Source organism: Patagioenas fasciata, chromosome 1, assembly GCF_037038585.1.
Source record: "Patagioenas fasciata isolate bPatFas1 chromosome 1, bPatFas1.hap1, whole genome shotgun sequence".
NCBI lineage: Eukaryota > Metazoa > Chordata > Aves > Columbiformes > Columbidae > Patagioenas > Patagioenas fasciata.
Window position 1 is genome coordinate 213,456,144 of NC_092520.1, and position 125,840 is coordinate 213,581,983.

The 125,840-nt window shown below is 44.9% G+C and overlaps 3 protein-coding genes across 5 annotated transcripts in view; 2 read left to right on the forward strand and 1 right to left on the reverse strand.

Annotated features, from left to right (window-relative positions):
• The window catches only part of EXOC4 (exocyst complex component 4), a 411,272-nt gene extending 408,237 nt beyond the window's left edge, over positions 1-3,035 (forward strand). The window contains exon 18 of the mRNA XM_065856603.2: positions 1,692-3,035. Within this exon, the coding sequence (XP_065712675.1) occupies positions 1,692-1,929 (238 nt within the window). The 3' untranslated portion in view covers positions 1,930-3,035. The remainder of the gene's footprint in view (positions 1-1,691) is intronic.
• Positions 3,036-16,256: 13,221 nt separating this feature from the next.
• LRGUK (leucine rich repeats and guanylate kinase domain containing) lies at positions 16,257-80,998 on the forward strand. Of its 3 annotated transcripts, XR_011737097.1 has the most exons (23): positions 16,257-16,532; positions 18,527-18,634; positions 19,271-19,352; positions 20,356-20,456; positions 21,179-21,260; positions 24,486-24,610; positions 29,228-29,371; positions 31,534-31,614; positions 32,781-32,867; positions 34,813-34,919; positions 39,029-39,148; positions 42,465-42,561; positions 43,670-43,783; positions 50,593-50,794; positions 51,800-51,913; positions 56,696-56,853; positions 59,568-59,656; positions 66,407-66,541; positions 68,631-68,660; positions 72,203-72,369; positions 73,090-73,792; positions 73,907-74,105; positions 80,617-80,998. XR_011737097.1 is itself a non-coding variant. In XM_071803546.1 (21 exons), exons 1-21 carry the CDS (start codon positions 16,344-16,346, stop codon positions 73,239-73,241), a joined length of 2,484 nt encoding a protein of 827 aa, XP_071659647.1. In that variant the 5' UTR covers positions 16,257-16,343; the 3' UTR covers positions 73,242-73,899. The 3 variants fall into 3 exon arrangements, 1 of the variants encoding a protein (XP_071659647.1); XR_011737098.1 differs by lacking the exon at positions 68,631-68,660; XM_071803546.1 differs by lacking the exons at positions 73,907-74,105; positions 80,617-80,998 and having other exon boundaries at positions 73,090-73,899.
• Positions 80,999-81,068: 70 nt separating this feature from the next.
• On the reverse strand, positions 81,069-98,984 carry SLC35B4 (solute carrier family 35 member B4). Its single transcript, XM_065849842.2, has 10 exons — positions 98,764-98,984; positions 93,535-93,648; positions 92,834-92,936; positions 91,971-92,020; positions 89,538-89,619; positions 88,224-88,284; positions 87,584-87,693; positions 87,426-87,501; positions 85,811-85,886; positions 81,069-84,312 (listed from the first exon to the last, which is right to left on the reverse strand). Exons 1-10 carry the CDS (start codon positions 98,838-98,840, stop codon positions 84,066-84,068), a joined length of 996 nt encoding a protein of 331 aa, XP_065705914.1. The 5' UTR covers positions 98,841-98,984; the 3' UTR covers positions 81,069-84,065.
• Positions 98,985-125,840: the final 26,856 nt, after the last annotated feature.

Genomic DNA, 125,840 nt, shown 5'->3' on the forward strand with positions numbered 1-125,840 from the left:
TTGCGCTATAAAAGAAGGGGAGAACCAAAATATCTCAAAGGACCCCAGCAGCTCTCGCTGGTTTTACCTCTTCCCTCTGGGCTGTGGAGTCAGGGGAAATAATCCAGTCCCATGTCCCATTTTTTCTGCACTGGCTGGATTGGCAGCTGTCAGAACAGCTTCGCCGCTTCCCTGGCCTGTGACACACGTTCCCTTCCCGTAAGTACTTGCTTAATTCCTTTCCTTGGAAATCTATTCTTTCACTAATGCCATTTTACTTTAATTTAAACCAGCCTGCACCGCAGCCTCTGTATTATGCCTTCTCTTCTGCTGATCTTTTACTTATTAAAAGAGGCAACTTGGCTCTTGTCTCTAATTTGATTTTGCATTATTTAATTTCTTTTTCTCTCAAACTTGGTGTCTCAGTAGCATTGGAGGTCTCTGGAGCTTTGGGCTTGAAACTCTTCCCATGCTCCGTATAAGCATCTCTCTGCAAGAAGGTTTCATTAGGAGCAAAGAACTCCACTTCCCTACCCTATGATTCTTTTCCCTTTCCTTTCCTTTCCTTTCCTTTCCTTTCCTTTCCTTTCCTTTCCTTTCCTTTCCTTTCCTTTCCTTTCCTTTCCTTTCCTTTCCTTTCCTTTCCTTTCCTTTCCTTTCCTTTCCTTTCCTTTCCTTTCCTTCTTTCCCTTCCCTTCCCTTCCCTTCCCTTCCCTTCCCTTCCCTTCCCTTCCCTTCCCTTCCCTTCCCTTCCCTTCCCTTCCCTTCCCTTCCCTTCCCTTCCCTTTCGAGTGACTAGATATACATCTGTACATCACCATGTATATGTATCTTTATGAATGTGTATTTATATACTGTTTTCTACATGCTGGATACCAAATAGTGACATCTGACATTAACTATGAGGAAACAGGAGCCCGCAGTTTGTGTTTTAGCTGAGTATGGGGGAGCGTGGGGAGCAGATTTTTGTGATTTGCTCCCCTGTGTATGAACATGAAGGGGCTGGAGCACAAGTGTGATGGGAGCGGCTGAGGGACCTGGGGGTTCAGCTGGAGAACAGGAGCTGAGGGGAGACCTTCTGATCTCTGAACTGCCTGAAAGGAGCTTGGAGCCAGGGGGGTCGGGCTCTGCTCCCCAGGAACAAGCACCAGGAGCAGAGGAAACGGCCTCAAGTTGCACCAGGGGAGGTTGAGGTTGGATCTGGGGCACAATTTCTTCCCCAAAGGGCTGTGGGGCATTGGAACAGGCTGCCCAGGGCAGTGCTGGAGTCACCATCCTTGGAGGGTTGGACAGACGGACATGAGGTTCTCAGGGACATGGGGCAGTGCCAGGGGTGGGTTAATGGTTGGGCTCAATGATCTTGAGGATCTTTTCCAACCAAAATGACTCTATGGTTCTCCATGTCCGCTTGGCATCTCCTAACGTTCCATAGGAATGTTTGTGCTCTTTGTGCAGCAGCTGACACAGCCTCCCCTGCCCATGGCACTGCTGAATAAAACTGACAGTTGATGTTATTCCACAGAAATAAAGATCTGGAGCATCAAGGATCACAATTCACCAGAGTGGGGGTTTTTTGTTTGTGTTTGTGGGTTGGTTTGTTTGTTTGTTTTGTTGAATAACAGTAACAGTTGATGTTATTCTCCAGAAATAAAGATCCAGAGCATATATCGCTATTCACCAGAGTGTGGTTTTTTTGTTTCCTTGCTTTTCAGGCAGTATTACGAGATGCTCTACAACACAGCAGATGAGCTTTTAAACCTCGTGGTGGATCAAGGGGTGAAGTACACGGAGCTGGAATATATCTATGCCCTGAACTTACTGCACCGGAGCCAGACGGGTGTGGGAGACCAAACCACGCAGAACATGAGGTTGCAGCGGTTGAAGGAGATCATTTGTGAGCAGGCTGCTATCAAACAAGCCACCAAGGACAAGAAAATCACCACCGTGTAATCTGCTCCATCACTCAGATGAACCGAGCAGCAGGGGCTGTCAGGTTGCAGGTCTAAGCCTCCGCGTTTCTCCCATAATCCAAGGCAAAAGCGCTTATCTTCTGGGTGGCATCGTACTAGTGAGAAGGGAAATGATGTTTGAGATTTGGTTTTGGGGTTGCTTTGAGGGTTTTGATGTGTAATCACATAATGCTTCCTTAACCTGTTCTCCCAAGAGTGGATTGCACAGCGGAAACAGGAATCCTGGCGGAGATTTGGGTGGGATATTTGGCTTTGCTGTGTTGCTGCTGCTTTGCCCAGAGATGTGAATCAAACTGCTCCCTCCGGCGCGGTGGGGAACGAGATTTCACACTGGGTTGGGTCAGAGTCTTCAGTGGAAGTTCAGACCACACTGAAGCAAACAGCACCATGACCATCAAGCACAGACCTATTGCTCAGGTATGGGATCGTGATGGTTTTGAAGCTGTTCCAGCTTTTTCAGCCCTGCCAGTACTGTTCTCCACGACAGGTGTAGATGCATTTAAGTTTTCTGCTGTGTCCACCAGTTGCTTATTCCTTTGGATAGCAATAACCCAGTTCTCATAGTGGGAGGTAACACGGGACCATTTGTTTCCATTTCTACTTTTTCATTATCCCGGAGCCATATGGCATCCATTTCTACAGCACATACTGCACTGGATGATGGTGGATGTAGGAGAAAATTGCCAATATAAGGTAACAGCAAAACTTAATTCTCTTCTTCTGAATATATTTTCTGAGTCTCTCCAGCTCAAAAGATATTTTGTAATTGTCGTTTGATGTACTGGAAGGACACGCAGGCTTGTGTAGCTCAGCACTAACGATCAGCAGGAGCAGCCCACAGCTCTGCAGCCTGAGGTGGGCTCAGGTCACCATTTCTCCCCTATAAACCACCTGGTAACAGGTTCCTTATTCACTGGGACTAAGGAGTTTATGCCATCCCTCCAAATCGAGAATAAATTGCACTTGTATTTTCAAGTAAATTGTTGATCCAGCTGAGTTTCGCGTCCTGAGGTAGGTTTTCTGTGTAACTGCTTGTGTGTCAGTATTGAAACTGCAAAATTAAAGGATGTTTAAAGACTCTTCAAAGGCTCTGGTGCTTTGTCTGGATTTTTTTTTTTTACAAATTGTTATCTTTATGGTATTTAAAAGATGCCCTTCTAGGTCCGAATTCATAGTGTCCTCCAAGGTTGCGTCATTGTAGAAGTGGGCTTCTGGATCAGAATCCCCAGCTACCACGGGCAAAGTGGACAAGAAGCTTCTCGACCACCATGATAAAAGCAGAATGCAGTAGTTCTGTAGTTACGAATCTTCTTTTGGTTTCTATTTTCATTTTATTCATTAACTCAGTTTTTCTTATGTCGATATTGGCCACTAACTACAAGAGTTCCCTCCTTTCCTTGATGAATTTGCGTGAGAGAACTCCACCACGGTAACATGTATGATGATGTGGGCTCCTTCTGGGGTAACACATGAGATCTGTATTCACCTGCTGTCACACTGAGTTGTGCTGCAGTGCAGATACAGGAAAGCAGGTTATTCCATATCCAGACTTCGGAGGAAGGTAAAGAAGTTGCTTGGTACATGTGAGACAGATTCCAGACCCTTTGAGATAAGGAGGATGTGTGAGGAGCTCTGCATTCAAACTGGGCTGCTGTGGCCTAATGTCAGGCTCTTTTTGATTCCTTTTGGTTTTAATTGCTTAATAATCTGAGGCTCTGCCTCACCTTCACATGGTTGTTCTCGAGCTTTGCAATCCACATTTTCCACCCACCAAGCAGCTGTGCTGGTGGATGCCATGACAGATTGCATGAAATCAAGAACATTTCAAAATTGGGAGTGTATTTGCTTCCAAAGCAAATTATTTAAAAGACTCTTCTTTGAACTGAACCTCACATTGTCCATCACACCCCCAGAAGATTAAATACAAAACCCTCACCGATGTCTGCACTGGCCTGAGGTGTGAGAAGGCACCGAATGGACCACGTGGCACAAGAACACCATGGCATGACCATAGAGAGAACATTCAGGGACTTACCTAGACCCTGGTGTGAAGAAAAAGGTTTGCAATTGAGGTAATTACAGTTTATAATGAGCATACATCTCAAGCATTCAAACTGCCAACAACTTCACAAGTTAGTATTTTCTCTGTGTATTTTAGGGAGGTCTCACCGAAGACACAGTGAGGCTTGCCAGAGGGCACAGAGAAAGCCATGAGCAGCAATATATACGTACGTATATACATACATACTCTGCGCAAGCTTTCTTGCTGCCTCATGAGATGTTGCCAGAGAGCATCCTCACCAACCTTAGCAAATCCTTACAGAACACTTTTTCCCAGGAAGGCTGCTTTTGAATGCACCTTGTTTTCTTGCCAACAGGTATTTCAGAATTCCACACGCTGAAGAGGATGATTTTGAAGCATAGAGATCTCCGGATAGCTCATGTTTAGACAAAGCATCTAGTATTGCCTGTGCGTGTGTCATTTTTAGTTCGCCCACTCTCCCTGCTGATTCCCAGGAGAGAGCACTCAATAATCAGCAGGCCCATCCCCTGCACAGTGCAGTTACGCTTTGCTAAACCATCTCCCAGTACGTTTCCCGCTGTGTATGTGTTCCCAGACAGCGCCACTGACATGGCAGCGACCTGCTTGCTACAAAGGACCTGGACAATATGAGCAATGGGGGCAGTTTTGGCACCAAGCCTGCCTGGAAAAAGAGAATCCCCTTGCAAGGGGTCTGGCTCGTGTGTTGGTGCTCATTGCAAACCCTCCCTGGCTCATAGGGGATAGAGCGGGTGGGGGAGAGATCTTTTGGGAACATCCTTTCACAGAATCCTGGAATGTCACAGGTTGGAAGTGACCTGGAAAGCTCATCCAGTGCAATCCCCCCATGGAGCAGGAACACCCAGCTGAGGTTCCACAGGAAGGTGTCCAGGCGGGTTTGAATGTCTGCAGAGAAGGAGACTCCACAACCTCCCTGGGCAGCCTGGGCCAGGCTCTGACACCCTCACTGAGAGGAAGTTTCTTCTCATATTAAACTGGAACCTCCTGTGTTCCAGTTTGAACCCATTGCCCCGGTTGTCACCGAGAAGAGCCTGGCTCCATCCTCCTGACACTCACCCTTTCTATATCTGTGAACATGAATGAGGTCACCCCTCAGTCTCCTCTTCTCCAGCTCCAGAGCCCCAGCTCCCTCAGCCTTTCCTCACACGGGAGATGCTCCACTCCCTTCAGCATCTTTGTTGCCCTGCACTGGACTCTCTCCAGCAGTTCCCTGTCCTTCTGGAGTTGAGGGGCCACAACTGGACACAATATTCCAGGTGTGGTCTCCCCAGGGCAGAGCAGAGGGGCAGGAGAACCTCTCTGACCTACTGACCACCCCCTTCTAACCCACCCCAGGTACCATTGGCTTCCTGGCCACAAGGGCCCAGTGCTGGCTCATGGTCACCCTGCTGTCCCCAGGACCCCCAGCTCCCTTTCCCCTACACTGCTCTCTAATAGGTCGTTCCCCAACTTAGATGGTGGATATAGGAGAACCTGGGGTTGTTCCTGCCCAGACACAAGACTCTGCTCTGTTCATTAAGCTCTTGTTGTGGATAGAATCAAGCTGTTGTGTTTCATAGCAAATAGCTATTCAGACAATACATTGGCTTATCCACTCAGGATGTCCACACACACATACACATGAGAACCCATCTGGAGCCACTGTTGGGAGTCCAGCCCTGAAGGTGGTTGGAAGAAGAAGGTGGGACTGACACACCAGTGGCTTCTAAGTGTTTGGAAAGTCCCTCAAGAGCATGTGGTCTCACCAGGTGTCTGTGGAACCCCGTACTCTTCAACTCTGTGTAGCAGCCACCACTCTCTTAAGTCTGGTCCAAGTCATAGAATCATAGAATCGTTTTGGTTGGAAAAGACCTTCAGGATCATTAAGTCCAACTTAAGCCAACGCTGTCACTAAACCATGTCCCTGAGAACCTCATCTTGGTCACACAGCCCCTTATTGATGCTTGTATGTGCTCATGGTCTTGCACAGATTTGGCAGGCTCTGGCTGGCTTGAGTTTATCAGTTCTTAGGGATTCAACAATGGCACAAGTCTCCTGAGAACACCAGCCCTTAGGAAACTTTCTGACACTACTTTGCCAGCATTTACTTTTCCATTCTTCAGTATGTTGTTCTCTGGTAACTATTTCTCCATCCCAACCTGTGGAAGCTGGTCACGAAGATGGGGCGTTTATAACATTCACAGGGGACGATGGTTTCCAAATGGGAACAAACTACATGAAGGTTTTGCAAACTGTGCAAAGACCCAGGAACCCCCTTAATCTTAGATCTGAGCTATGCACAGCGTAACTTACCCCATGACCCAATCCTCAGTCTTCAAAGACCACAGATAGCTTCTCCAGTTCTGTTCTCTGCACCAGTTCTTGCCGATAGCAGTTTGGGAGTCCTGACATGACCCTACAAGACACAATGTTTTATGGATAAGGCTTAGAGATTTTGTTTTGTAATGCTGCATGAAACACTCCCAGCTCCGCCAGCGCTTAGAGAATGATTGTTCTATGGATGTGGCCCTTTGGTGTTTAAAGAGACAAGGAAATACTCCTCCAGACCGCAAAACAAAATATTTTCATGGGGACTGTAAAAGCTCATGAGGGTTTCACAATCTCCTCTTTACAGCCCTGTAATCTTTAGTGGATTTTAATTATCACACTATTCTTGAAGCCTGTGCCAGACACAAGAGCAGAAGTGGAAGGCAAAGCAAATTGCTCTGGTTCTTTCCACAGTTACGTATCAGTCACCGTCTCGCCCTGTCCCAAGTGCCCCCTCTTGATTAAGGATGATATAAACTTGCCTGGCAGATATATACGTACAAATATATATATATATATGTACACACACGCACACAGATCGTTAGATAAAGCTCCCCAGGGATACCATGGTGTGGGTCTCCTCAGTCTCACAATCTGCCACACATGTGGCAGGAAAGGTTTGCTGAGGAGTTGTTCCACCCAGACTCCCGTTTTGCCTTTTAGTGGCTGCGTTTTTATTTTATAAGCATGAGTCATAATTGCAAATTTCTTTTTGAATGCGGTAGATAGCAATAAAGAGGAGGGTACCAGACAGGGAGAGGGGGAAGCTGCCAAGAGGAAATTAGCATTGCAGTAATGTTGATTCAGGTGCTTTTAGACAAGTAGGGAGCTTTTTGGGGGTGGAAAGGGAGTCATTTGACTGAGCTGAGCCATGAAGAAGTCACACAAATGGCCCCTTGAGGGCTGATCCTTAGTCCTGAGGATTAATTCCCATAGTGGGAACATGCTACGATCTACAAAGCCCCGTCCATCACTGCAGACCTTGGCCACAAATCTGACTGTGCTTTAATTTCGGGAATTTATTACCCAAGGATTCATCCTTACAGCACTTCAAATACCCAGTGACCCACATCAATTATATCGCAGTAGCAACTCGAGCCTCGGGCAAGGCTGGATGTCCAGCGCCGTGTATGTGCATAGCAGGGGTTGTTCTGCCCTGAGGAGTTTGCACTCCAAACAGGCGTGACGGATGCTCAACTCGAAAGGAAACGCAGATGCAGGGAAGTCAAATGTTGCTCTCCAGGCCGTGGTCCCTGGTGTAACCAGCCCTGCTCTCTCATTACCGGGAAAAGCCGTCTTGTCAAGCCAAGCTGGAGCTGCCTGTGTGCCCTGCAGTTTGTAGCTTTTCGCATTGAATAGGGAGCGTGCTCGGAAATGAAGCATTTTATTTTATTTTCCTTCCTTTGCTGATTAGATCTAACAACCGAGCCAGGAAAAAGGCAGCTGCGACCAGCATATAATCATTAAATTTGCTTTTGGATGACCTGTGTGAAATTCATCAGGAGCGATTTGTTGGGAAGTTCATTGCATCGGTGTTCATTATTTACTCTGTTAGGCTTAGGCACAGCGGCAATCAGGGGAGAAAATTGGACTGTTAGAGCCTTGGACTTCAGTGTTTGTAATCTTCTCTACCGAGCTGCAGCATGAAATATATTTGGCGCAGACAAATCTCTCTCTCCGCTGCTGCAGTTCAGTGTGCTTAGCCAGTGGGGTGGCTCTGACAACCAAAGAGGTGAAAGCAGATCTGGGGAAAAGAGAAATAGGAAGCAGCCTGAATCCCGACCTTGGTGCTGAGCATTTCTAAAGGCCTTGTGGTGACTTAAATGAATATCATGGTTATTTTTCATGCCTCTGCCACCCAGCTGAGAAAAAGCTGGTGCTCTCACTCCTGGCGAATTCTCCCCCCTCCATCGCTGGACTCTGATGAGCACAAGCGGGTCAGGCCGGAGCTGAGCGGTACAGGGACTGAAACCCAGGGGATCCACAAGAAAGAGACTGACTGTATTAAACAGATTGCGTTTTCCTGCTCATCAAGGGAAGGATGCAGTAGGAACCAGCCTGGAGATGAAATACCTCTCTCCTTCACTCATAGTTGTGCTGTTTGCTGGCCTCCTGTCCCATTAAAGACACCTTGCAATGACAAGCAGTGACACATGACATTGCATTGGCTTCGTGATTCTGAATGCAGGTAACTCCATCAGCTCTGTAATAACCAGATATCAGGTCTCTCGTGGTATCTACAGTGCTTCTCCGGCAGGACTGGCTGTCAGAGTCTTTGTCCCTCATGCTAAGGGACAGTCTTCAAGGCATCCCTGATCCTTGTTTGTCCCCTAAGCTGGTGGCACATCCCACCACCACCAGCAAGGGACCAGAGGAACACAGGGGTTTTGGGATACAAGGGGTTGGGGACAGACAGTGTGTTCGACTGCAGTAAGGGAGATCTCAGCTCCTGGCTGGGACAGACTTTAGGAGCGGGGGGTCCTGGTGCCACCTCGTCCTCCTGGGCAAAGTCTTGTGCCAGGGAAGGTTCAAACTGGATATTAGGAAAAAATTATTCACAGAAAAGGTTGTGAAGCAGTGGAACAGGCTGGCCAGGGCAGTTGTGGAGTCACCATCCCTGGAGGGGTTTAAAAGGCACATAAACGAGGTTCTTAGGGACATGGTTTAGTGCTAGACTTAGGTTATGGTTGGACTCAATCATCTTCCAACCAAAATGATTCTATGAAAGTCCCCAGCAAGCTCAAACTGTCAGAAAGACAGAGAGCTAATGAGAGAACTGGGCTTCCCCAGACCCCTCTGACCCCTCATCCGAGACTTTTCAGATTATTGCTTTGCTCACGCAGGGTGCTGGTGGCTGTCCCCGCATGGGGACTTCAAGGCAGCCAGCGCTGATGTGGCACCACACACCCACACGCAACCACCAGTGGAAAAGCTCAGGGAGATGCAGCAAGAAATACAAAGAGGATCAAGGGGAAATAGAATCATAAAATAGTTTGGGTTGGAAGGGACCTTCAAAGGTCATCTAGTCCAACCCCCATATTAAAGCCCAGCTACTAGCTGCAGGGAACTGATTTAAGGAGCTGCAGGCTGAATATCAATAATAACACAGCCATAGGAATAAACTGAAGGGAAGGGGTCAAATAGCCCCACACCTCTGCCCCATCACCATGAAAAACAGGACCTGCAAAGCCGAGTTTAACATGATTTGAGCAGCACATACACCATTTTACACCTTGCATCTCTTCCTACTCAGGAGCACCAAGGCAACATTTCAGGTTTTTCCCCTTTCTCGCAACATCCAGCTGGGTCCCTTTATTGCTTGGTGCTTGTTGGTGAATCATGGAGAGGATTTAAACAGGGCTTTTGCAAGTGCAAAGAACTATCAGAGTGCTAGGGCTGCCCATAAATCTGCTTTGCATGTGGCACTTATTTGGGAGCTGATTGTTTTTATAATTGAATAGTAAATCAATGTATTTAAGGCCAGCATTTGCTGTTAACACTTCTGAGTATGAAATGCTCCTTCTGTCAATAGTGGAAGATTTTATTAGGATAATAACCGCTGATTTAGAGCTTCAGTTCTGAATTTGTTTTTTTTTTTTAATGCTCAGTTCAGTGTTTGCTGTTCCAGAGCCTGGAGAATTTGGGGAACATTTCACACCACAGACGAGCACCATGTGAAATGCAACAGGAAACAATATCTGGGGAAACATCTCCCACTCTCTGTGCCACACCAACCCCTTCAGCAACGAAGTAACAGCAGATTAATGAGTTTTCCTTCATTAGCACAGCTGGAGTCAATTCTCACCTGCTTAAACTGCTCTAACGCCTTCTTTAAGCTTTCAGCTTGAGAAACTGAGTGCTCTGAGGGTTCTTTGAGACATTTTTGGGGCCAAGTCCACCTCAAACCACTGATCTTCACTGAGCCAGGCTGGCTGTGATGTTTGTTGCCCTTTTCTTACTCTCCTGGCTACCCAGCAGCCATTCTCCTCCTGATCGAACGCTGGCCTAGAAGATTTATCTCTCCTTGGTGCATCCAGAAATCTCCCTTCTCACATGAAGAGCAGGAATGTGTCAGATGAGGCTGTGAATACCTGAGCCAACGTACTGAGCTGTTCCTCATTAATCACTCGAAGAGAAGCCCAGGAGTTTAGGGGAACTGTAAAAGTCCCTCATCTGCATGATTAGCTCTTTCCCAGTTGATTACAGATTAAGGACACTCTTCAAACAGCTCCCGTGTGTTTAATGATTCCTTGAACGTGAGTAGATTACCCCAAAAGCTCTGGGTAACCAGAGACAGCCCCTTGTGCCATCCTCTCTCTTCCTTTTAGAGGATCAAGAGAGTCTGCATTACCAGAAGCAGAGAGGGTGGATGGGAGGACACCAAGATACCTGTGGACATGCAGCCACCAGCTGGAGGAGTGACCTCTGCCACGTGGAGGACATGGAAGAGGGAAAGGTTGAGTAATGTGGTCTGGGCACAGAGATGACACCGTGGGACTGGAATGGCCGCCTTACAGGTGGCTGGTCAAAAATGGAGACGGTGACACGGGACCTGACAGATCTTCTGCAACAACATGGGCAGAAGGTCCCTCCTCTCCATAAATCCAGTGGACAGTCAGTACAATGTCCCAGAGTGGCTACTCAGGTTAGTAAGAGCTCCTACTGTTAGGACGAAAGTGGCCCCAACCACAGAATGGCTGGGGTTGGAAGGGACCTCTGGAGATCATCCAGTCCAACCCACCTGCTCATCCAGAGTCACCAGCGCAGATCACAGAGGAAGGTGTCCAGATGGAATGTCTCCAGAGAAGGAGACTCCACAACCTCTCTGGGCAGCCTGGGCCAGGCTCTGGCACCTCAAAGGAAAGGAGTTTCTCCTCATGTTCAGATGGACTCTCCTGTGCTTCAGTCTGTGCCTGTTGCCGCTCATCCTGTCGCTGGGCACCACTGAACAGAGTCTGGTCCATCCTCTTGACACCCACTCTGGAGATATTTATAACCATTGATGAGATCCCCTCTCAGCTTCTCTTCTCCAGCTCAACAGCCCCAGCTCTCTCAGTCTCTCCTCATCACAAAGATGCTCCAGACCCCTCATCATCTTTGTAGCTCTCTGTTGGACTCCCTCCAGTAATTCCTTGTCCTTCTTAAACTGGGGAACCCAGAACTGGACACCAAACTCCAGATGTGGCCTCCCCAGGGCAGAGCAGAGTGGGAGGAACAACCTCCCTCAACCTCTCACACTCTTCTTAATGCACCCCAGGATACTGTTGGCCTTGTTGGCCAGAGGAGCCCAAGTGTGTGGTACAAAGATCTCCAAACAGGGCAGGCACCAAAGGAATGGGACACCTTGCGGATGAGCTGCAGGAAGATGCAAGCACAGCCTGGAGGCTGAGGCCACTGTGTGCTCCACCAGACACCATCACCCCTCAATGCCACAAGCACGATGAGATAGAGCGTGGTCCTGCTCCATGGAGGTACTGGGCACGTTCAGGGAACATTTTGGGGGTGGGAACACCAAACCCTGCCAGGAAATGGTGCCCACCCAGGACCATGGAGAAGCTGGAGCTAAAATGTGACAGCAGCTGCTGGGGGCACAGAGGGGTGAAGAAGAGGCAGAGGGAAGGGCACAAATCCTTGGCAAAGCTGAAAAATTGATGCAGCTTCTGGAGGAAGACGCATTTGATCCTTGGGGATGACCATTCTTAGACTTCAGCTTGCAATTTGCGCTATGTGATTTATGGAGGAAAAAAGCTCAGTTTTTCATCCTTTCTGTTAAGGAAGGAGAAGGTGTCCTAGATAAGCCCTTGTGCTGGACCAGGGATGTGGCACTGGAAGCTGGAGGTCTGGGCTGACATTTCCCACCACCTCAACTATTTTCTTTGTCCACCAAAATTACCATTACCACCTAGGCATTTTTTTCCCCCAAGTCTGCTTCTTTCCTTTTTTTAATGGCCTCATTCAGAAACAATCTGTCTCCAGCCCAAAATATAATACCTAAGGCTAGTTTCACTCCAGTTGCCATCCCCCCGTGGAAAAGGGTCTTAAAGGAGCCATTTCATCTTAAAATGGATAACCCAGTAGCCAGACCCTGCACTGCCGAGCCAAACAGATGGGGTGGGGAGAGACAAGGAGGGAGGACAAGTGTGTTTCTGAGGTTTTAATAATCCTTTCTCCTGCCTGAATCATCGCAAGTCCCAGTGGAAGGGCAGGCATTTTCCAGATGGTAAGAAATAAACTGTGGGACACTTCCACGCTGGGAACTCATTAGCCCTGCTGGCTCTGCTCCAAACTTGATGGCAAGTCCATGTAAACTGTATTTGGACCTGCCCTTTTTCTATCATCTGTTCCCCTGAAATCTCCAGCCTCATCTTACACGGACAAGCTGCCCAGCTAGCTATTAATTTGATTATGTGTGGCCTTTGCCTCTTGGAGAGCTTAGAGCTCAGGCAAATATCTTCCCGTAAACCTACTGCAGGCTAATCCGAGCATCTCAGCTGCCTTCACGCCACCCATCTGCTCGCCGCTCGTTTGATGCTGACCGGTCTGTGTGGAGTCTGGGGAACGGGGAGGTATTTGGCTGGCTTCCAGGTTCCAAAGGCAGAGCACTGGATAAAAAAAAAAAAGAAAAGAAGAAAAGAAAAAGCGTGTATGTACACGCACGCAAAGGGATTTAAGTCCAGCCACAGCCAAATGTTGCTACTGTGTTTTGTGCAGGCTGCAGTGGTGGTGTCTGTCCTGCCACACACCCCCTGCACCTCGCAAACCAGAGTTCTGCCGGGCAGTATCTGCACTTACTGGCTGTCACTGCCACCCACCACAGATGATGGAGCCTCCAGATGATGGAGGCTCCAAGTCATCCCCCTTCTGCTCCGAGTCCCCAACAGGTGTCAGCTGAGGGACAGCAAAGCCACACGAGCAGCACCAGCTCCTGGCAGGGCCCTGTTGCTGTAGGTGTTTCTGGCTGCAGCAGCAACCTGGCTCGGTCAGCAGGGTGCTCCTCCTTGTGTGGTTGCAGGATGTCAGATAGACAAAGCCGTGATCATAAAATCATAGAATCACAGACTGGTTTGGGTTGAAGGGACCTTCAAAGCTCATTCAGTGCCACCCCTGCCATGAGCAGGGACATCTTCACCAGCTCAGGTTGCTCAGAGCCCCGTCCAGCCTGGCCTGGGATGTCTCCAGTGATGGTTCATCCACCATCTCTCTGGCCAACCTGGGCCAGGCTCTCACTGCATTCATTGTAAAAAATTTTCTCCTCATATCTGGCCTGAATCTCCCCTGTTTTAGTGTAAAACCATCACCCCTCGTCCTATCACAACAGGGCCTGTTCAAAAGTCTGTCCCTGTCTTTCTTATGGGCCCCTTTTAAGTAGGGAAAGGCCACAACAAGGTCTCCCTGGAGCTTCTGTTCTCCAGCTGAACACCCCAGTTCTCTCAGCCTGTCCTCATAGGAGCGGTGATCAAGAATAAAAGGTTCTCTGCATTTTTTTTTCTCTCTAAAAACTCATAGCTTTTCCATAGCACAAAGCTTCCCCAGACTGCAGAGAGCTTGAAGCCCTTTAACAGTCCTTGGAACAAGCCTCAGCTACAGATGTTTCCACAACTCAGTTGTGTAAAAGGTGTCCAGCCTTCTCTGAGCGTGACTCAATTGCTCTTTGTTTTAAAACATGGAAGGCACAGTTAGAAAACTCACTGCAGCATGTTTTACACACAGGAAGGTCTGTGCAGGGACAGCTGACATGTGCTGTGGTCACCAGGAGTCCCAGCGCAGGAGTGACACAGGTGCTGATAATCGTGAAGTCACGGAGTGCAGGGTTTGCACCCAAAAGTTCTCTTTGCAGAAGGCAGAAGCTGCAGATTTAGACTACAAAATGGTGTGGTTTTGAGAAAGAGAATATTCAAGATATCATGAAAGCTTGAAACACCTACAGCAGCCCAATGAGTAAGTAACCGCTGCCCTCAGCTCTGTTGCCTCAGAAATTGTTCTCCTCGATCACAACAAATCCAAAAGCCTCCCAAAAACATATTCCCAGAGAGGATCCCTCCTTCTCTTGCTGGATTTTCCATGTTTTCCCGAGCTCTACAGCCTTTACTGCCCATTCCTGAACACAATCCTAGAAATGCACCATCTGCAGAAGAGCCTTTGCAGGGCAGCCTCTGTGCCCCAAGGGCTGCAGGAGGCGGCACCGGGTGCTTAGTGGAAAAGAACTAAATCTCATTAAGGGTTTTAACATTTATGGCCAGCGAGATAATGAAGGAAGGTAATTTGGGGTAGCTTTATTGCGCTTATCATAATGTTTCCCCGAAGCACAAAGATAAAAGTCAGCGGATAATGTCCATAAGATGTGAATTTTTATATCTATTTTTTTTTTTTTTAAGCAATAACCATTGCAGTCAAATATGGGTGGGTCATTTGACGAACACAAAGGCAATTACATGATGTGGAAACCCAGCATTATGAGACTCTTGAGGCTCACCTGGCTGTCATGACCCATACTGGAGATGCACTGCAGTTCACAGGAATCCCTTGTCCCCACAATTAAATTGTTTTACCATGTGCTGCTCTCCCTCTGTTTATCTCACAGGGATTTGAAGACACCCTGACAGAACTTCTCATCCTTTATTTCTGGCTTTACTTTCTCATTTTGCCCTCTTCTCCAAAGTAAGAAGATGGGTAGACGATGGATCAGGAATGGAGGAGTCCTAAAATGAGGGAAAACAAATAACTTTCCTTATTTTTTTAATCTTTGCACTAATGAACTTATGGAACTAGCTGCCACAGGGCACGACTAGAGCCAAGTGGTTCCTGTGCACAATTCAACTTATCACGAAACAATTGCACAAATGTCTTTCCTTAAGACCTATATGAAGACCAGTTGGTATCTATAAGACATTTTTTGCAGCCCAAAGCTTGTTTACTACAATTAGGGATTGTTTTTCTTCCTACGGAACATGGTGTGGCGAGCTTCCTATTTCCTCAAGGAGGAATTCTAACAAATCAGTAATTTTTAAGATAGTTACGCAGGGTTAAACAAAACCATCCACCCCAGAGGGTTCACAGCACCGGTGCCCTCAAGCAGCCGTCACCCATGGGTGCACAGCACCCCAGTTTAGCTCCACATGCCCCCAATTCGACTGCAGAAGTCAGTCAGGCTGTGGTGATAAAAAAGCCACAAGACAACAAAGATATTTCAAAAGCTGTCATTTTACATCCCCCTGCTGTGACAGCTTGATTGCTCATTATTTCCCAAATGTTTGCAGCAAAATTATATACATTTTTTTTTTCCTACCGCTTTGAAATGGTGCCCTTCTTTTCTTTATTATTGTTAAGGGAGTACATTGCTTCACCATTTCAAACAGCCCCAGACCCTCACCCCAGCAGGTGGCTGAGACTCCAAGTATAAATTATCAATGTCAGGAGTCAGATAAAATGTCACTCCCAGACAAAAAACTGGGATAAGCTGGGCTGACCGGTGACTAAACCAGCTGCCTGGAAGCCAGGGCCACAGAAAACCTTATTCCTGTCACTGAGCAAAGCGCCATCTTGCACAGAGCTCATTTTGGTCTGGGGTGCTGTGGCTGGATAACAATGCCCTGGAGATTATATGTCTGACGGTATTGAGTGTGTGTCAGGATCTGGGACACGCAAATGGAGGGAAAACCTTGCTGTGGAGGAGCGGGGAAGGCGAGAAAAGGTGGATGAGAGCGACTGCAGTGCCTTCAGCCTCAGGTACCGCCTGAGGAGACCGCCTGTGGGGTGGACTACAACTCCCAGCATGCTCTGCGGCTTGGCGGTCCCTATGAGCGAGCCCGGGGCAGAGAACTACAGCTCCCAGCCTGCACCGCTCCGCTTGCCGCATTTTTATTGGCTGTCCGTCGGGCTGGTGCCAAGTCCCTTCCCTTCAGGGGGCGTGGCGTGTCTCCATAACAACAGGAGAGCAAACAAGATGGCGGCGGCTCGTTCCGTGTGGTGGTCGAGTGCGAAGCACTCGTAACGCAGCTCCTCTCGGCGTCTTCCACCCCCGCCTCATGACAGGGGACGAGGAGAAGAGGGGAGAGGGCGGCCTCGGTGAGCCGCTTCCCCCTCCTCATGAGCCCCCGCAGCAGCTCTCCCAGGGGATCGCCGAGGAGCTGCCCCAGGATAGGCTGCAGCTCAGCCTGCCTCACCATGAAGACAAACAGGAGGCCGATGAGGAAGAGGAGTCTCAGCACACAGAGGTTCAGCTCAGTGTCCCCTAACTATTTGGGAAGGGGTGTGCTTGTGAGGAAAGAGGCCTTTTCGCCCTCATTGCTAAGTGGGGGAAAGAAGGGGAAGTCCATGGGGCACCAGGTTCTGATTTCTCCTTTCCTTGAAGAGGGGAAAGGCTGGTTTGGTCTGTTGGAGTGGCTGAGGGACCTGTGGGGTTCAGCTGGAGAACAGGAGCTGAGGGGAGACCTTCTGATCTCTGAACTGCCTGAAAGGAGCTTGGAGCCAGGGGGTTCGGGCTCTGCTCCCCAGGAACAAGCACCAGGAGCAGAGGAAACGGCCTCAAGTTGCGCCAGGGGAGGCTGAGGTTGGATGTGGGAACAATTTCTTCCCCAAAGGGCTGTGGGGCATTGGAACAGGCTGCCCAGGGCAGTGCTGGAGCCACCATCCCTGGAGGGGTTGGACAGACGCAGAGATGAGGTTCTCAGGACATGGGGCAGTGCCAGGGTTGGGTTAATGGTTGGACTTGATGATCTTGAAGGTCTTTTCCAACCAAAACAATGGTTCTATGATTCTTTGAACTCTGATCAGGTTATAGAGCCTGGCAAGAAAAATGGATTTATTCTAAAGGATAAACAATACAGTCTTCTAATTAAAGAAAACCAAGTTCTAAAACCCAATTACCTTCCTTTTAAAGCTTAAACCACACAGACATACCCTATAGACCAATCACCTCACCTGTGCATTGGCCTCTATAGAGATTAAGCAGCTTTGTTTTAATGGCCAGTTTTGGAAAAAAAAAAAAAAAAGGCAAACAACAGCCAACCCCTTTGGGTGCTGACAGGGGACAGGGAGATGAGGTTCTCAGGGACATGTGTTAGTGCCAGGGTTGGGTTAATGATTGGACTCGATCTTGAGAGTCTTTTCCAACCAAAATGATTTTATGAGTCTATGTGCCCACTTGGCATCCTGATGTTCCATAGCAATATGTTTGTGCTTCTTGTACAGCAGCTGACGCAGCATTCCCTGATTGCACTCAATGACCTTAAAGGTCTCTTCCAACCAAAATGATTCTATGATTTCTGCCTTATTTTATGGGTCCCTTCCATCCCCGTGGTGTCAAGGATAGTTCCGAATTGCCTCTCTTTCTCCTTGCGTTATAAAGACTAAGGATAATCTGCTATACGGATGGCAGAACTAAACCCCTTTCCTGTTTATATTCCCGTCTCCGAGATTCAATAAGCACCTGGAACCAAGTCATTTTTTCTCCCTGCTCTATCAGGTTCCAAAGTTTCCGGTGCCACACCGTTATCACCTCATGTTTTTACCTAGTGGAACTACATCTGTAGGCCCCAAATGCTATAACATGTAGATGCTATAATTTAGATGATTACCATTTGAAACATTATTTATCTTGGTCCCTAGATTAGCAATTGTTGTGTGACTTCTCCAAGCTTATAGGAATTTCACAAGCCATTGGCTTATTTTCTCATTAAACCTACGCAGTGGTTCATTAGCGCCATCTGTCAAGTACTCTCTTTGGCAAAGGTTGTTCTCTGAGGAGCTGAACAAATTTAAAGGGCCTCCAATAATGTGCGTATTGGGGTACAACGGTGGGGTTATGTAAGTGCTGATTTGCTGAGATGTTAATATCCATAATCAGTGGGAGTTTCATGGCTCAACATCTCTGGAAACCAGTCCTGTTTAGAGCTGCGCATTTAAACCACAAGGTAAAAAAAAGAATCGCAACAAAAAACTGTTGAACCTTTTAAAATGCGCAGAGCTAATGCGTGACTTGTTTCTGTTTATCTGTTTTGAGGGCTGTATTCATCATTTTTGTTAACGTCTAGTGCCTTAGTAGGGTGATGGAGCACTGAAAGCAGCGTTTGATTGAGGACTTTTATTAAACTCTGTTCCCGGTCGCATCCCAAGCAGCCTCCAGATTCTACCAAGTGTGGAATTTCATTTCATAAATCTCCCCTTAATCCATTCCTCTCCTTGTCCCCCCCCTTCTGCTATTTTATAGGGTCAGTTTGATGGAGTGTTGGATGAAGACACTGTGGCTGAGGGACTCCACAAGCTGGGGCTCTCAGCCCCTGGTATAGAATACGTTTATCTTAACCTGTCGCTTTCAGTAAGTATGGGCCAAGAACATCATTGTAAAGTGCTTCTCACTCGAAGGTTTCCCTTTTTGAGCAGCAAATAGTTGTTCTAGTAAAAAACAAATCAAGAGGCAGAGTTTTGTCTCTACCTGTCAATGCCATTTCTTGTACATGGGACTTTTGACAAGACACAGCATGATTCTCGCTGACAACTGCCATATCTGTACTGGTTTTTTTTCACTTAGTAGTAACAGCAGCAAGATTTTTCTTTACCCAGTCTTTGGGTGTGAAAATGTATCTTCCTGCTTCAGTCAGCTGGAGAAAAAACACCAGAGAACGCTGCGTTCCTTGGCCCTTCAGAAAGTTAAAATGATTGTGTCTTTTTTAAAGATTACTTGTTGCCTCTTTTCCACAGTCTTGTTTTTTCTGACATTTTTCTCACTGCAGCCATCTCTCCTGGTTGTGTTTTAAAGTCTTCTTTTGACATTTTCTCCATTTGTGGCTGGTCTGCGGGTCTAACATCACTTTATATGTCATCCTGTTCTGACACATCCCGCTGGAGGGACCTTGGGTCACCTCTTCAGTGTCTCCTGCTACTCTGCATCTCCTGGGAGAGTGGCTGAGGTTATACAACTAGTTATTAAAGTCTCTTTGCTTTATTTTTCCAGGGTCGTGAGTTAAGTGACATTAGCATTCTCTCCAGATACATTCACCTACAGAAGGTGGAACTTTCATATAATAAAATTAATGGTATGTAGTAAATACACTAGTAAATTCTTGGGTTGTGAAATCATTTAAGATGAGAAATGCACTGTACCATGTAGCTTTAATATTGCAAAACCTGGTCTACATTTTCATGGTGTAAATACTCCAGCTCTACAGAATGAGGCAATGGCAAGATCGTCTCGAGAATGATGTATGGACCATTCAGACAGTGGCACCAGCAGATGCTTATCAGGGGGAACATGGAGATTATTGTCCAGTTTATTATCCAAAGATAAAATGCATGCAAGCATGTTAATACAAGGTTAAGGTTGAGATTTTACATGCGCAGATGTCATAGTATTTAAAGTTATGTCTGGTACAGTTTTCTCAGCCTTGAGCTTTGCTTTGTCAAGGTTTCCCATTAGTGACAAAATGTAAAAAATCATATCCTGGATTTAGAAAGTTAACAAATGGAGACTGGGGTAAATTCCATCATCTTCTACTCCTTCCCTCCTACTCCCCAACTAATTTGTTTAATTGAACATCAAAAGGAATAAGCTGTGATGGACAACCTGTTGCATTATTTCTGTCAAGATTATTTTACTCGAGGTGATGGAGTCCAATGAAAGCAGCACTTTTGTAAGGTGGCACTTCTCCATGCTCATTTTACTAATTGTCTGTGAAGGTGATATTTGAACAGAGCAGGGACTTCTCCGTAGTCATTTAGTCTTCAGTAGTGGCCTAAATACTCTTCTCCACTAATTAATAGCACAGGACACAGCTAGACTGTCATTCTAGAGGTAGCGAGAATGTAAACTGTAATACATACATGCCAATTGTAATTGTAGCACCATATAAATGTAGGAGTAGTTACCCTGTTGTAGTAGAAGGTGTTAACATATCTGATTTTTGCATTTCAAACATCGCTTTCTGAATATGTAACTACAACTTGATTGCTGCTGGACATAATTATCATGTTTTGACATGATGATCTCTGCATTTCCCTATGAATTCACGTACAGGGTTTGACGTTTTGTTTTCTTACTAGATCTTTCTTGTATCAGTCACATGCCTCACTTGCTAGAACTGAATGCTTCCAACAATGAATTGACTACTTATTTCCTTTTTAAACCACCTATAAATCTCAAGGTAAGTTGCAAAAAAATGCATTTTATAGGTTTAAATTCAAAACTGTTTTCTAAATCTAATTTCGACATTAGATTTGGACATGCGCAAAAGTGAATCTTTATGCCTTCCTTATTCTTCTTTCTTACCTCATTCGCTGTTTTAGCAGCTTTTCCAAATGTTTGGGTGTTTTGTGCTGCACATTTCAGTCTTTTATGTTCTTTCACACTGTGAACCCTGGCGTGCCATGGGAAGGTGTGTTGTTCTAGCCAGAATATTTTCCTTGCTTGTCAAATTCATCAGACCTTTAGCGGAATCATTTCCCACCTTTCAAATCATGAATTATTATGAAACACATAGTTAAAGTGTAGCTGTGTGCTGGTCTTCCCTTTGCTGTTGTTTTCTTGCAGCCCACTTTGGGTTACAAAAAGCAGGAGGTTGTTTTGAAACGTGACCTTCATGTATTTGTCTGTCTTCTCTGTTAATTTAATATGTACACATAATTACAGGATCATTAATGATAATGTTGTTAGAAGAAAATATAATTTTGAAAGTTCCCAAAATGTGAATTCTGAGTGTCATATAAAAGAACCTTTCTGTTTGTGTCCCAGTATTAATATTAATGATCTTCTTATTTCTTCCACACCCTTGATCACAAGTTTAATGTAACAGCCGTTTAGTTTCACAAGACAGCTGGAAGTGCTGAAGAAATATAATTAACTTTCTGTCTCCTTTTTCTTCTTTAGGAAGTAGATTTTTCATACAATCAAATACCCAAAATGCGAGATTTGTCAGCATACCAGTCACTTACTAAACTCTTACTGGATTGTATCCTTTATGGAAACCTGAAGGGGAGAAAAGTTGCTTGTTTGCTTCAAATAGATACTTGTTTTCTTTGTATTTTTCCTTTCATGTTCCTTTTACCTTTAGAAGGAAGATTAAACACTGTAATTCTGGTGGTGCAACTGATCTTAATTTACTTAAGCATGGGTGGTGGTGTTAAAGGTGTTGGTGTATATGTGTAAGGTATTAACCTGCTAGAGGAACACAAAAACCCCTCCACTTTGCATCACTTAAAACTGAAAAAGTAACATGTCGCACGGTCTTTGCGTGGCAGAGGTATTAAATAAACCCGGTATTTTTATATAAGAAAGGTTAATAGGGAATCAGCTTGGAACACTAAGCTCCCTGAAATGAAGAAATGTTGTTTAATTGTAGACACAGCTAATTATGCAGAGACTGGGGAAGCTCTGTAGAGGATGGGGCTGTTTAATGACAATGAAGAGGATCTTTAAGCGAGAGAGAACTTCGTGGGGTATGTTGATGTGGTTGTTCTACCCAGGGCAGTTGTGGAGTCACCATCCCTGGAGGGGTTTAAAAGGCATTTAGATGAAGTTCTTAGGGACATGGTTTAGTGCTAGAGTTGGGTTATGGTTGGACTCCATGATCCCGAGGGTCTCTTCCAACCAAAATGATTCTATGATTCTACCCACCTCCACGTTCTCGCTGTGGTACCCGGTTTGTGGGATTAGAAACCCAGTTCTGGGAGAAATCAGATTGATATGAACCTGCAGATTACGTTTCTTTATTGCTTACTTCTCCAAGGCTGTCCACAGGACTCGTAGTCTCCCTAAAGATCCTCCTACGCTTTTCTTAAAGCTCTTCCGGAGTTTCATATTGACACATTGCCTTCCTTAAAATTGCTTCCCGAGGGTTTCTGAACCTTCCCTCTTTGCCTCATAAACCACATCTTGATTTTGCGCTTTCTGAAAAGGAGAAGACAGCAGGCTCTTGCAGTTTTTATTCTCTGTCTCTCGTCCTCGAAGTAGCCCATTACCAAATGATATTAATACAATGTCTTTCATGTAGGAGCAGATAAAGCATTCGCAGGGCGCCCAGGTTACATTATTCACACGTTTTACGAGGCGTGCGGGTGACATGATTCTTGTCAGAAAATGGCATTTAGACACTATCCTTTTGCAATTCTAATTTTCCGTCGCAGAGCAAAGACCATACAGCAAAATGAAGAGGAAAAAAGATCAGAGATGTGCATTGTGGATTCAAATGGGTGTTTTTTTTTTCATTTGTTTTCAATGCAGCAGCGTGCTGTCTTCAGTTTCTCCATTTGTCAATGAAGGTGCCATTGAAATGGGGAGAAAAACTGTTTCATGCATACGGTTGCAACGAGGCCCTCTGAAAAAGACGAAAATGAGTGCAGAATTTAGAAATGCAGAATTTAGAAGTGCAGAATTTAGAACAGCAAAGTGGCACCGTTCCTAACCCATGTCAAGCACTCCTCACCACAGACATGGCAGGCAAAACAAGCTGTTCTTTGTAATTATAAACGAAAATACTGCATTAAATATTGTGCAGTAGCAGAAATGTTTGGCGTGCATTTCTCGTTAACAGTAACTAAGCATTTCTTACCATATTCAAGTGAATTGTGATGCAGATGGTAAGGTCATTGTAACTATTTTTTTGAGAGGTGCACACACAGACGCACCTGACAGGTTTATAAATGAGTTTTCCAAGAGGAAACTGCCCAAACCAGAAAGGGAGACAGCTTGGGCAATAATATCTGAGAAAGCCTTATAGTGAGCACTAAAACTGATTGTATTAGTTTTTAGTGCTGAGCAATTTGCTGCCTCATATTGATGCTTACGACTTAAACAACATTTTTTTCCTCGACTAAACTTTTCAGTTGAAAGACAAGCAGTCCCATTTTGAATGCAAATCAATTAGTATCTGACAAATATCAGTGAATATGGTTTTGTTTTCTTTTTTAAAAGGATAGAGACAGCCTAGTGTAAGATGCTACAAAAAGCTTAATCTATCCTTCTTAGCTCATTTCTCCTCCTTTCCCGTCTAGGCCTGCACATGTAGAACTTACTGCACAATTAATTACTGTAGGAATGCAGTTAGGAAAAAACAGAGTTAGATCACAATTATTAAAGAGTATTCTCTTATCCTTGGCTAAGCTTGCATTTTGTTTGGTTACAATATCATTCTGACTGAGCAAAAAAAAAGTCCTGGTAATTTGTAACTAGTGCCAGCTTGGACACTTAAAATATGAGTGCAATTCTCCTTGCCTAACTTCAATCACAAACAATGAGACACCTGGATCAGAGTTATTTATTATATATTATATATAATATAAAGTTATAGAATAAATTGTTTTGTTCCCATGCAGTGGGAAGGTAAAGATTCAGGTACCTCTGCAGTTCATCCCATTACAAGAGGGCAATCTGAGATAGTTTGTTGTCTAAGGAAACACACTTTGTTTAAGGAATTTGGGTAGTTATGTTAATTCTGAAGTCTGCCGAGAGGAATCCTGACTACTTTTACAGCTGCTTTTGAGTTTAATGTTAATTTAAAATACACTTTCCCCTTCCAGCACAGATGGCCAGTGTCAAACAGGTGGAGTTTAGAGTGAAATAGCCCTGTATGGTACTATATCTCATACTACTTGGATAATTTGCATATAATTCTTGGATGTCAAGGTCAGTTTGGAACCATGTTAAGTACTCTGTAAATGTAAAAAGATTGTGCCTTTCTCTGATGACTCGTATTCTAAGCTGACCTAATGACTGGTGCCTGGTTAAAGGCATAAAGACCCCTGTGTTTTAGCCTCTGATGAGCAGAATAGAGATGGCAGCACTAGATTTGCAAGATACTGGTAAAATAGTACCTTCCTCATGTTCTTATTCCCTCATTTTCACTCCTTTCTTGATTCGCCACCTGCCCCAGTTACACAACTTGAGAGTCACAGAAACTTTCTGTATTAAAAGCTCCTCCAAAAAAGCGGGGAGGATATTTCTAGCTGGATCAGTATCGTTTATCCTGCAGCCCCACAAAAAGCTGTTTCAGTCAAATAAGGCAGTAAGATTCAGAAAAGGGTGGATGTGAGCAGCTGGGATTTTAAACTCAGCATAAAGCATTTGATATCCAGCTCCCCTTAGCATAAAATTCACCCCCATTGGCTAATTTAGCTGCTAATTATTGTGAACGTTTCGTCTTCAGTTCTTGTCCTTAAATGCAAAAACCTCTGTATAGTTAATAACATCGAGGAGATAAGAGGACTGGAGAAGTGTCACAGTCTGACTCACCTCAGTTTGTCACACAACAGGCTCATTGCAATCGCTGGCCTCGAGAATTTACCTATCAAAATACTCAATCTGGTAAGAAAGAAGTCATTCTAGTTGTTTTCCTGTCTTATGTTTTATCAGTATATTATTGCCTTAATAAATGTGAAGGTAATAACACATTTTCAGAGATATGTGTAATACCGGATGCATTTTTAAATTAGTACGGGGTTATAGAATAATACAGATTAGAAGGGAGGTGTGAAATCATCTAATCCAGCTTCCTGCTCAAAGCAGAACCATCTCCAGCACCTTGGTTTGCATTTCTTCCAAGATATTTTGCATTTGTTCTGGGTAGGTTTTGTTGTTTTTTAGGTGATATGTAAGAAGTTGCAGACTGTGCAAGTCCTACAGTACAAACAATGAGGGGTTTTGTTTTGTTTGTTTGTTTTGTTGGGTTTTGGGGTGGGTTTTTTTGGTTATTTTAAGTACCTTTCCTCATAATTTCCTCAAATTTTTAAACTGAGATTGGACATGATCTGGTCAATGGACTGAAGTTGGACCAAGGGTTGAACTTGATGATCTCTGAGGTCTTTTCGAACCCGGTTGATTCTGTGATTCTGTGACAAAGTTGTGCTCATGATAGCACTGAGCTAGGACAGGACAGGGAAAAGCAAGGACTAAGGAGCCTGCACTCATCTGAGAACACAAGTCTAGTATGCAGATCTGATATTTTATTAAAATGTATTTTATTTGTTTTGTCTAATTTTTAAGGATTTTTCCAATGAGATTGGGAGCTTTATGTTGCCAGCTTGGCATCAAGCTATCTAGGGTATAATTGATTAAATATAACATTCCTAGCTTGTATTTTTAGATGCTTTAGCGGGATTTCTCTTATATGGCTTCTGATTTCTGCAGTGCAGGGAACTGTGCGTGAGCTGCTTGTTCTCTGCTGCCTTAAAATTCAGTGGAGAGAAAGGGACATGTGAAATATTTCATTATTCTGATCCAGCTGCTGACATCTCACAGAATCCCACAATGTCAGGGGTTGAAGGGCCCTGGAAAGCTCATCCAGTGCAATCCCCCCATGGAGCAGGAACACCCAGCTGAGGTTCCACAGGAAGGTGTCCAGGCGGGTTTGAATGTCTGCAGAGAAGGAGACTCCACAACCCCCCTGGGCAGCCTGGGCCAGGCTCTGACACCCTCACCAGAAAGAAGTTTTTTCTCAAATTTAAGTGGAACCTCTTGCCCCTTTTCCTATCATTGGTTGTCACCAAGAAGAGCCTGGCTCCATCCTCCTGACACTCACCCTTTCTATATCTGTAAACATGAATGAGGTCACCCCTCAGTCTCCTCCAGCTCCAGAGCCCCAGCTCCCTCAGCCTTTCCTCACACGGGAGATGCTCCACTCCCTTCAGCATCTTTGTTGCCCTGCGCTGGACTCTCTCCAGCAGTTCCCTGTCCTTCTGGAGCTGAGGGGCCACAACTGGACACAATATTCCAGGTGTGGTCTCCCCAGGGCAGAGCAGAGGGGCAGGAGAACCTCTCTGACCTACTGACCACCCCCTTCTAACCCACCCCAGGTACCATTGGCCTTCCTGGCCACAAGGGCCCAGTGCTGGCTCATGGTCACCCTGCTGTCCCCAGGATCCCCAGGTCCCTTTCAGGATGCATCAGGCCTTGGAAGTGCTTGTTTCTCTCTGTTGGGTATGAAGATAACCAAGGACAACTAATCCAGATATAGACTCTTTCTGCCAATGCCTACACTGTTCTTCTTTTACAGGTCTTGAGAAGGCATTTATGCTATAAATACAACAGGCTACTTCTTAATAGGCTTTTAATTTATAATGATAATTTTAAAAGTATTTAATGGGATATTGAAACAAGGACCAAAAAGCTATACATAGAAATACTCTCATATTTGCCACATTAGTTTTAAGCACCTATATAAATATTTTAGGTAAAGCAAGTGAATCCCGTATCAAGAATAGAAATATTATTTTCTGATCCTTTTAAAATTTTAAAGATTTTTCTTTTGTTCTGTAGGAATCGATACAGAAAAGAGTAACTGGGGTCTGTACCCATCGAGGCCTGATTGGCCCTTGTACTTATTACTACTTGGATATTCAGGAAAGGTATTCACATTTAAAAGTGGACCAGTAGTATGTTTTGAATAATACATTGTAACAGTGTTCAGTAATGTATTTTTAATATATTTCAGAGGTATAATGCCTTTGGTAGCTTCCATTTATGCCCTTAGTGGTAGTAAAACTGGATTTTGTCTCACTTTTAGTGGATAAGATTAACTCGGATTGGCAAAATCATGTCTGAAAGTTCTGAAATGAGCAATAGGATTATGACAATCTAAGCTGACAGGAGGATTTTTTTTCTCTAAATGCTTTTTTCAGGGAGAACTACAGTAAGTTACTAAACCGTTGTGTGCCCTGATTTCCTCATCTGTTAAAAGGTCTAACGGTAATTCTGATCAGAGAATCACAGAATCAACTGGGTTGGAAAAGACCTCAGAGATCATCCAGTCCAACCCTTGGTCCAACTCCAGTCCATTGACCAGATCATGGCACTAAGTGCCATGGCCAATCTCAGTTTCAAAACCTCCAGGGCCGGTGAGTCCAGCACCTCCCTGGGCAGCCATTCCAATGCTGACCACTCTCTCTGCACAGAATTGCTTTCTCATCTCCAGCCTCAATTTCCCCTGGCAGAGTTGAAGCCCATGCCCCCTTGTCCTATTGCTGAGTGCCTGGGAGAAGAGCCCAATCCCCCCTGGCTAGAACTGCCCTTCAGGTCGTTCTAGAGAGTGCTGAGCTCACCTCTAAGCCTCCTCTGCTCCAGACTGAACAAGCCCAGCTCCCTCAGCCTCTCCCCATAGGGCTTGTGTTCAAGTCCCTTCCCCAGTCTTGTTGCTCTTCTCTGGACCCGCTCCAGCACTTCAATCTCTTTCCTGAGCTGAGGGGCCCAGAACTGAACACAACACTCCAGGTGTGGCCTCCCCAATGCAGAGTATAGGGGAAGGATCACTGCCCTTGTCCTGCTGACCATGCTCTGTTAGTAATGGTAATCTACTCCGTAAAGTGTTTTGGAGGTTGCATGGACAGCTAAACCTTATTAATATGAACATGTTCTTCAGTCGTGGTTCTTACATGCTGATATGATTATTTATACAACTGCTTGTCTTTTTTAATTAGTGAAGTAGGTAGTCACGTGGAAATTATGTAAACAGACAGATTTTTAGCACAGCATTTTTTTTTACTAATTAGAATAAGATGTAGTTCTTTGTTTCGTGGGAGTACTCATCTCCTCTCTTCCCATTGATTCAGCTTTATTTCCCATTTTCCCTTGAACTTTTTAGGTTGGAAGCGTAGCAAGGTCTGAAGTTTGGAAGAAAGGCTTCAAAAACTGTAAATACTGCTTCACTATCCCCAAAAGCCTTTATTCTGATTATGTTTGGAAAAATTATAAAAATGTAGCTCTAATGAACTGGACTCTCAGGAAATTTATGCTTTGGGAAAAAAGGATCTTCACACAAACGCCTTTTATTCACAGAGTTTTGTGTGCACCTCTTGCATAGCATTTTGCAACCAGAGCTCTGAGCTGTTTCCTAATAAACAGAGGTCTAACGAAGAACAGGAAGAGAATAAAGAGCCTCCATGCTATTAATAACCTAATCAAACATTTAAAAGTCAGGAAAAATGTCAAGGACAGACAACTGGATTAACATGGGAGTCAGCTGGCTTATTTATTTCAACAGTTCCTAAATATTTATTAATAGAGTATGAGGCTTCTCAGCTTTCAGCACAAGGTGATGCTGGTGGAAAAATATCACTTGCAAGGTTATAGAGAAAGCATCATGTTGAGAGGCCATCTGGGTACGTGTGGCCACCGGGGCAAAGATGAGTAAAAATCTAGTGTAATATGTTCTACCTATTTGGAGTTTGTAGCAGAAACAAGGATGTGATTTGTGAGGCCCTGAGAAATGAAACCATCTGGTGTCCAGTGATAAATGTGGTTCTTCTGTCTCATACCTTGTTTGGAAGGAATGTAAAACAATGATAGTTGGTTGTGAATTCTCTAAAGCTCAGTCTTTTCTTGTGTTAGAGTCTAGAAAACTTGCAGTAAGGTGTCTTGGTTTGGTTTTTTAACATTCCTTTGCGTGCTGTCACTGACAGTAAATAGAATCTGTCTTCATTTATTATGCATTAAGATGAATTTGTGTATCCTAGAGATATTTTTATAGGCTCCCTGTAGTCCAAAAAAGACTACAGTTCTACCTTAATATTTTCATTATTTATTCTGTAATCATAAGTGTAAATGTAACCGTGATTGCAGAGGGCAATTCTATGTATTTATGTATATGCTATAATTTTATGTGCACATCTATTTTCTGAATTTTGAGTGCAAAAGTATCCTTTAGCCAGTATCAGCTTTAAAAGAATGTTAGAGATGGTTTTGTTGCTGTTGGCTCTCGCTGCTATTCAAGGTGAGTTGAAGACAAATTAATCAGAAGGTTGTTGATTCGTTTTTCCTTGAGCAGTGCGGAAAGCTGCAATATTTCACCTAAGATGAAGATGGGGCTAATGCATAATCCTATTTGTAATAGGATTTTCAATAATGAAGTGTACTCTGTTCTTCTTCAGGAAGGTTGTTTTTCGTCTATAGAACTTTATCAACAGTTTATACGCTTTCATTTCTTCTTAGAGCTTTAACCAGATTGAGAAGATAAGTGGATTGGACAGCTTGAAAACTCTACAGAAACTGGACCTATCTAGCAATAAAATAACTAGTCTGGAAGGCTTGGAGGAGCACGATCTACTAGAGATGATCAACCTAGAGGATAACCAGGTAGTGTAGTTAAATACTCATCTCAGCTTTTTCTCAGAATGCATACTATTTTTTTGACCTAAAATTCAAGCCCTTTAAGGCTTAATCAAAAAAATCTTACAACACTGCAAGAAATGAATATTAGAAAATATGACATCTTTTCCTTAGGTATTTCACTCCAATGGCATTTCACATGTTGATTGATACTCTACTCCTCAGGCCTAATTTAATATCTCTAGGTGGGTTTATCTTTCTATCGGTATCACTTCTATAGTATTTAGTGCTCACGTATCTAAAGAACTAACAGTGCTCCCTTGAGTGGATAAGCCAGGGATGAGTTTGCAGCTTTTTCAGCTTGATTATTCTTGAGGATCTTTACTTACATCACGGCTTTTCTCCTGCCAGGCCTCAGGAGGCTTTGCTAATACCTCTCAGCCCAATTTTATGACCATAGATTTTACTGAGCTCTTAGCTGGAAGCTTCTTGTAAGGCAGAACGGCGTGTACTCTATAATAAAGCGGCTTTTGTTATGCAGCAGAATTTTCACTGGAAGTACAATGATATAATCCAACTCATTTGTATTTGAATTTTAAAACTCGACGCATATATACATAATACTTTTGATATTGAGTTTCCAGGGACCTTAACTGAAAAGACCATCAATTCACGAATCATTTTGACATCAAAGACAGATCTGCGTGTGAAAAAGAAATCGAAGAAAGTAAGAAATAAAAATATAAACCGGGAGCTGAACATTTTTTCTGTCATTTTTCCCCATTTGCAAGATACATTGACAGGATTTAATTCAAGACACCCTGAGTTATTTTTCTCACGCTATGTTCAGGTTGACATTTAAAGGTACATCAATTGCACAAGACAGGAAACTGATGGTATGGCTGCTATTAGCATTAATAACACCACTTCCATTGCCTCAGATAGTTTCCACTGTTCTTTACGGCACGCAAAAGCTATTAATTTTACCTCATCAAATTTTATCTCTTTTAATGATGTTATTGGAACTGTTTAATGAGTCGCCATTTTTTGAACATTTCCTTCTGGAGAATAATTTAAAGAGAATTTTAATTAATTGACACAGAAAGATCTGAGTTACATGAGCTCACTGCCACCCAGAATGAGCTTAAATGATTGATTTGTTAAAAAATGGGCACGATAGGTTTGTCTGCAAACTCTGATGTTCAATGATTTTCGAATGTTGACAATTGGCATTCTGTGATTTATGCAGGAAATCCACCCAAATGACATTTAACGTGACCAAAACTGTTGTGGTGGCCTTCTTGTTGTCTCAAAATTAGTGTTTGTGGTTGGGGTTTAGACACTTTCATAAGCCAAGTACAAGGTAGGGATGGAATCTGAAGTTTTCTAGGTTCAGTCTTTCAACAGTGAAGGAAAACCAGGTTTCCTTACAGAGAAATTCATCCCAACCTACTATAGATCAGATGAGCTCTGGAACTGCCTCTCTTCAGTAGTTTTAAAGTGAAGTTAAGCGCCTGACTTGGTCTAACTCAACAGATGGTGAAAATGAGGCGATGTGAATCCATTTGCCCCATTTTGTTTTCATTGAGAGCTTTACAACTTGACAACTCACCCAATTTGATTAACCCCACACAACTTCTGATGCTTATTCGATGTGCTCAAATACAGCCAGCCCAGGTTTCCCGTGTGGACAGACCAGGCCTGAAGTGGAATTCATCACACGCAGCCAAGGACAACTCTGCTGATGCTTTTCAGTCAAGTGCTGCAAGTTAGAAAGGTTGAACTCAAGCTCCAGTGAAAAGAAACTCTCCTTAAAAAAGGAATTATTATTATTATTTTTTTTTGCTAGTGAACTGAAGCGCAAAAAGAACCACAGAATTGCCTCACTTAAGCACATCAGCCGCATAAAAGCTAAATGGGTTAGGGCTTGACATTTGAAAGAACTGGAAAAATGCAGGTGGTTTGAAATTGCCATCTGTATTATACTGCTGCTCTAGCTAACATCCAACTTGTCTGCCTTTTATGACTAAAGTGCCTTATTGAATGCTGTTAACATGGATACCCATTTTGTGAGTATAATGACTTTTTTTTTTTTATGTCCAGACTTTAAGAGCATGGATTAAAATATTTTCGTAGTTATCATGGGTTCTGTTGCTGCTGATTTATGCTCTGTTTCTGTCACTAATTAGATTGCTGAGCTGCGTGAACTTGACTATATTGAAGATCTGCCTCTCCTCAGACTTTTAAATCTTTTAAAAAATCCTATACAGGTAAGAAAGACCTAAAGAGGAAGCCAAAAATAAGAACCCAGAACTAGTGGTTTGGATCACATCTCAATCCATTTAGGCTCAGTTTCTGTCTCTGAGAGTGGCCAGGTCATTTCAGAGAACAAGAAATAACGAGTGATGGTTTCCCTGGGATATTTATGTACTGGGAACTTTATCTGAACCAAAGCTGCGTATGAATCATTATGTTTAATATCCATGTAGTAAATCCATTAATTTTATTAATTCCATTCGTAAATACATTTATGCATTTGTTCTCACAACATCCCATGATTTTTGTTTGGGAAAAGATCCCCTTTTCATTTGCTTTGAAGGCCTGTACTTAATTGTTCCTGGGAAAAGCTTAAGGAACTTTAAAATAGCCCTTTTAAAACCATGTGTCTCTGGAATCTGTATCTTCTTTTCTTCTTTAGGATTTAATCAGTTCTCATCTATGGCTCCCATAATATTCCCAATTAATGAATTAAACATCCATTTTATCAACAACAATGACATTAGCAAAATATCACAAATTCTGACTTTGACTCTGCATTTGTAATTTGTCCTGAGGGATCAAAGACTATTCTATCCTGACTCTTGTGATTTCTGAGTTACGTGGGAATTTTACAGTGATTTCCAGTGTCAGAAAGAATAAAAATATAAAGGGTTTAACAACTTCTTGTAATTGCCAGTTTTGTATTGACTTTTGTGAGAATGGCCTGTCCTGGCACACAATGAAATTAGCATGAAAAAATACCCAAAATAGGCTGTCCCTGCTCCTCCAGAATCTGAGAACCTTTTTCTTTTTAGATGTCCTTCCCCTAAGCAAAGTCTGATCCTGTTCCTTTCAATTACTGTTTTAATAACTTATACATTAAGCAATCATCTTAAGGCAGCCGCCTGAATTTCAGTTGTTTTAAAAGGACCTTACCGCTTTTAGAACTAAAAAGCTTTATGAACTTGTCGGTGCCGGCTTTCTCCTTGGATTTTTAATTCTTCTTTTTGATTGTCTCCAACTTAAAAGCCTATATGATGACAAATTTATAATGCAAAGTCTCTTTTAAAGTTCATATAGTGTTGCAATGTATTAAGGCAAATTTAATTTCAACCGATCAAAATTAAATATTTGATAGATTGAGTGAAGTACTTAAAGTGGAAACTTTGTCCTTCAGGAGCAAACAGATTATTGGCTCTTCGTGATCTTCAAGTTGCTCCAACTAACAGAACTGGATCTCAAGAAGATTTCAGTGGAAGAAAAAGTAGGTAAACATCATATAATATAAATATCATATAGTGTAAATACTGTGCATGCACATGTAGGTTTGTAGTCACCTGGGTGTGACAAATCTCCCATGTTCCAGCCCCCAAGAGAGGCTACAAATTCAGATGCTTTTGCTTTTAAATCCGAGCAGTTTTGTTATGTAAAAACACAAAGCTTATCTAAAGGCTTTGTTCAGTGAAGACATTTCCTTAGCAGCCATTGTGAATCTCAACAGGCAACTACATTTGTGAAATACTCTGGAGTGATAACCACTGTGCTACTTCTACAATAATTCTCAAATTGGGTTATTTTAGTGTTGCGTTCAGCAAAGTGAACTCTGAAAGTTATCATTGTTTCCTAACCTATTTCATGCAGCTTTCACTGTAAAATCTTCCCCCAAAAAACCCCAAACCTGCTCAAACTTGTGCCACTTTTACTATAGTTTTGTTGCTGTGTGTAGTATTATATTTGGGCCCAAGCCATGCTAGAACTGTTAGAATTAACAGCTACCAATTGGGATTGGATTTCAGGGAATTATCCTTTAAAAATGATCCTTGCAGGAAATGCATCATTCCTAACTTTAGCCACGTAAATATTAGTGTTCTTGTTTAGTGCCAGCTGCTCTATATCATGAACACAAAGAAGGGGATGATACCAAAAAGTAGTTTACCCCGTGTACTCGAGGTGTTGATCTTAGTCTTTGTCTTAGGTGGGTATCTGTTTTCCTTTCAATAACATTTTGAATATATTAAAGTAACTTTTCCTTCTCTATGGACTGTAAAAGTGAACCTGGATGACTGGTTTAGACTAGGACTTAACTTGTGGATGATTGAAGTCATCTCAGAAAACAGCTTCCTTGGGTTACTTTAGGACTTGTACTCCAGCCTCATGAACTCTGAGTTGATTTGGAGGCAGCAGCTCTTCTGCTTCACTAACACACAAAACGGATATAGAGAAATGTTGTAGCTTAGCTCACAAGTGTAGTTTTGAGGTGAAACTCCCGCTCGCCCAACTTGCCATTCATGATTATTATCACAGAATAATCTTGCAGCGTAGGAACTCAGCTTCTTTTGGACTAACCTTGACCAGATGATGTGCGTCAGCCTGCACCGAGTGTGTTCCTCACCACTAATTCAGACCAAAAGACCAAACTAGAGCTGGAGCGAGCTCCCTTCTTCCGCTTCCCCCAAAATAGCGTGGACATCGGATACCGAATATTGAAAATTTTGCATTAAAGATCCGCTTTCTTGCATCAAACTACTTGTTAATTAATATAGACATGGCTCTCATCGGAGCTTACGGTAGGATTTTGCAGCAGTGTTGGCTACTTGATATTTGCTGGTTTACATGAGATAACTCGGTAGTTCTTAACCTGTTTCTGAGTGGGTAGGATTAATAATACCGAAAAATATTACTCATTAGCAGGCAGTACCCACAACAGAGTGTTCAGCAGAATGGATGGAGGGAATCCTTGGAGTTTGAGTGTTCTTCCTCCCAGGAAAGACAGAAATGCATCGTCAGGAGAAAATTGCAATTTGCTTACGTTGTTAATGCCCATTCTGCTCCTCTTCTGACGAATAAGTGAATGGCTTCAGTCCCTCAGGACCTTCGTTCCACCAGCACTGAGAGGATGCAAATTAATGGATAATTAAAACCTAAGCAAAATCACTTTGCATCTTACGTGGCATCCTGTTTTCTTTCCAGTAAAAGGTTGAATATATTAAAGACAGCGGGCTACATCTGGCTGCTTTCCATCCATCTATCAGATTGTACTTAAACCCCCTGAAAAGATTTATGTAGTGGAGCATTCACAGACAACCCCAATACAAAGACTGACCCTCATAAATATGAAATCATCATTATTCAGAGTGATCTGTAAAGCATATTGCAGCTGGAAACAATTACATCACTGCTCTCTTTTTGCCCCTGAACTTTGGAAACAGGTTGCTGCTGTGAATAAATACGATCCTCCTCCAGAAGTTGTTGCTGCGGAAGATCATATGGCTCAGGTGATGTATAGCGTGCTGCAGCCCCACCGAATTTTTGACAGGTAAACCTACCTCCACTTCACATCACCCCCTGAGGGTGGCACTCGAGTAAAGCAGAACACGCTGTCACATTTCGAGGGATGTTTTTCTGCCCCTCTCCCACCTCTGAATTAATCTAACGAAGAAGAGACGTTCCGTAATATTCCGGTAGCAGTCTGGAAATTAGGCAAATCGTATTTGGTTGAAATTGATTACGGAATGAAGTGAGTCATTCACCTCTGCAGTCTGAGACAGATTGGCCACAGCTCCATTTCTTTGCAACAAGCTGTTGAAACAGATGGCCATTTGCACCATAAACGAAAGACGCAACATTTCTATCAATACCCAAAGGCAATTTCTAAAAATCTCTAGAGGGAGAAGAGAGCTGTAAAAAGTATCATCTCCCTCTTCTGCTCACTGCTTCTCTTCACACTATTGGCATCCCATTGTGAAGCAAATGACTTTATTTTGTGGCTTTAGGGCACATTTTATATTCATAAAATGAAATTTTCAAGTTTGTACTTCAGGAAGTCCAGCTACTACCTTTGGGAGGCGATGATGCTGACTGCCACGCAAAGCACAAAAGGGAGAGGCAAACCAATGTTCTTTTTCCAACATTTCCATGCCAAGTGACTTCTCTCAGTCTCATTTCTCATCTAGAAAATGGAAATATTCGTACTTTGCTGCTCTGCAGATGTGTTAAGATATTTGCTTGATGAATGCTTGGAAAATGCATTGACGTACTCTGATGGATGATGCTCTGAAATATGCATGATTTATTATTGTATTTGCTATGGTGGGCACTGCGATCAACTTTTGTGCCCCACACCCTGCTTTAACACCATTTTGAACATCTGAATTCATAATGAGTAACCTGATTTAAGAGCCATGATTTAGTAACTCTGAAATTCGTGTTTTTAGAATATCTTTATTGCGAGTCTTGTGTTTTCCGGGATTGTTGACGGAAGGCAGGAACCAGGAGTGATGATAGCTCTGAGAATTCTTAGCAATTCTTATTTACTGCGTTGCAGGCTTGGAGATTTCTTTAAAAGAAGTAAAATAAAAAAGCACAATAGTTTTACCTAAAGGCATGGATTTCTTCCAATGCAGACACAGGCTCTGTTTAAATATTTGTTTATTGGATTGTGTATGTGTATCTCCATTGCTGGAAAGAAACAATTCTGTCTTGTGTCAGAGGTATCGTGTACACAAACATATAAACACGCAGACCAGCATTTATGGTACTGACCAAAATTGTTAATGATGCTTTGAATGTTTGCCTGTGCTCAGCTGGAAAGCACACAACACAGTCATTAATGAAATCTTGCTAATGATGATGTGTTCTAGTCTTCTCCACTATAAAATGCTTATTGGGACCAGACTGGTATAGTTCATTTGCATCTCGTTAGATGAGATTATAGTTAATTCTGGTTTAGTAATATCTCTATTAAAAATAAAACCTGAAAACAAAGGAAAAAGTTACATTGCAGCATCCTCTGCAGTTAGAAAACATTAAGTTTTTTATGCCATTCCCTCTCTCTGTGTAGCTTGTGGTTCTATCTTTAATTACACAGTAACACACCACTGAACAATATTATGTGTATTTTTCCCCTACTATAAAAGCACATGACATTTAAAAAGGTGGCTTGATCATAGTGATAACTGAAATCGAATAACAAGGCTCTTCAGTCTGTTGGGCAAGTACATGATGGGACCTGGTATCCAGCTATTGAGGATAAATTCATGCAGAGAAGAAATAGAGCATGATTATTTTTAACAATGAAGGTAATTAACCATTGGAACATTTTACCAAGGATTCTCCACAACTGGAACTTTTTTAATTAAAATACACTCTAACAGAACCTCAGATATCGGACTTGAAACAAGAACTAACTCGGAGAAATCCTGTTGCCAATGTGTTGAGGGGAGTCTGAGTAGGTGATCCCAGTAGATGACCTTGAAATCTATTAATCTTGCACGAAGTGTATTTCTGTACTCACAGAGATAAAGTTGAAAGATCCACATTAAATGAGCCAAGAACTCTTTCCAAGATGCTGCTCAGAAGTCGTAGGAAACCCAAAATTTTTGGTTTATCTTTCTGAGAACCAGTAAGTGGTGATGTAATGAAAAATAGTACTATGGAAATGTTCTTCATATCCTTCTGATGAAATAATAAATCCAAGGAATTTGAGGGTACGAGGAGTTTGAGCAATGAAAACTTAGTTAAGGGAATTTGAATTCTGAATACAATCATGTAAAGTAGTGATATGTTGTACCATTACTGGATATAACACTTCCTTGTAAAAGAAAAGATTCTGGAGGAATTCTATCATTTGCAAGTGTGTAACAGGTTCCATTCATGGAGAAGGAATATATTAAAACCATGTTGAAGATAAGGGCTCTCCCTTCACAGACCTGCCTTGACGTCGTTATTCGCAAAGGGCACGGCCTTGAGCAAGAGTTTGAACCTTTTTGCTACATCTTGATCAATTTTGAATCACTAAGCATGTTTCCTGCAATTCCCATCTTTGAGATGGTTCATTTATAATATGATGGTTGTAGTATCCACAACTGTCACTAACACCTCCTGGGATTGTGTTGTCTTAAATTGGTGTTTTCCTTACCACAAATGTCAGAAAAGGGAAAGACGATCTGAACAGCTCAAATAATCAAGAGAGGAGGAAGGTATTTCTTGAATTGAACACGTCACCGATTCAGATAACAATTTTTTAAATGTATTTTTACCTTCCTCAGTATTTTTAATGTCCTGTGCTAATAAGCTTATTGTGCCAATGCTGTCCGATGTTTTATAATTGTCACCGGTTAAATCTCCCAAGGTTCTATGGCTGTCTTGCTTTAAAGTAGCTGAGTGGATGGAACACTGAGCCAGGATCTGGGTTCATTTCACAGCTTAGTGACTGCACATATGTACGGACTCAAGCCAGTTTCTTAATTTATTAGGTGTATCTGTTATTTCTTCTGTGAGAATAGTACTCCATAGGAGAATTAGACTGAATTGCATTATTATCTTAGTGCTTCTGAAGCATCAAGTCCCATTATATACGTATAATCTGATAGAAAATAGAGCTGGTTTGCTGCACTTAAGCTAGGAGTAAAGCCATTATTTTGAAATCTTTTTCCTCCGTGCTTGTGTTGGATGGTTATCATTGCTTCTTATGGAACTAGAGAAAAGCTAAAATAAATATACTCTGTTTTCAGGAATTTGCATCTACGTATTTAAAATCACATTAAATGGAAGCTTAACACACATTGATGGTTTCTTTCCACTTTAAAATTTAAATTTAAAGCTATTCGTTAGGTAAAAATAAGTGGATTTATTTCGGCTGTTTCTGGCATATTACCAAGTGGCTTAATCTTAAGATCTAGCTGAGATTTAGAAAGGAGAGTCCCAAGTTGCATTCCATTTGTAGCTGTATCAATAAATTGCTGGACCCTCCAAAGTGCAGAAATGCTATTCGTTCTAATATTTACAGCTGGAAGTGGAAATGTGGGGATCTCACCATCTGTTCAGCATGGAGAAAATGGAAGGCTTTGTATTTTGGCAGCACTTCGGGTTCTTTTATTGTCACGTTATTTGCGTACAGTGGAGTTTCAGGATCTCGGTGTTTTCCATTGTATTGAATTGAAGAGTTCTTTACAAATTTCGACCTTCATCTGTCAAGGCCGTGGAAGTCAGCAAGGTTACATTCAGGAGTGCGTAAAGGTTTGTAGATCGAGTCCAGGTTCACGCCAGGCTTGTTATTCTGATTATTAAAATACTTACCATCCCTACGATAGACTTAGAAAACTCTTAAACAAATCCCAGCAACACCGCGACTGCAGAGGGAGCTTTAAATCACAAAAGATTATAGTAGATGTAACATTATTCCTTTTGCAAAAGAGACCCAGGGGTCTTTAATGTGGCATTTTGTGCTATTTTTATGTTTCGAGCATGTCAAACTGAGCACACGCTTCTCCTGCTTTTCATCTACGCTGTGAACAATGTGAATAGCGTGATAGACAGCTGAGATTAGTTGAAGTGGTGGTAAAGTCTTCGCAGAAGCTTTATAGAAAGTTGCTAAAGATTTCATTTGTAGGTAATGTAATGGCTCCTTATTTTCCTTTCTTGTAGCACTTTACCCAGTCTTGATACACCCTACCCCATGCTGGTATTAGTTGGTCCTCTAGCCTGTGGTAAGAGGGAACTTACTCATAAGATCTGCAGACAGTTCAACAATTTCTTCAGATACGGGTAAGTTCGCTCCATAAATTTAAAGCACACCAAATGATCAAGTCTAGAATTGCTGCTGGTTTGTTTGTTTGTTTCTTTTTAAGAAGTTAAAACTTAAAGACAAGCGATAAATATTCATTGCTATGCATTTCATCTCTTCCCAGGGCTTGATTGCCTGGAGTCATCAAATACTTTCTTAAAAGAAAAGCTGTTTAAATTATCATGTTCTTTTCGAAGGTGAACAGCAAACAAACAAACCAAAATGCATCATTTAGCGCTCCTTTTATTGATCTGTTCTTTCTACGCTCACTAATGCCCCTCAACCCAAGCATCTGGTTCGATACGTATGCATTTCTCTTAATTTTTGTGATGCACCTGCATATAACCACATTAGCGTACCTGTGCAGACTGCACCCAGAAAATAGGGAAGGCGGCGAGTACAATTGCTGGACCAGTTTATTATCCTGTGAGTAGCGTTATCAGAGCAAATGGCACCTTTCAGACTTCGCCACCAGCTGGGAGGACTAATTCTCCCTATCTGAAAAGTCTGAATTATGGTCCTTACCGCCTTGGGCTCCCTGTGTAGTTAATGGAGAGAAACAATCTCTTTCCAAGGGAGGTTCAGCGTTTGTGAATCACGTTCCCTGAGGTATCTACTTATTTTCAGTGCCCAGTAGACACTAAGGCTAAGTTAGATCAGCACTATCCGTTGCCTAAAATTAAGTGATACAAACTCTTCCTCTTGTCCACCCATTCCATTCTTCACGATATTTGGCTTTCCTAAGTCCTATAGCACAAACTATTTGACACTGGTCTCTATTCCCGTTGTATCGTCTGTCCTCTGTTTTATCTTTTTATTTAAATTACACTAAATCATCCATTATTCGTTTTTAACCAGACTTTGGCCATAGTTTCACGTCTCTAGCGTTTGCCACGATAGGACCTCATTCTATATTTTTGCACTCAAATATCGAAGAGGTTGGTTCTAAGAAAGGGACCACAACCATGTGCATATATGAGAATAATTCCTGGGAATTTGTAGCATCCCAGGATGCTCTGCCCATCTTTTGGATGTCTCCTAGCAACCTTCTTCTCTAAAATAATACACCCTGGTGGAGCCCATATGTATTTCTGTCTGCTCTGTACTCAGACTATAACCACTTACTGGATTATATCATTAAACTGGCAAGTTGAAAAGACAGATCTGTGAAGATTATGTGACTTGGAAAAATGACTTCATGGCTTTCTTTAAAACAACTACTGTGTTTTGAAAGACGAGATTGGAAATCGCAGACTAATTGAATGCCAATTGGCACTGTGCGGGGGTTTTTAAGAGCATTGTTTTGATACTGTGTGGTTTATTTCCTAAAAGCCTTACGCATGAGAGGAAAAAAAAGGGAGAGAGACAGAATCTTAACAGAGCAGAAAATTGCAACCATAAAGCAAAGTTGTATTTTAATTATTCAGTGGAGATTTAAGCAATTTTATGGGTTACACTTTTAAATTTCCAACATTCCACTCATTAAAAATGTATTTCATGCGAGAAACCCCGGCAGTTTGAATGTAAACACGGCCTTGCAATTAGAAAGGGTTGTAACGTTTGAAAGTGTTTCAAAAAATAAAGTGAAATTGGACCCTCAAACCATCTGGCTATTACTCAGGAATGACCTTTAAAGCTGGATACGTTCGTTATATCTTAAAGAAAATCAGGCCTTTGAAGTGAAATTTTGTGGAGTCCATGCATAGCACAATGTTCTCATTTGCTTGGTACCCGCCAATGCCATGATGGTTAAGATACATCAAGCTCTGCATTATAGACTAAACTTCTTAATGGTTTATAACTCAGCTACCTTGAATAAAAGAACAGAAATGGCCTGGTAGGCAGCATATTTTTATTGCCATGTTTTCCAGGACAATGCAGCAGAAATCAAGGAGTTAAAACATTGATGTGAATCAGTGCCCAAGCTCCACATTGCACTTTTGTGCCTGTTATCCTGCAATGGAAAAATTAAAAACAAAACCAAAGCATAAACCGGTAGCAAAATATAATTTCCTAAGATAGAACATGAGTCGCTGTGTATGTTAATGTAAAATTGCTAGATGCGCTGACTTAGCTGGGTTTTTTGGTTTTGTTTGGGGTTTTTTTTAGTTTTTCATCCTGGTCGTAAGCTCATGTATCTGAGGTTTATCCTGTTGTCCTTATGTGCTGGCAGGCAATTATTTTGCCTGCCTTCTATCCCACTTATCTCCCTAGATTCAGGATTGTTTTTCCCCTTACTATTTGGAGTCTATTTAAAGATCACACAGAATCACAGAATGGACGGGGTTGGAAAAGACCTCAGAGATCATCCAGTCCAACCCTTGGTCCAACTCCAGTCCATTGACCAGATCATGGCACTAAGTGCCATGGCCAATCTCAGTTTCAAAACCTCCAGGGCCGGTGAGTCCAGCACCTCCCTGGGCAGCCATTCCAATGCTGACCACTCTCTCTGCACAGAATTGCTTTCTAATCTCCAGCCTCAATTTCCCCTGGCGGAGTTGAAGCCCATGCCCCCTTGTCCTATTGCTGACTGCCTGGGAGAAGAGCCCAATCCCCCCTGGCTAGAACTGCCCTTCAGGTCGTTCTAGAGAGCGCTGAGCTCACCTCTAAGCCTCCTCTGCTCCAGACTGAACAAGCCCAGCTCCCTCAGCCTCTCCCCATAGGGCTTGTGTTCCAGTCCCTTCCCCAGTCTTGTTGCTCTTCTCTGGACCCGCTCCAGCACTTCAATCTCTTTCCTGAGCTGAGGGGCCCAGAACTGAACACAATACTCCAGGTGTGGCCTCCCCAATGCAGAGCACAGGGGAAGGATCACTGCCCTTGTCCTGCTGACCACGCTATTCCTGATACAGGACAGGATACCATTGGTCTTTATTGATCCTTATAGCTTTTTCTTAACCTCACAGTTCAGCCTAACTCCTAGCCTCCTTTTCCATATTTAGGATTCTATTTTATATCATCCACAAACTGACATAACTGGAAAAAAAAATGGCTCCATCATTTCTCTATTCCAGGGTTCTGTGACAGCTTCAGTTCAGGCTGTCCTGGGCTGGGAGATTTACAGCCAAAATGTAATGTTACATTTAAACTGTTTTTATTTTTTTTTTTTTGTATTTATGTGTTAATCTTTCAAATATGTGGCATTAGCGGTATGATTTGCGCCTCTTTATCTTTCTCATATTTCTTCTCTTCTTAAAAATAAAATGATTTGTAGTATTCCCCCTTTCCCCTCCTCCTATTCCGGAGCTGCTTCTATGATTGAAAACAGGTTATTTCTTTATTATACCATATATCTTCCAGTCCCTGTCACACTACCAGGGCAGCTTATTTTGGTGAAGACAACAGACTTGACTACTATTTCATTTCTCAAGAAGCATTTGACAAAATGGTGAACACAGTAAGTACCTGACTAGTATCCTACTAGGCCTATTTTCTACACCTAAACTGAAATTTTCTATCCAAGTCTGATTTTTTAAATAGTTTTATATTATCTTTTGGCTGTGTGTGCATGCTTATTCACTCACAGTTATATGGCTTAAGTTCATGGACAGAAACCACAAATTCGTTGTGTATTTGTGCTCTCCTTTCTTCTGTATGAATGCACAGAAACCATTAAATGGGCATAATGCTCAGTAGGAGTCTTTAAACAGTAGTCTAATGTAGAAATAAACTTATTTCCACATGCAAATATAATGTGTGTGTGCAGGAAATAAGAACTCCTGAAATAGCCACCATATTTTTAATCTTCTTTGGTTTTTTTCCCAATTCTTCCAGCAACCCTGCAGGGAATTCAGTCTTTTATGTGTTTAGCAAACTCACCCTCGAGGTGTTGCGTTTCTCTCTTACGGCAATGTGCCTCCAGCTACTGTTTCCAATGCCTTTTGCCGTCTGCCATAAAACTTTGGCTTGAAAAAACACAACAGAGCTCATTATTTGCACAGATACAAACAGGGGAGCCAACACAGTCTTAAGCAACTGAGCTGGTCCTTAATGAGTAGTTGTTTAATTTTAAAAGAATATAATCTACTCACATCTCTCTAGAAATACTACTGGGAAGCAGAGTTTCAGTTGTCAGATTTTAAATTTGAAATTTCTTGGCCAATTATACATTCTCCTTACAGATTTGTTTCTGTCCTCTCTTTATTTGGCATCTTCTATTTTCTATGGCGTGGCCATATGGTTTGATGTAATGTCAACAGAAGGGTGCCCCTTGCTTTAGATCTTGCTTTCTCTACGCTATGAACGAATTACCAGTGAAAGCTGGAAGCTGTCAGCAGCTTGTTTTCAAGACACCGGTGTTTTATTATCCACGAACAACATACAAGCCCATACCTGGCAGGACTACGTGCTCTTCTCTGCAAATCTTGTGCTCCCATTGCCCTCATTACCATTGATGATTTAGGTGTGGAGAAAGCAAGGAAGACCAGACTCATTATGCTCCTTTAATGAAATTGTTTCCCTTAAAATATTTCCTTTGTCATTTTACTTGCTGTTTTGAATTTCAGGGGAAGTTTATAGCAACCTATAAGTACAGCGGCTATTACTACGGACTTGGAAGAGACACGGTAGAATCGATTGCCAGAGAAGGTCTTGCAACCTGTGTGCACTTAGAGATAGAGGTAAGGATCACTTATTGCTGATTATTTTTGAATGACTCATTCTGCAAGAACTCCGTGGAGGAATTCATGCAGTTTGACTAAGGTTTGTTTCAGCTACCTACATATTATAATATAACTACCGATATAACCATATTAATAGAATATATTCTAATATAACCACTTAGTGACGCAAGAAGCATCCTATGGCTTTCTGTCCAGCTGCTGATGCGCTTGAACTAGTTGTGTGGGCTTCATTACAGTCTCTGCAGATATAGTTTTTGGTCAGATGAACTGTATTTTTAACTTCAGTTCCATATCAATGTCTATATGGGCACCATTCCCTTTGTAGACACCCACATTAAGTCAGAGGGATCCTGCTGCTGGCTTTTTAAAATTTCCTAGCCTGTTTTTTCAAAATTCAGCAGCCTCATCTCCCCACCACATCACCAGTATTTTCCATCATAGTATTGTTGAGGGTTTTGATTGCGGGGTGACAATAAAACCCTGGCAGATGTATTGTTAACCTCCTCTCCCCCCTCTTCCCACTTTTGGCCTCCCCCTCTCCCCGATTCCCACTCAGGACAGGTGATCGGGAGGGAAAGAAGGGCAGAGAAAAGAGAGTTGGAAGCATTAAAAATGTTTTACTAATGCTACTAATAAGAATAGAGAAAATAATACAAAATATACAAAACCAATCTTGAAAGTCTCAGCAACTGCTGGGCCGGCACCCGAAGTCCCGGACTGGACTGTGCAGCCACCCGGAGCTGGATTCAGTCTGTCACTGGGCCTCAGTTTGCAGGGACGACTCGCAAGGTCCTCTCCTAATGTTGGCCATAGGGAAAAGGGAAAAAAGGGACGAGATCCTCATGATCTCCCACTTTTATATAAAGTATTCATGTGAATGGGATGTTATACTCCGTTGGTCAGTTTCTTGGTCACCTGTTTCTCGTTGCCCCTCTTGTGAGATGTGAATCTGTCCTTATCAATAACCTCACATTCCATTGCTGTGTTGACCAAAACGTGTATCTGGTTCTCCAGGAAAATGCAGCTAATATGAAGCTTTACCTGACAGGCAAATTCACTAAAAGAGAAACCTGTTTTTTAACAAAACCAGGACATTCCACCCCTTATAATATGCCATTCACAGAATACTTAAACCTTATAAATACAATCAAATTAATCACTACTACGATATATATATACATATGTACATATATACACAGGAGTAATTCATCTTAATCAGTGGACCATCCTTTGAAAAACTTCATTAAGTTAATTTTGTCACAACAGTGTCCCAGGGCAGGAAAAATGGTACATCAAGTGCATCTCATGACCACTGTTTGTGGCCATGACCACAAAACCAGGACAAGTATCCATGGCTTTTTCCACCCCTCTGAAGCTTATAGTGGGATTTATCTAGAGCTGCACACCTACTGATCACCTCTAAAAAAATGCCATAATTTCCTTTGGAAGGCCTGAGGCAACATTTTGGGCAGAACTGTTAGAAGATGCGATCTCTTTGAGGGATTACTTTACCCTCTCTGAATTTCGTCAGGTGCACATGCACAGATGGTGGATCTCAGAAGTCACGCTGCGTTAAGCAAATAGGTCACAAAGTGTCAAAACCTACCTGCTGGAATCCCCAAATAATAACTTCTTAGCTAGTTTTCTCATTATTTACTTCTCATTATCTTAGATCAAGACTTACTAACTAGGGGTTAAGGTGACTAAAAGGAAAGACATGCTGCATTTCCTTCCAAATGCTTTCTAAAAATAAGCTTCATCTATATGAGAGAATCTATAGAATGCCCAGAATGTGATATTGAGTGTTTCTAGGTTTCACTCTGTAGGGTTCAGCTCTACCTCTGGGCAATTATTACAAATTAACAGACACTGCTACTCTCCATGATATATGGGGAAAAAGATATACATAGAGATAAAAAATACATAGGAAACTGTAGCGCTAACATAGGATCCTGAGTTGTACATCCAGAATTAGGGATTAGGAAAACTTGGCAAAAATGAATACTAAATTTAATTAGTTCTAGGATGATAATTTTGTTTGTGAAACTGATGATCAAAAAACTGGTTTTCGGTTAAGAACCTTAGTGCTCATAAGGAGCGATAAGGCCCAAATAAATCTGTACATGTTTACTGGCTTGCATTTAAATGTGCAAATAACAGAAGAGCAGCATCTCGATACTAAAACATTAGTAGCTCGTCGCTCAAGTGGTTCGCAGTTTAATGCTGCAGTTCTGCTCTTAAGTGCCTGTTACTTGACTGATGTTAAACAGCAAATTAATAACTTAATCTCTGCGTAATTCTCTTTCCTCTTCTTCCTCAGTCTTGTCAGAACCGTGCCTCACCCTCAGTCTCCACTGATTGCAATAGGCATTGAGTGTTTGTTGTCTTGCCAGACAGACCCTAAATTTACAAGGCAAGCAAAAATAGGAGAAGATAAAATATGATGGAATGGGGTACCTTTTAAAGCTGTCAGTTCTTCAGAAGGTAGATGCGTTATCAAATAATTTAAGAGAAAGAAATTAATGGAACGGCATGTTTATTCATATGGAGGTTAACCCAGCGACACAGGCAATGACCATAACTTTGACTGGGTATTAGCAAAGCTACTGTCATGGACAGAGAGCAAAGAAACTCCTTCGTCACTGAAGTTTCAAGATCACGTAGTAATTATGCGTAGCCTTGCATCACTGTGGGCTCTGCTAGCAGATGAGAAACAATAACGCTGAGTTATGTATCTGAATAGAAGTTATCCAAGTCCATTATCTACTGCAAGGCTCATAACAAAAGTGATTTAGCACTATTAAAAGAGATTTTAATTACGGACTGTGGGCCAAGACTAAAAATTTAAAGCCGTTCATTCACTTTAATCTGGGGTGTATCTTTCACTGATAAAGGACACTGACAGAAATTTTAAAAGTTATATCTTGCTGAGATTACACTTTCAGCTGGAGAAGCTGCTGTGATGCTGACACACAGTTCTGTGTTGCAGTAAGAAGTTTGCAGCGCTTTCCCTCTGCTTTCATAGCCTGCAGAGCACGTTCCAACCAAGGGTGTAGAAGCAGAGGAGCTAATATGTCTCATTATGCCTCCAAAATTATAAGTACACCTTGCCTCCTGCCAAAGACCACTCTCTATTGCATTTGTTGCTGGGAAGGCAAAGGAAGCAGGATATACCAGATGATCCCAATCCCTAACATTCTGTGATTTTGTAATATACCAGTCACATCTTTTCTATAAACCTATGCTATTAACTGAAGAAACTTAAGTGCTGTGTTAAATGAATGGACATCTTCAACTCAGGTAGTCCTCCGATCTTTCTTGAGCTAATACGCAAATTTAGGAAACTCAAATTTCAGTCTTTGTTTTGATTTTCCAAATATCTCTGCTTTCAAACTGTCAACTTGTGTATTTTCCCATTCTTTCTTTTAAGGTCATTTTCTTATACTTTCGTATTAGACCTTCTCACTGTCTACAGCCACCTGAAAGGAGGTTGCAGTGTGGAGAGTGTTGGTCTCTTCTCCCAAGCAGCAAGTGATAGGACAAGAGGAAACAGCCTCAAGTTGCACCAGGGGAGGTTTAGATTGGATATTGGGAAAAAATTATTCCCAAAAAGGGTTTTTGGGCATTGGCACAGGCTGCCCAGGACAGTGCTGGAGTCACCATCCCTGGAGGGGTTGAATAGATGCAGAGATGAGGTTCTCAGGGACATGGGGCAGTGCCAGAGTTAGGTTATGGTTGGACTCAATGATCCTAAGGGTCTCTTCCAACTGAAATGATTCTATGATTCTGTTATTTCTGTACAACAAATTTCTTGGTCACTCCAGAAACTTTTCATATCTCTTCCTTTTTTCTCCTCCCGACTTACCAGACTATTGATGGGCTGCCTTCCTATTCCTACATAGTTCTGGGCCATATGAATAATTTATGTTATTTCTTGATCAGAAAAATAAGTCATTCATGATGCAGCTTCGGATGAGGAGGGTGTTACAAGGCTGGAGTGTGACTCTGCTTTCTGCTGGTTTTCCAGTCTCTGAATACTTACAGACCTCGCTGAAGGTTGGTGCTCACATAGCTGGATGCAAAGATTCCCATGCCCTAAATTGTCCTCTTTAGTCTTCACCAAAATGAGTAGGTTTTTCCCCAAAATCACTCCCTGACATTTTTAGAATGGATCAAAGTACTGTTCCATCCTTAGAAAACTGCAACCAGGGAAAAAAATCTACCAAGTGTTCAGCCTATTATTGTTTTTTGCATGGTTTTGCTTGTATTTGACTATATTTAAAATTATTCTGGAGAACCCTAGCTTGAAGGATGTGACTGGCAGTTCTGATGAAGTAACAAAGATGCTCAGATTTGACATATTAGTCCCTTTCCGTTCCTACTCACTTTAGTGAAGAAGGTTGTATCAGCCTCGGTGAAAATGAATTAAGCTTCCCTACATCTGCTACAGTGCAATAATGTCCATGGTCTCACCTAACTTGGAGTAATTTGTTCTTCATCACACACTACAATGGTTGTTGGTCTGGTTTTTTTTCTTCCCACAATGATCATTAAACACCCAAAATGGTCATTTTAATAAATACATAATCATATATGTAAAAGTGAAGCCAAGAGTTTACTGTTAGTATGATGCAAATTTTAACTGTAATTTAAGTCGTCATTGGTATAGCTCTAATTATTACAGAAAAAGCAAGAATAATAATGTATTTAGAGTACTTATATTGAAAAAGCAATAATAATAATACAACTAAAATTGTAACACGTTTCTTGGTTTCTATCTGTTCTGCTGGTGTTATGTTCACCCTTTCACTTCTTTGGGTTCCAAGGTGAGTGGTTTCCCTCTGGTGTCGCCATTGCAGGGGGATGTTACAGTGAGTTGTCAACATCTCAGTCCTTTGCTGGGAGGATATTCATATTATTATTAATAGTTCCTTCTTTCTCCTCCCAGGATCTTCTGGGAGTCGTTTCTATATCTTTTTCTAACACATTGCTCTTTCTTCGTTGTCCTGCAGCTCCAGGTTACACCTGAACTCATTATGTACCATGCTCTTCATGTATGTTAGACGCCATTTCTTCTTATTAGCCCTAAAACCAGCTTGGCTCAGCTCCAAGTCTGTGTTTTTATAACTGCCCATTATTATTTTTATAACTGACCATTATTGAGATGTTTACCGTTATGAGGCATCTCGTGTCAAGCCTGAGCCTCACCTCTTATCCTCCCATGCCCATAGTCCTCTACATTGCGTCCTGTGTTTCCACTTCTCAAGGTCTTTGCTCTCATGCCAGCCCTGTATTTATCTAGACTGTGTTATTATGAGTCATAAACATCTCATTCTACCTGCAACAACTGCTTGTTACTGCTGTCTACATAAAACTGTCGTTGTACCTCACAAAGATAAACAAAATTAAAATGATTAGATACAGACAGCTGGTCAAGGAGAGAAATTGCTGTCACAGCTGAACCAAGTAAAACAAAGTTACAGCCAAGTCAAGGAAAGTTCAGACTGAGCAGGATGAGCCTCAGGTCCTGAAGACACAGTATGAATCTTATGGTCTGTTACCAGCAATGACAATATCGTATTACAGGGCTGCTTGGTTACAATATTCTGTTTTATATGCAGATAGAGTGAGAGAGAAAAGATTCTTCTAAGTATGTGATGGTGCGAAGGAGAGCTATCGGAAATTCAGGATTGGTACCTTTACCTACATCAATTAATAAAACTTGAAGTCCTAGCATGCAAGCAGGTCTCCTTTTTCATAGAATCATAGTATAATTTTGGTTGGAAGAAACCCTCAAGATCATTGAGTTCAACCCCTGGCACTGCCCCATGTCCCTGAGAACCTCATGTCCGTCTGTCCAACCCTCCAGGGATGGTGACTCCAGCACTGCCCTGGGCAGCCTGTTCCAATGCCCCACAGCCCTTTGGGGAAGAAATTGTTCCTAATATCCAATCTAAACCTCCCCTGGTGCAACTTGAGACCATTTCCTCTCATCCTATCAGACCTAGTGGAAATTATTAGTTGTTTTGAAGTCCTCAGCTGGCAATTTGTGCCACCCACAGCCGTTGTCCTTGCAGCAGAGTTGATGTCAGGTACATGGAAATATTTCCTAGTGTGCTATACTAGAAGTCTTTCTCAAGATAGCTTATTCCTGATAAAAAATGGTTCAATTTAAGGCAACTGACTGCAGCCTAACAGATGAAGAATGTGCGCATCCAATCTCTGCCGGGGAGTTGTGGTTATACCCAGTTTCAGGAAGGGTAACATCGCTTCAGCAAAATAAATATGCCTCCATCTTGATGAAGTTGTGCGTTTTCACTTAGAAAAATATATCTGCTGAGGAGCAAATGGACAGTTTGTTCAGAGTGAAAAGCTGGGGGCCAAAGCGGTGATACGGATAAGTTGTGCTGTGTGTCAGTATAATAATGTAAGTCACCGATACGCACATTCAGAATAACTTGGTCCACATGGAATAGAAAGGATGGAAAGGAAAGAAAAGGCATTATGGGATATGAGAAGCATGATGCTTTACATCACTGCGGAGTTTGACTAAAAGGATTATTGCAGAAGTGTGTTTAAAATAAGATTATACAACTGTTATAACACTTTCCACATGTAGCTTTAAGGCACTTCACCTTGAACTTGCTTCTTTTCTAAAGTTTAATGCTAGACCTTGAGACCTGTAGATTGGATTCTGGTTTCCAGTAATTCCTGATAAATACAGAATTGTCCTAAACTCAGCTGCAAGCTCAATAGGCACTCAGTATCAGGAATAAAACACTGCCTTTCTCTGCTTTATTTTACAGGGTGTGCGTAGCTTGAAAAATACCTACTTTAAACCCAGATACATCCTGTTAGTACCAACAAACAAAGAAGTATATGAGGGACATCTGCGGAGGAAAGGGTTATTCAGCAGGTCAGAGATTGAAGAGGCAGTGTCCAGAGTAGACATGTACATCAAAACAAGTCAGGATTTTCCAGGATACTTTGATGCAGTGATCAACACAGGTAAGTTAATCTTTCTTAATTATAAACCTGCCTTCTACTGTCACACCAATAGATGGACTGAAACTGCTACGCAAACAAAGCCTCTGGCAGATATTAAACTAAAGATGACAAATGGTTTGATGCTCAGCATAACAGTTTAAACTATGCCTTAATTGATTTTCCCAGTTCATTCTTGTCCCAGGAATCCAAAAGCTCCCAAGATCTGTCAGGACTGAATTACTCTGCTCTGTCCAAGTTGTGCGAACCAACTATTGAACTCAGCAACACATTTGTTAAATATTGTCTTCTATGAGAATATTCAGCTCATCTGTGCTAATTGTCTGTTGGTTTCTGGGCAGAGTTCAGAGGTGCTTTGGATCTAACAGACCTAATTATCTCTGGGCAGAACAGGCTTTTTTCAAGCGTTGAAATGACAGCTGATATGCAGTCTGGCTAAGTCTGACTGTAAAGAAGAGGCGACTGCAAAGCTTCGCCTTGTAGGACTCTTCTGCTTAGTAACCTGCTCAAGTCTCCCAGCCTGAAACAAGAAAAGCGAGGGTGGTAGATATTTCACTAAAACAAATGTTTGCTTCTTGATATTTAGGAACTGAGGATAGCAAGTGGCAGAGAAGAATCCTTTTCTAGTTCATTCTGTGTCTGCCGTTTTGTGGAGATGATTTTTGTGGTTCACCACAGTGATGGTATGACATATTGTATTCGTAGTTCTTTGCAGGGGCACACAGAGCCTACAGTTTTGATATAGCATTAAAGAAATAAAACACAATATACCAGATTGCAGGAGGAGAATATTTAGTTGAGGAAGAAACTGAAATGAATTTCAGATTATTTTCTTGAATGTGCTATTTCTGAAGGTGAAGATTTTTCTCCCAAAGGGGTGAGCTGGATCAGTTAAGAACACATTTCAGTGCCAAACTTCTGTGATTTCTAACTTCATACTGACGAAAGCTTGGTTTTTTTGTTATGTAACCTATCTTTCTGCCATGAAATGCGTATCCCTTTCTGCAGATGAATTGGATGAGGCATTCACGGAGCTGAGCTTCCTCGTAAAGGCGTACCTGGGTTTGGAGCCACCTGTGGTTTCTGATAGCGTTCAAGACCTGAATAGCAGAGCAGGAACAGGTACTGTGTCTGGGGACATGCTACTGCTGCTTTTATCAGTAGAGTATTCCTACTTATTCATTACAAGAACTGACGTTTGTCAGTGATGCAACTTGTGAGACTTGTCTCTGAAACCACCGCCTCCTTCTCTGTAATGAGTCTCCTGGGCTGGTTTCTCCCTGGGATCTGAAACGTTAATGGAGCTCTTCTCAGGTACTTTTGCATCACTATGTGCCCTGAGGTGATAATATGCAGAGAGAGAGTTGCCTGACTCTTCTGAGGATACTTGTGGGCTGAGGATCTCCCATTCATTCCACATGAATCACAAGTGAGATATGTGTGCATACTTGAGAGCTTTGTGCCCATCAAACTTTAAAAAACATATAGACAGAGTTCTTAGGGACATAGTTTAGTGCTAGAGTCAGGTTATGGTTGGACTTGATGATCTTGAGGGTCTCTTTCAAACAGAATGATTCTATGTTGAGCAACAAGTCAATGGTGTGGCACTGGGACCTTACTTTACTCTCTTCCCCAGGACAGGCAGAAGCATGAAGATGTTTATGAAAACCAGGATAGTGAGATGAGAGAAGGCAGCTTATAAATTCACTTTACTTTTGGGGCCACCCCCTTCAGGGTAAACCCAGATGATCAGTAGTGCATTTAACAGAAGCCTTCTAGCCCTTGACTGACTAATGCTGGAGCTCTGGGGTCCTCAGCACAGGACACACATGGACCTGCTGGAGAGGGGCCAGAGGAGCCACAGGAATGATCCGAGGCTGGAACAGCTCTGCTGGGGACAGGCTGAGAGAGCTGGGGTGTTCAGCTGGAAAAGAGAAGCTCTGGGGAGACCTTAGTGCAGCCTTTCCAGAATAAAAGGGGTTGAGAAGAAAGATGTGGCCAAACTTTTGAGCAGGGCCTGTAGTGACAGGACAAGGGGTGATGTTTTTAAACTAAAGGAGGGAGATTCAGGCCGGACATGAGGAAGAAATTGTTGGCCCTGAGAGTGGTGAGAGCCTGGCCCAGGTTGGCCAGAGAGGTGGTGGATGAACCATCCCTGGAGACATCCCAGGCCAGGCTGGACGGGGCTCTGAGCAACCTGAGCTGGTGAAGATGTCCCTGCTCATGGAAGGGGGGGAGCTTCGAAGCTCCTTTCCAACCCAAACTATTCTGTGGTTCTACGATCACTTCCAGCTAATCCGAGTGCATGATGCTGTGAAAATTGGTCATGCCCAACTTACTTCTGCCTACGTATTTCTAGTGTGCTGCTTGCTCTCATTCCTCTGTGCAGACACGTGTCATCTGGATTGGGGAATGGTTCCATCCCGAAACTAACTTAAGAAAAAAACAAAGCACAAAACCAAACCAACTTTCAGATAGATCACTTCCACGATTAAACTCATCATGCAGCTATAAAATTGGCTCAAGGAGGGAGGAGAAGATCTTCGTGGCTGCCTGTGGAGGAAGAAAGGAAGACAACTTTTGTCAGAAGCAGCATAACTAAGATTAATTAGCTTAACATATTGTGAGAACTCAGCTGTAACCCTTGAATTTATTCCAGACAGGGCAGGTTACCAGCTGGGGTGAAAGCAGAATATGATCTCTAAAATACTGGAAAAAAAGAAGTAAGGAAAAGAGTTTATGGTAGTAAGATATTGCACAGCATGGACTAATAAGAAGCTCATATATATGAACTCTTTCCTCTAACTCCAAGAGTCTCCATGGTTTATGGCTGTCTTCGTTAGAGCTTTGCAAAAGGAGGGTTAATGAGTTTCCTTAGTAACACAGAGCCAATATTCATGACCTTCTGTGTGGCTCAGAAGGCTGCAAATAAAAGTATTAATAGCTGAAGGGAGGGCAAAAATGTCTGAAAATGTTAATGAAGGATAGTGTAAAATTCATCAGTTCATCTTTTCAAGTAATTTTCTATCCTGAAAGAATTAATAAATACTAATTTCCCAGTGGACAAGAAAAAAAGCTTCTACGCATATTGTGGCGCCTCAGTGCTTCAGCAGTGGGGACCTTTCTGAAGAATCTTATTTAATCTTAAACTATGTAGATTTTATTTTCATTTCTAGAATGTTCATACTAGTTTGAAGTGAGAAAGAAGACTTTTTTACCTTATTCACTATGAAATTGTTACTTATTTGCCTTAGAAACACTGGAGATGTTTTGTCCTGAGAGGTAACAAAACCCACCAAACCCTAACTAGATTATCAGGAAAGAAGAAAAACAGAAGGTATTAAAAATCAAAGGTTTTTATATAATCGTGGTATTTTTTAAGATTTATATGCATGTATCTGGAGCTCCTTTAAAGGACTTTGTATTCCTCAGCAGTTCTGAGTTCTTTCAGTAAGTGACTTGTCGCTAGTTACAGAAACTTCATTAATAGTACTAGATTTTGGTAATTCTGCTGTCCATAAAGTAACTTTTAAATTTACTACGCACCATTAAATTCATTTAGAGCTTCATTTATAGGTGTTTAAATAAATTTAACTATCCTATTTCTAGACATCATCTCTTCTTATGGCCTGCGTGAAATAATTTATTTTAAAAAACTTGCCCCAAGGTTGTGTTTAATATGGACATTTTTAGTAAGATAGTAGCAGGGGAAAGATTGGTTGTGTGAGATTATGATAGGTTGTTAATTCTTTTTTTAATGAACTGCTGTGCAAGATATTTGCTCTTGTATAGAGTAAAAATACAGGGAAAAAATAGATAAGTTCTTTTAAAAAACTTTTTATAGCAGAAGTAATACATTTTGGAGATGATAACGCTTTGTACTTGCATTAGCAGCTTTCATCCACAGAACTTAGTACTTTACAGCTATTAATTATATCTCACAGCACTCCTGGGAAGTATGTGGTACTGTTTGTATTCTACAAATGAGGAAAGGGACATTTATGTCAAAAAACTGATTATTTGTGATGGTGGGCACCACAAATCCCACTTTGAAGCTCTGCACCTCTGCAGGTTGGACTCTACTGTTACTCGATATCAAATCACAGAATCACAGGATGGTTGGGGTTGAAGGGACCTCTGGAGATCACCCAGTCCAACCCACCTGCTAACGCAGGGTCACCAGAGCAGATCACACAGGAAGGTGTCCAGGTGGGTTTGAATGTCTCAGAGAAGGAGACTCCACAACCTCTCTGGGCAGCCTGGGCCAGGCTCTGGCACCTCAAAGGAAGGAAATTTCTCCTCATGTTCAGACGGAACCTCCTGTGCTTCAGTCTGTGCCCGTTGCCCCTCATCCTGTCATTGGGCACCACTGAACAGAGTCTGGTCCATCCTCTGACACCCACCCTGGAGATATTTATAACCATTGATGAGATCCCCTCTCAGCTTCTCTTCTCCAGCTCAACAGCCCCAGCTCTCTCAGTCTCATCAGAAAGATGCTCCAGACCCCTCAGCATCTTTGTATCCCACTGCTGGACTCCTCCAGTAATTCCTTGTCCCTCTTAAACTGGGGAGCCCAGAACTGGACACTGAACTCCAGATGTGGCCTCCCCAGGGCAGAGAAGAGGGGGAGGAACAACCTCCCTGACCTGCTGGTCACACTTGTCCTAACACACCCCAGGTACCATTGGCCTCTTGGCCACAAGGGCACATTGGTGACTCATGGTCACCCTGTTGTCCACCAGAACTCCCAAGTCCTCCTCTGCAGAGCTGCTTTCCAGCAGGTCCACCTCAACCTGTACTGGTGTCTGGGGTTGTTCTTCCCCAGGTGCAGGACCCTACACTTGCTTTTGTTGAACTTCATCAGGTTCTTCCCTGCCTAGCGCTCCAACCTGGCCAAGTCTCGCTGAACAGCAGCACAGCCATTATATCAAAAGTGAGTAGTTTACTGTGCCTGAAACAGAACCCACCAACATCAAACCTCATGTCCTCTGTTCTTAACACCAGATTTTCTGACAGCTACATACCAGCAGTATATAATGGCCAGCTCAGTGTCATCTGATGACTGTTGAAACTCTTTTTAAAAGGCATATAGTAAGAAAAATAACCATATTTAGCATATGAACAAGCATATATATGGGATGTCTCTTTGTCTTTCATCTACCACCTTTGTATGCGACTATCTAGGTTGTGAGCTCTTGTGCTTTGGTATGACATGCAACACAATTAGACCTTTCTTAGGATTGCATTTCTGCAAAGACTGGGTAGAAAAATTTATAAGAATTTTTCTGTGACTAGATAGTATTTTATAGACAGGATAAATCCCGGTTTACATATTTTTCCAAATTTGAAAAAAAATATATTTAGAAAAAGCGAGTTAGTTGTGTCTTAAGCTCTCATGTTCGATTCCTTGCGATACAACAGTGGTGCAAGATTTCTGTTCACAGACATTCAGATACATAACAATAGAAAAGGTGCCCCAACTCCCCATCACATTCTGAGAGCTCTGAGGTTCAAACTTGTAAGCAGGTAGACTGTAATTAGCTCAAAGGTCGTAACAGTGGTGAATATTTGAGCATCCATAACAAAATGAGCTCATTTACACATGGCTGAGCACTTCTTCCTAGTCCATAAATGTAGGGTTGGGTTTCTTTAGGTTTTTCATAACTTTAATGGGCCTAACTATTCAAAAGGGATAAATTTGTTATATCCATGAAGTACTTGGAAGGTCTAAAAGCTTTTTGGGTAGTTCGTAGTTTATATCCTTTATAATTTTCACAGTTATCCTTTGCTAATCCAGAATTTTACCAAGAAACAGCTGGTGATAGTAGCAAATAACGTTTTCCTTGCTGTAAACCAAGTGGCTTAGAGAATATTTTTGTTGAGAAGTGTCTTTTTCCGCACTAGGTTCAAGAATCCGTCTCTTAGAAAAGCAAAGATTGTCACCCGGCAGAGTAATTACTGGAACTACTTGGTCTTCATTTGTCAATGAGTTCTTGGACTCTTCTGCCAAAAATGATCGAGGAGGAATCTCGGACAGATTTGCTGCACAACTGAGCCCTGTGGTAAGGAGCATTTACTCCAACCTTAGCCAGAAATGATGAGTTGGATGCAAAAAAATATGTGTTAATCAAACCTTTCTTTCTCCAGGGAAGATTTGCTTTTGTTCTCTGACCATCTTAATTTCAAAAATATTTACCAGCTCCCCAGAGTTAAAGGCAAAGTGATGAGAATGAGGCAGGTAAACTCAACTGAGAGGATGAGCTCGATCCTGCTCGATTTTACACCAGAATAAATCTGTTGATCGTAATTCATCCAATTGTGTAGGGAGCTGAGTATCATCTCTCGGCTCTACAACAAGATGCAGAACTATCCCATTCGGAGGAAATAGATGCAGTTAATCGAACAATGAAGGTTACTTATGAACGCCATCCCTTGGCAATGGAAAAACACATTCAGCATACACTGGTGGTAACTGCCAGAGATCAAATTGAAGCACATTTTTCCACCTGCTTTTACTTTTTCAGTCAACGGATTCAACAATGTGCTTGGATTTCAAATAACCTTTTGCAAACTTCAGCTTCATCTCTCTTTCTTATTCTTTTCAACTTCTCCTTAATAGTCCTTTCCCTCCAGGCATTCATCGGCCGTGCGGTTGGGGCTATGAAGCAGATGTGCCTAATGCTCTTTTTCTATGACAACGACAGGAGAAAGAGAAGAAGAAAAATGAAAGCTTTAAACTTTGTTCCATTCCGGGGTGGTGATGTCATTATGATGAATGATGGCTTGGCAGGCACGTCTTGCTGCACGATTTTGCCACTATCTCTGTATTTATAACTACCTCTGATGTTTAGAATTAGCCCTGCAGATGGAGCAAAGTAACAGACCGCCCCCCGCACCCATTTTCCAGGCTTTAAAAAAGGCTCTTTGAGGTGTGGAGAAAGGTATGACAGTAAAATGGCTCTCATAAATAGAGAAGCTCCCATCTTTCAGTCTTCAGAAATGAAAAACCTCTTGTCAAGCCATGCAGAATTAAATAAATAACAAATCATAAGTGTTATTTTCATTTTCCTTTCATCCAAAGGTTTGTTGGTTTAATGTGAGAGAGAGAAGCCGGAGTATTTCTTACCTTGCAGGCAATTTGCCATCACTCCTACCCCAGCAATTTATTTTTCTCACTTTTTATTTCATCTTTTTAATTTTTATTTTGAAAATTTACATTTTATCAGGTCAGGGAGAAGTGGTTTATGATGAAGGAGACTATAATATACCTCAGGTTTAACCTACTTAGTGGCCTCTTGCTTATGAGTCTCCTTGTAATACCTTTTTGTTATTTACTGTGCTAAGTTTCCAATATATTTTTACACGCTTTACAGCATCAGCTGAAGCGTCAACACAGTAAAACGTTCAAGGTGAAACACAGGTGCCTCTTAGACCATATTTAATGAGAAGAATATGAATATGTCTGTGGCCTTAAAGCCAAATTTTGTCTAAACTGTTACATTTGGGACTGCAAATGATTTTTGTGCTTTTGGTATCCAAATAATGTGCTGTCACTGCAATCACCGCATTCCACTCTGGACCTGGAAAATAAAAAATACGAAGAAATTAATGTGAGTTATCCCCAAGGAAAATAAGAAGCAGGATCTGTTGCTCAGGGAAAGAGATTGGATCTGATTCCTTGCAGCTTTATCCCTTGTGATCATGCCAAGCCTGCACTAATTTTGTATGGCTGTAATTAACTATAGAAGATATGAACAGAAAGGGATCTATACCTGTAATCCACACAGAAAAAAGGGTCAGGATTATATCTGTACCAGAAGAAAGCAAAATAAAACCCAAGCTCAGGGAGCATCTAAGCAGAGCTTTACTTAACATAAATAGCAAAGTGAAGTAATTCATAACAGTCAAAATGTGAATATTCAGCAGATTAACTATATCCTCTTTCATTGCTCACACCACAACAAAACACCTCAGCTACAGACCTGTGATTTAGCTATTAAATTGATAACTATCAGTGGCTATCAGCTGATGACAAAGCAGGATTTAATAACTTCGCTCTGTGATTTACATTTTATTTCCTTTTAAGCACACTGTAGTGCTCCATTTGTCTGACCTGAAAAATTACACTGTCCTACAAGCACACGTTAATTAACGCATCCCTAAAACTCAGGACCATGTTTTGCAGTCTGCTGAGATCATCATATGTTTGTTGTGCAAAGTAATTGTAATTAACTGAAGTTTGCAAAAGGTAATTTCTACTCGGAAGGGGGAACACTGGTTGATACAGAGTTGGTAAGGCAGGTTTTGTGCATTGCTGGAGCAAGGAGACAAAGTGAATTTAAGATGTAGCAGAGGGAAATTCTTCTGTATTCAGTCCCTTGCTGGTGAAAAGAAGCTTGAAACAACAGCATAGCTACAATTAGCTATAACATATAATAGCTCTAACATATTGGGAGGCTGGGATGCATCAGAAGTGTCTCTCTGTATATATTCCTTCCTGCTACATCTTGGCACATTTTGACAAAGAACAACAAAATGGAGATTCGCTGGATATGAAGATCTTCATTTTTCAAAGCTGGCAAGATTTCAGCCCAAACTTTGCTCCGTGTAGATCAATGAATCATATTTAGCACCTTGTTAGGTATAATATAACTGCTATTTCCCCAAAATATCTAAATGCATGCATCCTAGAGTCTTAGTAAAAGAGAGGAATATCACAGCAAATTAAGTTGCCATATATACTTTAAGTATAAAATTGATCGTATTTCATTATCAGGAAGAAGCTTCTCTGCGAAGGCGCCATTCTGCAGCACGTCGGGCTCTGTCGGAGAAGGCACCTGGTGCATACGTCCAGCTCTTTCAAAGGTAATGTAGAGACGTTTCAGCCAAGTCCTTCTCAATAAAGCAAAACCCCACCTCTTTAAGATTTATTCTCCACTGCTCTTAAGGCTGAATGATTAGAAACTGTCAGTGATTGCAAATCTCGTAGACCACTCTCCGTTCTATCACTTTTAAATCTATCACACGCCGCCTGTCTTTTGACTTGAGAGTGCGGCAGTCCCAAAATGTATACTGAAAATGTATGAGGCAGAGCAATCCACCAACAGCTTGTCTAAAACGATTAAATTATTCTGTGTGTCTTCTCTGAGAGAGCAGAAAAGGATCATTATTGTGGCAGCTCACCATCTCCAATATGCTTTTTAGCACTACTTGTAATTAGTGTTGGAAGGTCACAACCATGCTCAGCACAAGGTTGTTTGCTACAGTACAACTTCTGTGGATATTTTTGTTTAACGCAGAATTTCAGAAAGCTGATTCCACTCCCTTTTCCCTTCTCTTCTCCTTCTTCTCTTCTCCTTCTTCTCTTCTCCTTCTTCTCTTCTCCTTCTTCTCTTCTCCTCCTTCTCTTCTCCTCCTTCTCTTCTCCTCCTTCTCTTCTCCTCCTTCTCTTCTCCTCCTTCTCTTCTCCTCCTTCTCTTCTCCTCCTTCTCTTCTCCTCCTTCTCTTCTCCTCCTTCTCTTCTCCTCCTTCTCTTCTCCTCCTTCTCTTCTCCTCCTTCTCTTCTCCTCCTTCTCTTCTCCTCCTTCTCCTCCTTTTCTTCTTCTTCTCGTCTCCTTCTCCTTTTTCTCTCCTTCTTCTTCTTCTCCCTCTTCTTCTTCTCCTTCTTCTCCTTCTCCTTCTTCTTCTCCTTCTCTTCTTATTTTTTAGAAAATGGATCCTATCCTGACTGTCTCTCTCTTCTTCCTCATAGTACCAGCCCTGCAAAAACGCCATTAAGAGTCTGTAAATCTCAATGTACCTTCTTTGATCGATCTTTTGTGGCACTCCTGCCTTCCCCTGGTGTAAACTTTCCAATCTGAATTCTCCTTTGCTTGTTTTTTCCTACCTGCCATGAAAAGGCTCACGGTGTTGACATTTAAAGCATCTAAAATCAGTAACCATCAGAAGGAATAGAAAAGTTCACACCTTGCAGCTCATTCCAGGCCTGTACCAATGCAGTCACCAATTGTACAGACCAGGTGTGTTGATGGAAATCATTCAAATGACAAAATCTGGAGATCGACTCAAGGAAGGGAGGGAGGGAGGGAGGGAGGGAGGGAGGGAGGGAGGGAGGAAGGAAGGAAGGAAGGAAGGAAGGAAGGAAGGAAGGAAGGAAGGAAGGAAGGAAGGAAGGAAGGAAGGAAGGAATCTGCTGAATTAAGCTTCTAACGTTGGTTTTCTAGAGACGGTTTACAGACATAATTACGATGTATTTTCCAAATCTTTACTTAGAAAAAAAACCTTTTAAGTAGCTGAATCATTCATTTAAAATTATGTTGAAATGAGAAGAAAAATGGAAATCAGCGTTTTCTTTTGCTGGGTGTTTTGGGTTTGATTTAGTGTTGCAGCGTGAACTGTTCGTCCAAGTCTGATTAATTTGTTGCTCTTTGCTCCCTTTATTCCACTGTACTCATTTGTTGGGAGCTGATTTGGAGTTAAGACTTTAGCAGAGCTGTCAGGCAGGTGAGAGAAAATCCTGTCACCCCCAATCAGCATTTGCAATTATTGGGCCTCAAGGAATAGATACGCTCAGCAGAATCGGAGGCAAGAGTAGACAACACCTCATTCCATGCAAGCGGTTAAGTCAAGAGGTGCCATAAATATGAACGCTATAGAATGGTTGAAATTCCAAGAGAGAAATCCTTGAATGTATCAATTAGAACCCAACAGGTTGCGTAGTCCTGTCCAGCAGCAAGTGTAGGATTGTTCTGTTGAGAATGTTTGTTTATACAGAATTAAATCAAGTTTTAAATACCTGTAAGAGAGGGACTTTCACCTTGGAAAAGCTCACCTAGGGTTTAGTGGATCTTGCTTTCAATACATAACCATGGGCCTGGGTCATGAGGAGCTTAATAGGTTCTTGAGCATCGTCTTGGCTGTGGTCACCATCTTTGTGCACGCTATAGGAAATGTAAGTTGCTGTGGCTTTCTTGAGCTTTTATCAAGGGTTAAGCAAGGAATTTGTACACAAATTGTGCAACTGTGATGCCAAAAGGTAATTAATTATGTCATTATTCATAGTAATATTAGCAGCAGCATCCAAACAATTTTGAGGTAGTTAGACTGTTATCTTGGTTTATATCTTTCCATGGTTCTTATTTAAAGTACATATGTTGTAATGTCTTTTCATCTTTCTTTGTAAGTCTATGCTTAGTAAATTCAGGAGGATTACTGTAAAGTCTCTCGAATTTGTTAATTAACTCTCAAAATTAATCAGTCCAGGGTATTTCAGGTGTCCCTACAACAAGTGCTGCTGAAGAAGATGCTATAGCCTATATCTGAGGCACAACACTTCATTGTCTCTCCAAATGTCCTCAAAAATTATACTGATCTTTTCATGCAGCCATTTTTGCATTAGATACCCAGGTTCGACATCTCATCTGATTGTTATGCCTAGATCCACCTTGGCTTTGCTGCTTCCCAAACTTCTCTTTCCTACGGAAAGTTTAATGAAATAGAACAAGGGCAAGTGTAGAATCTTACATCTGGGTAGGAATAACCCCAGGTTCCAGTATAAGTTGGGGAATGACCTATTAGAGAGCAGTGTAGGGGAAAGGGACCTGGGGGTCCTGGGGACAGCAGGGTGAGCATGAGCCAGCACTGGGCCCTTGTGGCCAGGAAGGCCAATGGTACCTGGGGTGGGTTAGAAGGGGGTGGTCAGTAGGTCAGAGAGGTTCTCCTGCCCCTCTGCTCTGCCCTGGGGAGACCACACCTGGAATATTGTGTCCAGTTGTGGCCCCTCAGCTCCAGAAGGACAGGGAACTGCTGGAGAGAGTCCAGCGCAGCCACCAAGATGCTGAAGGGAGTGGAGCATCTCCCGTGTGAGGAAAGGCTGAGGGAGCTGGGGCTCTGGAGCTGGAGAGGAGACTGAGGGGTGACCTCATTCATGTTTACAGATATAGAAAGGGTGTCAGGAGGATGGAGCCAGGCTCTTCTCGGTGACAACCAATGATAGGACAAGGGGTAATGGGTACAAACTGGAACACAGGAGGTTCCACTTAAATTTGAGAAGAAACTTCTTCTCAGTGAGAGTGGCAGAGCCTGGCCCAGGCTGCCCAGGGAGGTTGTGGAGTCTCCTTCTCTGCAGACATTCAAACCCGCCTGGACACCTTCCTGTGGAACCTCAGCTGGGTGTTCCTGCTCCATGGGGGGATTGCACTGGATGAGCTTTCCAGGTCCCTTCCAACCCCTGACATTCTGGGATTCTGTGTGATTCTGTGATCCGTGTTTTAAGTTATTTACTTTCAAGCTGTATTTTATTTGGAGGTTTTTATTTCTCTTTTTACTTGACTACAGAAATAGGGCAGGTCATGCCTGTTTAAAATATGGTTTCAAAAAAATTCTTGCTGTCTCTTCTTGCTTTAACATCAACTTTGTTCTGATGAATTTTTATTTAGAACATGAGAAACCTTTTCTTTATTTTCATTGTCAGCAGCGGTGCATAAATCTCACCCTGCTGTTTATGCAAATTATAATTATGATGATTTTTTCCCTGGTAACACATGCAGCCTTGTACACTCTTTTACCTGATGAATCTTGATGTAACGGTGACATCTTGGAGCAAAGTGGGGTAGATAGAGAGAAGGAAGTTCATGAAAGCCAATTAAAATCAAATTGCATTGGGAAATACAAGAAGAAGGTCCATGGTGTCCATGTTGGGTGGAGCTGGTGTAGAATGAAACCTTGTTCCACTGAGGACATTGCAACCTGAAAGAAAATAAGACAAATATTTTTATAAAGGAGATTATAATTTAAAAATTAAAAAAATAGGTTGTGAAATATGTAGGTAATTGATTATGTATATTTAAAAAGACTTTTAAATAGTCTGAAAAACCAATTGTGCTGACGCCAACCTGAGAGAGGACCAGGATGTAAAGAGGTGCCTGTGGACCAGAGATGTGAGAGGGCAGAGAATGAGAACCCTGCTTCAGTTAGGGCATTGAAATTCTATGAAATACATGAAACTGATGCCAAAAGTGATACGTGCAAAAAAGTTCCCAAGATACTGGTGGGCTTGAATTTCTTGTATATCTCTAAATATTAAAAGATTCTTTAATGCTTAATCTCTTTACACATTTTAATCCAAACTGAAATATATTGCTCAGTTTTCCTGAGTACATGTTAGAAAATTTTAAAAGTGGTGTCACACAAGAATCTAACCTATTTTATTTATTGCAGCCCCGTAGGGTTATCTACATAAATTTAGATGCTTAAATCCAAATTACTGAAAACCTGGCCTCTTTATTTTTTGCCTATGGCTGTGTGCAGGTGTAATTAAAGTCATTTTGATGTCTCATTGCCTAATATAATGTAGGGGCAACATTTGGTGGTTTGCTGTGAATAATTTCACCAAGTGTCTGTGTGTTTAAGGGTAATAAATAAGGGTTTGGGTTGAAGTGTCTTTCAGATCAGGCCTTTAGCTAATTATTAACTTCTTGATTTTGTCTAAATGCCACTGAAATAATTGGAATAAGCAAGAGAAGACATCACCGAGAGGAGAATTTATTACATGCAATATTGCTTTTCTCAGTTGGAAGAAATTCATACACTTTGCAGTTTATTGCAGCTTCTTGGGAAGAGAGAAGCTCCATGGTCTACCTGTGGTTGAGACCCTCTATTCAGGTTGGATTTACTTGCCACGAGCATAAGATTTGCGTGCACGTGGTTGCATTCATGTCTTGCAGACCCTCTTGTCTAGCCAACCTCTGACTTCAACGTAATTTTGCTTTTGGGTTTTATTTTTATGCCTCTCTTAATGATAAAATTAGGATGTTGTACTGAACTACATGGATATGTCATTTCACAGGGTGCTATTTAAATTATCCAGCCTGTTTTCCTTCTTTTTTGGAGCTGAAGCATCCTGGTGCAATTTGAATTACACTCCGAGCCTAAACACCTATCATGACCGTACAAAACTTGAGAGGCGCTATAAAAAGACATTTAGTGCAGAGATAGAAGGTGAAAAACCATCCCTATCACACCTTTAAAAATGCATATTTTTCTTAGCTGTCGGGCATGTTGTTTTAAGTTTATTTATCAACTGAGATGTAGCTTCTGAGAGTGGCTCATGGGTTCTGAATCCAAACCTCTGCTCCAGGCAGTGAAGTTAATTTTCCTGTGGTGACCCTTTGCTTTGAGGGGTCACCTCGAATCCTGTCTTCAGGTTTCAGCTTTGACTCCTCTAACCTCCCTTGTCAGCCTGTGTATTTCTGTGCTGTATATTGCACAGAGTTCTTTGCTGAGATTTATTTTTTCTTTAATTTTTTATTTCCATGATGTGGGTTTACAATAAATGACTTGTGAGAGCGCTCCGCTCTGAGGTCCATTAGTGGAATCAGGCCCTTGCTCCTATCTAATTGCTTCAGATTTTGATCTGAGCCGATAATGAACAAACACCGTTACCAGCCAGCGGTTGTTTGACAGTGAAACAATAACAGCTCAAGGGAAGCTTTATTTATAGGTATTAATAATAAAAAGAAGCGCAAGAAACGGAAATTTAAAGAAGAAGAGTAAAAAAACCTTGCTTGCAATGCAGAATGTATTGGGCTAGGGACTGATTTTGGAGGAGGAATGGGTAAAACTTCCTCGCTAAAGCACCAGAAGACCCACAGCAGGGAAAAGTCCTGCAAGATGAGGAGGTATGGAAACACAATTTGGGATTCCAGCCTCTCTGTTTCCCATGGGAAAATGGCAGTGGATTACTTGTTGCCTTAATAACCAACGGGTGTGATGAGGAGTTGAACAGTTTGGGGTTTTTCTTCCAAAGTGGAGCAATGAGTCTTCAGAAAAAGCTATTAACCCTCCTTAAAACCCTCACATTCAGGAGCTGCTACTGCAGTTACAAATGTTCTTGACGAGTTCCGTAGGGAAATAGAAAGTGGCACAGACCCAAGTTACGTAGGCTCATTGCCCTTAAAAAGAACCAGGTTCCTTCAGAGCTCAGTCGAGATGTGTTGATGGGATGGCTCTGCTACAGGGGGCAGATATATGGAATCTTCCACGAGTTATAATTTTAAGCTCAGCATTTCATGAAGGACCTTCCGTGCTGCATCTCCCTGGTTTTAGCTCGGCGTTGTAGTCTATAAATAAAGTGGTGTCAATACTGAAGTTACCAAGAACGCTTATTTTTCTTAGGTTTTCTGAATGGCAGTGAAGATGAAACTTCTCACCTTGTGACGTGGGGTGGGATTAATCTCACCTGGTTTTGAGTGTCTCTAAGAAAAATGTGTCTATTGGAATAAGTTGCCCTACTCTGTCTCAGTGGAGAGTGGCTCATCCAACCTCCTTTGGGTATCTCCTTAAGCTTGAGTTTATTCACACTGTAGCTGTGGCTGTCCCTCTCTATTTTCTATAAATAGAGCAGGGGGTTGGACTAGATGACCCTTGAAGGTCCCTTCCAACCCAAACCATTCTATGGATTACTATCCCCAACTTCTCATTTCTGCTTCTCTCCCACTGGAGATAACATTCCCTTCCATCCAAACAGGTCCTGTGAAATCACTAAGTGCTAATTATACCATTGCAGTATATAAATGCACGTAACAAGCACTTTATTTCCTTTTTGTATCATTTTAGGGATCTGGCAGTGACTCCTGCACCGAGCAGCTCCCGTCACCAATTACTGGAGCCAACAATAAACATTTCTCTGCTCTCAGATGGAAAGAACATCACCCAAGACCAGAGTTTCCCCTTGCCTAGCCCAGAGAGCCGGTGAGTTCAGTTTCTGAGACAGCAGCTCATCACTGGGTGGAATGAAGGTTAATGCTGCAATGCGCAAGATCTAAAACCATTTCCCAAGCTAATGCGCTTGTCTCATCTGTTACATCAACAGCCTTATTAAACATGTGTCGCTGCAGCATAAAACAAAGTCTTGTCATTCAGAGGAATGGTTTCATTTAGACACCATAATTCATGTACACGGAAAGGGAATTTCAAGAGGTTTCTATCAAGTGGATGTTTGAGAGGAAAAAGATGCTGAAGAAAACTTGGTCTAGGTGTAGAAAAACAGAGCGTGAATGATAAATATGTTTTTTAAGTAAATTTACAAATTCTGCTATCAGAACTAATTCTCTTTTTAACGGATGACTATAGTTACTGTTGAATACCATTTCCAAGGCTCTGGGTGATATCATGACCTTCAAGTTAATATCCATGATAAGAGCAGACCCCATCAGGATACTGTGCTCTGTAGTACATTTACCTCCTCTTATTATCTTCAGCCATTGCTGCTGTGCTTCGGATCTTGTCCAACATCTCTGCTTGGGAGTGGTGAACATGCTCATTTATTTGTACCACAGCTAAACAGGGTCTGAGGTCTGGGAAGGAGACAACTCCAGCCTCCTTTAAAGCTTGTAGAGAGGTAGGGTAGAAGATTTGAAGAGACTACATCGTCTTCAGCCTCAAAGTGAGCTCTGTTTTCCTGACTAGTTCTGCAGGTCTACGTTGCCTCTTACAGATGACTGTGACTCACTCTAAAGGTCTTGTTTCATAAATACATCTGCTGCCAACGAGCCTCCCTGCTGTTGTGGCAAGTGACATTGCAGCTTTTCTATGCAGTATCCTGGATATTTGTTAGTTTTTCCCCCCCCTCTTCTGGACATCTGTTGTAATCCCATGCCCAGATGGGATACACAGCATGACCTAGTGAAGTATAACCCGCCAGATCCACCATCCACGCTAGGAAATAGGTGTGTGCTTGTAGCCACTCACTCTTTGGAACCTACTGGAATGCTCATCTGAAAGCTGCAGCTCAGAACGAGCTGAAGCCTGTGCCATACGGCTGCTGGTAAACTTGAATTTGATAGCAGGTTCAACCCCACGTCCAATATCTTGTTCTCGTCCTTTCCTGCTGTATTTAAACATACCATACCATGTATTTTTCACATCTTTTAAAAATCACTGTTAAATAACCTCCTAAACACACATCAGGCAGCTTTTCACTTAAAGTCAGACTGATGACAAACGCTGAGCATCTTGATAAGATTTCAACCCATTCCCTTTATTCCTCATCCATTAAGCAGAATTCTTAGCTAAACTTACTGTTGAAAAAAATCCCCTCCGTGCTCCATTTATATCCTGGAGAGACTGCCAGTTCCCTCTATGTGATGTACTACCTACTGCTGTAATTACAAGTAGTTAATTAGCATGCTGTAAAAAGGTTAAAACCATAGGCCTCTGCAGATTCATTTGTCCCAAGTATTTGTGCCACGGCGGAGTTTGCTGAAGGGGAACAGAGCGAGCGTACGAGAGAAACCGAGTTTGTAAGAGGTTGCAGGGGGATTATGCATCATCTGTCCTTCCCAGTAAGAAGCAAGCCCTATAACTCAAAATGAGTGTAAAGCTGTGATGAGTTGTAAAGGTCTTACCCTTCGCATATGGGAATAAATATGTCTTTCCGCTCCGCCGCATACGGGTGTTTTGACTTTCGCAGTGTTTTCATTTAGCGCTGTTAATAACACGGTGGAAAAAACAACCGCGAGGAGAGAGAAAAAGGAAAGAAGCAAACTGCTAATCTGATTCATTTTCCGGGCATGCATCGTGGCCCACGGCAAAATTGTATAGAGTCATGTTGTCAAATCTTTTTGCGAGGGTAATATGGAAAGTTGGGAAGGAATTTGCTTATAGGCGTGATTGATGGAAATGTTGTTGTGTAGGTAAATCTGAAATATGGGTGAGAAAAATCCCAGTTTTCTGAAGTACTGGTGTAAAGCCTGTAGTGATTTTGTTTGAATACTGAGGTGGTTTAATATTTTCTTCTTCTTTCTCTCCAATTTTATGCTTCCAACACTTGGAATGGAAGAAAGAGCAAACTAAAAAAAGCCATCAAGGGGTAAGAACATGAATGTATTGCCCTCCAGGCACAGCTAATGAAGGAAGTATTGTTTTCCAAGATCAGAGACTGCAGATTAGTCTGAATCACAGAATCCAAGAATGTCAGGGATTGGAAGGGCCCTGGAAAGCTCATCCAGTGCAATCCCCCCATGGAGCAGGAACACCCAGCTGAGGTTCCACAGGAAGGTGTCCAGGCGGGTTTGAATGTCAGCAGAGAAGGAGACTCCACAACCTCCCTGGGCAGCCTGGGCCAGGCTCTGCCACCCTCACCAGGAAGAAGTTTCTTCTCAAATTTAAGTGGAACCTCCTGTGTTCCAGTTTGTACCCATTTCCCCTTGTCCTATCATTGGCTGTCACCGAGAAGAGCCTGGCTCCATCCTCCTGACACTCACCCTTTCCATATTGATCCCCATGAATGAGTCCCCCCTCAGTCTCCTCTTCTCCAGCTCCAGAGCCCCAGCTCCCTCAGCCTTTCCTCACACGGGAGATGCTCCACTCCCTTCAGCATCTTCGTTGCCCTGCGCTGGACTCTCTCCAGCAGTTCCCTGTCCTTCTGGAACTGAGGGGCCCACTGAGTGGAATCTCACTGAGCAACACTGTGTCCAGGTCCCAATTTTTTTGCATTATTTCTCAAATCTGTCAGTTTCTATTTAATCTTGAGCTGTGGTGGAGACGGCATCATTATTCTTCAGGTCACTAAAACCTGTTGGACTCAAGTCCTGCAGTTGTTCTGCTACTTCAGGTCTACAGATAAAATAGATGATGCTGATGGCATATTAAAGGGTTTGTTTGGACATCTGCCCGTCAACCCACAGTTTTCACCAGGATGCTTTCTAATCCCATCCATTGGCTTCTTTTCATTGCTCAGACCGTAGTCTTCTCCTTGGAGGTAAACTCAACAACCAAATTTTTCCTGATTTCACAAAAGAAAATGCCATGAGAGTTTCCAGGGATTATGATGTTTTTAATTGCTCTGCTGAAGGCTGAACTTCCCACACATGAAAGTGTGGTTTTCTTTTTCCTGAGATTCCATTTGTTTTCACTCATAGATTTAAACAATTTATCATCGCCTTTGGTGAGCAGCAGCCCTTCGGGGCAATATATCAATATATCTTACAACTGTGCTTTAAAGGACTGCTGCGGGCGATGATAAATTCTTTAGGTCTCACTTTTACCAGTAGCGGTGTTTGTAAGGCTATAGAAACAATCTGGTTACAGCAGAACAAGGAGAGGAGCAGAGATGAGGAAGAGTTGGAGTGTTGAAACTCAATTTCTTAACCTGTTATTATACCTTCATTATTTGCAAGTTGGAGGGTGGAGTCAGAACCTCACCTACCGGTGCATTTAACAAGGATCTGTCTCAAATATTTCATTGCACATCCCCACTCCTCCCAAACACAATCAAATAAAAAAGATCCATCAACTGAAAGATTATGACATCATATGCTATAATAGATGTTAGAGTTTGGCAGTCCAGTGCAACCATAATCTAAACTGATTCTATAGCAATCCAGTGCTTTACTCCTCAACTCTTTTCTAATGTATTTCCTATTTCGTGCACACAAAATCCATTTATCTCATTACTCTATAGGGTAATACTGTTGGGTTTTTTTAAGCTTCCTATTTTTCATTTATTTTCCGTGTAGCTGGCAGAGAAATTTTACTAGAGGGAAAACTTTAAAGTCAGGACACATGCCAATAATATAGTTCTCTTCACCTATAATAGTTCTGTCAGGGACGGACTAAAGATGGATTATCCAAACTCATTTTTATAGGTAACCTGGCAGAAACACAAAGGAGAGGTTGGTTCTCAGCTCCTCTGCCTCACCTCTTCCAAATACCTTGGACATCTAGATGGCAGACACCTCATAAACTCTACTTTTCCCACTTGATTTTGATGTTATTCTCATTGAATAGTTTTACAAGAAGCTTCAATTGAATTGTTTCCTGTGACACTTATACTAGAAAAGCCCCTTTACACCCTGCCAAGGGGTACCTAAGTTATTTTGCACAGTTTTCCTTTAAGGAAGGGACAGGTGGGGAGAAAGACAATGAAAAGTTATGTTGAACCCCTTAGGATGCTGGATTTCAACACAGTGCATTCATGCAGTTGCAGCTAGAGATCCCCAGAGGGTTAATTCTAACTACACGATATCTATTTTGAGCCTTTATTTGTAGGCGAATGTGTGATTATGTTCTCTGAAGCAAAAGCAGAACTCGTCAGCCTTTTAGGAACTGGAGGAGATGTTGAAGAGTCCAAGCTGCTGTTTATACTGAGCCTGGCCTTACCCCTCCTAGTAATTTCTTATCCCAGCCACAGTTATGTCTGACACATATTACAGGCAGCTAAGATGAGATTAGGACAAGGGTTAAGCACTTGGGTAGAGCCTTTAGTGTATGTTGAGCATCCTTGGATGCAGCGACCTCAGAAGACGACACAAGCACTCAGTACATGACAGGATATAATATCAGGATATAATATTCCTTTACCTTGAAGACAATGGGAAAATTCTCATAGATTTCCACAGTACGTCTGGTGACAAGATAATTACCTGTTTCTTGCGGGAGTACCACATTGTTTTATCTCATTATTCATGATCTCATTCTTCTTATTGTATGGATTTATGAAAACACCACTGAAATCCTTCCTTTCTATTCCCCAGAACACTCTAATCACAGTATTCTCACAAGCTAAAATGTTCCTTCCAAGAATTACAGGAGGAAATTCTTTTGGCCCTCACCATGGATAAGGTCAGGCTGGATAATCTTTCAACTTCCTCCTACATTCATAAATCTGTGAATCAGTTTCTCTCACCCCGACCAGAACAGTCCTTTCTATATGAAGGAAATGTCTTAAGCATTGCTCCAGATACAGGTTTTGCATTAAATAAGTAGTTATTGATCTTTCCATATCAATCAAGGTCTTTTCCTGACTTTTCTTGAAATAAATTGACAGTATATAGATGGAAATGGAAAGTCCTTATCAGAACAAGCTACAGCATGGTCATTATCATTGTCAGGGTCTCAAGCTTTGGCATTGAGTAGATTTTTTGCAAGAGATTTAACAGCTCAAGGATGTCTTGGGTACTGCTCACTAACAATGGCTACTCATGGGCTGTTTGTCACTTGGCTACTACAGCAACACTTCTTTTTAAGGCAATTCCTATTTTCTTTTGCTCATCAAGAAACATCGTCCACAGTGCTGAGCCACAGATTGGAAAACAAGGAGCTCTGTGTTCTGACCCCAGATCTGAAGCTGATCCACTGTGCGGAATGAACCTCTTTCTTGCATCTGTCTGTGCGATTGATTAATTAAATCAATAAATGAAAATCGAGAGAGGTAGAAGTTGTGTTTGCTAGCGCTAGAAGTTTTGAGAGAATTGTAATGTGTGAAAAAGCTTTGGGTAACTGATGAATGCTGGGATTAATTTCTGGCTTTTGCTTGAGTTGTGTGACTGCAACATCAGCAATGCTGTCAGACCTGGTGCATATGCTGGTTTTCATTGCTGTTTTAAAGCATGCATCATTTCCCCCTCTCAGCTGCAGAGAATCTGGTCCTGCCAGTGGACGATTTATAACCTCAGCTGGTGCATCTGCTGCTGGTGTGTCGGTTTGGACCCCTGTTCCTCGTGCTCGCATCACTGAAGAAGCCAAAGCTGAGCATCAAGATCCAAGACGAGCTGAAAAAGGAGTGGACAGACAGAAAGGTTTGAACCGTATTCCAAAGGGAAAGTTTTACTCGGTCTGCTTATCTTTCTTACTGCGATTTGGAGGAGCAGCTGAGGGACCTGGGGGGTTCAACTGGAGAACAGGAGCTGAGGGGAGACCTTCTGATCTCTGAACTGCCTGAAAGGAGCTTGGAGCCAGGGGGGTCGGGCTCTGCTCCCCAGGAACAAGTGCCAGGAGCAGAGGAAACGGCCTCAAGTTGCACCAGGGGAGGTTGAGGTTGGATGTGGGGAACAATTTCTTCCCCAAAGGGCTGTGGGGCATTGGAACAGGCTGCCCAGGGCAGTGCTGGAGTCACCATCCCTGGAGGGTTGGACAAACAGAGATGAGGTTCTCAGGACATGGGGCACTGCCAGAGTGGGGTTAATGGTTGGACTTGATGATCTTGAAGGTCTTTTCCAACCACAATGATGCTATGATAGTAGCTTTATTTGGGTGACAGGGCAGCTTCTCCTTGCCACGATGTGGCAGAATCATCACAGTGGGAATGCAGCATACTCATGCAGCTTTCTTTCAATGAACTTTCAGGGAAATTAAAAGAGTTGAGTGCTTAGGCTTGAAGTTACTCTTCCACATGCGTGAGGCAGAACAATCAAAGACTACCTGAAGTTATTCCTCTTCCTCCACCCTCCAAAACCCTGTGTTTTCATCTGGAGATACACTTTGTGGTAAATCTTGACTTTTTGTTGAAATTCCTGCAGAGGTCGAACTCCCCAGTGATGATCTTCAGAGAAGACACAGCAAGTCCAAGACTGAATCTTCTCTTGTGCCTCCGCTCATCAACCGGCCCGGCTCCCACTCCAGGCCTGTCCTACCTCCCATCCCATCCGGGCGGATGACGACCAACCCTTGATGGCCACTACCGCCCAAGTCTTCATCTTGATTACGCTGAGTCTTTCCCTCTAACAGGAATACTGATTTTGATATATTTCCCTTCAACAGAGTCTGTCAAATATTATTTCTAAATCCATTGCTGATTAACTCTCCCCCAAAAAATGTTATTTATTTATAACTTTATTAAAAAGTAATTTCTGTACTTCCCAAAGCTAGAAATTATTTCCCCAGGCACTCTCAGCTGGGAAATGGCGTAGAACTTCTCCTAACAGCCACATGACCCTATCTTCCATTAATTTCTCTTCTTCCTCCCTCTCCTATATTATAAATTTAATTGATGTGTGGAAGCATCAGAGCCTCTGATAAGATTGTCTTTATTGCAATACTAGTGAATTATTTTGTGAAATGCTCAAAGTTGGGAGTGAAAACTAGTTCCAAGTCTTTTTTTAATGAAATACGTTTTTTTTGAAGGGATGAGATACAATTCTTAGATTTGCAAGTGTTTTTAAACTACCTAGTAAGGAGTCATCAGAAAGAAATGATTACAGTTATTGAGAACAAGCTGAACCTGTAAGTACTATGTGAAGATTTGTTTTTCTGTATGTGGAGCAGAGCTCTGACAAGTAAATAAAACTCTTGAGCTAACGTTTGTCCTGATTAATTTTCATTACCATCTACTTACAGAACAGGTAGTGGGGCCCCTTTGCTTTTTGAATTACAACGTCGGTCCTTGAAGGTCTTTGTGTGCACAGAAGAAATCACTTGTTGCCACCATGTGGAGTGACGGCCATGGAAGAGCTCTGGTTTATTTCATCGTGCATGCTTGGAATGTTGGTTTTCGTTGTTTAAACAGGATGAACTCAACGAAGCAACCCAGCTCGTGGTAAGTAATGGATTGATTCAGATAGCCTGACCTCGAATTCCAGTGAAGCCTGTAAAACAGCTCAGCCTTTTATTAAGCACTTTCCATATTAGCAGTTGACTGTCTGCCCGCTGAAGAACAACAGCTCTTCCGAGGCACCGGCTTTTTATCATTGATTTTTGGCAGAAGAAAAAGCGAGGCTGATCTGCAACCTGAGTTCAAGAGGAGTTCATGGAGTGAATGGTCTGGGTTGGAAAGGACCAGCTCCCCCAGCTCCCCCCCTGCCATGACAGGGACATCTTCACCAGCTCAGGTTGCTCAGAGCCCCGTCCAGCCTGGCCTGGGATGTCTCCAGGGATGGTTCATCCACCACCTCTCTGGCCAACCTGGGCCAGGCTCTCACCACCCTCAGGGCCAACAATTTCTTCCTCACGTGTACCTGAAGCTGCAATTTCACCCTTAGTGGGGTTTTTTGTTGCCAAAGCAGAGTGAGGTGGGTACCCGACTGCCACCAAATAACTACCTAAACTCCAAATTTCTTCAGCAAACCTCACATGGCTCTTCACAGCCGCTTTTCCTCTGTAAATACCTTTGCAGAAGTTGGCCTGGCTGTCACAGCTGATTGACATGGATGCCGATGAGTGTAACAGTTCTTGCTGGTTTACAGCTGATGGTCGTTTTGAATACGCACAAGGTGACTTGTGGTTCATACACAGCAAGACCAGGGTGATCACACCTCCTTGCTTAAATAGGGAAGGTAATACAGTACAGGTAGTGCAGATAAACCAGTTTTCTCCTGGACAAAACCCCTGCTTAGGCCTTTGCATTGCAGTTGGGGTATATACATACATCTGATGATATCCCCAGTCACATCAGTGTCATCTTCTTTTTGCTTCCATTCCTACCCGGTTCTCCAAGCCAAAACCATTTCCACAATCAGCCCCAGCTCTGCGCTCATCCCTTGGAGCAGTTTTTCCCGTCAGTGTAAAACAGAACAAACCACGACAATCTCTGCCTGAATCGTGCTGATTTTCCTCCGCTTCAAGTCCGCGATCCTGCAAAAGCCCAGTTCATCCTAAGGAACGAGCACAGCGATTCAAACTACTCATATTTACAGGAATAGCCTTAAATATTGAGCTCTCCAGTGCAGAAATTGTGTCTTTAGTTTGATTATACGGAGCTGGGCGTAAAGGTGGAGTATAAATCAGTTACTCTTATTTCCCAGTTGTAAAAAGAAATAATTTGTTCTTCTGTGATCTGGGTATTCGTTCGCTAACTTGCATTTGTATCAGACAATAATGTTGGAAGCGAATCTCCTATTTTGCAATCGTTTTGGGGGCCCCTGAGCTTTCAAATATAACCAAATGTGGTGTGTTGGGTGCAGTTACACACGTTTTCTTGGGAATAAGGACTTTGCGTGGAAGCAGGACATGGGATTTGAAAAACACCAAGGAAAAGATGAATTTGCTGAAGTCAATTCAGCAAAATACTCAGTTTCTTGCCTCCCTAAAGTTTGACTTCTACACCCTCACTCTCTTCCCACTCCCAGCAGACCACAGATTAAATTAATCACCCAATTTACGAGGTGCCCAAAACACCTGCCCTGCCCTTTGCCCCCTACCCCCCAAAGCACGGAACATCTGGCCAAGTCTCAAGGCAGAAATGCCCTTGGATTGCGGAGACGCGTTATTTACATTTCATTTAGCAGATTGTGAAGCTTTGCAGTTCGCCAGTTTTCGTTTAGAGCGTTTATTTTTGGCTGGAAGTACAGAACTTGTAACTCGGTGCCTATATATTTATAGACTGGCAGATAAAAGCAGCGCTGTTTCGGGGAACTCTGTTTTTATTGGCAGGAATTGTGTTTGGATTACAGCAGAGTAACACCTTAAGTTAGTCACAGTCAAACAAGACTCCCAGTCTTTGAATTTTACAGAGGGGAGTATAACAAGCTGTTTAATTTCCCTTTTTGTAAAATTAAACATTCAACGTTCCATAAAATCAGTAACTGGGGTTGCTGCCTTGCGAATGCAAAGGGCTTTACCAGCCGGAGGATGCAGCCGCCTGCTTATCGCACAGGCCGTGTCGTGGCCCTGTGTTACACATCGGGAAATCAGAGAGAAATTCCACTGATTTGTGGTTTTTTTCACAGGAATGGGGTCAGTCCTGCGTCTCTGCTCAAACGCCGGCTCTTTGAGGTGAAGCACAGAGACCGCGCTGATGCACGAGGGTTTTGAGAAGTCACAGAATCCCAGAATGTGAGGGGTTGGAAGGGCCCTGGAAAGCTCATCCAGTGCAATCCCCCCATGGAGCAGGAACACCCAGCTGAGGTTCCACAGGAAGGGGTCCAGGCGGGTTTGAATGTCTGCAGAGAAGGAGACTCCACAACCTCCCTGGGCAGCCTGGGCCAGGCTCTGACACCCTCACCAGGAAGAAGTTTCTTCTCAAATTTAAGTGGAACCTCCTGTGTTCCAGTTTGTACCCATTACCCCTTGTCCTGTCATTGGTTGTCACCGAGAAGAGCCTGGCTCCATCCTCCTGACACTGCCCCTTTCTATATCTGTAACCGTGAATGAGGTCACCCCTCAGTCTCCTCTTCTCCAGCTCCAGAGCCCCAGCTCCCTCAGCCTTTCCTCACACGGGAGATGCTCCACTCCCTTCAGCATCTTTGTTGCCCTGCGCTGGACTCTCTCCAGCAGTTCCCTGTCCTTCTGGAACTGAGGGGCCACAACTGGACACAATATTCCAGGTGTGGTCTCCCCAGGGCAGAGCAGAGGGGCAGGAGAACCTCTCTGACCTACTGACCACCCCCTTCTAACCCACCCCAGGTACCACTGGCTTCCTGGCCACAAGGGCCCAGTGCTGGCTCATGGTCACCCTGCTGTCCCCAGGACCCCCAGGTCCCTTTCCCCTACACTGCTCTCTAATAGGTCACTTTTGATTTTTACATATATATTTTTCAGGATGTTCTGCAAACAGAAGGGGCATAGTTGCCCGTATTGACCAAAGAGCTGTTTATTTCTCTGCAGAGCACGCACATCCATTTCTAAAGATACCTCCCTGAAGCACCACGTCACAGCCCAGCAGGGCCGGCTGCCCCTCCGCCTCCGCCTGCTCCCTCAGGAGCTTGTCTAATGGAATATGCTGCATAATATGCTGCTAATTTGGCAGCTGTCAAAATGAATTACAATATTTTTTTTAACAGAGCTGCCGCTCGGTGTGATTACACCAACTGCCCCTGTTTCTCTTGGTGTTCCTGACTCAAGGGAGAGACAGTGAAGGGCTTAAAGGAGCCTCATAAGGTCTTTTGTTGGTCTCACCCCACACTTCTACAGCGTCGCTTCAACAACCCCAGCCCTGCAAACCGCTTTGTGTCCCCTGTCCGTTTACCAGTTGTTATTTCCAGCTGCGTTTGGAGTCACAAACCTTCTCCCTGGACCCCTCAGTTCCAGAAGGACAGGGAACTGCTGCAGAGAGTCCAGCGCAGGGCAACAAAGATGCTGAAGGGAGTGGAGCATCTCCCGTGTGAGGAAAGGCTGAGGGAGCTGGGGCTCTGGAGCTGGAGAAGAGGAGACTGAGGGGTGACCTCATTCATGTTTACAGGTATAGAAAGGGTGAGTGTCAGGAGGATGGAGCCAGGCTCTTCTCAGTGACAACCAATGACAGGACAAGGGGTAATGGGTTCAAACTGGAACACAAGAGGTTCCACTTAAATTTGAGAAGAAACTTCTTCCTGGTGAGGGTGCCAGAGCCTGGCCCAGGCTGCCCAGGGAGGCTGTGGAGTCTCCTTCTCTGCAGACATTCAAACCCGCCTGGACCCCTTCCTGTGGAACCTCAGCTGGGTGTTCCTGCTCCATGGGGGGATTGCACTGGATGAGCTTTCCAGGGCCCTTCCAACCCCTGACATTCTGGGATTCTGTGATTCCCTGTGGCCCGCGGGGTTGGCGCTCAAGCAGGGGTGCTCAGGACTGCAGAACCCACCGTAGCTCTTGCACTAAATCTTGCTTCTTGACTGTACCCTTTTGGTAACCTGAGCAAAATATTTCAAGCTCCTGAGATATTTTCTTCTCCCTCCTGTAAGGCGGAGGGAGAGGAACCCTTGTAACGACGGGTAAATTTTGTTTTCTTACAGGGAGGAGGAGGCGGCTCCTACATTTTTATCATTCATGCTTTTCCCTGCTCATACCTCAGAGCAAGTAGAAGCATGAAGGTGTAAATCAATGTCCATCATGGAGACATGAAGGCTCCACAGTGAAAAATCCCTCACGTTGAGGTGCCTTCCAAGAGAAGAGATCTCTGGGCACCCACATCTCCATTCCCCCACTTTCCCGGCTGGTAACAGGCCCAGAGTGATTAGTTGCTGCCTGGAGCAGAGCTGGGGTGGCATCTGAGGTCCTCCAGCAGGAAAAGGATGGTTTTCCTTACGTCAGAGACCGTGGGGTTCAAAAGGACTCATAGAAACACAGAATAACAGGTTGGAAGGGACCTCAGGGATCATCTGGTCCAAGCTTTCTTGTCACAAGCCTGGTCTAGACAAGCTGGCCCAGCCTAATCTTAAACATGGCCAGTGTTGGGGAATCCACCACTTCCCTGGGGAGATGATTCCAATGGCTGATTGTTCGCATCAGGAGAAGTTTTCTTCTTGTGTCCGACCAGAAAACTGAGTCTGGCACGATGTTCCCTGCACTAATCCTTCCACTGGTCAACTGTGAGGACCCTGAAGGACCACGCTCCTCTCCTCCCTGTATCTCATATGGCATTTAGTTGACTCCACCTTCCTCCAAGGCAGGGGCACAATGCAGCACCCCCCACCTTGAGTGCCTGTGCTTTGTGTGATTGCAACCCAGCTGACATGATCTAAGGCCATCGGCTGCAAACCCGCACAACCAACAGGACCCAATGGGCCACTGTGTCCTCCAGACTCTGAGGATGGAGATCTACCAACAAGCCTTGGTTGATGGAGGAGGTTGGGGCCTTTCTTCCTGTTCTCAAGGGTTGAAGCAGCTGCTGGGCTCAGGAGGAATTATAGAACAGTTTGGGTTGAAGGGACCTTCAAAGGTCATCCAGTCCCCCCCTGCCATGAGCAGGGACATCTTCACCAGCTCAGGTTGCTCAGAGCCCCGTCCAGCCTGGCCTGGGATGTCTCCAGGGATGGTTCATCCACCACCTCTCTGGCCAACCTGGGCCAGGCTCTCACCACCCTCAGGGCCAACAAATTCTTCCTCATGTCCAGCCTGAATCTCCCTCCTTTAGTTTAAAACCATCACCCCTTGTCCTGTCACATCAGGCCCTGCCAAAAAGTCAGCCAGACTTGCTTCTTTTAGGTCCCTTTGCAATGCCCAGCAGTTCAAGTGTCACCCACTGTCACCTCTGTGTCCTGCTTTGATCTGCATTTTGCTCTCTGAAGAGGGAACCCCCAACCCAGGGGTTATTTCCACCACCCAGGGCCTTTCTGGTGGCCCAAAACAGGGTTGACCCCTCACCTTGGCACGTGTGACCACAGGTGTCTTCCTACCAGAGATGGTGTCACCTGCCTCTTCCCCAACTGGTCCCCAGCACCTCTTGCATGGGTAATGGGGACGGGTGGCTCTAATGATGCTCCTGCTTTGCCTCCTCCCGTTCAAGCTGAAAATGGGGAAATTATTGTCCCCTTACCCCGTGTTGAGATCCTTTGGTCAAGGAAGGGTCAGTGCATCCATCTTCCAGCTGCTCAGGCAGAGAGGGAGGGCGAAGGGTGAAAACCAGCTGGTTGTAGCTATGGAAGTGGAAAAACAATAATAAATACTAAAAATTTCCAGCAAACTTCAGAAAGTTCTCCAAGATGGATGGGTACCAGCAGAGACCTGCGAGCCTGGGCCACATTGGAGGCAAAAAAACCCAAAGGTTCTGTATCCTCCGAGCTCTTCCCCTCCCAAATTTCCCCCATCAACAAATCTCACCTTCTTGGGCTCCAGCTGCTGACTTACGATTGTTATAATGAAAGACACCGAGCAGAAACAAACTGTGTGGCTCCAAGTGATTTATCTTTATCCCTTTCCTGCCCGTCTTGTTTAATTTAGTGGCAGGATCAAGTTTGTGACACCCTGGAAGTGACAAGGATTTCACCACGATTCCCAAAGGAGTTCAAGGCTTTTCCTCCTGCTTGAATGAAAATATCCCGTTTCTCTCCGAGCCGGGCTGCGATGTGCCAGCGGGAGATTGAAAGCGTTAATAAACACCAGCCCGGATTTAATGAAAGGCAAAAAGATTCTGAACAGAAATCTCCGAGCTGATGAAAGTGGAACCCGGCCGATGAGGATTTATTAAACAAAAGGTTGCCAGGATGATTTGTTAAATTAGAATTATATACACTTGCTAACTGCTGGAGAATTAAGGGTGCTGATTAAAGCTCTGAGATGGGGAAGGTTTAAAGGTGCGTTAAACATGATGGTCGCGATTTTAATGGCGCGCTGCTGTTTTTGCGGTGATGGAGATGTCACCGGGATCTGGAAATACAATAATCCATTGATTTCTTGCTATTTGTTTTTTAAACCAGGTCCTACGTGGGAAGCTGGACCACTTGGTTCCGTGTTCATGCTTAAGCACTGACAGCAAGAGGCTTCACTCCCCATTTCAGCCTTTCCTAGGATAACGGCACAAGCGAAGTGTCACTCCGTGCATCAGGGATGCGATTCCCAGAAACCGGGAGCCTAAAACCACTGGTAAGTCGAGCTTAGGGACCTCAAACCTTGATGGTTTCCTTAGTACCAACCGCCTCAAGCTCAAACTGCTGCCCTAAGCTGGGTCCCCCAAGTTCCTGGTTTAGCTGCACTCGCCTTGTCATCCTCCATCAGCTGCCATGAACCAGGACACGTGGGATTTGAAGGAAAACAGCTTCTCTTTCCAACCTTCTCTCATATTAAAGGCAGGAGAAATTATGATGTCTTCATTTCAGAGCCCTGTTAATTTTCCACTCACCATCATGAAAGGAGAAACAAGACCAACCTGTTTTGAAGAGGGTACATATTTATTTTGCTTAAAAAACCAAACCAAACCAACAAAAATACCACCCTAAACTGAGCTGACCAACCCCAAAGTTCTGCAAATCGAGAACACTGATCAAAAAGTACTTTGGCTCACCCACTTTTCCAGCCTCTGCTAAATAAAAATAAGTGCTATTAATATAATCTCTACAGCAAACATTAAAACCAAACAAATCAGTAGCCTGGATACAAATACTGGTTTTGGAAAAACATCTGCACAGGCCTTTCCTCCATCACACAACCAGGCAAAGTCATCTGCTCTCCTACAGCAGGGGAGGTATCGGTGCCACTTCGGTGACACTGTGACAATTATAAATACTCAAAAACACACAGATCACACCGCAAAGCTAAAAAAATCACCAATGACAACAAATAATAACCCAGCGTTGACATCTGGTTTGAGTGAAGACTGAGTACAGCACACGGTTCAAAAAGAGCAACCCAACCCTCCCCAAACCTACTGGCGTCACACAGAAATTGCAATGTGTGATTTCCTCCATTAAAAGAGTGGCCTGGTGAGTAATGTGCAGAACGTCCCACTCGCTCACGCACCAGCTCAGCTCTTGCTTTGCTTAAATCCTCAGCCCAGGTGACAGCAACCACCGCCACAGCGGACCAGGAGTTCCAGCTCCTCTGTTGCAGCCTCATGTCGCACCCGTGTGTTTCAAGCTTTGATGAACCCCAAGATTTACCAAGCGTCTCCGATGTTTCGCGCTGCCTTCCCACACCTCCCTGTCTCAGCTGAAGCTCCGTGAAAATAGCGTTGAAGATAAAGATGAGGGATGAAGGTTTTTGCCTCTCTCTGGGTCCTTCTGGAGCTGGAAGTGAGATCTGATCTGGGGCAGCTGTTGAGAAAACATCTCCCCATCTACAAAACATCCCAAAATACAAGAGGCTCTTCAGGCTCGGGAAAAATCAAAACCAGGAGAGAAAAAAACCCATCGGTACCTCAGGAAGGAGCGAGGCCCCGTCAGCATCGTAGAGACTTTGCTTGGGATGGAGTTTTTTCCACGGTGGCCCGTATGGTGCCGGGTTTTGGATTTGAGGCTAAAACGGTGCTGACACAACACAACACAAACTTTGCAGCGCTTGCACAGCATCAAGGCCTTTCCCTTTTTTCCCCACGCTGCCCCCCATGGGTGGGCAAGAAGCTGGGAGGGGGCACAGCCCGGACAACTGATGCAGATAAAAACCAGCAATAAAAACAGAGACTAAGGGTTTCTTTGGGGAAGGTGGGACTGGCTGGGCGTAGCTCTGATGGTGGGAGGTGTTGCATGGTTGCCTTTGCATCACTTGTGGGTTGTTTTCTTCTTTCTATTGCTTATCAAACCATCTTTACTCACATTATTCCTTGGTTTTGCTCTTCCTATCCCTCTTCTTGATGCGGGGCACAGATGGTGCGTCGTGGCCGGTCGGGTTTAACCCACCACAAGTGCAGGTTTAAACATTGGAGGGGTCATAAATACTGAGGCTGGAAGCTGTCGGGATGCCATGCGGAGGAATAACGGAATATAGTCCTTACTTGGCCCAGCTGGATGGGAATCAGGTTGACGTTGCTGGATGTGTTAACTGTCATGGCTGAGCAGGGACAGTGTCACGGTGATGGGAATAAAGTGCTCCAGGAAAACCGGTGCTGCTGCTCCAAGTGTGTTATTATAACCCTCACTCTGCCCAACATTGAGCAGCTCCTAGAAGAGCTGTGGTGGATCCTCACATCACCTGCGCAATGGGGACAGACACCCAAAGCTCCTGAAGGCCACTCCTGTCCCAGCTGAGCGGTGACACCAAGGGACAACGGTCCTGCACCAGGTGGATGCTGCTATAATATACAGAAAAGCTGCGAGCGAAGCTGATGCCCAAGAGGTGGGAGAAGAAAAGGGAAGAACTGGGTGAAGGGACAGTAAAACCAGCTCACTCCCCCCAGAAGCAGAAATAAGCTCAGCTTTACTGGCCTTTCTTAAGTTTCTTGGCATCACATGAACCCTGAGGTTGGGCTGGATGCGAGGGCACCGCAGGCGCGCTGGGGGCTCAGCACAGATGGTTGCAGCTGACTGCTGGTAACAAAGCCCACGGAACACGCGTGTAATGAGGGAAAAAGCAGGAAACAACCAAAAAGCGACCTGCCCTGAGGACACAACCACAGCAGGAGGAACCCGCAACACCCTGAAGCATCAGGGCAACATCTGAGCACTCAGCGAAGCCTCAGCAGCACGTCACCGTCTCCCTGAGAAAGCTGTGAAGGTGACACAGCGACACTTGCTGTCCCCCTTAGCATCACCCCTTTTTGGTTTCCTCAGACTCCCAACTAGACCCTGCTACTCATGGTGGGGACGCGGTGGCTTTGGAATCAGCCCCCTGCACCATTTCCCAGTGGAGGATCTACTGGGCAGACTGGAACCTTTAGAGAAGGTGGGAGCTACAGGCAAGTCCAGTGTCCTCCTAGAAAGGTATCACACAACAAGGACTGGGGTTAAGAGCCAGGCCTGACATTTCCAGGGTAGCTAAAAATCTGCTGCACAAACAGCAGCTCCCGGGGGCTCAGTCATCTGCTACAGTCACCAGGACACGAAAGGACGGCATCAAACAGGCTCAGGGTCCAGCTCATCAAAGCCAGGAGGAGTGGACAACAGCACCACAACTAAGTTGGGCTCCTAACAGCACTGGGTCAGCTTTTACATTACTTAAAAAACGCTATTCAAACAAAAAAAACCCCAAAAACAACAGGGGGAGAGGCTGGAAGCAAAAGGGGTTGCATAAAAAAAATGCAGCCTTGCATAAGAGTAACCGTATCGTCTCTCCATGATCCGTTTTGGGCAGGTTCCCAGAGGAGGGTCCACGTTTCCCCAGGAGTTTGGCACAGCCAACACCTCCCCCATGTTATAAAAACAACCCCTCTCTGGGGGATTCCTGCTGCTCTGCTCTATAAAACAATAAAAAGGTCCCTGCAGAGTGTCCCCGGTTGTTACTCCTCCTTCGGCCTCTTCCTCCAGCGGGCCAGGAAGGGCCCGAGGCTGTTCCACACCTCCGTGTACATGAGGGTCCCCACGAAGACAAAGGCGGTGCCCAGCCAGTGCCAGCCCGTGAAGGGGTTGCGGAAGTAGAGGATGGAGAAGATGAGGCTGACGAACTTGCGCAACGTCACCACCAGCGTGACGGTGAGGGACGTGCACTCCGTGGTGAGGATGAAGACGCCTCGGATGCAGACGTATCTGGGTGGGCAGATGTAAGGGCAACACTGGGGCTGATGAGGGAGGCGGCCAAGAGGCCACCAGCATCCTGGCTGGGACCAGCACTGGTGTGGCCAGCAGGCCCAGGGCAGTGACCGTCCCTGTGCTGGGACCTGGGGAGGCCAAACCGCCAATCCTGGGGGCAGTTTTGGGCCCTTCATACCAAGAAAGGCCTTGAGGTGCTGGAGCGAGTTGAGAGAAGGGAATGGAGCTGGTGAGGGGCTGGAGCACAAGTGTGATGGGAGCGGCTGAGGGACCTGGGGGGTTCAGCTGGAGAACAGGAGCTGAGGGGAGACCTTCTGATCTCTGAACTGCCTGAAAGGAGCTTGGAGCCAGGGGGTCGGGCTCTGCTCCCCAGGAACAAGCGCCAGGAGCAGAGGAAACGGCCTCAAGTTGCGCCAGGGGAGGTTGAGGTTGGATGTGGGAACAATTTCTTCCCCAAAGGGCTGTGGGGCATTGGAACAGGCTGCCCAGGGCAGTGCTGGAGTCACCATCCCTGGAGGGGTTGAACAGATGGAGATGAGGTTCTCAGGGACAGGGGGCAGTGCCAGGGATGGGTTATGGTTGGACTCGATGATCTTAAAGGTCTTTTCCAACCTAGACAATTCTGTGATTCTGTGACACTTCGGGAATGCAAAGGCCTGGGCTATGCACAGCCCCACCTTGCTCACAGAGGGAATAAAATACCCTTCTCCTCACATCAGCTTTTCTACAGCTGTGAACAGCCTCACTCCACACGTCAGGGACACCCCAGATTTCCCAGACTCCCCATAACCCTGCTCTGGAACAGCAAAACTCCCCCATCAGAGCAGCTGGGGCTGATGTATTGTCACAAGGTTAATGGCGTGCGGGTTTTACAGCTCCTGCCATGGAGCCAAGGGAAGCTAACATCACATTTCTGCATCTATACCCAGCAGAAGCCCCATTTGAGGAACATGGGAAAAGCAGATTAAACAAAGGGTTTCATGGAGGAGCATGAGCAGCAATAGGGCTCAGGCCTCTCTCAACACTGGGAGCAAAATGGTAAGAGGGCCTTGGACTGAAGGGTCCCTTTTTTGAGGGCATCTCGGCTTCATCAGACTTTCAGAGGTGTCCTCACTGCCTGGAAGGGTCCACACACTGATATATTAGACATAACTTCTGATCTGTTCCTTCTACCTAGAGCTGCCTAGTAAAACTGCCGTGTATTTGTACCCATCAGCCTGTCCCCGGGGAGGTGGTGGCAGATTGGAAATAACAAAAGCCCCAGGATCAATTCCACTCTGTGTTTTCCAAGAGGTGGTGACGAGGTGGTTCAGCCACCCTGGAAAGATTTGTCAGACCCGAGTTAAATTTCACTCCCTATTTTCCAAAAGTTACACTAAACTCAACTCCTAAACACAGGGAAGACTCGTGGAATTTGCTACCCCCACCCCATTCCTCCTCTCCCACCCCATTCCCATCTCTGCAGCGCATCTTACGCTGAGATTTGGAAGGATACTGAGTGACGACGTTCATGAGGAGGTAGAACCACATGATTGGCAGCGTCAGCCCGATCACTGGGACCTGGAACGGCTCTGTGGGGAGAAGATGGAGCAAAGTCACCACCCTGGCAAGGAGAAGCGTCTCTCTCCTGTCCAGGACTGACCACCATCCGCGACACGCTGCAGCTTCAGGATTTTGCCCCAAATGGAGGGTTATTATGTTCTTACTGTAGTAAATTACAACTAGAGGAGAGTTGTGAAGATGTTACTGCTTGGACTTGCATAGGAAAGAAAGGAAGATGGAAGAAGAAGGCGGCTAAGGAAAAATACATTAAAAGAAAAGCTGTGTCTTGTTTTCTTGTGTCAGGGCCATCCTGTTAAAACTGGATGAATCACCTGTGTGGCTCTGAGAAGCACAGCAAAGCCTGCGTAGCACCAGCAAAACAAAAGCCAACGGGTCCTTGTTTATACCTTTGGTTGAGTATTTGGTCCTGTTACTCCCATTTTTGAACTACCACAGGGTCACCTCCTGCTTTCCTCGAGACGTGGTGCGGTAGGCTAGAAATATTTTGCAATTATATCAATGAACAGGTTAAAATGATCTACACATGGAAAGAAGCCCTATCCAGAGGGGATTAGAGAACCAGCAAATCTGTTCAGCAAAGGTCCTTTCAGTTTTGTAAGACAGAGGATACAGGAAGGCTGCTGGCACTGAAAAGCCTGGTGAATTTTACTATTAAATAAAGATGTATAGCTCGAGATGGATGGATAAGCAAGCTGGCTGGGCCCAACAGGTGTAAGCGTGTGCATTAGTGAGAAGCTTGGGCTTTAATTACAGGCATCCAAACAGTAACTCGTGGATTTGCAAGCTGCTGTGGCACCAGCTGAATGCCCAGCTGCCCACAGCCAGGCTCCCGACGGTCACCATGTCCTCCAGATAGTGCGAGGTTTATTTTGGCTTTTGGCTTTCTACCAAGCCTGGACATTCAAAGGGCTTGAATATCCCCAGATGACAGTCTGATGTGCACAACTGATGGTCTGAAAGCTCCCTACAGCACCGTGCTGGGCACTGGGGAGGCCAAACTGCCAATCCTGGGGGCAGTTCTGGGCCCCTCACGCCAAGAAAGGCCTTGAGGTGCTGGAGCGAGTGGAGAGAAGGGAACGGAGCTGGTGAGGGGCTGGAGCACAAGTGTGATGGGAGCGGCTGAGGGACCTGGGGGGTTCAGCTGGAGAACAGGAGCTGAGGGGAGACCTTCTGATCTCTGAACTGCCTGAAAGGAGCTTGGAGCCAGGGGGGTCGGGCTCTGCTCCCCAGGAACAAGCGCCAGGAGCAGAGGAAACGGCCTCAAGTTGTGCCAGGGGAGGGTGAGGTTGGATGTGGGGAACAATTTCTTCCCCAAGGGGCTGTGGGGCATTGGAACAGGCTGCCCAGGGCAGTGCTGGAGTCACCATCCCTGGAGGGGTTGAACAGATGTGGAGATGAGGTTCTCAGGGACATGGGGTAGTGCCAGGGATGGGTTAACAGTTGAACTCGATGATCTTGAGGGTCTCTTCCAACCAAAATGATTCTACAATTCTGTTTTCCAGAGCACAGAACAGATGAGAACAAGGATCCATCTATGCAACACTTACCGGACTGGCTGAAGAGGACTGCGTGGTGGTAGATGTTCGGGGCAAGAAGGAGAAAACCAGGGAGTGGTAACGCGTGCTGGAAAGAAAAGTAAAGACACGATGTTAACTAGAGGTTCTATCTGCCCGGTAAAAGCAACAGAAAAGACACAGCGACTTACATTGTAAAAAAGGGCCTCTTTGGAGTGCTTCCCAAACTGCTTGTACAGCATCTCCTGGAAAATCCCCATCCTGGCAGACATGAGGAGGGCGAAGGTGAGTGCGGCAATACCTGGAACAGAAGCGCAGCCTTGCAACACTGCCCAAGCGTGGCATAGCTCGAGTTGAGCAGCCTGGAGACTCCCATAATTTGGTTTTCAGTGAAAAAAAAAATTTAAAAAAATGAGTCAAAACATCCAGACTTGATAAGAAAACTGATAATGGTCTTGGGGACACAGGTATCTTATTACAAGGGCTGAGATGCCAGGAGATTTCTGAAAAGAATACCCCTTAAAAAGAGATGCAGCCCCAAGAAGATACCTGGAATCTCTGTCTGTCACTACGCCACTGCCTTGCAGACACCCCTCAGGTGCCGTATTTAACTTGTAGGCCAAAATAAGGGCATTTCCTCACACAACGCTGCTAACAAGTGCCACAAACCCCCCCCATTCTTCGCAAATCAACATCCACCAGATGTTAATTAAACCTCAGCACAGGGGCTCCCACCGCACTCTGCTTCGCACAACCCGCATGGTCAAGGCCATGAGGGAGCAGAAGTCTTGCCAGTGTCCCAGCAAGGCCGGCTGGAGATGTGACACTCACCCAGCAGCCACCACAAGAAAACCTGGAGTCCGTCCTCTTCGTTTAAGCCGGAGTCAGATGCCTGGTGGAGGGAGACACGACACAGTCACCACGAGCTACTCTGTCCCTGAGACTCACTCCGGCCTCCCTTTGCCTCAAACAGTCGCTTCTTTGGCTGAAAAGAGGTGGTGGCAACTACGGCTGCGCTTTGCTTTTCGCTCTGCTTCAGGGAACGCACCAGATTCCAGCAAAGATTATAAGTGTCTGATCAAGAAAGGAGTTTTTCTGAAAGAAATGGCCTGGTTTGGCCAGAGACCAAACTCTTCAACCACAAAAATAAGCAGTTAATTATTACTTTAATTAAAATAATTAGAAAGCTCCCACTGGCAGGCTCCTCCATCCCCATCTCGGAGGTGGGTGTGCAGGAAAGAACAAGCGCTCTGGTCAAGCCCCAGTCAGGTACTAAAACCAGGGTGCTGGTTTGCAGTCAAGACATAGGAGGAAAACAGGCCTGTAGATGCCATTAGCTGAAGGTAAAACTCGAGGTAGCATGACCTGGTTCAACTCCCTTTCACTGTGGTTTAGGGCAAATTAGATTACTTGTCTTTGACACAACTCTGTGTACCATATCGAAGAGTTTATCTGAATTAATCCAGAGCAAGGCTGCAGAGCACAGACCTTCTTCAAACACCCTGAGAGTATAAACAACGATTAAATGATGGGGGACTTAGAGGTTTGACAGCCGTTTCATTTCCAATCTCTCAGAGCTGGATTAAGTGCTACCAATTTTCACTTGATACCATTTTAGGTCATTTTACTGTCTTCAGTTGACAAGATCAGGCTGTGGGTGCTGACCCAGGAAAAACCCAAACTGGTGTTACATGTGGATTTTCTTCACTCCCTCCCATTCTCCAAATACATGCACTTTATTTCAAGGGTCACAGAAAGTCATGTTGGATGACAATAGATCTGGAAAAATCTAGCCTGAAAGCCAACAAGTTCTTCTGGGATAAAAAGAGGGAAGATTTAAGATGGCTGAGTTTTGTTTAAGATTCACATGGCAAAAAAACAATGGGATATGCTCAGCAAAAAGCAACCTGAACAACACAGGATAAATAAGTTAAACCATGTGCACGTGTGTGCATCCCTTCTCTCCAAGCCACAGGAGAATGGGGGCAAGAACAAGAGCTCTCAGGGAGCAGATCTAGAGCCAGGAGACATCTTGTTTCTTCATTAATAAGTCAAGCAAAGGGAATTACTGATGAAGGTGCTGACAGCAGCTCCTCCTGTCAAGAAGGTTCACAGCTCTGACCTCAGGCCCTTTCCAATCCTTACCACTTGCTTTGCAGACATGAAAGTGCAGGTGAAGATCCCCAGGGACACCAGGGCGATGGATGTGTATTTAGATACACTGTACCTGCAAGGCAGAGAAGAGAGATGTCAGTGGCCCAGCCCAGCCTTGTGTTGTTCGTCTGCCTCTCTCTTGCATTGCGTTTTGCTCCGTTACACCAGCGTGAACTTGGGATACTGGACACGTAGCCACTACCTAACACTGGACACCAGTACAGGTTGCGGCTGACCTGCTGGAAAGCAGCTCTGCAGAGAAGGACTTGGGAGTTCTGGTCAACAACAGATTGACCACGAGTCACCAATGTGCACTTGTGGTCAAGAAGGTCAATGGTACCTGGGGTGTGTTAGGAAAAGTGTGACCAGCAGGTCAGGGAGGTTGTTCCTCCCCCGCTGCTCTGCCCTGGGGAGGCCACATCTGGAGTTGTGTGTCCAGCTCTGGGCTCCCCAGTTTAAGAAGGACAAGGAATTACTGTAGGAGTCCAGCAGCGGGACACAAAGATGCTGAGGGGTCTGGAGCATCTTTGTGATGAGGAGAGACTGAGAGAGCTGGGGCTGTTGAGCTGAAGAAGAGAAGCTGAGAGGGGATCTCATCAATGGTTATAAATATCTCCAGGGTGGGTGTCAGAGGATGGACCAGACTCTGTTCAGTGGTGCCCAGTGACAGGATGAGGGGCAACGGGCACAGATTGAAGCACAGGAGGGTCCATCTGAACATGAGGAGAAACTTCTTTCCTTTGAGGTGCCAGAGCCTGGCCCAGGCTGCCCAGAGAGGTTGTGGAGTCTCCTTCTCTGAGACATTCAAACCCGCCTGGACACCTTCCTGTGTGATCTGCTCTGGTGACCCTGCGTTAGCAGGTGGGTTGGACTGGATGATCTCCAGAGGTCCCTTCCAACCTCAACCAGTCTGTGATTCTGTTACATTGCTAGGAGGGAAGGCCAACTTGCTCCAACTGCAACAAAAAAGCATTTAGACCAAGATCGCCTTGCCTGTGGCAAAGAATCCCTCTCAGATCAAAGCCAGCATGGATCTCTCTGAATAGCGATGGAGTGGCAGGGGACGTGCCCACACTGGTACAGCAGCCAGACAGACCCCAAGCAACTGGGGACCATCCTGTCCCATTGTCTTTGCCCACTGGGGTGGGTTGAGCCCATCCAGCAGCCAAGCACCAACACGGCTGCTCGTTCATTCCTCCAACCTCATGGGATGGGGGAGAGAGGGAGAAACTCATGGGTTGAGCTGAAGAGTTTAATAGGCGAGGAGCAGGGGTGGAAAACAACAAAAACAATGCAAAAGCAATCATTTATCAACTCCCATAAGCATGGCCCATCCCTGGAGACATCCCAGGCCAGGTTGGACGGGGCTCTGGACAACCTGATCTGGGTGAAGGTGTCCCTGCTCATGGCAGGGGTGGCACTGGATGAGCTTGGAAGGTCCCTTCAACCCAAACTATTCTGTGGTCATCCTGGAAGCCAACTCCCCCCAACCCTCTTCTTCCTGTACAGTGGTTTCTATTGCAGCACACAGAATCACAGAATCATTTTGGTTGGAAGAGAACCTTAAGATCATCAAGTCCAACCATACCCTAACTCTAGCACTAAACCATGTCCCTAAGAGCCTCGTTTATACATCTTTTAAACACCTCCAGGGATGGTGACTCCACCACCACCCTGGGCAGCCTGTTCCAGTGCTTCACAACCCTTCCCATGAAAAAATGTTTCCTAATATCCCATCTGAACCTTCCCTGTCGCAACTTGAGGCCATTTCCTCTTGTCCTATCACTTACTACTTGGGAGAAGAGACCAACACCCTCCATGCTCCAAGCTCCTTTCAGGCAGTTCAGAGATCAGAAGGTCTCCCCTCAGCTCCTGTTCTCCAGCTGAACCCCCCAGGTCCCTCAGCTGTCCTGGCTACATCCCTTCCCAGTTTCTTGTCCACCCCCAGTCTACTTGCAGGCAGAGTGGGAAAAAGAGAAAGCCTTGACACCGTGTAAGCGTTTTTCAGCAACAGCCAAAACATCAGCATGTTGTCAACACTGTTTCAGCCACAAATGCAAAACATGACACCGTATGGGCTGCTATGAAGAAAATTAACTCCATCCCAGCCAGACCCAGTACACCTATCCATCAGGAGTGGTACCGGCCTCACACAAGTAAGAGGAAATAAAAGAGCTCACACAGAGGGTTGCAGCCGTATGTAAAAGCTCTTTTCAGTCCATATTTGCCTTAAATGAGGGAGTGAGAAGTGGTGGAAATGAAGAAGAGGGAACTATTCCGACCTCCAGTCCAGGCACACCTCTGTGCTCCCTTTTCCTCATCAGTGAAACAAGAAAGTTAAACAGGAACAGTAACACCAGTCAGGATTAAGTCAATGGCAAAGCAATCTCTGATAATATAAAAAAAAAGAGGCTTGTGATTTACCTCTTCTTCAAAATGATGACACCTAGAGCCATGCTTGCTATGAGAGAGCCCTGGGAAAGAAAAGAGAGGGGGAGAAAAACAAAACAGGTCAGCATGACAAAATTCTCCAGACTGGGTTTCCTGCTGCAGAGAAACACCAAAACCTCAATACAACTAATGCCAAAACACCAATGGAAATGCCAGAACAGTGTCAGGGAGACAGAGGGTGGGGAGAGTGTCACTAGAAGCGGAGAAGTTGAGCTGGGTGGTTTGGGAACAAGGATGCTGGGGCAAACAGGCTACTAGGATCTTCTGGCCAGTGGGCCTCCCCCTTTTTTGGCCCAGTGGTGACACCCGGTGTGTGCTGCAGCCCAGAATGTGGCCAAATCACTGTGGTTTTAATTGGGAACAGGAGTATGGCTCCATGGATCGGCTGCAGCACAAGAACCAGCCCTCGTGGTTAATGTGGGACGGGGCTCCTGGAGTGATCTGGTTTTCTTCCTTTTAACCTCTCCTGACTTCAGGTATCTCAACCCAATGCTGTGTTGTGGGAGAACGGATCTGCCCAGCAGATTTTGTTATCTCCGTCTGGCCAGCAATTCCGACCATTCAGGGCTGACAAACAGAGTCTGAGTTTCATTTTATCATCGTTACCTCCCTCCCGCCTTTGGAAATACGGAGCCTGTTTGAGTCTCCGTTTCCTCATCTTTTCGGGGACATTAAGTTGACATTTCATGGTCAACAATGTGAAAGTGAGAACTGGAGCTTAGTATTTCCATGGGGTTTTGGTGCCCTCAGGGTGGCAGAACACACACAGCAGGGATGGTGCTTGCGCAGATGATGGAAAGAGACGTCACGGAAAAGGATGGTCTGATGGAACTCACCGATCTGAAGATCATATGCAGCGGCATGGCGATATTTAAGTTCAGGGCATAGTTATTCACCACACTGACAGTGAAGAACATGGCCACCATGATGAAATAGTACCTGAAACACACAAAAAACAGCAGATAGCTGTGTGTGTACCTCCCTGGGATGCGGGGGGACACCTTGGGAATAGAATATAGGTTGCGAGGAAATGTCTGGAGCTGAGCAGGAGCCCATGTACTCTTGGGTCTGTGACAAGGACTAACATGGAGATCAATCCAGTTTGGCTGTAGCAGGGAAGTCCTTAGAATAGGATGCAGGTCGAGCTGCACTGGCTCAGCTTGTGCTGATCCCAGAAGCAAAAGGGAACTGAGGAGAGCCCAGCTGAGATCTTTTAGTATCGACTTTGTCCAGACCCCTCTTTCCTAAGGTCTGTGGCATAAGATAAGGTTTGATTCAAGGGGATTCAATTTCTGCCAGCAGGCATTGCTCCTGTTTCTTGGACAGGAAAGTATCTGATGGCAATCTCCTATTAAGAACTCTCGCTAAACGAGGAGTTCATATTTTCATCAGGCACGACAGGTTCTCGAGGCTTCGCAAATGCTGCAGGATGGATGGGATACGGACAGGATAAACAAGCCTTTTTATTAAATACTTCTTGAGATATTAGATAGCCAGTCTATTTGTGCCTAGCAAAAGTGTTTCAGATCAACTGTACCTTATTGGTATGGCCGGCTTCTTCCTCCCAAAGTTGGCCTCGAAGATAAAGCCTTCCACGGCAATAAACAGGAACTGGGAGAATGTCACTATGTTCCCACATCCTGGAAACTGCCTGCAGGCATGGAAAATAAAGACAAGTGTAAGAACAACGCCACAGAGGACAAACATTGCATTGGGCTCCAATGAAAAGATGCTAACAGCTCATAATCCCAGACTGAGCATCAGCCTGGAGGGGCTTTATCACTTTATTTGTGCAGGTTCTCACGTCGCTTTTGTGAAACACTTCCCTGCAGGTATTTATTCACCTGTACTTGTAGATACATGTGCAGCAACCCCTTCCTCAAACACTTCCAACCCCCTCATGGGGCAGGCAGTGAATTGGGGCAGGCAGTGAAAGGGGCAATTGATCGCATCTCATGGGTCTGTAAAACATCCCACCAGGGTGCAGGATCTGCAAGAGCAACGTCAAACACCAACAGGACGACGCAGGAGCTGGATCTCCCTCTTTCTCATGGGAAAGTGGTTCTGATAGGGATCTCTCCCTGCTGACAAGCTGCTGTTAGAGGCGGCAAAACGATGAGTCCACCCGGGAGGAAGGCAGCAGGATTCCAACAGCTCTTATTTCCACTGCATGAGGTCCAAGGTCCAGTTCATGTCATAGAACCATAGAATCTTTGAATCATTTTGGTTGGAAAAGACCCTCAAGGTCATCAAGTCCAACCATAACCCAACTCTAGCACTAAACCACGTCCTTAAGAACCTCGTGTAAATGCCTTTTAAACCCTTCCAGGGATGGTGACTCCATCGCTTCCCTGGGCAGCCTCTTCCAATGCCCGACAACCCTTTCCGGGAAGAATTTTTTCCTAATATCCACAGAGCAAGGTGTAGCATCCATGGTTCTGCTCATCCCTCATCCCCAGAACGTGTGCACACGAGCTCAAACATGCTTTCAATTTCTCCAGCAAGCTTTAGCTCTCTGCTCTCCTGCTTTTGCTGGATGCCTAGAGGTTGGCTGTAGGTTCAAGAAGGAACCTACAACAGCTCATCATGGGAGCCCAAAAAGCTCATGGTGTTAAATGCCATGTGATAATCTGGGAGTTTGCTCACGTGACACATGCTTTGTGTCGAGGTTTTCAACTCCACAAGGTATCAAAAGCCACAAAAACAGTGTCTGACCTCAAAAAAAAAGAGACCCTCTTAGCTGAGCATCTTTGTCCTCCCATAGAGGCCCAAGCAGGGCAGTTATCACCACCTTTGCAGCTGGAACAACACCAGCTCTGAGCAAATCAACCTTGTGTGCTTATTCTGAGGGAAGAGGAATTACACCCAAGGTAACAGCCTGACATTAAACAAACACTCCCTGCATGCGGCTCACCCGTTCCTGCTGCAGCCTCTGCCCCCTTCCTAAGAAGCTTACAGGGAGCAGGAGAGGACATCTTGGGAGGCACAGAGGCAGCTGCAGGCTCAGAGGAGGCCGTGACGGGTCAGATAATCAGAGAGCTCGCTGTTAGTTGCAGCAAGAGACAGGGGAATTTCAGCAAATACTTCCCCTTTCTCTGGTGCAAGATAGAAACTGAGACCAAGGACTCGACGGAGTCCTGATCCCCGTCCTGCTGCACAAGCACGCAGCTTGCTCACCAACAAGTAGGTAGAGGCTGAGTCTAGACATGGTTTTGCAAGCTGAGAGAACAGGAATAACCAAACTGTTACCGGGTAGCAGAGCCAAAGGCCTGGTGTCCTCCAAAATCTCCTCTGTCACTTCCCTAGACTTCCCAGAAGCAGCAGTGCTGTGGTTAAGGCAGAGCTGGCACGTGGTTGCCACCAAACAGCACCTAGAAAGGCCACTTTGGCCCAGCGTTTTCCATTGGGAGGAACTGCCCTGAGCCTCTCTTCTCTACCCACCTGCCCATTCGCACATTTTTCAGAGCTTAACTGTCCATGAGACGTCAATCCCTGCTGTGTGATGCGGTTAAGAGGCTGAGGGGAGACCTTCTGATCTCTGAACTGCCTGAAAGGAGCTTGGAGTCAGGGGGGGGTCGGGCTCTGCTCCCCAGGAACAAGCGCCAGGAGCAGAGGAAACGGCCTCAAGTTGCACCAGGGGAGGTTGAGGTTGGATGTGGGGACCAATTTCTTCCCCAAAGGGCTGTGGGGCATTGGAACAGGCTGCCCAGGGCAGTGCTGGAGTCACCATCCCTGGAGGGTGGGACAGACGGACATGAGGTTCTCAGGGACACGGGGTAGTGACAGTGTTGGGTTAATGGTTAGACTCGATCTTAAAGGTTTTTTCCAACCAAAACGATTCTTTTGTTACTCGTGGGAATAGAAACTGAACCGGAGGCAGAGGCCGGGCTGCAGGACTGTAAAACTTATCTCTGCAGGGAATGCAAAGCAAGTGTAAACTCAGAAAAACCAAGGCTGTTTCCATGCGCTCGGCTTTGTTTCCTCACATTTCACAGATCCCTGCATTCAGTCGCTGTACATATGACCTCGCATTATCGGTAAAGTGTTGACACAGGGTTATGTGTTAACAGATAATAAAAAGACAAACAAAAAAAACCCCAAAGCCCAGGCTGTATCTGCCCATATCTTTGTCTCACAATCCTAACACAGCGATAAACCTATAAGAAGTGACAAGAAGACTGGATATATCCCCGTTTGCACCATACAGGGAATAAACCCATCGATAGCGACCACAAAGAGCTTCAAAAGTTCCCAAAGAAGGCACCTCACAAGAACATGGCTTCAGAAGGTGATTCCTTCTGGTATTCAGACAGGGGCTTCTTTAACTTGCTCTTGAAAAACCTCCAACGAGGAGCTTCCCTGCTCTCACTCTAACAAACCCTCTTCAGTACAGTGAGATGGAGCAAACCTGGGATTTTGGCCTGCTTGACATCCCTTTCACGACAATTTAAGCCCCTTATTTCTTGTTCTGCCTCCAGAGCCCGGCAGAAAAATTTATCTCCTCTTGTCTGCAGCCATTCTCCACGTGTTTAAAGTCTTTTGTCTGTCCTCGGGCACCTCTAGACTAAACAGTTCTCGTTCCTTTACTCTTTCCTCATAAATCCTGAGCAAATTGCTTCCAATCACCCTTGTTATTCCTCACTAGACTGCCGGTCTGGCCACTTCCCTTTCCTGTGACCCTGCTCAAGGACTTTGCTTGTTACGGGAAAATTCATCTTCAAGAGTGACTTTTTTCCCCTCTAGACAACACCATGATCCAAAGAAATAACCAGTTTTACCCCAATTTAGGGACTAAAGTTGAACAGGCCAAGAGAGGGGCACAGAAACTGAGTTCTCAGGAACAGGAGGATTTCTAAAACGAATGAGAGGTGATGCTTGTGTCCAAAAAGCAGCTTTTCTTAGATATCTGCAACTGGACTTCTAGGATTTGCTGCTCAAAATCCCTTCTGGGGTTTCGACACCTCTGTTTTGAGTAGGGCCAAATGGCTCACTTTTGGTTTAAAGTCTGGCTGGTGTGTCTTGCAAGCATCTTGCAAGGGAGCGCAAGAAGTCAAATCCAAAGCTTTCTTTACCTCGAAAAGGCCCATTTCTTCTCCCTCGCTGATGCTGCAGCACAAGCCAGGCAGGAAAAGCAGAGATTAGAGCAATCCCTGAGAGGAAAGAACTTGGCACACAAGGTTTCTTCCTCCAGGAACTGCTTCTTGATTTATCCAGTGATTGCTAAATGATCCTGCAACCCTGTGTTAAGGTATCTGTGTCCTGGTCTCCCAATTTGAAGCAAATATCCCCACTGCTGGCTGACAGAGTCAGGCTCTCCTTTGCACTGCCTTTTTCTCTTCACCATCTGATGATGGGCGGGGAGGAAGTAAGGGTAGGATTTAAGTATTAGTTTCGAAAGCCTGGGCATGATTGAACATGGTACTGAATGGTCAGGGGGTGCAGCTCCACTCTGACTTACTATGAGGGTAGATGCAAAACCAGTTCAACCATTTTTGCACTTTTATCCTCACACCTTGCTCACCAGTCCCAAGAACAAATCCAACAGCCCATCACCTTTCCTAAGCCACGCCAGCCTTCCTCTCAGTATAAGGAAGGTGACGCAGCACTCGGACGCATCCCAAACGTCAGCCTTTTTCTCTCTGCAATCTGGCAATTTGCCTTCTCTCCGAGAGTCACACAGGACTCCTTGCCCTCATCACGTTGGCTTTGTAGCCGTGTGATCCTGCTGAAGATCACATTTCCAGATGGACGACGCTGCCTTGGCCCTGCCTGCCGTCCCCAGGGACCCCTGGCCTGCTCCTGCGTGTCTTTTCCTTGGGATTTCTGCTGTTATTTGTATGAGGCACTGGGATCAGAGAGCAGGGGTGGCAGGGATGCTTTAGCCTGGAGCACAAGTGTGATGGGAGCAGCTGAGGGACCTGGGGGGTTCAGCTGGAGAACAGGAGCTGAGGGGAGACCTTCTGATCTCTGAACTGCCTGAAAGGAGCTTGGAGCCAGGGGGGTCGGGCTCTGCTCCCCAGGAACAAGCGCCAGGAGCAGAGGAAACGGCCTCAAGTTGCGCCAGAGGAGGTTGAGGTTGGATCTGGGGACCAATTTCTTCCCCAAAGGGCTGTGGGGCATTGGAATAGGCTGCCCAGGGCAGTGCTGGAGTCACCAGCCCTGGAGGGGTTTAAAAGGCATTTAGACGAGGTTCTCAGGGACATGGTTTAGTGTTAGACTTAGCTTATGGTTGGACTCCATGATCTTGAGGGTCTCTTCCAACCAAAATGATTTTAGGAGATCCCCGGTGCCAGGGTCTATCCTATCCTATCCTATCCTATCCTATCCTATCCTATCCTATCCTATCCTATCCTATCCTATCCTATCCATCTCCTAAAATCATAGAACCATTTTGGTTGGAAGAAATCCTTAAGATCACCGAGTCCAACCTCAACCTTAGTCTAGCACTAAACTGTGTCCCTGAGAACCTGGAGGGTTTAAAACCCCTGGAGGGGTTGAAATCGGGGTTTAAAAGGCATTTAGACGAGGTTCTTAATAACGTGGCCCATGACAGGACCAGGCTGGGCCCAAGCCGAGGAGGAGACCGCCCCAAAATCCCTCCCAAACCCCATCAGAGGTGACACAAGGCCAGGCCCGGCCATCCACACCCGGGCTCCCCTTGGATGAGAACCCCAAGCGCTGAGGGTGACCGGTCACCCTCACCCGACCCCATTCCTGCCCCTAAACCCTCCCTCTACACCCCCAAATCCTCCCCTCGGCCCCGCACCTGACCAGCAGCTCCAGAAACACCACGTTGCTGCAGCAGCCGCCGAACACCAGCCCCACCGCCACGGCCGGGTGCATCGTACCGCCTCCAGCAGCGAGGCAACGTCCCGGGCCGCCACCGCATCCCTCTCCCGGGCCGCGGCCCCGCTCCCGGCCCCGGCTCTGCCGCCCCCGCTTCCTCCCGGGGACCGGTAGTTCGCTCCCCGCCCGCCGCCCGTTCACGGACACGGCGGCGGCGCTGCCGACGGGACTACAACTCCCAGCGGCCCCCGCGCCGCCTTCCCGCCCTCCCCCTCAGGCGGCGCCGGCCCGCGGGGCATCATGGGGGTTGTAGTTCCGGGCTAATGGCGGCGCGGGGCCCAGCGGTGAGGTGGCGGGGGGGCACAGCTTAAGCGGTGCTTCACTGCTGAGGAACAGCTGCTGATTGCTGTTTTGAGGTTAGATAATTAAATTATCGCTTCGGTGTGACATGGAGCTTGCGTGAGGCCTGCGGGGGAGCCTCCTGGGATGCCACAGGCGAGCCCCAATGTGGCCCCTGTCAGTGTCACCTATGGCTATTGAGGCAGCAAAAATGAGCCTGAAAAGCAATTGTGCACTTGGAAGGGGTACAAGGAGGATTAGGGAAGGGTAGAAGTCAGGAAAAGATGCACAAATAGTGGTGGTGGGGTTGATTGTGCGGGTCCCACAGCTTAACAGGGGAGATGGAGGAAAAAATTACTTATTAAGAGCAATGGTCAGGGTGGTATTTCTGGTCACAACACCAAGGTGGGAGAGAAGAGCCGTGTGGTGCTGGAGACGGAGGGTTTTGGGTGAGAGGGTGACGGGTGTGGGTACAAACTGCACCCCGGGGTGCTGCACCGACACCGACTGCAATGGGATGTTTATTAATTTGCCTGCATGAATACAACTGTGGCTTCTCTTGCCAGGATGAAGACGGCATCGTGTCAGCCATGGTAAAAACGTGGATAAAAACAGCACAACCACTCCAAGGATCCAGCCCTGAGATCGCCTCGGACTCGATGATCTTGAGGGTCTCTTCCAACCAAAATGATTCTATGATTCTATATGGACTCCCCAGTTTGACGTGGGCTTTCCGTAGGGCTTAGTACAGTGCCTGTGGCACCTTCTGTTTTATTTTGTCCATATTAGATCATGTTCTTGCCCTGTTACTCCTTATCCTTGTGTCCTAGAGTGTGTTTTTACATTCTTGCAGTTGGAGCAATTCATGTTTTCTGCTGTTAACATAACGGATCAGTCAGGGGTGAAGCATCTTCTAAAGTTGTGTGGACCACCCTGCTGAGAATCTGTCAAATCCCTCTGCGATCATATTGATCGAAAAGTGGGGTTTTCATGCCGTAGGTATTTTTTGTTTCTAATAAAATTTTGATCTGAATCAGACCCAAGTCTGATTTATTTTCTTTTCTTTAAATACCACAAGTGTGAGATCCCACAAACACATTGCAAAGAGCTACGGTCAGTCCAAAAATTAAGCACTTCTAATGATTTCCAGCCCTTTGGGGAATGTGACAGCCTTGGCAGCCTCTCTGTTGCTAAAAGCAGCCAATGACAGGGGTGAAACTGCCAGGATTGCCCTTTTTTTTGCTCTCTGCAAGTTTCTAAGCTCTTTGATTCCAGCCAGGAGATCCCAGAGTTTCACACTCTTGGGGGCTTGAAACCCAGGATGGCTGGATCATTGAATAGCAGATAGAAAGCCCACAGCTCCTTGACAAAAGCCTCACAGATCCAAGGAATTTGCGGCCTCCCTTGTGATATTTCCAGGAGTTTCAGCTTGGGATGTCCTGTCTAGAAAAACAGCCAGAAAATCATGCTTTGGGGGTCCAAACATCTGGGAGACCCCCTGGAAAACCCAGCAGTCCTGGCAGAGCTTCATTGTTTTCCCCATTTTGCAAAACATCTCAGTGTTTCCTGACCTCACTCGGGGTAGAAACGCTTCAACTGGCTTCCTTGGTCTTCCCACCAAGCCTTTTAAAATGGTTTATATATTATTAAAAAGCACCATGGCTCATTAGCAGCAAACAAAGACGATTGCTCAGGCTTGCTGACACTTCGGAATGTCTCCAGGGTTTCCTGCTTCCCCATCCTCGGCTGCTGCACCGATCAAAATGATCAATATTTTTTCTGTTCCCTTCGCTAATAAGCTTTTGCTACATTGGGTGCTCACTCCTTCGCCTTGCCTTTTATTTGCTTTCTTCATGCTTCAAAGAGAAGCGGGAAGCTGAGGTTGTTTTCCTGCCACAATAAATGTGCTGCACCTTGGTTTCTAAACGTATTAAAGCCACAGAACAAATTGCTTCTTTTGAACTGCTCCGGTGTAACAGTTAAACCAAAATGTCAGCTCATAAAGCATTTTGAGCTGTTCCTTGTAGGCTGGCACCTCTGGGAGGGCAGTCTTGTCTGGGCTGGTGAGTGTTTAACATCCTTTTTACGGTTAAAACTACAAGGTAGGTTCTGGGATGAATCTGGCTGGGGAAAATTCTCAGTCTGTTGAGTTAATGATTTAATTCTTAGGGAACAGGGGCAAAAACATCCAGGTCACCTCAATATGAGACTCGAGATGTAGTTGCTGGATTTCCCTTCTTTTCCTTTGCGTGGTTCATCCTTTGGTTGGTTCATCCCAGCTGTGATGCTGGACCAACATGCCGAGCTCCTTGTTTGCAGGTTGGTATATTCTTCACAAGCGATCCCCATCACAGACCTAATAGTATAATTCAGTCCCATCAAAGTAAAAATTAAATACACACACAAATATAGTGCAAAAGCTTTTCCTTACTGCCCAAAGCCTGTCTGTTCTTTACCAACAGCGGCAGATCACAGTATCACAGTATGTTTCGGATTGGAAGGGACCTCAAAAGATCATCCAGTCCAATCCCCCTGCTGGAGCAGGAACGCCTAGGTGAGGTCGCACAGGAAGGTGTCCAGGCGGCTTTGAACGCTTCCAGGGAAGGAGACTCCACAACCTCCCTGGGCAGCCTGTTCCAGTGCTCTGTCACCCTCACTGAGAAGAAGTTCTTTCTCAAATTTAAGTGGAACCTCTTGTGTTCCAGCTTGATCCCATTGCCCCTTGTCCTATCATTGTTTGCCACTGAGAAGAGCCTGGCTCCATCCTCGTGGCACTCACCCTTTATATATTTATAAACATGAATAAGGTCACCCCTCAGTCTCCTCTTCTCCAAACTAAAGAGCCCCAGCTCCCTCAGCCTTTCTTCATAAGGGAGGTGCTCCACTCCCTTAATCATCTTTGTTGCCCTACGCTGGACCCTCTCCAGCAGTTCCCTGTCCTTCTGGAACTGAGGGGCCCAGAACTGGACACAATATTCCAGATGGGGTCTCACCAGGGTGGAGTAGAAGGGAAGGAGGACCTCTCTCAATCTACTGACCACCCCCCTTGTAATACACCCAAGGATGCCATTGGCCTTCCTGGCCACAAGGGCCCAGTGCTGGCTCATGGTCACCCTGTTGTCCACCAGGACCCCCAGGTCCCTTTCCCCTACACTGCTCTCTAATAAGGTCATTCCCCAACCTATACTGGAACCTGGGGTTGTTCCTGCCCAGATGCAGGACTCTACACTTGCCCTTGTTAAATTCCATCAGGTTATCCCCCGCCCAACTCTCCAGCCTGTCCAGGTCCCACTGGATGGCAGCACAGCCTTCTGGCGTGTCAGCCACTCCTCCCAGCTTAGTGTCATCAGCAAACTTGCTGATAGTACACTCAATTCCCTCGTCTAAATCGTTAATGAATATATTGAATAATATTGGCCCCAGTACTGACCCCTGAGGCACTCCACTAGATACTGGCCTCCAACTGGACTCCGCACCATCGACCACCACTCTCTGGCTTCTCTCTTTAAGCCAGTTTGCAACCCACCTCATCGTCTTGCTTCTTCCAGTGTTATTTTGACTTTCTTCAGAGATGACTGAAATAAGAGATCTTTTCACATCATGGAAACACTATTTCTGCCCCAAAAGTGGACTATGGGGTGGTGGTCTTGTCTTCTCTAATAGAAATCCGTAGCACTTCAAGTTTTGAATAAGCCCTGGCAGCGTTTTGGATTCCTGGCTTCTGAGATGCAAATCAAAAGAGATTTGTGGACTCTTCCTATGGTGGGAGAAGGGGGTTGGTTTGCTGAATGTGTCGGAAATCCTTCAGCTCTGCCCCAGAACCACCGTGTGAATGACCAGCCACGTGCCAGTGAGAAAACAAGAAGAGGGAATTTAGGAAACAAGATTTATTTAGTAGTTCACCACTTTTCGCAGCCCAAATATGCAGCCAGCCAGGCTTTGCTTCCCCAAAGGATCATAGATCTTTTGTTTTTGCTTTTGGACCAAATGCAGTGGTGGGGGAAACCAGACTATGAGCTCCTGCATGAAAACTTCTCTTGTTTCATTTCAGAGAAAAATTTTTTGAACCTGTTAGTGGCAAAATCTGACAGAACACCAGGGACTTTTTGACGCTTTGACACAGGCAAAATGTTGTTTTTCAAAGCTGAGCTTTCCCGGAAAAGCTTTCTTGCTCTCTTGTTTTCTAAAGCACAACTTTTTCTGAGAAGTAAACTTACCATGTTCTTAGCACATGGGAAGTAAATAGATCAAAACAATTTTGTCTGTTTTTGTAATCAATACCTACTTCATGAGTGCCAGGAAAAGGCAGATAATTCTGACATAAACACCCATATATTGAGGCTCTAGGGCTTCTACCATGCCCGGTCCACAGAGGATGCGACTCTGTCACAGAGCAGTTACTGACCTTTGGCTCAGCCCAAAACTGCTGGTACATTTAGTGCTGCAAATGCCTATAAAAACTGCAGGACATCAGTGGTGGTGGAGCTATCTCTGAAGTAGATCAGCCAAGGTAGCGTGTTTAATTCAAACCTCTCCAAGATGGTGAATTCTATGGTCCTGGCAAATTTTGAAAGATGCAAACAGAGCAAGCTAACAAAATCACGGAATCCCAGAATGGCAAGAATTGGAAGGGACTTAGAAAGCTCATCCAGTGCAATCCCCCTGGAGCAGGAACACCCAGCTGAGGTTCCACAGGAAGGTGTCCAGGCGGGTTTGAATGTCTGCAGAGAAGGAGACTCCACAACCTCCCTGGGCAGCCTGTTCAGTGAATCATAGAATCATAGAGTTATTTAGGTTGGAAAAGACCTATAAGATCATTGAGTCCAACCATAACCCATCCCTGGCACTGCCCCATGTCCCTGAGAACCTCATCTCTGCGTCTGTCCAACCCTCCAGGGATGGTGGCTCCAGCACTGCCCTGGGCAGCCTGTTCCAATGCCCCACAGCCCTTTGGGGAAGAAATTGTTCCCCACATCCAACCTCAACCTTCCCTGGCTCAACTTGAGGCCGTTTCCTCTGCTCCTGGCGCTTGTTCCTGGGGAGCAGAGCCCGACCCCCCTGGCTCCAAGCTCCTTTCAGGCAGTTCAGAGATCAGAAGGTCTCCCCTCAGCTCCTGTTCTCCAGCTGAACCCCCCAGGTCCCTCAGCTGCTCCCATCACACTTGTGCTCCAGCCCCTCACCAGCTCTGTTCCCTTCTCTCCACTCACTCCAGCACCTCAAGGTCTTTCTTGGTGTGAGGGTGCCAAAACTGCCCCCAGGATTGGTGGTTTGGCCTCCCCAGGTCCCAGCACAGGGACGGTCACTGCGCTGGGCCTGCTGGCCACACCAGTGCTGGTCCCAGCCAGGATGCTGGTGGCCTCTTGGCCACCTGGGCACACGCTGGCTCTTGTTCAGCCACTGGCACCAACACCCCCAGGTCCTTTTCCAGCCGCTCTTCCCCATCCTGCAGCATCCATGGGGTTGTTGTGACCCAAGGGCAGGACCTGGCGCTTGGCCTTGGTGACCCTCAGACAATTGGCCTCAGCCCATCGATCCAGATCCCTCTGTGGACCCTCCTGCCCTCAGCAGATCAACACTCCCACCCAGCTTGGTGTTGTCTCCAAACTTACAGAGGGAGCACTTGATCCCCTCATCCAGATCATCGATAAAGAGATTAAACAGAACTGACCCCAGTGCTGAGCCCTGGGGACACCGCTCATGACCAGCTGCTGTTTATATTGAAATTCATTCACTTTAAAAATAACTAAACTGCATCACTGATTGATTTTTAAGTGTGTTTGAAGGGTTAAGTCTCTCACCTTAAATTGTCACATTCCTGAGATTATGTGTTCCATCAAAAACTCCCAGGTCCCCCAAATATTCCACCCACTCCCCTCTGTAGATATTTTCTCAGCAATTTCAGTCATTTGCTAAATACATTGCATTTTTGCACCTTGCACATTCTCAGCTTAGCGTTTCAGAAATGCTCACTGTTTGGAGCATGAGACATTCCTGCTGTCTCAAACATTTCATTTACAGTGAGGTGTATGAGCTGGTTTTCTCACCTATAAATGTTTCTCTGACTTGCTCAGATCGTGGGTTCTGTTCCAGATGGGAGATACAACAAAATTCTCTGCTGCTGATCTTGCCTTTCTCCTTTTTTTGTCACTTTTTTAACTCCGCCCTTTTTGTCTCCTTCTATTTTTCCCTGCCAAGTTTCATTTGGGTGATTTCCAAAGCAGAACTCCTTGATCAAGCAGCACCGGTGCTAGAACGGCCTTTGTGTGTTGCTACTTGTCAAAAATGGTAAAAGGCTAAAAACTCCAGGCGTATTTTGCGGGGAGGGGAAATGGGGAAAAATATGAAATAGCTTCATTTATTTTTTTAGCCCTCTCCCCCTTCCTCCTGCTCATTCCTTAAGATCGTTAAACTTGACATCTCTTTAAATGAGCTGGAAGAACTTCAACCTGAAGCACTTTGCCCTGTTGAGAACCTCTCCACATTGGATACGTCTCTCCACGCTTTAGGCGAGTGAACATGACTTTTCAAAGGTGATTGATGGGCTCTCATCGAAATGTTCTTTCAATTAAAATAACTAAAACACACGCAAAGAGAGGTGATTTTTTTTTTACTGTTTTTACTCATCCAGAAAGTGAGCCAGAGCTATTTGTATTAAAATATGGACAGGTTTTCTTCTTTTAACTGGTAAGTTCAATCCTGATCCAAGTTGCCCCTGGAAGGTGACACACCAGTGAGCTCAGCTTGTCCTCCCTGCTAAGCTGTGCCAACTCACTCACTCCTTGCAAAGCTTTTCATGTTTTCTATGATTTAAGACTGGGTTTGCTCCACCTCATGCCTTGAGATGAAGAACTAATGCACTAATTCACTGTACCCTCAAGGCATCAGAGAGTCGTTATCGTTAAACATCTAAACTATGCATTCGCCCCAGGTAGAGCTTGTAGCTTTAAAAGCCTTTGGTGACAAGAAAATTGAAAGGGAATAAATACATCTTTAGGTATTAAAGGCTTTTGCAAGTTGCAGCATCACAGTCCAGCTCCCAGACCTTCCTTTGTTCGGCACCGGAGTTTTGATTCAGTGTGTGGTAAATTTTGGACCCAAATTCACTTTTCCTTCAGTGAAAGTCAGGAAAACCATCACTAACATGGTTTTTTGTGAGTATTTTATCCATTATTAATGTTTCTTGAACCTCTGTTGCTTCTGGCTCCCACATCATGGGAATCACAGTTCTTTCTGACCTCGTGGCACCAGGTTTCAGGTTCAGGACATGTGAGATTTTGAAAACTAGACCTACCTGGCTATTTGCAAGAAGTCTTGTGGTAAAGACCTTTGAAACCACAGCACTCCTCAAATAACTTGACATGAGATCGTGGGGGCTCCAGTAAGGTTTTGGGAAGTTGCTCCAAGATCCTTTCTGAGAGGGCTAGAAATGTTCTACTACCTTAAACTTCTTTGTTTTCCACATTGAATATACCCGTGTCTGGTTCTCATCCATCTTTTCCTGTGCAATGGCTCTGTCTTCCACTTCTTTGCTTTTACAGTCTCCAGGAGTGTCTTCAAAGAACAGACATGGTGTCTACGTCCACCTGATTTAGAGCTCCACCTGTGACTTTCCTTCACTCTTGTTATGGAGATCGATGCCGCATCACGCCAGAGGATTGGGACTTCTTAGATTAGTGGATGGAAGATTTATCCCACCATTTAGTTTGGTTCCAGTATAAGTTGGGGAATGACCTATTAGAGAGCAGTGTAGGGGAAAGGGAGCTGGGGGTCCTGGGGACAGCAGGGTGAGCATGAGCCAGCACTGGGCCCTTGTGGCCAGGAAGGCCAATGGTACCTGGGGTGGGTTAGAAGGGGGTGGTCAGTAGGTCAGAGAGGTTCTCCTGCCCCTCTGCTCTGCCCTGGGGAGACCACACCTGGAATATTGTGTCCAGTTGTGGCCCCTCAGCTCCAGAAGGACAGGGAACTGCTGGAGAGAGTCCAGCGCAGGGCAACAAAGATGCTGAAGGGAGTGGAGCATCTCCCGTGGGAGGAAAGGCTGAGGGAGCTGGGGCTCTGGAGCTGGAGAAGAGGAGACTGAGGGGTGACCTCATTCATGTTTACAGATATAGAAAGGGTGAGTGTCAGGAGGATGGAGCCAGGCTCTTCTCGGTGACAACCAATGGTAGGACAAGGGGTAATGGGTTCAAACTGGAACACAAGAGGTTCCACTTAAATTAGAGAAGAAACTTCTTCTCAGTGAGAGTGGCAGAGCCTGGCCCAGGCTGCCCAGGGAGGTTGTGGAGTCTCCTTCTCTGCAGACATTCAAACACGCCTGGACACCTTCCTGTGGAACCTCAGCTGGGTGTTCCTGCTCCGGTGGGGGGATTGCACTGGATGAGCTTTCCAGGTCCCTTCCAACCCCTGACATTCTGGGATTCTGTGATATTAGGAATTTTTTTTTATCACGTAAAGGTTTGTCAGGCATTGGAACAGCCAAGGAAGTGGTGGAGTCACCATCCCTGGAGGTGTTTAACAGACACGTAGATGAGGTTCTTAGGGACATGGTTTAGTGCCAGTGTTGTGTTAATGGTTGGACGCGATTATCTTAAAGGTCGCTTCCAACCAAAATGATTCTATGATTAGCACAGTCCCTGGCGTGGGTTTAGCCCAAGCAGACTATCACACTCCCAAATTATGCACAGATCCAGTCTGGGACAAGCATGGACCAGAGAGCAGGCGGTGTAGCTATGGCTCTTATTTGGTGATGTGGATATAAAGATAATTAAGCTCTTTGGACAGAACTTACATTTTATCTGTTGGCCTTGGAGCCCAAAGACACTTCTTCAGCCCACTTATTCAATAGTATAGGCATGGGCTGAGAAATTTGGTTGGCCAGGTCATCAACAATCTCATGTCCTTGTTGTCTCTGTGGGGACCCCACAGATGTCTTGCACTTCAGGGAACGCTCTTCAGCAGAAGCCTTGGGGGCAGTAGATTACTGCAAACTTCACAAATACAATTCAGGGTAAAAAACTGACGTTCTCTGGGCCCCCATTGACAGAACGATGTTGGTGTCTCAGCCCTTAGGAGACCCAAGAGAATCTGTGCACGAGAGAAAGGGCCAGGGAGGACCTGGCTCTGTTTGCTCTGAGAGAACTCAGTTTATTCACTTACTGTTCCATTGCCTGGAATTTTTCTATGCCTGGGTCCTGGGTTCACGTGTGTGGGTGGGGGTAATAAAAAGGGGCCGTAGGCAATCCAGACAGAGGTGGCCTCCTGAAGACAATCAATCTTTGTTAAATAGGCCAGAGCCAGCAGCTGGAAGATGAGCTGGGAAAGGAGCTATCTCCGGGTAGCACCAGATTTAACCCTTCTGCTGGCAGTACAGCAGCTCCTGTGCACCTTTTTTTCACCGAAATGAACAATTTGAGATGTATTTCTTCTTTTGTATAGGATATTTATGATGGGCTTTTGTGCTGGTGAGGGTGGATGTATTATGGATTATGGCTGGACATGAGGAAGAAATTTTTACCATGAGTGTGGTGAAGCCCTGGCCCAGGTTGGGCAGAGAAGTGGTGGATGAACCATCCCTGGAGACATCCCAGGCCAGGCTGGACGGGGCTCTGAGCAACCTGAGCTGCTGAAGATGTCCCTGCTCATGGCAGGGGGGGAACTGGATGCGCTGTGAAGGTCCCTTCCAACCCAAACTATTCTATGATACTGTGGATCATCCTCATTTGCCTTGCGGGGTGGGGAATGGGGAGAATGGTTGGAAGGCTGGTGGGGGTTTCTCAGCAGGGCTGTGCTTGCTCCTAGCACAGGACGCTTAGACTTCTCTCCAGTTGTACATGAATTACAGTCTGACCCTCATCTCCTGGGCTCACAGTAAAGCTTCTCTGCAATTCAACCTCAAGGGAAACCTATTTGCTGACCATATGAAGACTTAACGCCTTGCGATCATCTCTCTGTATGGAAGGGAGCTAAGCTCAGATCTCTTGGGCCACCAGCCACGCTTTGCTCTTGTGGACTTTGCTTAGCTGTAAGGTCTCTGAAGAAGGGCTGATGCCAGGCAGATACTCGGGATTTCCAGGAGCTCTAAGTATCTGCATTTATTGCTGGGCCAACATTTTGTTTGCATTCATTGTCGGGCCAAGGTCTGGGTTGAACTGAGCTGACTGTTGTGTTAAGAGATGCTTATATGGATCTTCCAGGTTTCTTTATGGCACCTCATGCCAAGAAAACCCTTGAGGTGCTGGAGCAAGTTGAGAGAAGGGAACGGAGCTGGTGAGGGGCTGGAGCACAAGTGTGATGGGAGCGGCTGAGGGACCTGGGACCGCTCAATATTATTTCTGGTCTTGCCTTTGATATACAGACAAATGTTCCAAAACCTTAGAGATGGCAATGGTGATATGGAAGATAAAGGTAACATTTCTCTCAGATTTTAAAACCTTTTAGCGTTGTTTCTTATAGAAGAATTGAGTGGCAAGAAAACTAATGAAAGAACGTCACATTTTCATGCAGCATGGAGTAGACCTGTGGAACTCATCGCCGTAGGACATTGGGAATGCTAAAAATTCATAGAAGAAAAGTTCGTGCAGGGTATTGAATGCAAAGACATCTCCAAGATGCGCTTTGTGCCTCAGAAAATCTCTGAGCTATAGGTCACGGGAGGCTGGAAAGATGGAGGTGTCTCCATGCGCTTGTCCTGCTCTTAGACCCTCGTTAACCATCTGATGTTGGTCGTTACACGAAGCAAAGACTGCACTGGACCTGATATCGCAGCTCTCATGTCTTTCTTCATGCTTTGCTCTCAACATCTGCTGTCTTTGCATAAATATTTCACTGGCAGCAGCTGCAGCTCTCTGGCAGAATGAGAGTCAGCAGGGTTGACTCTCAGCTATCTTAGTTTTCCCGGAGTCTGCAGGATTTTCAGTGTGTGTCTTCCAGAGAGGCTGGAGTTTTCATCATCTTCCCTTTTCAAGCTTCATCTCAGTCTTTGGCAACGCTTCAGAGGAGGAATCGGCCCAAAATGCGTTACAGGTGCGTGGGATGCTGAGTTTCATATGCTCCCCTTTCATTTTGTCTCTTATGGACGAGGTAAGTGAAAATGAAAGAGCTATATTGTAGTCACCATGGGTCATGGTCCAAAGTGAGGAGATGAGGTAATGTGACTTATTTGGACTGAGACTACTGCAGAAAATATTGCGAAGGGGGAAAGCGAGGGCTATTCTGTGTCTTGTTATTGTCTCTGTGCTGGAGTTTTATGTTGTGACCTTCTACTGAATTTTCAGTTTTGTAAATCCTACTTTTAGCAAAACGTATTTGGAAAAATGCAAAAAAGAGGAGAGCCGTGACGTCCCCTAAAAATTATTCAGGACGCTTGGATTCAGGAGACGTGTACGGTGTGATGCACATTTAGGGATAACTGGCACTCCACCTCTTAGATTGGATCTAATCCTACACCCCAATATTTACAAGATAGGTAAAATCTGAAGTGAAGGCTTAAAAATCTCACATATGAATAGCTCTAATTATTTGTAATAATCACTGGCTGTTCTTTCTATTTGCATAAGTCAGAATTGCAATCTATGTACAGCTCTCAGCTGCACCTGGCTTGCGGTTGGTGTCCTGGACTGAGGTTGTGTTTGGTGGCTGTCACCAAGGCTGGGACAACACGAGGCTGGCGAGTCTGCAGGGTCCCCAGCTGTGAGGAGGAGCAAGCCAAACCCACCAGGCTGCCCTGGAGCCATTCAGCATCCCCATCTATCTGTGCCCCACTGAGGGGAAGCCAGGGATGATGGTGCCATCTCCCACCCTTCATCTGTACAAGGTATGTGACCAAAAGGCTCTTGATCATGTGCCAAGTTTGATATATGGCACCCAGTTTATGTTGCCCCATTTCTTTGTTTTCCGAGGTAACAGTCTCAGCCTGATGGTGTTTTGTGACATTAATGTCTTTTATCCCTTTTTTCGTCACTACTGTCCATTTAATTCATTGTTGCGCAGCCACAACCATTTCTTTGCATGGTAGAGTGACACTGAGAGCCACTGGATATTAAGAAAAGCCTAGAAAGGGCTTTTGGGCATTGGAACAGGCTGCCCAGGGCAGTGCTGGAGTCACCATCCCTGAGGGGTTGAACAGACATATAAATGAGGCTCTTAGGGACATGATTTAGTGCTAGATTTAGGTTATGGTTGGACTCGATGATCATAAGGGTTTCTTTCAAGCAAAATGATTCTGGGATTCTAAGCAGAGACCCCAGGAAGGGTTGATAACAGGGACACCCTTTCTCTGTTCAAGAAATATGGACAAGACAGCAAGAAACCGTTTATTCCTCTTCTTCTCAACAGCTTATTCTGATTCTGATTCTGATCCAGAATAAAGTGACATTTGGCCACATGCAGGTTAGAGGAAACATTAGTTTGGCTGATGGTTTTGGGGGTCTTTTTAGAGCATGTCCTCATCAGTCGCTGTGTTAAGACACCACCATCTTTTCTGCTAATGATTTAATTTCTTGATGCTGTAGACATGCTGGTATCTGAGAAAACTATTCAGTTGTTTGTATGGGAGCACAGCATCTGTCAGCAAACTCAATAGCTGACCTGCAGCCCTCCTTGCCAAGGTAAATTATCTGTAGATCAATCACTTTGAGTTTACTGTTACCTTTAAGTGCTTCCACAGGATCATCGGGTTGCAGGTGTCTATGTGCAAGTGTGAAATAGAAACGCCAGCCCAGGTGAAAGGTGAGGATTTGCTTCTTCTGAGAGACATCTCGAGTGAATGCAGCTATGACAGGAATCTGTGGTGCTTAGGGGCTCCCTTTTGCTCCTGAAAAAATGAATAGTGCTGAACAGAGCTACTCAGCCTGGTTATCCGACCACTTGGACATCTCTTCACTAGTTGCACATCAGCGGGATGGGTATCAAAGCGCAGAGGTGTGAGTATCGGAGTTACTCTTGGGATATACTAAAAAGCTTTTCCTTTCCTTCCTTTGCAAACTGCAGGTACTCTCATCCAAGAAAAAATTACGGTGATGATTTTTAGGTAGGGGTTTGCTTGCTTTTTTAGAATACAAGGGACTGCATGGCACTGCCCTGCACACTTGGTTACTGCTGCATGGCCCTTGTAAGCTGCTGCTGCCCACACTTGAAATGAAATGACTGAAATGAAATGAAGATGAAACAGAGACCTCCCCCATGCCCACCCCTTGGAAATAACACAGAACACATTTCACCCTCCTGGGATATATTCCCTTGCCATAGATACCATAGCAAGATGGGACTGGGAAAGCCGGACACACATCCCATTTCAATTCCTGGCGCTACTTGGTAGCCCATTTCACTGTCACGTCAGGCAATCGGACATGCAGCAGATGTTAGAAATTGGGAACATGGCAGTGATGAGGTGTTAAGTCCCAAGGTTGCACAGGGACAGCAATGCAGGGAGAGTAACATGATGTTTCCTCATGTGATGGCAGCATTTTCTGCTTCCTGGTGGTGTGTTCTCTGTTAGGGACATCTCACCTAAAGCAGCTGGGTGGTTTTCACCAGATGAGGATGTGGTTATGTTATGTACCCACTCTGTTCATCCAGATTTCAGCAGGGCAACAGAGAAACACTTGGGAGAAGCAGAGGAAAACCTTGTCTTACCCAGATGTAGATGCTTCTCCCAGTCTTGCAAGATGCTTCAAGTCCAGAAAGTCACTGTCTTTCAATTCCTACCACCCACAAAGCTCCGTGAGTCTTAAAAATGACAGCAACTGGCAGATCAGAAGAGTAGGGGATAAAATATGCATTAGATCATGGCTTGCCTGGGAAGTACTTTCCTGAGTCCATCAAAAACAAAGAAACAACCTCTAAACATTTCCAGACATATATGGACCAATTACTAAGACCGTCAAATTCTCCCTGAATTTTACTGAGGGCTCTGGCAGTTTGACCTTATCCGTCAATATCTCAAAATGAATGGCAGCTGAAGGAAACTCTGTTTCCAACATGAGCAGATGTTGAAATGAATATAGCACGCCTGGTCACTCAAAAAATGGACCTGTCAGCATGAAACTATGAGCAGTCCAAGCCTGGAAGGCAGCAGCATGCACTGCCAAGTAGCCTCAGATGAAAGCCATGTATAATTTGATCGTATTTTTATTTTTTAGAGCAGATTTTTAAAAAATTCTGAGTCTTGGCTGAATGTTAGGTAGGTTCCAGCAGTTTATTCAGTTTTGAAAACAGGCATAGAAGACATGAGCACCTTTATCATCTGAAAGGGGACAAGGAACAGAACCCTTCATCCTTTGGAGTTGTGTTGGGAGTCACTGGGCTAAATACGATCCCCAAAATTGGTGATTAGCATCCTAGTAATTAGTATCCTTGCTCTCGTGGACAATACCCACTGAAGTTCACCCACAGATTCACATGGAAAGTGCTGGAGTGAGTTTTACCCCAACCGCTGTTGATGGATGGCATGGCAAACCCACCATGCAACACAGTCCCACCACTGTCCCGCTGTCCTGTTCCTGCTCCCTCTGGGCTTTTCCTGACCACAGGCTTATGTCTCAGTAGGAAGCATTAAGCCCCTTCCAGTATAGCTGGTTAGGGTGGGTGATGGGCTAGGCTGGGCTTAAATACCTGTGAATCTTCAGTAAGACATCCTCCTTGGAGATGTCTAACCTGGTGGCAAAGACAAGAAAGCAGAATAAAACACTACAGCTTTGGGGTGCGGAGCATCATTCCCAGACCATTAGGTACTTTGATTTTAGCACCAGGATGAGAGATAACGGAGTGTTTTCTTTCCATAGTGGCCAAACCGCCAATCCTGGAGGCAGTTTTGGGCCCCTCACGCCAAGAAAGGAGCAACTTGAGAGAAGGGAACGGAGCTGGTGAGGGGCTGGAGCACAAGGGTGATGGGAGCGGCTGAGGGAGCTGGGGGGTTCAGCTGGAGAACAGGAGCTGAGGGGAGACCTTCTGATCTCTGAACTGCCTGAAAGGAGCTTGGAGCCAGGGGGGTCGGGCTCTGCTCCCCAGGAACAAGCGCCAGGAGCAGAGGAAACGGCCTCAAGTTGCACCAGGGGAGGTTGAGGTTGGATGTGGGGAACAATTTCTTCCCCAAAGGGCTGTGGGGCATTGGAACAGGCTGCCCAGGGCAGTGCTGGAGCCACCATCCCTGGACGGGTTTAAAATGCGCTTAGACAAGGTTCTTAGGGACATGGGGTAGTGCCAGGGATAGGTTAATGGTTGGCCTTGATGATATTAAAAGTCAGGGATGGGTCAATGGTTTGCCTGGATGATCTTAAAGGTCTCTTCCAACCTAAATGATTCCATGAACTTCTGATTCAGTGATTTTGTGTACCCAGAAACCCCCCAAAACACAGTGTTTTAGACAGAAAAATACCCCACAAACACCCGTGGTGTGTGCAGTTAGCTTGGATCCAGAAGTGACAATCATTCAGAGTCACTGATGTTTCATGAGGGTCTGGTTTGACCCAACATGTTCTCTACTGATGTGATAACACTTTTGGCTCCTCACAAGGTGCTGCACAGCCCATCTGGGTCCATCCAGCATTTAGAGGGAGCAGCAGGGTGAGGTCTCCTCCCCTGTGGTCTTCTATCAGATATTGGACAACTTGGTCCATCACGTATGTGCAAGTGACATCTTAGCCAGTGGAATCCTCTCACGTGCAGCATCAAATAGCTGATAGATCCTAATGGATTTCAGTTGTGAGCAGAGATGGCCTGGAAGCACAGAGAAGAGATATGGGCTTAAACTCTGCCAGAGGAAATTTAGGCTGGATATTAGAAAGAAATTCTTTACGGAGAGAGTGGTCAGCATTGGAATGGCTGCCCAGGGAGGTGCTGGACTCACCGGCCCTGGAGGTTTTGAAACTGAGATTGGGCATGGCACTTAGTGCCATGATCTGGTCAATGGACTGGAGTTGGACCAAGGGTTGGACTGGATGATCTCTGAGGTCTTTTCCAACCCAGTCCATTCTGTGATTCTGTAACCTCTTGGCAGCTCCAGAGCCAAGAAGAAAGTACATCCAGACTGTGTTTAGATCGCTGCCTGCTGAAAACATCTCAGCTCGCCTGTGACCTGGCATGGGCTGGAAGTGGTTGATTTGGTTCATGTGCTCCAAACAATGCGCGGGGAAGATGTGAGATATTAAAATGTTGAACCTTACATTTTTGCTGGGTTTCGTTCTTCTGCTTTCAACCATCGTTTTGATTCACCTCCCTTGCTGTGCAGTTTTGCTGCGGACTGGAAGACGTGGTGCGTTGCCCTGAGGTAGGACTGCCTGTGATTTCAAACATCTGGTGCCTCCAGCCCTCTCCCCTTCAAAAGCAGAACTTTGGGCAGGAATTACCCTGAAACTTGGCAGAGGAATGGTAGAATTTTGGTGGTGATGATGTGGGACGTGAGCAGTTGAGCCTGGTGTAAGTTGCTGGTGGGGATGGGGGTTGCTCAGATGCTTCCAATGGGCACCATACCCTCAGCTGGTGAAAACTTAACATCTGTTGTTTGTAATCAACATGCACCAGGTTGTGGGTGCTGGATGGAGAATGAATTAATTGCATGAATTTGAGGGAATATGCAGCTGCTCTCCCCATCCCACAGGGTCTGGCGTCTTGGTGAGTCACTTCCCAGCCCTTCTCCAGGGTATGTGTGAAGACAATGAGATGTATGACCCTTCCCACTGCTTCCATCTATATATTCTAGATCAAGAGGAGGCTCTGGGGTCTTGGAGTGATCAGATGTTTAATACTTTCCTTTCGGGTATGGGAATGGCAGGGGCTGCCTGCTGCTCAAATGTGTGCTTTGACAGAGAAGATAAATGGACTTGCTGAACAACATTAACTATAAAAGCCCAGGAGCTCCCCCGTCTCTCCCTGCATCTTCAAATAGAGTTTCAAAGCTGTAATTTTAAGCTGGCCTGGGACAGGTATGGATGGAAAGGTTAAATACCGGCAGCATCTGCTGCTCAAGGGGGAAGGAGTTGATGTAAAACGTGTTCTCTGTGGATGGAGAGCCCTGGGCTGAGGTATAACACACAGGCATGTGCCTTGTTTCCAAGAAATACACTTAAAAAGGTTAAAAAAACACCCTCCATAATGAGCAAAGAGGGGCGGACGCTGTGCTTAGTGTGTCCTTGAAGCTAATAAGGCTAATTGTATCTTGGGCACATTAGTAAGAGTGAAACTAGCAAAGTCAGGGAAGAGATCCTTCACTTCTGTCTGGCACTTGTGAGGTGGCATTTGGAAGCGTGGTGTCCAATTTCAGGCTCCCCAGTACGAGAAGGTTATTGATATACTGGAGCAAGCCCGGTGGAAGTCACTGAGATGGTCAGAGGATGGAGATCATGATGTGCAAAGAGATGCTTGGAGATTTGAGTCTGTTCTGCTTGGAGAAGGGATCAGGCAGTTGGTCCTCCGGAGCTCCTTTCCCAACCTAAATTGTGATTTTATGATTCAGTAGCACCTTGATCAGTTCGTCAGTGTATTGCCCATCAGAGCAAGCGCTGAGCTCACAGGGCCCTGTGCAGAAAATGAGCTACGTGTCTGTCTTCTCTGTTACCAACTCATTGGGCCACCTCTGCTAATCATAGAATCACAGAATCATAGAATCACCTTGTTTGGAAAAGACCCTCAAGATCAATAGAGTCCACAACCATTGACCAGCCCTGGTACTGCCCTGTGTCCCTGAGAACCTCATCTCTGTGTCTGTTCAGGGATGGTGGCTCCAGCACTGCCCTGGGCAGCCTGTTCCAATGCCCCACAGCCCTTTGGGGAAGAAATTGGTCCCCAGATCCAACCTCAACCTCCCCTGGCGCAACTTGAGGCCGTTTCCTCTGCTCCTGGCGCTTGTTCCTGGGGAGCAGAGCCCGACCCCCCTGGCTCCAAGCTCCTTTCAGGCAGTTCAGAGATCAGAAGGTCTCCCCTCAGCTCCTGTTCTCCAGCTGAACCCCCCAGGTCCCTCAGCCGCTCCCATCACACTTGTGCTCCAGCCCCTCACCAGTTCCATTCCCCTCTTTCAACTCGCTCCAGCACCTCAAGCTCTTTCTTGGCGTGAGGGTCCCAAAACTGCCCCCAGGATTGGCAGTTTGGCCTCCCCAGGTCCCAGCACAGGTTCGGTCACTGCCCTGGGCCTGCTGGCCACACCAGTGCTGGTCCCAGCCAGAATGCTGGTGGCCTCTTGGCCACCTGGGCACACGCTGGCTAATGGAGCGTAACAGGACCTGCAGTACATCCAGTGTCCTGGGCGAGAGCCATCCTTCTCTGCCTCCTGAGTCTCTTATCAGCTCCCAGCCATCCAAAACTGTACCTCAGGCCACCAGAGGTGGTGGGATTATCTTTAAAATCAGGCTTTTTTTAGAAATGAAAGTGACTCTGTAACACCTCAAAGCATTAGGATCAGGAGTTTAGATGCTGCTAAGGGAAAAGTGAGAGAGTGCTGTACCGCTGCTTTCTGAAAGGATCATTTCCACTTATTTGCTTTAAAATGACCGAAGTTTGAAGTATTTTATCAGATAGGAAAATTTGCTGAATGACGTTCTTCTTTAAGAAAACTGAAATGTTGCAGGCTTGGCTCTGTACGAATGTGTTTTTTTGGGGGGAAATTCTGATTTGCAGGTGGGAAAATTTTGAAATGGCTCAAAATTTGAAATTCTCCCAAGGAAAAGAGTGGGATAGCACCAGATAAAGGGGCTGTGGACACTGCTCTTGCGTGACACATGTGCACGTGTGGGAACACCGGTGATCCACTGGTACCATGCTGCTTTCTGCAGGACCTGTTGTATGTCACAGCAACCACATCTTTGGGGATGGTCCTTGTGGCTGCTGCTCCATCATTAACGTTCAAGATCCAATGGGAAGGAATTTTTTGGAAATGGGCTTCTCTGTCCTAATTTTAGTGAATTAATGAGAAATAGTGCCCACGGTAACATGACAGATGCCTGTGGTCCATCCAGTGATGGTGACATAGGAAATACCAGACTGGAGAATCCAAGCATCGCAGGGGTCAGATGTGGGGATGGGATCAGTGGCTTGAGCATATAAATATTTACTGTGTTTTCAGGTTATCTCTCCAGGCTTCCAAAAGCTTCTGCAGGAGCATGGAGGTCTCCCCTAATTCCCGAGGTGTAAGTGCAAGCTGAGTGAATGTCTCAGTGCCTGGTGGCTCCTCTTATGGTACTAAATGCCTGTTTTTAGGCAAAGAAACCAAACCCGCTGTGTCTTAACAAGTCATTGGACATCAGCCGAACCTAAATAACTGTGTGTATTCCTGTGTGTGTGATCCTGCACTGCCCATGACCAGTGTGATTTAAAGCAGATGAGCTCATACCTTTTCCTTTCTGCCTAAAAAATAACGTTTTTCTTCTTGCGTGTATACTGGTGTAGGAGCATTTTCTTGCTGAAAAGCTCCCCTTCTGCTTGTGCATTTTGTTTCTTTAAACCATGGTAATTTGCTCGTGGATCTAAACCCTTAATCTCCCCATCTGTACAACATAACAGCTACTTAATGTTATTTTGCTTAAAATACATAGCATTTCTGCATATTTAAAGCAGATAGTATTGCAGTGCTTGCGTAGACATGGGCAGAGTCAATGGGAAGTTTTTGGCTGGATCGCTGCTCTTCATTGTCTGCCTGGCACTTATAGGCTTAACTTATAGGTACTTATAGGCTTAACTTATAGGTACTTATAGGCTTAACCACAGTTGAGTTCTTTGAAGGCTATTCTTTGGTTTATTTCCTCTTTTATTTAGCAAATGGTAAAAAAGGGAAGAGGCAAGTTTTGCACACGTTTTTGACTAGCTGCAAATGGCTCGAAATAAACGGCCGCACGTGACTTTCTTCTATTACAAAAGCAGGACAGGCAAAATTGCTGCTGAATTGTAAGTAAAGGGTCACCCTGCTCCGCAATTACCGCGGTCCCTAATGCACTGAATTGCAAATCATATCCGTTCCTGGAGCGTAATGCTATCTGGCTCTGCGTGCCAGACTCAAATGAGCTCATAGAGCAAAGCAGCCTGAGAAAACAGCTTTCAGAAGAGATGGGGGAAAATGGTCTTAATCTCCAACCTGAGCGGGAAAGTAATCAGCCCCAGTTCCTTAACTCTGCAAGGAAGAACTTTATACAACAGCGCGGGGCAAAGGTACCACTTGCAAATAGTGATGTATTAACAGCTTCGCTGCTGGGTGTTGCTGTGCTGCGGGAGGATGTTTTCAGGGAATGGTCTCCCACTGGTTTCAGAATGGAGCAGCTTGCTGGGAACATCTACAAATGATGGATTTCCTTGCCCCGGGCTCAAAAATGTGCTTTGAAATGGCAGGTGGAAATGTATCACATGGGTAAAACTTTATGTATTTCAACTCTTGTGATTTTTTTTCTCCAGCCAAAGTAATGTTTTTTACTAACAGCAGTATTTTGCCCAGGTTTGTCCTCCCTCCAGGATGGAGTGACCCAGACTCAACAGCAGCCTTGACAGTGACCAAGCTTCTGACCTGGGCTGCTTGTTGAAAGGGGATGGGTCCAGACCTTGCTGCCACAGTCGGACAGCACCGGTGGTTTCTGCAACCGCCATGCATAGCTGTCTCAACAGCACAAATTCACAGAACCACAGACTGGTTGGGGTTGAAGGGACCTCTGGAGATCACCCAGTCCAACCCACCTGCTAACGCAGGGTCACCAGAGCAGATCACACAGGAAGGGGTCCAGGTGGGTTTGAATGTCTCAGAGAAGGAGACTCCACAGCCTCTCTGGGCAGCCTGGGCCAGGCTCTGGCACCTCAAAGGAAAGAAGTTTCTCCTCATGTTCAGATGGACCCTCCTGTGCTTCAGTCTGTGCCCGTTGCCCCTCATCCTGTCGTTGAGCACCACTGAACAGAGTCTGGTCCATCCTCTTGACACCCACTCTTGAATCCTCTTGAACTTCTCTATTTTTTTGGCATTTTTCTTCCCATAGGAGCCACCTTTTCTAGGAAGACTCCACTGGGAGTATCTGGGCCCAGGACCTCTTGATCTAAAAACCATTGTGTAGTTGGGAGAAGAGGAGACTGAGGGGTGACCTCATTCATGTTTACAGATATAGAAAGGGGGGGTGTCAGGAGGATGGAGCCAGGCTCTTCTTGGTGACAACCAACGGTAGGACAAGGGGTAATGGGTTCAGACTGGAACACAAGAGGTTCCACTTAAATTTGAGAAGAAACTTCTTCCTGGTGAGGGTGTCAGAGCCTGGCCCAGGCTGCCCAGGGAGGTTGTGGAGTCTCCTTCTCTGCAGACATTCAAACCCGCCTGGACCCCTTCCTGTGGAACCTCAGCTGGGTGTTCCTGCTCCATGGGGGGATTGCACTGGATGAGCTTTCCAGGTCCCTTCCAACCCCTGACATTCTGGGATTCTGTGATTCTGTGAGGGTGTGATTGTTGAGTTGGAAATGTGGAGCTCGGTCTGTTTCTGTGCTCAGTTACCAAAATGAGGTCGCTTTTTCATCTCTGGCAATGTATTTTTGCCACCTGTCTACCATGTCTTCTTGGTCCATATTTCTGAATTGCAACGCAAGTCTGTACCAGCATCCCCAGTTAGCTGTGGTACTGGCAGCAACACATCCCAGCATGGCAATTGGTGATGCAGATGTGCTGCTCCTGTTTCTGGAGTCACTGTCTCTGTCTCACATCTGCACTCTGATGGTCAGAGATATAAGGAGATTTGCCCTCCATTTCTGCATGATATGGTATAGGTTTGCCTTTATTCTCCTGGACCTGCATGCTTTAAGGTCCCCAGTAAAGTACAACACCTCTTTCTGCTTTTTACAAAGAAAAGTCACTTTTCCTGTGAGATTTATGTCATCCTAAAACCTAAAAGGTACTAATGGTCAAAAGGAGACAGTTTGCATTATTTTTATTGGTTTTTGAAGTTGATGGATAATGAAAGTGGGAACATTTAAAGTCGTTTGCAGTAGATCCTGTGCAGGGCACAGAACAAGGGTCGTGCTTTGATAAGTAACAGTGTCACATACCAAACCTCTGCCTCCTTTACTAATCTGTCTGCCCTGATATCCCATGGTGAGTGGCTGCACTCGGTTTCACGCCGGAGATCAAATGCGACTCATTGCTACCGACTGCGGAGGGAAGTAGGTTGGGTCATATCTTCTCATTCTTTAATTGCTTTTCCAAAGAATGGAAACAATCCCCTTCTCCCAAACCACATCGCTACTTTAAGGAGTAGCTGTTGTTTTCTCCCTGGCTATTGGTTTCATCTTTTGTGTTGCTACTGGAATTTTTCTTTGCAAAATGAGCAAATCTTAGCATGGTAATAAAGGAAAGGGTGAAACGTCTCTGCAGGGAGAACCAGTTGTAACTGCAGTGGTAAGGAGGACCCACTTCATGTAATCCTATTTATACCTCTGTGTGTGTATTTTGTTCTCTCTAAGCATTGCTTCATGTTTCACCCCTGTGTTTTTCATTAAGAGACCTTAGTGTGCATCCAAAGGAAGCTAAATCATCCTTGTTCCACCCCTGAAGAAATCAAGGTCCATCAAAACAAGACAGTTTGTCCAAGCTGAGAGGTTGAGCTCTGCTTTTCCCCAGTGCTTTCCCTCCATCCCCATCCTATGTACCAGCGGAGCAGGCACCAAACTGGTGCAAAACCCATAGCTATCACAATTTTCAAGGGGTTCTGGGATGCTTGCAGTGCCATCTCCTGGTAAGGTCACTGTGAGCTCGCTACGAGGTCACAGTGAGGTCTGGCAGCTCCTCAAGCTTCTTGTACACTTTTTTTCAGCCTTGGCGCAAACTCTAGTGCTAACATTTGGTCATTTCCAAAAATACATGGGCTAAGGGAAGCCACCACCGTCATAATTTGTCAAAGATCTGTAGAGTTGTCCCATCTTCGCCATTCACATCTGCTCAGCTGTGGGTATCTGCTACTTGTGATATACTGGCCAGTAACATCACCTAGTAAGCTTAAATAATGGGGATTTTTTAAAAAACCCACTGGCTTTGCTTGAAAAGGGTTAAGATTTACTCAAGAGTGGCTAAAAGCAGCTGGGAGCAATTCCAGGTAATGGCTCTCCCAGGTGTTGGTGGAAGAAGATGGGAGCTGAGATGCAGCCTCCCTGACCATGGTCAATATAAAAGGGCTGTAGCCCTCCTGCCAGCTTTGTTGAGGGTATTGAATGTCTGTGAGGAATCCAGTGCTGCTCTTGCAGAAGTCCTGGGTCACTGCATGTCTCAGTGCAACCTTATGCTTTGAAGGTGGTTGTCTCATCAGGCTTCATCTGGAAAGGAGTGAACTTGTTCTCTGCAAGGTCAGATTTTCTTCATTTCCATGCCCCTTTGTGAAGTTTTTGTTGGCTCAAGTTGAGGATCACATGAGAAAAAGGTTTGTTTCTGTCCAAGTGCTTCTTAAAAAATCTCATTGTGCAGAGGTGCGTAGAATCATAGCATATTTTGGGTTGGAAGGGACCTTCAAAATCATCCAGTGCCACCCTTGCCATGATCAGGGACATCTTCACCAGCTCAGGTTGCTCTGAGCCCCATCCAGCCTGGCCTGGGATGTCTCCAGGGATGGTTCATCCACCACCTCTCTGACCAACTCGGACCAACATTTCACCACCCTCATTGTGAAGAACCATGAAAGAAGTGATCAAGTCAATGTCCCCGATAGCTGAAAGCATCTCAGGGGTCATTAGATACCAGTGTGCTTTCATTAGAATCAAGCCCAGTATGCATGACTCTCAAATGGGTGAAGTCAGTGATGAGTCCCAATGTTTGTAACTGGTTTGCTCCTCATCTAGAGCCGTGGCATGCCACTGGTGTCCTTGTCCTGGAGAAATATTTCTGTTGAGTTCGATGGACACAGGGTCAGGTCAAACCATAGTGGACCTTTCTGGAGGACTGTGCAGCTGGATGGAGATGTTGAGGGGCTCTAGGAAGCTGGGGAAAGGTGGTTAGAGAAGGGGATGGAGAAGCCAAAGAAATGGAGCTATTTAGGACTTTCATACAGGAAGAGTGAAGTGGCTGATAAACAGGAATGAGGTCTCTAAGGTGTGATGGTGAAGTGAGAAAGGTCAGCCAGGAAAACAACTAGGAGGCCAATTTTGCTTAAGAAGAAAAGCTACTCCAGTGATGTTAGGGCTGGATTTATCAAATGAGAGCATTTATGTTGAAATGGGAGTGATAAGAAGCATCCAGGAAACTGTAGATCCTCGAGGCACAAGTAGTTTGAATAAGACCTCGTGTAGCATCTTTATTCAAGCTCTTGGTTGCCTACAGGGATCATGTCCAGGCTCTCAGTTCCCTGAGGACAATTCTGGGTCTATGCTGGCCCCATTGCTGCTTTCTAGGTCTCAGGGTAATGAAGGACAAGGGTATGACAAACAAAGACTGGTTTCCTTTCTATAGCTTTTTCAAGGCAAGAGGTGGTCAGGGATAAGAGAACACTGCTGAAGCTTTCCCAGCTTTTATCTGATGAAACATGTGTGGATGCCAAGATATTTGGCTAAATATTAAGCCTGAACTTTAGAAAATGGAAAGTCTTTCCTCTCCAGAAATGGTTGGCATCAAGGCAACTGATGATTGCACATGAATGATCCTCTTTGTTTCCCTTCCCTTACTCTCACTCGATTGCTTTAAGATATTGCTGATTGCTTGAGTTGCTGAGAAGCCTCTCTTGGAAATCTCCCAAGCAAGCTTCAGCGCAGTTTGTTTTTATGATTTGCATTTGGCCTGGGTTCGGTATTTTTTCTTTTTTTTTTGACAATTAAAGAACCAATTTCATTCTTCGCCCCTATCCTTTTGATGGAGGCCATTTGACTCTAGGGTTTGGTAACAATAATTGCCACTGTTCAGCTCCAGGTATTTACATCATTCCAATCTACTGTTGAACAACCCAATGTGAACCTACCATTTGTCCTGAGACCAGTTCCTTGGGGAAAGGTCACCCATCACATGAAGGCGCTTATGGGCTAAATGGGCTTCATCTCAACATCCCCAAGACTGAGACAGAGATGCTGGACATCCTTGGTTTCTTCTCATTTCTCAGGGTGGTCCTCTTTGTGGGTTAGGACAGAGGACCTGAGCATGGTGCAGGTGCCTGCAGAGATCCTTGAGCTAGTGCCAAGCAAATTAAGGTTGAGAACCTTAAGTGTAGAGTCTTACATCTGGGTAGGAACAACCCCAGGTTCCAGTATAAGTTGGGGAATGACCCATTAGAAAGCAGTGTAGGGGAAAGGGACCTGGGAGTCCTGGGGACAGCAGGGTGAGCATGAGCCAGCACTGGGCCCTTGTGGCCAGGAAGGCCAATGGTACCTGGGGTGGGTTAGAAGGGGGTGGTCAGTAGGTCAGAGAGGTTCTCCTGCCCCTCTGCTCTGCCCTGGGGAGACCACACCTGGAATATTGTGTCCAGTTGTGGCCCCTCAGTTCCAGAAGGACAGGGAACTGCTGGAGAGAGTCCAGCGCAGGGCAACAAAGATGCTGAAGGGAGTGGAGCATCTCCCGTGTGAGGAAAGGCTGAGGGAGCTGGGGCTCTGGAGCTGGAGAAGAGGAGACTGAGGGGTGACCTCATTAGTGTTTACAGATATATAAAAGGTGAGTGTCAGGAGGATGGAGCCAGGCTCTTCTCGGTGACAAACCAATGCTAGGACAAGGGGTAATGGGTACAAACTGGAACACAGGAGGTTCCACTTAAATCTGAGAAGAAACTTCTTCTCAGTGAGGGTGTCAGAGCCTGGCCCAGGCTGCCCAGGGAGGTTGTGGAGTCTCCTTCTCTGCAGCCATTCAAACCCGCCTGGACCCCTTCCTGTGGAACCTCAGCTGGGTGTTCCTGCTCCATGGGGGGATTGCACTCGATGAGCTTTCCAGGTCCCTTCCAATCCCTGATATTCTGGGATTCTGTGATTCTGTGTGAATGAGAAAACTCAGTTGCCCTGTTGCAGTGCTGGGGTTATTAACCCACCTCACCATCTATACATTGCACATAGGTCAATCAGGTGGTAGAAGTTTGGGAGCTCCTTCCTTAGCCTTGTCATGCTTGAACACAAAACACGTTACAGATACAATCTCCAAGACTATTTGAAGCCGATGTGAGTGCCGTGGCTCTGCTCCTGTGTTGAATGCAGACTTGTATATCCAAAGCACTTAACTACGTGTCTTTTGAGGTGTCATAATTAAATATGAGTTTAGAAATTGGGAGTTTATCTGCCTACCACTTAATCGTCATCATCCTTGATCCCTGCTGTCATAGTCTGGTGAGTTATTTATGATGAGAGATCTCTTTCTGCCTGAAGGAATGTGGTCTATCTGAACAAGTTGGTGTGGGGAACTCTCTGCTTTAGAAACTTCATATTTGCATGATTTTGAGAGAATAAATTGGCTGAGTTTGAGGAGGAAAATCCTGTACCTGAGGATAAGCTCAACACTTTGCAGATTGAAGAGGAATCTGCTATGAATGGTGCAATATGACATTGCACTGTGTGTTTGCTCTTTACTAGAAAACTGCCAGTCTTGAGGTCTGGACACATAGGACATCCAGCCTTATTGGCATCGTGACTCTTGGTACAGCTTGTAGATAAGACTGACCTCCATCACTCTGCAAACTGCCTCATCTTTGGAGGCCAGTATCTAGTGGAGTGCCTCAGGGGTCAGTACTGGGGCCAATATTATTCAATATATTCATTAACGATTTAGACGAGGGAATTGAGTGTACTATCAGCAAGTTTGCTGATGACACTAAGCTGGGAGGAGTGGCT

Excerpts from the sequence above, each read along its gene's own strand:
- LRGUK (XM_071803546.1), top strand. The coding sequence starts at position 16,344 with ATGACAGGGGACGAGGAGAAGAGGGGAGAGGGCGGCCTCGGTGAGCCG. Across the intron at positions 19,353-20,355 it reads TTCATATAATAAAATTAATG|ATCTTTCTTGTATCAGTCAC; the intron begins GTATGTAGTAAA and ends TTTTCTTACTAG. Across the intron at positions 31,615-32,780 it reads TTTTAAAAAATCCTATACAG|GAGCAAACAGATTATTGGCT; the intron begins GTAAGAAAGACC and ends TTTGTCCTTCAG.
- SLC35B4 (XM_065849842.2), bottom strand. The coding sequence starts at position 98,840 with ATGCACCCGGCCGTGGCGGTGGGGCTGGTGTTCGGCGGCTGCTGCAGC. Across the intron at positions 92,937-93,534 it reads AAGCCGGCCATACCAATAAG|GTACTATTTCATCATGGTGG; the intron begins GTACAGTTGATC and ends TGTGTGTTTCAG. Across the intron at positions 88,285-89,537 it reads TCATGTCTGCAAAGCAAGTG|GCATCTGACTCCGGCTTAAA; the intron begins GTAAGGATTGGA and ends TCCCTCCACCAG.